Source organism: Zeus faber (assembly GCF_960531495.2).
Source record: "Zeus faber genome assembly, chromosome: 2".
NCBI classification, from domain to species: Eukaryota; Metazoa; Chordata; class Actinopteri; order Zeiformes; family Zeidae; genus Zeus; species Zeus faber.
The window spans coordinates 19,328,888-19,449,347 of NC_137189.1; the positions used below are offsets into that span (position 1 = coordinate 19,328,888).

Here is a 120,460-nt window from a genome sequence, read left to right on the forward strand (position 1 = left end):
TCATAATCAGGCCCTAAAAACACTCTTTTCAAAAAGTATTTGGAAAGGGTGTATTATATTATATTGCTAATTATTATATTATTATGAATTAATATATACAAAAAATGCACTTTATACTGTATATATATATCCTTTACTCCTATCCATTCCTCTTGAAAAGTGATTAAAAGCAATTTTTTCATGTATACCTGCATGCCTTTGGTATGTCATCAAGCAAAAAAACTGTGAAAAGAGATAAATTATTGCGAAAGAGATCAATTATATTCAAAAATGGCCTGGACAGATTTGTTGGTACCCCTTAGAAAAGATTATAAATAATTAGATTATAGTGATATTTCAACCTAACTGTTTTCTTTAATTGGTATCACACATGTCTTTTTTCCCCACAAGCCATAAGAACTGTCAATGCTGACCTCACCAGGGGCCCTCACTGAGCCACACACATAGGCTCCACTACCTTACTGTACTGTATGTAGCATACTGTACCGCATACTGTGTCACTGTTCTGGGTTGTTTGGTGTTACCATATTGCTGCGCCGTACTGTTGTATACTGTGCTTTATATCTCACAAACACTACCTCACTTTATTCTCATGCCACTTGAATGCACACATCTGTGTATACATAATTAGCCTATCCCATATACATAAGTCTATCCCATATACGTACATAAGCCTATTCCTTTATCTATTTTATTTTATTTTATTTTACTCTATATATTTTGATTTTATTCTATAGTATCCGACTTACTGCATTACGTTTTAGGAATCAGTTAGTTGATCAAGTAGAAATTCTTAGGTAGCTACTGTGTTCAGTCTAGGACATATTGTGTGTAATCACCGGGTGCGTTGCATTGACATTTCACTGCATATATGTATGGAAGTATGTACATACATAATACGAATACGAATAAACCTCTTGAATCTTGAATCTTGAATCATCAGTTTCTGATCGCACCATCCGTCGCCTTTTGAGTGACAGTGGGCTCCATGGAAGATGACCCAGGAGGACTCCACTTTTGAAAGAAAAACCTAAAAAAGCCAGACTGGAATTTGCTAAAATGCATATTGACAAGCCACAATGCTTCTGGGAGAATGTCCTTTGGACAGATGAATCAAAACTGTAGCTTTTTGGCAAGTCACATCAGATCTATGTTCACGGACGGAGTTTTCAAAGAAAAGAACACCAAACCTACTGTGAAACATGGAGGAGGCTCGGTTATGTTTTGGGGCTGCTTTGCTGCATCTGGCACAGGGTGCCTTGAATCTGTGCAGGTTACTTATTTTGACCAGTGTTAAGCTGCGCTAAGTTGAAGCTGTGTCCTGCGAGCCGCCCATCACACAAGCTGTTGACTCTCAGAAACTTGTCTACTGATTCTGTCGTAGCTTTGGGTCAACCAGACCTCTCCCTGTCAGAGTTTCCTCCAGTTTCCAAGTGCCTTTTGATGGTGTAGGAAACTGTACTCACTGACCCCTTGGCTTTCTTTGCAATTTCTCTAAAGGAAAGACCTACACTTTTAAGGGTTATGATCTGGTGAAGGTCTGTCTGTCTTCCTTTGTTAATTGCCCTATTCTGGCCATTATTATAGCAATACACTACTTCCTGCAGTGCAATATTGTCCAAATAATTACAGTGGCCCTGAGAGCTCAACGCATATATATATATATATATATATATATATATATGAATGGATAGGTGTTTGTGTGTTTATCTCAATTTGTCCAGCACATTTAAAAGCAAAGACAATTTAAATAAGAGAAATAAAAAGACATAACTGCTATTTTAAAAAACTACTATATACATAGGCGCACACGCACACGCACACGCGCACACACACACACACACACACACACACACACACACACACACACACACACACACACACACACACACACACACACACACACACACACACACACACACACACACACACACACACACACACACAAACCACATGGGCCTTTGGCGTTCGAATCGTCTGACGTCACAATCATGTGGTAATCGTATCCATCCAAAGGAATCCACGCCGGAATCCAATTTAAGCAAGCGTTACAAAACAGTGAGATCGCCCCAACCAAGTTGGAGTCACTGATTCATAATTTGAAACTATAGCCTTCTCTTCATGCATATTTAAATCCTGCGGTGAGCAATAATCTATAGACACCTTAATGATAAGTATACAATAATAATTGACAACAATAAGAAATAAAACGTGGAATAGCAATAGGGTGTATGCGCCTTCGGTGCCTGACAACATGATAATAAGTGCATAGCTCCACCTAAAGCTGCGGCAGGAAGGTGCATATACACACTCCCTACTACTTCCATAACGTGTGCCCTTTTTTCATCTATTCCTGAATAGCACCACGTTCATAATTTGTTTGTTTTGATGGCTGGATGGATGACGAATGGATCTACGGACGATGAATGGATGGATGGGTAGACGATAGATAGCAGCTGACGTCAAAAACAATTTCGCAAATATCAGTTTATTTATTGCTAATTTTTGGAAAAAAAAAACAACAAAACCTAAAGTCACCACAAATATAAATACTTGTCAGTGTACGATGAAGTTAAAATTACACGATGAAAAATGACCACAAACAACTAACCTCTGTATCAACACTTCACGTTCCGCTCGGGAATGGTGCAGGTTTGCATACATTCATATCAAATCAAATGTCGCTGTTGACGCGTGTCCCCTCGGGATCCCACAGACTCCCGGCACATCCCATAACTCCTTCATCGTTGCTGTTAGTGACCGGACCAAACTCCCCCTCAACCAGAACGACGTTACACTAACTGCAGTTTCAACATTGAACCGCTCGGTGGCGGTGGCGCGCCGCTTGGCGTTTAAACCAACCGGGAAAGAGCGCGACGAACCAGACGACTAGCCGAGCAGCTAGCTAGCTGAATGAACCGCGGCTAGTTGGCGTTGTGCTAGGCTGCTGCTATCGTCAGTCAAAAACAAACCAGGAACACAGCGCGACCGCTGGGGATACTCGACTCGTCGGGGCGCGGGCGCATGCACACGTTTAGACCGGGGAGTTAAAAACCAACGACGAAACACTTCTCAAAATGGCCCGCGTATTTCTCCAGAAATAACCAGAAGGCCCGAATCCGCGGTGCTCGAGTGAACGCCAAGCCGGGACACATCGCTCCCTCACCGGGGAGGCGGGTGGGGAAGCTGGGGGGGACGCTGCCGATGCTTCCGCCGAGAGACCTTCTCGGAGAACAGCAGTAAAACGTTAGCGACGTTCAACGTCGGCGGCTCCTTCCTCACACCATGTCGCACAGCGGGCCTCTCCCTCCCCGATGGAGGAACTGCCCCAGGAGAGGACAGCCAGTGGCGGGTAAGGGTGACACGGGGACCCGCTGTGATCCGTGTGTTAGTATGTTTCAGGCTGTCATTGACTTCCATTTATATTGTTTTGTTTTGTTTTCAACGCTAAGTCGAAGTGAGCTGCCATGTTGCTGTTCCGGCGTCACGTGTCAAAACAAATCCTCCTCCTCTAACTTAGACGGCTATCTTTTTCAAAAACGATGCACATATTACATCGTTTTATTCCTTCCTTTCCATGAAACCGTTTTGTTTTCCACCGTGGTACCTACGATGTATCAGTGGATCAATTTTCAGGTTGTATATCGCCATTTTTTTTTAATGTTTTAGTGATTTTCTTTGATTTATCTTGTGACCATTTTTTTGTGAATTATTATATATTGTTATTTTAGTATCATCCAACGTCATGTAATAATGAGGTGAAATGAGTAGAAACTGGACAATTACGTTATTTGTGATGAGGAGTTAGTTATTACATAATTGCCTCATCACGATTATTTGAGCAGACCGCAATCACATTGTAAAGTTGTTTAAATCCACAAACAAAAGCCTTACTCCAAACTTAAGGGTAAAGTTTAAAAAGATCTTCGAAATCTTTCAATGAAAAATAAAATAGAATGTGAATCAGGTGAGTTTCTATCGGTTACGTTAAGGAAAATTGACAGTGTAATGCGTTTTTATGCTTCAATGTTCTTCAGGAGGTAGAATGTATTATTACACTATTATAACTTCATAGCAAATTCAATTGGTACGAAATGATTTGTGTGACAATGAATGGTCAGCTGAAATGTAATGATGGTGATCTGCATTTTGCCTTATTTTTGTATGTATTTATATATTAGGAGTGGAAGTAGTCAGACATTTTACTAAAGAAAAAGTGCAAATACCCTGACACAAAATTACTCTAGTACAAGTGAAAGTACCACATTTGTGTAATTAAGTAAAAATATATCAATACTTGCTCTTAATTGTAATTCACATATTAAAAGTGAAAATGCTTGTCATTTTCAGTGCACTGCCACTGATGTAACAGAGCCTACTCCATAAACTGCGTACTGATCACAATTTACAATAAAATGATACAGGTAGTGTCATTGTCATTTTTGAGGATATGGACCTAATCCATTACTGATGAGCAATAATAAATCAGCATTTTTCTCAGATCCAGTCCCTGAGTTTGATATGTATATAAGTATGATGTATTATTATGTCATCATACTGTATAATATTCCTTATTTAACTTCTCACTTTGGGAACACGATAAGCCATAAGTACTTATCTCAGTGTGACTAAGAGAACTACGCTAATTATATATTTATAACCTCTCTTTTTAGGAAAGTTCCTTCCGATGAAAACTATGCTGGGGCCCAAATATGACGACAAAGTCCCAGAGGAGAATCGGTTTCATCCCAGCATGCTGTCGAACTACTTGAAAAGTTTAAAGGTAAGTACTGATTTGAAGAGTATTACCCTATCCTAAAACGTGAGTCGCTGGAAATGGGAATAGTAAGGCGTTTTCACAGTGAGCTTTCTCTCTTCTTCCTCAGGTAAAAATGGGTTTGCTTGTGGATTTGACAAACACTTCTCGATTCTACGAACGTGACGACATAGAAAAAGAAGGCATCAAATATGTGAAGCTTCAGTGTAAAGGGTAGGAAAGATTTCGTACTTATAGAACACATGGAACAGTTGTCCTTTTTTTAATTTATTTTTTTTATTTTTTTATTTTTTCCAGGCTGCTAGGCTAATCCATCATAGTGTTTGAAATGTACTTTGGCCACAAAATAACACTTTTCTGTCATGTTTTAGCCATGGAGAGTGCCCTTCGACTGAGACCACAGAGATGTTCATCAGGCTGTGTGAACGCTTCATGGAGAAGAACCCCACAGAGCTGATCGGTGAGTACCGAGTGCGGCGGAGAGACATACACACAGGGTTCTTACCAGGTTCTTGAAGTGCACAGAGTGCTCGAATTTTGTACTCGGAAATTTAAGTACTGGAATACCTTCAAAATAGCCCCTTTTGTGCGGAGGTGCTTGAAAACTCCTTGGAAACAAACGTGATCATTGGAACCTGTACTATTTCCCTGGTTTTGTTATTCAATCGTAACGTAATAAAAAACAAAAACAGAATTGCTATTACAACATAGGGAAATGTAAATTTAATCCAGCATGGTTGGAAATAAACAATAATAAACACTTAACTAAAAATAGATATACTAATATAAATAATAACAATGAGATGAAGATCATGTTATATTTAAATCAGCAAAGATCACATTGCATACCTGCATACATCGCAATGAATTCAAAATGTTGCCATGGTAAAGAATCTAAGGTAAATTATATTGACTTATATGGTAATGGTCAATATAATACCAGTCCATAACCATAGTTTTCAAATGAAATTGTTTTAATTCTATTGAAATTACTAAATATAATAATACAACTATGCAGCACTATATTCTGATACCTTAATTTTAATAACATGTTATTAAATAATTATTTGCTACCTTTCTTAAGTAGGCATTAATATCTTTGCAGAGTTATTTATCCAAATTATCCAAATTAAACTCCAAACGTTGCCCTGGAGATGACTATTCATGAGTCATACACCAGAGGGGGCTACAAGCTAATTTTCTCTTTTTAACTCTTTGCTATGTACATGCGTTACATTGTGCGTGCATTACATTCTGTGTGTGTGTGTGTAGACTTGATCACTATATGCAGAATGTATTTGCTGTAGACATTACAAGTATCTTGGGATCAGGGATCAGGTATTATTGTGAGTATGTTTGGGCATCAGTTCTTGTCTCTGAATAGTATATTACTAACTTCACTACTGCACACCTGTAATGCTTAAATCAACACAAAAAAATTGACTGTGCCAAGTTGCCAACCTCGGCATGCTCATATTGAGAGTAGACAAGGTAATAGCAGAATGGATCCTAAAAATGCTATTACTTGGCTCCACAAAGGGTGTGAAGGTATCCAAAAATGATGCCTTAATTAAATGAATATTTCGTTTAAAATCATAGTTTCAGTGTTTAGCAGACAATTTCTTCAATTTCTTCAGAGTAAGATTGACATTAACCTCACCCCGTTAAAAAAAAGCATGTTATGGAAACGACGAGAAGGCGCCATTCTGGTAAAATGGTGGGGACTCGTCGCCCAATGTTCCAGAAGGAACAGGAGGAACTGGACTGAACTGAACTGATGATTGACATTTGCTTGCAGACTTAATAATAAGACATGCTTTGTCACACTACTCACATGAGTTATATTCTTGGGTCATTACAATTCAGAAAAATTATTACAATTATTTATTAAATTGAAACAAAGGCCTTGAATTACATTTAAAAAGTCTGAAATTCAATTTCTTGAGTTTTAGCCGGCACAATTTGCATGGTAATTAGCCATAAATTTAGCTTGAAACTGCACTTAAAGATGCTTTAGAAATGTTAATTAGAAGTTTGATACTTGCAAATGTCTAGATTAACCTAGTTTAATTTGAAAATTCTGGTGGAATATCCAAATATTGGCATGATGTCAAACTACCGGACTTGATGACTAACATGTCAGAAAACAAATACATTTTCTTTCTCTTCTGTTGACTCATTGACTCATCACTCTAAAAGGAGGAACAATAACTCGCCCAGTGAGCCCAAAATGGCCTAAATCCAAATGTATGTTACACTTTAAACAATCCTTTGAATTTTGTTAAATTCTTTGTCTCAGTGCAGCATTTCAAACGGTGAGCATTTCTACTCCTCAGAATCAGTTGATGTTATGGAAGGTGTGTCTTATTGGCTTTCAACTCCTTTTCAGTAGTCTTGAGGTCTTCTTCACAGTTTTGCTCACAACGTGGCTGAGGTGATACTCGCAGGTCACAGTTTACTGGCTCTGCATTTGTAATTTCACTCCCACGGCAGCAGGGAGCTCTCTTCAGCCTTAGTTGCCGAAGCGCTGCTGCTGCCACTGCCTGCGTATTCAACATCGCTCTCGCAAATGAAATTACTTGCGCTCCGGCTCAGAATATACGAGCCATTTTTGTAGTGGCCTCTGTCACGGCACTCAGTGATTATTCCCTCGTGTCACCATGTGCAAGTCAAAGTCAGACAGCTGGGCCGCCACATCTGATCATCTCCATCCCAAGACTGCAGTTATACACTACGCTTGTATCTTCATTCGCCTGCGTTCTGCCAGAGCACTATGTGTGTGTGACGGAAGGGTTGGTGGAGGTCGGTGGTGTTGAGTCAGAGGTGATTTTTAAAAATGTTTTGTTTTTCATTTCTAACCATACACTATCAGACCTGTGCTGTGGACGAGTGGAGGAACGTTTGTCTAGTGATGTAATGAGGCCTCTAGGCTAATCCACAGGCTACTTTCCACAAAAACAACTTGAACCTTAAAGCAGGCTTCTTACCAGGTCCTTTTGATGATTGAAGTGGTTTAATTTCGTCCTCAGAAATTGAAGTACCTGAATACCTTGAAAATAATCCCTTTTGTACTCACGTGCTTGAAAAACCCTTGAAAAAAACCCCGATCATTGAAAACCTGTGATATTACCCCTGGTTTTGTTATTGAATTTGTAGTGTAATAAAAACAATTCCAGAATCTCTTTTTTACAGCAGGTTATGCCAGGGAAATGTACATTTAATCCAGCATGGTTGGAAATATGGACTGCATTTACAGTATATAGCACTTTTCTAGTCTTGCAACGACTCAAAGCGCTTTACAATACATGCCTCACATTCACCCATTCACATACCGTGCAAGGCACACACCTGCTCATTGAGAGCAGTAAGGGGGTTGAGTGTGTTGCTCAAGTATAATTCAGTGTGCCACCATGAGAAGCCGGTGATCGAACCGGCAACCTTACGACCACCAGACGACCCGCTCTACCTCCTGACCTATTGCCCCTTAAATAGACATTTATAATAGTAGGTGACAGTGAGATAACAATATAATTAATAGACAATGACATTAAGATAAAATTGTATTTGAATGAATAAACATCACATTGAAAATGGATTGGATCAGATTTGTTTTGCGTGTAGTCATTGAAAATAAAAAAATGCTTCTTTAAAAAAGGACTTGAAAGTCCTTGAATTAAATTTTGTAATGCCAAAATGAAAAAGTGTTGAAGTGAAGCTCGATGGACGGAGAACTCAATGCGTCGTTTGAGACCATTAAGTGCCCGACGGGACCTGATAGGCAATAGTGGGTGTGAGGCGGGGATCTACCTAGCAGCGGGGTGGGGAGGAGCAGTTATTGATTTTTGGAGATTTGATAAGATGGTTGAGAAACTGCAGGGCTCTCGAAATAATGATAATGGCTCCCATCACGCCATATCGAGTACAAGATGCCGGGGAGTCACGAAGGAACCGGGGGTGGATGCGGCTCTTGCGATACATTAATCTCAAACGCATTCTATCGATTTTCTCAGAGTAAGTGGTCCCTAAAATGCCATGTAAATATAAAATGAGGTTCCGCGTTATTGACCCCAGCCCTGCTTTCTACCCCCCCCCCCCCCCGCTCCCCCTTTCCTTTCAACCCTCTCACCCTGAAGGAGTCCACTGCACGCACGGCTTCAATCGCACTGGCTATCTGATCTGTGCGTACCTGGTGGAGAAGATGGACTGGAGGTAAGGGGATACACACCCACCTCTCCCTCTCCACTCACCCTGACGGAAGCGTGCGTGCGTGCATGTGTTTGTGTGGGGCTTGTCATAGATTCACTCAAAGCGTTGAAATCAACCAGTGCTGTGTGTTCTGAAAAGGCCGAAGCCGCACTGCTTTGGAGGCAACTTGTCCCCCATGCAGGGGGCATGGGGGACAAGTTGCCTCCAAAGCAGTGCGGCAAAGTAATAATGACTGTGCCAATGAGGTCACGGTTCATGGAAAGCCTTGCTGAAAGAGTGAACCCCACTCTCTCACACACGCACACACAGACACACACACGTACTTCCCACCAGACAACAAACAGTGTTGAATAATTTAGTCCTGCAGCAGAGAGATGAGAGTGTGCGTTGAGCCAGGAGGTGGAGCAGTAGAGGTTAGAGTGATGTCTTCTAGAGAAGGCGAAGGAACTGTAAGACAGACCCCCCCACCCACCCACCCACCACTTCCTCCATTAAATATATATTCTGAGTGCAGCTCTAAACCCCGGCCGGAGTTGTGCAATACACGTGTTGCCAGGGAAATATGAATAACAAATAATCAACAACAGTCATTTTGATTGATTTATTTTTCTTACTTGGATTAATATGGTTTTAGTGCTGGACACTATCTGAGTGTGGCTAGTGCAGGAGTAAAATAAAGTCCAAACACAAAGCTAGAACACTTCTGTTGTTGGACATTGTGTTAAGACTGAAAAACACCCCATCCCTGACACCCCATTTTAAAGATGGCATTTTAAACTTAATTTTAATTATCTTAATTATTTAAACTGTCAAGAGAATGTGTGCGGTTCCGATATCTGGTAAGCTGTTTTTTCCCTGTCAGTGTGGAGGCTGCTGTGGCTGCGTTCTCCCAGTCCCGAGCCCCGGGGATCTACAAGGGAGACTACCTCAAAGAGCTCTTCCGTCGCTATGGCGACGTGGAGGATGCCCCCCCTGCCCCAGAGCTGCCCGAGTGGTGCTTCGACGACGGGGACGACAACGGCGGGGAGGCGGATGATGACGGCGGCGGCAACGTCATCAGCCCGGAGTCGGGCCCAAGCTCCTCGGGGTCGGCGTCCGGCAAGAGGAAGAAGGAGCGGCTAAAGCTGGTAAATGGACTGTGAAGTAGGAGGCCCGGCAGGGTGCACGACCCCCCCCCACCAATCAAATGTTCTGTCTCACTGTGAGCTTGGAAAACCTGTCTGTTAAACTGCAGACAACATTTCTCCATCAGAAATTCACCCAGAGCAATTTCTCATCTAGATATCTGCAAATAGTTATATACAAATTACAAGAAGGCATAGGAGTTCAAAAGAAGATGGCTGCAAAGCTCCCATCACTCTGACAACAGAAAGGGATGAAAAGCAACACATTATTTAAAAAGTGTTTTTAGTTCATTCCGTACACCTACAAACTTCAGAATGACTCCGCAGCTTGTGTGGAGAGCCTCCATGTCTGGTGCAGCTCAAAGCTGGACAGGAGAGCACTCTCACCGCCGTCCTGCTCAGACGTGACGCAACATCGTGTTTCTGGGAGAGGCCTGACCCGAAGTCAGACTGGTTGGCATTCAGCTGCTCTTACCAGAGAATCGTCGTTCAAGTCCTGGTAGAGGAAATGAAATGACGACGGACAATAAGACTTAAACTAATGACTCCATTGCGCATATGTCTTCTGTCAGATGGAAGGATCGGTGCTGTGCTGTTGTGGAGTGGCATGCTCCATTTTGGTTAAGTTGAAGATAACTAGTTGAGCTAGTTTGGATGAGTGTTGAGAAGTTAGGATGAACACAACCAGGACTGTGTGCTTTTTCTTCCCACTGAACCCAATAATTCTCAATATGGTCCTAAAAGTGCCATTTATGACTATCAATTTCTATTCTAGTTGGTATTTATTATCATACGGTGGTGCAGTACCAAATCCTTTGGTATTGTACGCAAGGGCATTGTTGAAGTATCTGTAGGTATATTCAGTATCTATGGGTGACTTTTAACTCTACGACATGACATGTTACTTTATAAAAAAAAACAAAAACAGGATTTATATACTGTATAACTAAAGCAATTGGATTGCGTAGTCGCTCCAACTTTAGCCAAATTTTTGAAGAAGGGCACTGGACCTGACAAGTGACTTTACTTTTAATACTTTAAGCACATCAAGAGCATGTACTTATAAACGTTTACTTAAGTAAAAATGTCAATGTGGTACTTTTCCTTTACTAGAGAAAGTTTTTGGCATGTTATTTGTAATTTTACCTCAGTAAAAGGTCTGAGTACAGCAGTTCCTTTGCCTTTACTGCGGAGAGAAGAGACAGGTTTTTCATATAAAAAGCAGAGCCGTGTGTCGCCAACATTGTGATTGTCTTTAAGGAGTTTCTGTCTTCAAGTCCATTTCTCCAGAGAGACACAAATGCATCAGAATCAGAATTATTTTATTTTGCCAAGTATATTTGCACATACAAGGAAAGTAAGGTTGGTGCATAGAAGACAAAAAGCAACACAATATTAGCAAATAGTTAACTAAATAATTAACAAAGAACAAAAAAAAAATATTCATGAACAAATATTTACCCACTAAGTTATTAAGAACTATAAATTCTAGGTAGGCTATGAAAGGCTAAGAGGCAATGAGAGGGCTAGAGGCTATGAAATGGGTATGGGGCATGTACACAATAATTAGAGTAAATAAAGATTTACATGTGTGTATGTATACACATTTCTATTGTATAAGTTTATTTTATTCTGGAGGTAAGAGTTGTTAGTGGTGCCGGAAGAAACTGTTCAGGTGGCGCAAGGTTTTGGTCTTGATATACCGGAAACTTTTGCCGGATGGAAGTCTTTGGAAGAGGTGGTGACCGGGATGGGAAGGATCAGCGATGATCTTACCTGCTCTCTTCCTGGTCCAGGAGAGGCGGCAGGTTGCATCCGATGACCTTCTCATCTGACCAAATGATCCGCTGCGGCATGCCTTTTTCCTTGGTAGTGGAGGCAGCGAACCAGACGGTGATAGATGAGCTGAGGATGGACTCGGTGGCCGTGTAGAACTGGACCATCATATTCTGCGACAGGTTGAATTTCTTCAGCTCCCCCAGGAAGACTAAAATCAAAGAAGTGCGTACCAGCACACTGTGGCAGCTGTATATGGCGCCATATTGAGATTCCACCCAAAGACTGTGTGGGTGAGAATGTTGAGTGACAAGAGTTAGCGGGTGTACTAACCTGAGTTTTGAAACAAGATATTTAAGCAGGTGAAAACTATATCAAAATAAAAGCTGATTAACAAAACTCGGCTGGTGGAAGAAGTTTGTTTTCTACACACAATAGACGGATACAGCGTGGAGGGGGAAGGAAAAAAAAAAAAGAAGCAGCCGCTTTGTAGATTGAGAACTTTTTTTTTTTTCCTGCGTAGGTGGGGAATATGGGTGGGAGGGTATATGGGGAATAAATGAATGTTTTTCTGCTTCTGCCAAAAACTCCAGCATCCTCTGCTCCACCGTGCTTTTTCATTTTAGATTCCCCCCCCCACCCTCCCTTCCACAGGGTGCAGTGTTCCTGGAAGGCGTCGCGGTGAGGGGGGTCACGCAGTTCATGGCGCAACCCAAACTCGCCGAGATCCAGAGACGATGTCAGGAGTTTGCCGAGTGGGAAAAGTGAGGACCCGCTTCCTTTTGATTCAGTGTTCACAGTTGTGTGGTAGAGTGAGTCATTAGTGTTGAATGGCTCCCTATTTTTAGGTTGTGACACATCAAAGACAGACTCCTGAATCCAGAATAGTCTTGTAAAGACTCGCTGTCAGAGCCTTGTTGCTAAAATTGCATGTAGTCAACCCCACTGCCACTTTGAGTAGTACTGTTATATTGTTGTTGTACAATTATATATGCGCTATTGTATTCATCTCTGCAGCCATCACTTTTTTCACAGGCTTGACTTATAGGGGATTGTGTCCTATATTCCGTTGTCGTCTGTTGTCCTATTTTCTAAGTTCAACCTCGGCAAAGCAAAAGCTCATAACCGATGTTTGCTTGACTTTGTTATTTCCTCTTCACCTTACGTTCAAGATACATTATGTACATATACATTTTATCGCTGCCCCCAAGGAGTGAGGGCAGATGAGGGTTAATGTGTCTGAGCATAGCATTCTTACAAGAAAGTGAATCCATTACAATTTTTTTTTAAATTTGCTGGACTGGATGTGTTCCAGGAGTGGTTTTCCGGGTGCTCAACCTGTGTCTATGGACAGGCGTAACCTACGCTTCCTGGAGCAAAACCCATACAAGGTCAGCTGGAAGGCCGATGGTACAAGGTAGGTCTATTCCTTCAAGGTTTTTCTGTGTAGTTAAAAAAAAAAAACATTGTGTAACTTGAGTATTAATGATTTCCATTTTTACCCAAACCATACTAGTAAACCCCGGCGCTGCTCTGCTAGCATGAGGTCCCCTGACTGACAGATTGATTGAATCGTTCTCCGTTCTAGAAACACACATGCCTCGAAATTGCTTCACTTGATTCCTTGCAGTGTAGAAATGGTCGGCAGATGGTGATTAGAGTCACTTCCTAATTCTGATGTGCAGGTAATCCATGTCGTTATTCTGGCTTCATGATTTCTTTGGCGCATTTTAAAATTTGCTCCTGAAAACAGCCATTATTATATTAAATAATATTAAATATAATAATACTACATTTAAAAATATTAAATATAATAATTATTATTAGTCTGTTTTTGTGCGGATTATTTTCCAAACAGTGAAATTAAAGTGTTTAGTGCCGAATTATTTTTATGCCCGTTTCTGCTCTCTCAAGCTCCATCATTAGTTTGCAGTTGTCTAGGTAAGCACATTTGTATCAAAAGGAAATATTTGATTAATTTTAAATCAAATAATGACTCAACTTCCAGTGCACCACTGAAACATTCACGCCTGAAAAGAGAATCGATTACAATTAATAAAATGGCCACTGCCTTTCTGGCTCACTTGGTTAAAAAATACTTTGTAACATCAGCAGAGTAACAGTCCCAATTTCATCATAATATCGTCACTGTGGCGATATTAAAGAATGATTTTCATTTATAATTTATCATGAAAAAAAACAAAAGAATAATGTAATGCAATTTGCCTACAAGTCTGACTGTGAGACCATTAGTGGCATATTCAGCTAATGCTAATGTGCAGACAGGGTTTTCCACAAAACAAAGGGATGCACGGTCATTTTGTTTACCATGTAGTACCAATTATAAAGTAATAAAAACTGTTTGAAGGATAATTGTGCACATTTTTGACACAGAGGCACAATTTTCGAGACAAGGCTGTTTGTATGAATCACTAGTTGATGGTCGCCACACTTTGTCTTTATCAACATTTCACAGGCTGTAGCATATGAAATATGCTACAAACTGGAATAACTTGTTCAATCTTCAAACTGTCAGTGAAACATTGTTTTCTCTTCAGAAAAATTGGCTTTCAGAGATATGGGATTTTGATCTAGCACCAACATGAATGATTATTTTTTTCTATTTGTGAGTGCTAATACCTTTTCCCCTTGTGGGTCGTGGTGGGATAAATCAGTTTTTTTGTTCAGTCGATCTATTTGTGTCCATATATGGTGGTATCTGCAACCTTGCTTTGCTCTTCAAGGTTATGAGTGAAGACTGTGAGGGGCAGAAAACAGTGACATCACCCTCAAGCCAAATCACAGCGACATAGCCGCAAGGACTTTGGCACTGTAATTGCATATTGGCTCAACCAGTGCCATCAGCAGTTTCCAGTTTTGTTCCAAAGAATAAGAAAATGGGCTCTTCTGACGCTCTTCTCTATGAATTTGGTGCGTGTGGTTTTTATTTATTTTTGTTTTTGAGGCAAGCATAAAGGAGGGAAATAGGATGGGAGCTTTAGTATTCTGTTAGTCTGCTATGATGTGCTGTCTGCCTTGCTTGTGGAAAGTAATTCTGCACTGCTGAATATTTCATGAGTGCAGTCAATTTCTGAATTTTTTACATATCAGTGCTTTAATTTCCTGTAATGGTGGGGCGTGGAGAGTACACATCTGGCACCTGACCAAGATGGTGCTAATGCGTGTAATCTAACTCTCTCATCCGTAAATGCCCACCAGTGATTCTAAACTGGAATCAACGTTTTTTTATGTTAGTGCAGATAAGTGATCCAAAGATGTCTTACCTTCCCAACTTATCCTTTTCCCTGGCAGACAGTCCTTACTTCCCACCACTGCAGGTGTCTTAGAGGAATGTCTTAGCGAGACAGGGAGGCAGAATGGGGGACTGCGTGATGAAGACTGAACAAGTAAGAAATGGTGAACCTGTTCTGTTCTGTGCAAAGGGGGTGAAGACGAGGCTGAGACATACACAGAGAGACGGATGCTTGACAGGGAGGGTGGAAGACTGTCTACCTCTCTCTTTTCACCAACAGAAGCCATCATGTCAGGATGTGCCTGAAGAAAACATGCTTGATAAGCTGAGATGGGGATTTTAGATAAGGAGCTTAGGGCTTAGATGAATGTGAATTGCTTGCTATCGCTTGACAGCATATTTTGGGTCTTTCTTTGTTAAAAGCCCATTTGTGTCACAACCAATCCCACCCACAAGAATAATTTAGACACTTCCAAACAATTTGCTTTACAGGCAAATGCAGAGGGGCTAATTTATCTTACCTGAGTATGATTTATGGGATGCTGGTGTGCGTGTTTGTGGGCATATGTCTAATTGGTGTTTTCAAACTGTCAGCGATTTCAGTGATTTTAATGTCAAAACTGCTCTGACTTTAAAATTAAGCAGCATACAAACAGCAGGAAACTTGCGATTGCTATGGATTTTGAAATAGATGGCACTTCAAAATTATATGAAGTCAGAGCTGTCATCTATGTGTTGTCCTTCCTGTCAATCACTGTCGTGGCAGAAATTGTTTTTCAAAAGTTGTTAGTAAACCTACCAAAATAGCGATCCACCAAGTCACTAAAAGACCAGCAGTGTTGTTGTTAATCACAATCATGTTTCTTCGGTCATGGAAAGAATTAAATGAGCTCAGATAGGTTTGCAAATTCCTGAAGTATCTGGAATATCTTAATTTGGATTTGATGCGTTAAACAACCAGAGATGGCCTTGAATGTTTTTATGCAACAAAATGCACTTTGTGGAAAGTTCTCTGGAACAGATTTTCTTGGCTGTGTTTAGCTTGGGAACGAAGGATTCTCAAGTCCCAGAGACCTTCAGAGTGGCCAAAAGTCCTTTACGGAGTTGCTTGGATGTACTATTTAGAAATTGGTAGAAATTTGTAGACTTTGGCGAGGAAGTGCACACACTCTAGTAGAAATTCTGGCTGATTATTGTCCAAAATTGTCATCCCCCAAACAGTTAATTACCATGTTCACAATTTCAGCAAAATGCAAACGATTTGTTGGAATTGTTAATAAAAGACATCCTTTGGTCCATAGCAAGTGCATACATTATTTTTCAATGGGAAGAGGACAGTGAGAATATGATAGTTGCTACATTTTAATCTGCTGAGTTGAACACTAGTCTGATGTTCAGTTGACAATTCCCGTATCCCACCATTACCGTCTACCATCTTTTTACATCTAATGACTATTAGAAAACGGTTTGCGGTGGCTCTAATGCACAACCTGTGCAGACCATGTACACCTGGAATTGAGATCGAGACCAGGAAGGAGATTTTAGCGCATCTTGGCTTAATAATATGCTATATGTGTTTATCCTGTTGTTGGACTAAGTAATTCAGAGTTAGGTGTGATTCCTAGGGAGGTTTCTCTGGACTTGAATATTTGCAACTCACATTAGTTAATGCAGACAAAGCACGTAGAAATGTGTTAAATATTAGAAAAATGTATTAGACATTACGTGAAAATCTATCTTAATGATCCCAAACAAACAGCGTAAGACCTTTCAGTAAAAGTAATGTGTGCTTAACAATAAGCATTCAGAATTTGTATGTGAAAATGCAATTCATTATTATTATTATTATTATTATTATTATTATTATTATGAGCTGCAATGTCTTGAGTTGAATTTTGACCATTTTTTTTCGGTTGAAAAAGAATGGCTACACAAAGAACCCTATCTGGTACCTACACTGGCTTCACATTACACTCCTGTTTTTCAATAAGCATCAAATGGCCATCTTGCTCTTATGTTTTGAGTGTGAAACCGATTATGAAAATATTTTATTGAAGATTTGCTGAGGTGGTTCAAATGGGAGATGCAGGAAAGTGAATGGAACCTATTACAATGACTGATATTTACCCTTCTGCGACTATATTTGAAAATAGTCTTTGACTTAACAATTTAGCTCATGGCTATAAGTCAGGGATGGGCATTTTCATTTTTCTTGGTCATGATCCATAACTAACAAGAATTTGAGTCCATTGGTCGACTAGCCATGACATCATCACCCCCCCCAACATCGACCATTAATCGCACTTAAAAAACAGTTACCAGTACATAAATCATACAACCACACCAGGTGCTATTTAAAAATAGTTTATTTACTTATTATTATACAGTTACCAAATAAAAACGGGTCTCACCAGAGATAACAAAACGACGATGTCAAAGATTACACTACATTTATTAGAGGCTGGGCAGAGTTGTATGCTACGTTTATTAATCATGAATAGTTTCTTGGAAGTAGACGTCACTGCCAGAGTCGTCTAATTGACTAGAACTAAACTAAACTAAACTCTAAACTAGAAACAATCTTATCGTGACAAAAAATGTTCAGTTTCTAAAAAAAAATTATAATAAGAGCATCTTTTTTCTATAAATCTGATGAGACAAATGCGTTTTAGCAGAGGTTCAAGTTTTTTCCAGTGAGATTTGCAGACTTGTTGATTCTCTCCATTGCTGACATGGATTATGCAGAGGACGGCTTTCAAAAAGCTCTGCTTTTTAAGCTGTAGTATAATAATAGATTTAATTATAATAGATAAAAAAGATTTAGGTTTTGTTCTTCAAGGTGGTCCAGCAACATTATGCTCTTTGTATTCTCCCAGAGGCATTTGGGAAATGATTACACTTTCTTAATCACCCTATCTTTTGAGGTTATCACAATGCAACATAACTAAGTTTCCCATTCTGTCATGATTCACTTTCTTCATTAATTTTAAAATTAAATGTTTTCCATTTTATTCGTTGCCTACAAATTTAGAATCTGTTTTTGAATATTTAATTACATTGGTATTAATGCCTTCATTTTTACCATTGTCCTAAATTTAAACTGTTTTGTATAGTTACATTTCCACTTGTGCTATAGCTAGTAGACCCACAGTGTTCCATTTGCAATCTTTGGGAAATTCAGCATAAGGAGGAGGAGGCCAGAGTTTTACCATTGTGTGGCTGTGAAAATCTTGCATTATGCTACTCGGCAGTAGACCTCATATAACTATCATCTTTACCTTGCAAAGACAGGTCTGTGACAGGTCTTAGTTTGCCGCCGTTCCACAAGAAAGCCTTCAATGGCCTTTGGGTAGGACAGGAAAATGTATGGATTTGCCAGGAGGAACAATTTAGACTGACTGAGCCTCAACTGGGTTTTTAGAGTCCTCTGTCCGGCATGCATTGGTCAAGTGACTGTACAGACATGAGAATCCCTCATGTTTAACTCACGGTATGGCTAATAATGCAATAGGCTAGAACTTAGCAGACGTTTTGTCAAATGAGATTTCTTTTTAATCTGTAAAAGAAGATAAGGACACAGTCACTCCCTTATGGGTTAATGGGCTGGTTACTGTGATGGTATTATTAACATTTTCTATTATAATATTCTAATCTGTTTTAATTATATGTGTTTCATATGTACGGGTGTGGACAAATTTGTTGGTACCCTTACAGCTCATTGAATCAATGGTTCATTCCTCCTGGAAAGTGATGAAATTAAAAGCATTTTTTGCATGTATACCTGCATTTCTTTGGTATGTTACAGAGTAAAGCAAAGAAACTGTGAAAAGAGATAAATTATTGCGAAAGAGGTCAATTATATTCTTAAATGGCCTGGACATAAATGATGGGACCATAACCTAATATTTTGTTGCACAACCTTTAGAGGCAATCACTGCAATCAAACCTATTCTGTAGCTCTCAATGAGACTTCTGCACCTGCCAACAGGTAGTTTGGCCACTCTTCCTGAGCAAACTATTCAGCTGTCTCAGGTTTGAAGAGTGCCTTTTCCAGACTGGATGTTTCAGCTCTTTCCATCAATGTTCGATAGGATTCAGATTGGGCTCATAGAAGGCCACTTCAGAATAGTCCAATGTTTTGTTCTTATCCATTCTTGGGGGCTTTTAGCTGTGTGTTTTGGGTCATTATCTTGTTGGAGAACCCATGACCTGTGACTGAGACAGAGCTTTCTGACACTGAGCAGTACGTTTTTCTCCAGAATGCCTTGATAGTCCTGAGATTTCATTGTGCCCTGAACAGATTTAAGGCACCCCATGCCAGACACAGCAAAGCAGCCCCAAAACATAACAGAGTCTCCTCCATGTTTCGCAGTAGGTAGGGTGTTCTTTTCTTTGAAAGCTTAATTTTTTTTTCGTCTGTGAATATAGAGCTGATGTGACTTGCCTAAAAGCTTCAGTTTTGACTCATCTGTCCAAAGGACATTCTCCCAGAATCATTATGGCCTGTCGACATGTGACCCATGGCAGACTTAAGGTACATTTTGTGACTTTTTTTCTTCTCTCGCATCATTTGAAAGTGAAGAATCAGAGCTTCAAAACAAGGTGTCACTTGTGCAAATCAAGCAAATGTGTGACCCACCACCTACTTAGGGTCATATGGTGGTTTATGAGTTTTGGGTTTTTTTCCGCATCATTTGAAAGTGAAGAATCAGAGCTTCCAAACAAGGTGTCACTTGTGCAAATCAAGCAAATATTTTTAAAGCTATGACTTGTTAATGACAAGGGTGTGGCAAACCGTGTTTCTGAGATGATCACCTCCAAAGTTTTACCCACACCAGGTTGCAATGTAAATGGGGTTGGTGGACAAACAAAGCCTCATGGCTAATTAACATACTGCCTAATGGGCCAATCAAGAACAGCTCAACAACACATTTTGTTTTAAAAAAAAGCTTTTATTTAACAGTAGAATATAAATGTTTATGTTTTAAGTTTAAAAGTACTGACAACACATCAAAATTTAGAGTATCAATATTATGAGTCTCAGAAAATCTGAAATCTGAAAATCTGTCCCCAACCTCAACAGACTTTATCACGACATCAACTTCTTCTGTTGTAACAACAATGGACGTATCGTTGGTCTCCTCCAATGGTTCTTGAAAATATTCAGTTTCATCGTCACATTAAGTTTGAAATCCGCTGTTTGAAATGTTCTCCAAGTCCGGAGTAATATAAGATTCGGCAGCGCTGTCGTTCTCCGCGTCGCTGTCGGAGAACTGACTTTCATCACGGAAAATTAAGTCCAGTGCACGCTGCTTACACTGACTTGGATCTATCGCATTGGTCAGATTAAGGTCCGAAATATGATTCAGTGGTTCCGCCACCCGCTTTGCGTAATCCATAACGATACGGAGAAGAAAGTTTTCACAGACAAGTGACACCGAAACATGCCCGTGTTGCTCTTTAACCGTCTGTTTGCAGAAGAGGCGTAGGTGCATGACGCGAAGGGTTCTTCTTAGCCGTTTCACAACAATGTCAATGTGTGTGTAAAAGTAGTACGATTTAAAGGTTGAGTTCTATCAAAACGCTTTCACAATGTGACTTCATATCACATGGAATATGGACAATTTCTTTAAAGGAAACGATAGATCGACATTGTTCAGTGCTGTTCTGTGTCTGGGTAAGTGAACTGCGTTTCCCCATGTAATCTAACGGGAATATTTAACTCCACGGTTTAACATTTTTCTACTATTTATAAATCAAACTCGGTTTTGAAAATACGTTCAGAGATTAAAAAAAAACAAAGGAACACAAATCTGGAAAAATCTCATTTTCCTTCAAGGTTTTCTCAACTTATTTGGCTGCTCCTGGCGATTTTAGCAATGCGCAAGATGGTGGCTTTTTCTGTGGTGGGACACATTTTTAAAGCTATGACTTGCTAATGACAAGGGTGTGGCAAATTGTGTTTCTGAGATAATCACCTTCAAAGTCGCCCCCCCCACACTTGGCTTCATTCAGCCAGCCTCCAGAATGCAAATGTTTGGAGGACCAACAGAGCCGCATTGCTACTTGTCACATTGCCACTTGACACCCTGCTGAATGGGGCAATCTCTGCACTGTTGTTGTGTTTTTAGGAAATGTTAAACCGTGTCATCGACACAACATCTTTTGTTTTTAAAAAAGCTTTTATTTAACACTAAGAATATAGATGTTTTATAAAAGTGGAATTATTTAGGAGTTTAATAGTGTGGACAACACAACAAAAGGTGGAGTCTGTCAATAATATCTGTCAATAGAGTCTCTGTATATCAGCTTAGCTGTGTCATTAATGTATAAATGTGCATACGCCGAATATCTTAAAAGTTGTTGGAGTTATTATGTGGGCTAACCCCAACCCCACCCCAACTACACTTTTAGAGCCTGTTTGGGGCTGCCTCTTTTCATTTTCTTCTCAACTCTGGCTGCATTTGCAGGTGAACATGAGAATCTTGTGCATTGCTACTTGTTCATAATCTGCATCACCAACCTCAGCGGACTTCATCACGTGATCAACTTCTTCTGTTGTAACAACAACAGCATGTCGTCGATCTCCTCCGGTGGTTCTTGAAAATATTCAGTTTCCATCGTCACATTCAGGTTGAAATACGCTGTTTGAAAGGTTCGCAAAGTCCGGGATAACGGCAGTATGAGATTCAGCGTTGCTGTCGGAGAACTAACTAACATCGCGGAATATGAAGTCCAGTATGCGCTGCTTACACTGACTTGGAGCTATCGAACTGGTCAGATTACATTACATTACATTTAGCAGACGCTTTTATCCAAAGCGATTTACAATTGTTCAATCACCGACAGACGCAGCCATCAGGAGCAAATCAGGGTTAAGTGTCTTGCTCAAGGACACTACAGCATGCTAGCAGGAGGAGCCTGGGATCCAACCAGCAACCTTTAGATCACTAGACCACCAGCTCTACCGCCTGAGCTACCATCCCCAACCAGATTAAGGTCTACGATATAATTTAGATCCGCCTCCTGCTTCTCGTAATCCATAACAACACGGAGATTAAAGTTTTCACAGATAAGTGAAACTGGATCCCCGTCTTGTTTACAGAAGTGACGTCAGCATTACTTCTTCGTTGGTATACGCCCCCTACACAATTGTGTGTGTGTGTGTGTGTGTGTGTGTGTGTGTGTGTGTGTGTGTGTGTGTGTGTGTGTGTGTGTGTGTGTGTGTGTGTGTGTGTGTGTGTGTGTGTGTGTGTGTGTGTGTGTGTGTGTGTGTGGTATTTTAGCTTTTACTTTTAACATGCTTGTCTATAATTTTCTTTCTGATCTCCTCAGACAACTCTCTCATTTGCATTCTCTGGTCCATGTTCTGTGTGGTGCAGACGATGATACCAAACAGCAGAGTAATAAATTAAGTTGACAAATGGACTTACTTCATTGTGGGTATACGCAAAGGAGTCCTGTGATACTGATTAAACTGCTGGATTTGATCAAGGCCCCAAGGCACCCAATGGCTGTCAATCAGGCTGTAGGGCTAGCCTGCCATAGCCAACACGATGGCCTTCTGCGCCTCATTAAGAACTAAGCACTCAGGGATGGGGCCGGGGATAATGGTAAATCAGAGGCTTACAGCTCCCATCAGAGAAAAGGCCAGACAACAGCAGGTGGGCAGGGACATGCGCTCATAGGAACAAAGCGACGGATCATTCTGAGGTTCATTTTTAAAAGGGAAACCGGTGTGTGGCTTTGACCACAACATCAGAGATGGCTGATCTGAGGATGCTGTAAATGTGATTTATCATTTACTGATGAAGAACTCCTTTAGGAGTTAGACAGCTATAACCAACTCCCCTGCTTTGTTCCCCGCATATTTAACAGTGTTTGTCATGGCTTACTGGCCAATTATACAGCAGGGGGACCACCCTAGTTTATTTTATTACCTTAGTTGTGCCTGTGCAACAGCCCTGAAAGCACACACCAGCAGCATCGGGTGCAGCTTCATATGACTTAAATGACAGAATATAGTTCTCCACTTCTACCCTCCCACCCTGTTTGTTTTATTCCCCTTGCAATCTCAAAATTATTTTAGTATTGCCCTATTTCAATGTTGAGGCTCTGTAGCATAATATTGTTCTTTAGAGGCACAGATTAACTTGGTTCTATTTTATATTTAGAAATTGTTTGACTTTTGATGCCAAATTGTGATGCTGAAGTAGTTAATCTCGTCAGCATCAGTGAGCCAAAAATCATGCTAAAGGTCTTTATAGTAAATTGAAAGGTATCATAAGTTCATCTCATCTATACAAAAGTAATTATTTTAGACCATACCCAGACATACAGTTTGTCAGGCTTGGTTGAATGATTGCTCTGTTCAGTCTTCACAGGCATGGTGTAGAATAGTCATGCTCACCACTGCGTATTGATCTCTTTCAACTGTCCAGGGTGTGGAGAGCTTTTATTACCGCCACTTTCCATGTCTCATCCGTAAAAGCATCTCGCTTTAATGACAAAAATTTAATTATGATGTCTGACTTCCATTTGGGTTGAATTTTTTATATATTTGCTTATTAATTCATTTATAAAAGCTGAAGGCAAGAACTGCTTGGTGTATTCGTATCCTGTGATAGTTACACAAAAGTAGAAACATCTTTTTGAGAATTAATGTTCATGTCCTGTTGATAGCTTCTCTTGTTTCCCCCCCACCCTACCTCACTTGGGATTAAAGCAAACTGCCGATGCCATGTTGCTCTTCATGTTTTTCATGTTCAAATTTGAGAAAGTGTTACTTACTGTTCTTGATAATTCAGGACCTTGTAATTTTAGCCAGTGTGAGTTGTTACTTCTCTTAAAAGGAGTTGTGCATGCATTTTTTTAAATTGCTTTGGTGTTCCATTTCCCTTGACAACCTATTCTACCTACCTCTGTTATCTAAATACTACAAGTGAATAAAGCAGTGTTCACATTAGTTTCAATTGAATTTATAGTAGTTGTGTTATATATTATTCCTAGGGATGCAATTGTGCACATCAAATCTGCTCAAAATGGAACTCAGAAGTCATACAAAATAAAAATAAACAGACTTTTATTACTTTAATTGATAATTTCTTTCACTAAACATTTAATTAACCTAATGTTTTGCTTCAAACGTAGGTCATGCCTGAATGGATAAAATCAACAATCAGATTTTACAGTAGATCAAAGCCTACGGACAAAAGTGGTTATGAAATCTGATAAGAGCTTTGGGATTTCTGTCTGCTCAACTCCACCGACATGCTCTGTGCTACACACAATTCCCCCTCGTCCCCACCTTTTATTAAAAAAAACAAACAAAAAAAAAAAAAAAAAAAAAAAAAAATATATATATATATATATATATATAATTATTAGCACAACAGAAACATTGCCAGCTGTGCATCACTCTGGAATTATTGACATGACGACGAGATTTATTCTACACCACTGCTCAACTTTCCATCATAAAAACTACAGTCTCATCTTATCTGCTGGATGCCAGTGAGCCAGCTTTCCACACAAGACCCAGTTGGTTACTGCTCCTCATCCCCCTGTGCTGGCGGACGGGGGAGCCTAAAAAGCGCTGTCTTTCAATTATGGTCGGGCCTTTAAAGTTTACCTTTAAGGGTGTACTCAAATTGAATTTTCAAAGCATACTGCGGGAAATGTGCCCTGTGTTTAAGTGTTGCACTTTTGTTTCACTAAAGATTTGCAGAACACTAGTTTGTAATACTCAGTCTTTTGTACAAATACTGACTTAACCATGAACACATTGGGGTAAATGGCCATTGAAACTGAAAAAAGAAGCTTATCATAGAATTTTTACCTAAAGACCGAAGCAGTGAGATTTAATTTAAACAAAAAGTAAAAAATATTGGTTAATTATATTTATTCATTCTTTCATTCATTTTTCAAAATGTCATTTAATGTTAATTTTTTATTTTTACAAAATTAGATGTCTTCTGCCAGGGCAGCACAAATTTTTCCTTATTAATCTTGAATTTATTTGATTTCGATCGATAAACATTATAATGACAACCCAAACAGTCATCTTTCAATTGTTTACTATACACTGATCAGCCACAACAAAACCACCTGCCTAATATTGTGTAGCTCCCCTCCATGCCATCAAAACAGCTCTGACCTGTTGAGGCATGGACTCCACAAGACCTCTGAAGGTGTCCTGTAGTATCTCTAACCACTGCACACCGGTAACACTCAACAAGACCTGCCGGTTTGGAGATGCTCTGACCCAGTCGTCTAGCCATCACAATTTGGCCCTTGTCATAGTCGCTCAAATGCTTACGCTTCCCCATTTTTCCTGCTTCCTACACATCAACTTCAAGAACTGACTGTTCACTTGCTGCCTTATATATCCCACCCCTTGACAGGTGCCATTGGAATGAGATGATCAATGTTATTCACTTCACCTGTCAGTGGTTTCAATGTTGTGGGTGATCGGTGTATTTACCAGCAGTCTAAAACATACAGTTGTATAATATGGACAGACCTTTACACATTATGGTCAAATTATTAAATGCCACATATACATTTTATTAGATACGTGATAATTGTTACATGACTTCATTATGGCATCATTAGAATTCACTTCTGTCATCCTATAGATTGATTATTTCATTAATAGTTTCACTCCTAGATTATAATATACCCTTCAGTACATCCTCAGGAATGCCAAATAATTTTCTTTCACCCAACACGTCAACTGGGGAAGTATTCAACACCTTACCCATTTCTGGCAGCTTTTCGTAGCTCCAACTCTCAACCAGCTGGTACTGATAGCAAATAAATTTTAGTTGGGGTGTCACTATGCTTGGTCAGATTTACAATGAAATCGTCAAATGGAGATCGACCCCTCTGATTGACATGGATGACCGATGATTTTTTTTAATTAATTTTTTATCTGCAAGGAAAAATCAGAGCATTGAAACGGTGTAAGTGCAGAGGGGGAGAGGGGGCGGAGGATCTTGCCTTTGCCGCTCAGAGCTGTCGAGTAACCACTGGCGATTGGATCTCACTTCCCCACTCTACAGGCCCGTGCAGAGACGTTAAGAGGGGCAGGTGCTCAAAAGAAAAAAGGGGGGGGGGGCCATGGTCCTGGGCATTTTGCCACTCAACATAGAGCAGCATGGCGGAGCACAGATCATGGGCATCCGCGATGCGCATTGGGACATCTGGATCTGCGTGCTTTTGCGCACATCGTGGGCATGCTGAGGATGCATTCATGAATATGCATATCTTGCCCAACAATCCGCTACCTCCATGGCCCATTCGCGCTTTCAAAAAAAACGCGCCTGATAGAAATAGCACCATGGTGCAAAGGGGCAGGTGCTCAGTAACCCCTCCCTCTCCTCTCACTTACTCACTGATCAAGCACAAAAATGTGACCGTAATGTTAACGTATAAAACGTGAGATGCACTGATCGATCGGCCGGTGACTGAAATCGACCAGTTTTCAGCTTGATCGGCCGTGACTGGGCAATCAGTGTCAGATATATCAGATTCTGTCAAATTGACGATACAGTGCTCATATACTATACTCGTAAAATGGTCAGACACTCAAACCCAATATCAACGTAATGTAACATAGTTGCGTAGTTGATGACGTTGACGTTGATTGTATTCACAGTGCACTTCTTGAGCTCCGCTCATAATGAAAGGGTCAATTTTTTTTTTTTTTTTTTTTTGAGACCCGGTTCTTGACGAGTCACTCAGTAAAATGAGTTGTTCGATTTGATTCATTTGGTTTAATGCACGGTGAGTGAAGGAGGACTTCCAGTGAACAAGAGTGAGAAGAGTTGGCCATTTATTATTATTATTTCTTTTTTTTTTCTAATATAACTATATTAATTAATAATATTATTAAGTATCATAAATATAGTAAAAAGGTACATTTGGAATTAAAAGTGAAAGAGACTTTTGTCTGGAATGGACATTTCAATGTTTCTTATATCTTATGCCCTATGTCCTACTAAAACTCAATGAGAGTTAAGGTTGCATTATACTGAAAAATGGTGACTGTTCCATATTTTATTGTATTAGAACTCAGGGGCCATTTCATGTTATGTTATAGTTCCATAGTGAATAATGAACAATAATAAACACACTGTATCAAAATCATAAATCTCACGATTGTGAGATTGAAGATTGAAGAGATTGATTGAAGAGATTGAAATTGTGATAACTGAAAATTGCAGTGTAGTCCGTATGTGCATCTGTCCAATCACGTTGAGCGTGATCAGATCATGTGCTCTATTTGTCATTGACGTACAGCAGATATACCCAATGAGACCAAATGATAAGAAAATGTGATTCCTCCGATCACAGATATAAACCCAAAATGTTCGGACGACAATGTAAAATATATTTAATAGTTAATGTTTTATTATGAACATACAATTCAATGAAAATCGGAATCGGCCAAAGTCAGACTTTTAAAAAATCTGAAATCGTTACACCTTTGTGGTACTCAAAATATTGGCAGGTTGGCAGGCCTGCTTTACTTGTAAATAATAAATGTAATTCTTCCAATTTCTTCACTTCCGTACCAGGGAGACTAATTTGCCATTACATTACGTTACGTTGTTACGTTATTACATTACCCCCTGATAAAATTGTCAATTGCCGATTGCCCGACGGTTTAAATGTTGCACGATGCCCAAGCCTAGGACTCACTGCTAGAATGAAAAATGCATGGCATTGACATCGGGGGAATCCGTTAAACTGCCATCCATCACTTTGTTTCCCCAAGAGCTAAAGATAACAATCCCCAGTCTGCTGCTCCTTGGTTTTAATGGATTCAAAGCTCTGCCTATTTACATTTCGCCAATGCCCAACCATAATGAGGCTAATATACCGCCATTGTGGTTGCGTTGATTAGGATACTTAACCTTTAGAAATGTAGCGGGCACAGAGTATCTTATTAGTGCATCCTGTTCTACTCACCATTTGACATTTTGTGATAAAGAGCAGCAGTCAGCCATCAAGGTGTAATAGGGTTCATCATCAGAAGTCTCCAACGAACCCAACAGGAATGAATGGGGCCCAGTTTGTTTTTTAAGAATATATTTATTGGTTTTCAGTTTGCAAATCACATCAATTTATACATTCAACACCAATTACGTAAAACACAGCAAGCATTTTTCACCCTGTTCTCCCTCCCATCACCCCAACTGAGTACAGACATAAAAGAAAATAACAAAATAAATTTAGAGTTGAGTTGAGGTGTTTCTCAGACCAACGTACAAGATCATAATGCTACCCTACTGTCTCAGAGATTGTTCCTGCTGAAGCAGGTCACCAACATTAACATTATGCCTCTTGAAATACAGAAAAGGCTCCAGATATGCGTTATCTTTTCTATTGACATGTTTGACGGCATCAGGGCTCAACACTAACTTTTAAAAGTGGTTGCCTGTGAAAATATGGTTGCCATTATATTTTGAGTAATTAAGATACTATGCAGCTATATGCCGCTTAATAAGAAAATGTGACATGAAATAAGTCAATACAGACAAGAGCTCCTCTGGTCACACACTTAAGCTCTCTGTTTCTCTCTTACACCCACATGTATATGCTCACCACACAGACAATATAAATCTCAACAGTCCTTTTTGTCCTCTCATTGTTAACAATGGTAAATTCTAATTTGTATCTTTGTGTTTAAAAGTAGCTCTCCACCAGGTGAGATCTGAGCCATGCTCATTATTAATGAGCATTATGCTGTCTGTCTACAAAGACAAGAACTTGTTATTGTATTGTAACAGCTATATGTTGACAAATTTGACTTAATTGACTAGAAAACCTAATTTTCTGTATTTTTTTTCATTTTAGTTTAGTTTTGTAAGTAAACAATATCATTTTAGTTTCCTTTTTTATCTGTCTAGGTTAACTAAAATGTTTTTTCACACCTATTTTTAGTTTTTAAGATTAGTTTTAGTTAACTGTACAGGGATGCAAACACATGTATGGTGAAAAACTTCTGAAATATACTTATGGTGTTCGCTCTCAGTTTTCCAAGCCCGTGAATGCAGCATCGCTTCCTGCTTTGGAGCGCTTTCAATCGGAGACTGGAGCTGTGTCCGGCGTCTTAGTTCTAACAGAGAACGAGTCCACTAGTTACTCAATAGCCAATTGTGTCGTTCTCTCAGATGGATACAATTTTTTTTACAAATGCTAAAATGGGCAACCCCATTACCGCAGTTTTTTTATTTTTGGTTGCACGTTTTGCTGTCCCTATTTTTTATCTTAAAGTCGTTGCTAAAGGGGGCAACCAGAGACCACAGAATGGTTGACAATTGACTCAATCTGGTTGCTGAGGGCAACCGTTCCCATCGCGCCCTGGCCATTTCTTTGATCCATATTCTGATTCTTGGTCCATTAACATTTTTACAATTAAGTGCAGTTATATGTTTGCATTGTAATATGTACATGTTTTGTATGAATCTAAACCCTTTGCTTTGTAAGTGAGGGTTGATAGGATATGAACCCAGAATTTAAAGCTTAGGATCCAGTGGTAATTTCTTTGATAAAATTTGATCAGTCTTATTATAATATCTTAGCACAAATATTTAATTTTCACGCTTTCCCATATACAGTGGTAGAGTGTCCTTCTTGCCTCATTACGCTTGATAAAAGTCTCAGGAATGTTATCATTAAACTTATCTAATTTAATAGGAGTTATGTATGTACCATCAGCCGTTTACACTGTATATGTTTCAAGCTACTGTTGGCTGTCTGTCTCTGAGCCTCCTTACATGCCTCACTCCAGTATTCTAAATATATTTCGTCATCTCTATCTTCCTTCTATAATCTCAGGATTATGGAAGCATTCATCGGACCCAGACGCAAACAAAGATTAAATGAGTCCTTTATCATAACAATATCCTATGATTGTTACCTCTAAAAGGGAAGTGTCAGGTATGTCTAATGAATGATTTTGAGATGAGGATATAAAGCTCCTAAGTTGAAAATATTTAAAAAAATTATTCTTTGGAATGTCATATTTGGTTGATATTTCTAAGTACAGAACACAAGTGCTTTATCTTCACTTTACATATTTTGCACTTTCCTTAACCCCTTTTCAGCCCATATCCGAAATCCTGACTCACAGTTTCCTGGTTTAAAGTTAACATTAACCCCAAATAGGACTGAAGCGTGACCAGGAAGAAAGTGTGAAACTGAACCTTAATCATATGCAATACAAAAGGGTTGTCTGTATTTTGTTTTCGAGTATTTGCGATCTGTTGAGTACAAATACACATGTGATGGTAAGCTTGGCAGGACAATTTTTATACCCAGATATGTGAAATTATCAGTTTGGTTGAAAATAGAAGCATAAACCTGGCTATTTTTGAATGATTTTTAAGTATTTTGAATGATTCACTGGTACACTGGTGCAGGCTCTTCTGACAGCTGCCAGGTGTTATACAGAGTTATACTAGATAGTTGAGAGCGGTTACGGTCACTTGATATAAGCTCAGCTGTATGCGGAATCCCCACCCATGAGCATTGTGGTGGGTCTGTTGGGGTGGTAATATAATTTACCTCTGTACCCCATGGATAGGTTCTTATACTGGAATTGGGGTTTGAGGTCACATCTGCCAGTTGGTCCTGAGAATGGGCTATCTCGGACCCTGGGTTCTATGTCTGCCTTTGGGGGCTTGCATAGAAAACATCAGTTCTGACCCCGTGGCCTGCAGATTGCAGATTATCGTAGTTTGTTAACTGGAGTTTGCTTATTACACAAAATAGTTTTTAAATACTTTTTTTTAGTTTTCAAATTGCCTTTGCTTTAAAATTTCAGTCCAGTTGAAACAATTCAATTGTTCTGTTCTCTTTACGGTGTTCATTTAGTGTTGTTTCCTTGGAATAATTTATTTGTCCTTATTTTGTTATGAAATTACATCACATCAAATAATCCATGCAAATGAATTAACTACAATTAATTCCAATGAGCTGACAGCATAATGTTTAACTGAATTATCCATCTATCCCTAGACCAATTAAAACATCAATTTGAATGTCTTATATTGAACTATTTTTATCCAAATCATATAGATTATTATATAGATTACTGTAATATCTATTGATTCTAATGTTGTTATTCTTGACCAATTGGATTTGTGCAAATTTAAAACCACTGACAGGTGAAGTCAATAACATTGCTTGACGACTGGGTCAGAGCATCTCCAAAATGACAGGTATTGTGGGGTGTTCCCAGTATGCAGTGGTTAGTACCTACCAAAAGTGGTCCAAGGAAGGACAATCGGTGAACTGGCGACAGGGTCATGGGCTCATAAATGCATGTGGGGAACGAAGTCTAGTCCATCTGGTTTGATCCCACAGAAGAGCTACTGTAGCACAAATTTCTGAAAAATTTAATGCTGCTATGGTCTGGTCCTGGTCTGATGAATCACGTTTTCTTCTACATCATGTGGATGGCCGGGGTTAGGGTCCGATCCAATCGAGCATCTGTGAGATGGGCTGGAACAACAAGCCCAATCCATGGGGGAAGGCTTGCAACTTAATGGATCTGCTGCTAATGTCTTGGTGCCAGATACCACAGGACACCTTCAGTGGTCTTTTGGAGTCCATGCCTCAACGGCCACAATATTAGTGGTTATTAGTGGTGGTTTTAATGTTGTGGCTGATCGGTGTATATTTGCATGCAAGTATGGACTTGAGTAGTATGAGTGTGGCAGTATATTGAATAGTGCCATACTGTTTCCCATACACATTGCATGCTAAGCTCACCCAGTCGCTACTCACTCAGTAACTCAGGAACACACACAATCCCACACTTTGACTTTCAAGAGGTTTATTCGTCACATACATATACAGTACATACTTTCATACATATATGCAGTGAAATGTCAATGCAACGCACCCGGTGATTACACACTATGTCCTAGACTGAACACAGTAGCTACCTAAGAATTTCTACTTGACCAACTAACTGATTCCTAAAACGTAATGCAGTAAGTCGAATACTATAGAATAAAATCAAAATATATAGAATAAAAGAAAATAGAATATATAAAGGGAAAGGCTTATGTATATGGGATAGGCTAATTATGTATATACAGATATGTGCATTAAAGTGGCATGTGAATAAAGTGAGGTCGTGTTTGTGGGATAATACAGCACAGTATACAACAGCACGGCGCAGCAATACGGTAACACCGAACAACCCTGAACAGTGACACAGTATGTGGTACAGTATGCTACATACAGTACAGTAAGGTATTGGAGCCTATGTGTGTGGCTCAGTGAGCGCCCCTGGTGAGGTCAGCATTGACAGTTCTTATGGCTTGTGGGAAAAAACTGTCTCAGTCTCTCTGTTCTCGCTGTGTGACTGCGGAGGGGCTTGCCTGACCGCAGCAGCTGGAACAGTCCGTTGTTGGGGTGGTGAGGATCCTTCATGATCCTGCAGGCTCTGCTACTACACCTCCTGGTGTATAAGTCCTGCAGGGAGGGGAGTGTAGTTCCAGTGGTACGTTCAGCTGAACGCACCACCCTCTGCAGGGTCCGCCTGTCTTGAGCAGTACAGTTCCCAAACCAGGCAGTGATGTTGCCTGTCAGGATGCTCTCCACCGCTCCAGAGTAGAAGAACTTGAGGATCCTCACCAAGACCCGGAATTTCCTCAGCTGCCTGAGGTAGTAAAGACGCTGCCTCACCTTTCTCACCAGAGTGTCTGTTTGTAAAACAGGCTTACAGTGTGTACACTATGCCACTATGTAGTCTTTTTCAAGACTACATGTCACCTGTTAAAACCAGTTCCTCAACAATTGAAAACAGAAATTGAAAACAATATAAATAATTTACTAAGTTGGTTTGGTTGGTTGGCCTACCCTGACAGCTTTCTAACAGGCTAATCATCGGGACTCAATAGTTTTGGAATCTCCCTGCTCCTGCCTGTGGGTGGGGGGAAAAAAATATTTCCAGCCTAGTCCTCTAATATTCCATTCTGTGATACTCCATTGCTTTTCCCAATTTGCAAACAACCTGAATTTCACAGAAGTGAGCATAGATGATATATTATTTGCACTGTTGCATCTTCTCTAAAAGCTCACCAGGTATCAATTCAAGTATGAAGCAAAAAGGAATAACCTATTTACTCTTTTTTTTTTTTTTTTTTGTAGATTTAGCACACTAGAAGTTACATTTGTGAGAAATGAAGAATAATGAACTTTTCATTCATGTTTCATTGGCCGGTTCCAAGTCTAGTAATCACCTCCAACTGCTTGCCAAGGATTAGCTGGACAGAAAAAAAAAAAAGGCTCACCTAGCCTCTGGTGAACGTATGTTTTTTAAAGATAAACTCCTCCAAAGGTATTTATTATTATTCTTATTTTTTAATGCATAGTAACAGTCCAGTGTCCAGATAACCAGGAGTTTATATAATGCAAAATAAATTGTTTGAAAGGTCTTTGCCAGTTGGAATCTAGATTTATGTCAAATTATTTAGTTGGGGGGGATTTGTTGCTGCCTTGATTTTGCTTTGGCCCTGACTTTTGGTAGTGCTGGAATGCTTTTCGGAACATTTCCATCAACAACACTTTCTCCATGTTTTATGAATTTCAGCACAGAATTACATGCATGGTGCTGATTTTTTTGGTTCGGATTAAAATAAAAAGTAAAATTAAACAGGGTAAAATAAAATGCAATCTCAATGTGTTATTAAGAGGAACAGGGACGAGCAGCGGACGGAGATTGCGGCCGCAAATTACGCATAGAAACGGAGACCCGAACTTGACCTGATCTAGACTTGATCTAAGGTCTTCTATAGCCTTCTTTCTCTACTCTCCTCTCCTCCCTAGTGATAAGTGAAATCTCACTCCGCAGACTGATGCGACCCTGTTGCACGCGCACACGAAGCAGCCACTATCACTTTCGGTTTTGATAAGTAACATGCTTAGTATTTAAAAAATTAGAATTTTTTTATTTGTTGAACGTGGGCACTGACACACGTGAATTAACTAAATAGGTTTTATTAAAAAAAAAATTAAAAAGGAAGGTGGGGACGGTGGGCAAGTGATGTAACCGCTGTACAGTGGTACCTCAACTTACGACTGCATCTACTTACGACTAATCCAAGATACGAGTAGCGATAGTGGCGAAAATTTGTATCGACTTGCGACCGACTGCTCCAAGATACGACCGTGGACATTTGCAGTTGGTGCGTCGGCAGCCAGTCAGCAGTCAGTCAGCGGGCAACCTACATTGTGTGCGCACGTAGTTGGTGGCTTATCGATATTGTTTTCATATTTACTGTGTTTGTGCTGTGTATTTTGTTTATTTTCACCCTTCATGATTTCATAATTTATATGGGAAAAATTGCTTCGACATACGACTATTTTAACATACGACCATTCTTATAGAACTAATTACAGTCGTAAGTCGAGGTGGCACCGTCCATCCTAACACTGGTAACCGCAGCAACCCGTGCGTGCGTGTGTGTGTTTGTGTGCAGAGAATGGAATACATTTACAAGTTGATCACTCTGTAGGGGCAGGACTGGGTGATAGTGACAACTGCAATGGATGAGCACAATATTCTTGATAAGTTTCAGTCTGACTTCTGTCGGTTGCACTCAACAGAGACCGCTCTTCTTACCCCTGGGCCACACCAGAACGTCAGCAACACAGAAAGCGCCGCGTCATTTGATGATTGGTCATTTCTTCACCTGTTTCTGTATTTTCGGATTTTTTTTGTTTGTTTTTGTTGTCAGTTATTTGTGCTTCGATTATAAAACGAAGAAAACATACAATGGATATATTCTTGTACATTTAATAACACATATTAATTGCTTAATACCTAGCAATAGATACCAAAATCTATTGCTTGACAAGTCAGTTAAACTAGAGCCCACATGTAGTAAACTCCAAGCAGCAAGGAGACCATCCCGCTTCTGTGTTGCTGACAGGTACAGTATACCAGACATTAAGTTTATCAAACTAAATGATGTAGATGCTCTACATCTATTTTAAACCCCAAAACAATAGCTATGTTGTAAATTTTAAATAACTGCCTAAACGCTATGAAAAACTGAATGGCAAATAATTTCTTACAGCTAAATGCAGATAAAACAGCTAGCCTTATCTCTGCCCTTCCTAGTGGTAGTAACTTGTCAAATTTTTAACTCTTGTTTTTTCCAGCTGAGAAACATTGCAAAGCTCAGGCCCATTGTGTCTCAAGTGGAGTTGGAAATGTTAATTCATGCTTATATATCGTCCTGTCTTGAGTACTGCAACTCACTTTTCACTCCCTCAGAAAAACATCACTGGATCGTTTACAAGTAGTAAGCTCTTGACCAGGTCCTCCAAAAGGTCTCATGTGACACTGATTCTCATTGCTCTTCACTGGCTCCCCATAAAATTCAGAATCCAGTTTAAAGTTCTTGTCATCACCTATAGAGCTCTACATGCTCAGGCACCTGCCACATTAAAGATCCATTGCAGCCCAATGTCACCATCTGGCCTCTGAGGTCCTCTGATAAGAGTTTGCTGCTTGTTCCATGATCAAGACTTAAAACTAATTATATTTTCTTTCTGTTTTTATTGTTTTTTATGTATGTTTATGATTGTCTACCTCTGTGACGCACTTTGTGACATCCCTGCTCTTGAAAGGTGCTGTACAAATAAAGTTAGTTACTTCCTTACTTAAGAAAATCAATTATTACAATATTTCATCAATTAAAACTAATTGTATTTTAATTTGATTTTTGCCCACAAATATTTGAGGAACAATCATTAGTAACCAGTCTATGAAGTAGATACAATTGCATGACTTTATTGTAATGCAGCTTTAAAGACAACATTTTTACTGTATCCAGATATTACGCCTAATATATCTAGTCTCATATCACAATATTGATATTATAATGAAATATCGCCCAGCTCAAATTAGGAGTGCCATTCAAGGGTCATGGGTGCATCTTAGAGATGGGTCCGATCAAATATTTGTATCTGTTGCTGATAATGTTGACATTCACTCATCAGATATCAGAATAATGTTGACAACCACGTTCCGATCGAAATTCCATTCCATAGCTTGCACTGGACCATGAACTCAATGTTTTATTTTGCAAATTTAATGGTCTGCCTCCTCGACCATTCAACTCGGCAAATAATTTAGCTGTAAAGCACAATGTGTGACTAAGAACTGGCAGTTGGAGTTGCGCAAAATGTCACAGATTGAAGCAGCCATTCTTCTGTGTTTGTCCTCAAAATAAGACATGATTCCGACTTATATAATTCTGTATGTGCTGTCTTAAGATACTGGGAGTTATAGTTCTATTTTGTGCAGTGCCACACTGAAACAAATGACCGGATGAGGATTAAAAACTACACTGATACGTCCTTTACCTTGCCGGTTGTGTCTGCTTTAAAACCAAAATAATCCTACGTCAACGTTGCCGCCATGCTGGAACGGGCAAGGCTAGCCTATAAATAAAAAGAGGTAGCTGTGGTTTTTCTGGATAAAAAGCAATATAAGGTGTAGATTTCTCAACCGATTTCAATGAGTCGTTTTCATTATCGGGTTTAGGACTAACTACGTGGAGTAGGAAAAAAGTTAAAAAAAATAATAATAATTTCCTACCCACGATTGTTCCAATATGGTTGTGATGTTGACCTACGGTCCTACCCAAGGTCCAGATCCAGTTCTTGATCTTTTTACTTAACTTTATTTTTTTCAAATCTTTCCTTTGAGAACCTAAACCTGATTGTATGCGGAGGTAAAATGTGAAGTAGAGCTCAACCAATGCTAGATTTTTGGGTCTGGGGCTGATCCTGATTGAAAAGTTGTTTTTTTTCCTACTTCACAACCGTTCCAATAATGGTGGTGATGTTGACCTACGATCTCAAAGGTCCAGATCCAGTTCTTGATCTTTTTATTTTATTTTATTTTTTTCAAATCTTCCCTTTGAAAACCCACACCTGTTTGTATGTGAAGGTAAAATGTGAAGTAGAGATGTATTTTTTTTCCCCCGAGTTCCAGTGAATTTATCATCACTTCCAAAACAAATTCGTTTTCCAAATTTCCCATGAACACAGCACCGTTTCCTGCTTGGAATGCCGTGTCTGTGTCTAAAGATGAGTGTAAACAAACCAGGATGGATTTTCAGTATAATGTCTAGTCGGATTTCTACACTTATTTTGGTGAGTAACTTAAAAGTAGTGTAAAACAGACCCAGGCCAAACCAATATATCGGTCGGGCTCTAATATGAAGTATGTGAAGCCTACTTAACATAAAATTAAAATAAATTGCTTTGGAATACTTTTAAATGTTATGGATTTTTGTATATTTATTTGCTCTTATTTATTTGATATCTTCGTTACCATGGGTTTAAATTGTGACCCTGGAAAAAACATGTTTTGTGAAACCTCAAAATAAAAAATATGGATTGGCACTAATGGGACCAAGCCAACAGAAGGTGCACCTCAAAGCTGTCATTTCATTCTGTTATCCAGTTTCACCTGCTCAGCCTTGCTCCTCAGTTTCTCATTCTAGTTATATTACTCTCCCAGCTGTGGAGACTGCCTATTGTATTACTATTGAGATAATTGATACAGTTCTGATACCAAATTGTTTATTTGCTTTTGTTTTTTTGTAACACCCTGTTCGGTCTAATTGTTCTTATTTTGATATAGCTGGAAATTTCAAAAACAAAGACTCTCCCATTCATCTTTTTGAACTATCTTGATATTGCATTGTAGGACAGCAATCCCATTGAGCTTGTTATCCAATGTTTCATGTGTACTTGTCTTGCCTTTTCTGTGGTAGTGGTACACAGCAATTTTCTTTTATGGTTGTGGTTCCAGCAGGAGAATTCACAGTATGTTCTACTGCAGTACCTCTTCCCGATATTGGTAACACATAAATATTACCTATGCTTCCCATGAAGCAGTATAGCGTGGAGAAGAAGTTACTGGTTCTGGAAGTAGTTTTTAATACAGATTTGGCCATTGAGGGATTTACTTGACATGCCAACTGCAATATTATGATACACAGTATAATTTAGAGCTTTTGGATAATGCAATGGTTCTGAAGGTTTTTCTGTCACCTCAGTATCTCATATAGCACAAAGTTATTCACTACCCATATGCCTCCCCAGCTGTAGCTCTGGAAAACGCACAAAGAGGGCATTGGTAGGATCTTTGGTATCTGGTCTTTGACTAGCATTGCCACCTATCTATGATAATTCTTATATTTATATAATGAGTGTTACTATTGCAGCAGTGATTTTTCCATTTCCTCAATCAACATTCATTTGTCACTATTTGTCTTTTAGAGAACAATGTAACTGTTTTAGTAATGACTCTATGAATTCCTGTTGTTGTTGTGTTTACTACTTGAAAAGCCTTTTGGATTCAGTCTAATTTGCAGCCAATAAAATAATTCACCATCTTTCTGTTTTATATTGCTAAATGCAGACAAAATATGAAGTGCTTTGTTCTCCACTCTTGGTTTAGTGCAGATTTAGGTGTGATTACTCAGTTATACTTTGTAAAGAAACTGATAATCAAAAATACGAGGTGGTGTTCTTTGTTCAGATAAATAAAGCTGACATGAAAAATCTTCCCAAATAATCCAACATCACTGGAATTGCACCAGTCAGCCACAACATTAAAACCACTGACAGGTGAAGTGAATAACATTGATAATCTCGTTTGATGGCACCTGTCAAGGGGCGGGATATACATGTATTAGGCAGCAAGTGAACAGTCAGTTCTTGAAGTTGATGTGTTGGAAGCAGGAAGAATGGGCAAGCGTCAGGATCTGAGCGACTTTGACAAGGGCCAAATTGTGATGGCTAGACAACTGAGTCAAAGTATCTCCAAAAGGGCAGGTCTTGTTGGGCGTTCCTGGTATGCAGTGGTTAGTACCTACCAAAAGTGGTCCAAGGAAGGGCAACCTGTAAACCGGCGACAGGGTCATCGGCGCCCAAAGCTCATTGATGCGTGTGGAGGGGAAAGGCTCGCCTGTCTGGTCCGATCCTACAGAAGAGCTACTGTAGCACAAATCGCTGAAAAAGTTAATGCTGGCTATGATAGAGGAGTCCATGCCTCGACGGGTCAGAGCTGTCTGGCGGCATGAGGAGGACCTACACAATATTAGGCAGATGGCTTTAATGTTGTGGCTGATCGGCATATAAGTCTCAGCAAATTAGGTAAATAATGCAAAGGCATATTTTTTCAATTTTTTTTTAAATATACTGTATATTAAACAAAAAGTTGTTGGTTCACTATTTTCTTTTCCCAAGTTGTATTGCATGGTAAATTTGAGCCAGCACAAACACAAGTAGCAGAATGCTAATCGTAACTGTTATTTTGTGCTGCTTTCCCTGACAGATACATGATGCTAATCAACGGAAAGAATGAAGTGTACATGATTGACAGAGACAACACCGTCTTCCACATAGCCAACCTTGAGTTCCCTTTCCGCAAGGACCCACGCATCCACTTAGCCAACACTTTACTCGATGGGGTGAGTTCTCTTGGTTTTCATTATCCCCCGATTGCTTTGTGAATGCATCTGACTTGCTTCCTGCTTAAGGAAACCCAAAGGCTTAATTTGTTCTAAATTGTGTGGAAAATGTGTTTTTATTTTTTTTAATTTTATGCCTACATTTGTTAATCGCTTATGTAATGAAAATCCTTACAATCAAACTCTTCAATACTCATCACATACTCATCAAACTTTCTCATCACACGGTGGAAGGTGAAAGTCTCAAAAGACAGTTCTGCTGTCATGCATGTATGTTTTAAACTTTTGAAATTTATTTAAATAATTCAATACTTTTTTTCAAGTTAAAGCAATTCTGTTTGAAGACATTGGTTATATGTACTATAAACTAGTGTTGACTGGCTGTCAAATGCTCATCAATTCTAGAGGCTTGTTTGTCAGTCTGTACATTTCATGCCAGTCGGTAACAAGAGCCCCCTGTCAGTCTTCTGTAGGTTATCAAATTGAAGAGGATAGCTCTTGGAAGTTTCACTTGACACTAGGGAAAAAAGATCTCTCCTATTGAAGTCAGCAACGATGACTAGGCGAGGCTTCACGAGCTCGCCAATACAATACATTCTTAAACCTAAATGTTACTACACAATCTATGCCCTGCAGTGAAACCAAAGCAGGTGGATTTTATGACCACCAGGCAGCTGTGATGCTTCAAGCTATTGATTTGCATGTGTGGTGCATGTGAAGTGTGTTTTTCTGTTTGTGTTTCTGTTTTTCTGCATTTGATGTATTTTCATATGAAGCACATAGAGTTCAAGTTCAAGTTCAAGAGATTATTTGTCACATACATATTGCTTGTCTATGAAATGTGCAATATAAATGGGGAACCAGACACTGTCCTCATTTCTGGAATTGGACCTCTCCTCCCTTCTTTACATTGACCACGGCCTCACTTCTCCGCTGTTGAACCTTTACTCGATGGCAGTTGCCAACACACATACGCATGCTGAAAAACCCTGGCTTCTCTTAAAGACACTTTACTGGGTCCCTCCGTCTAACAGCAGAACTCGCAAAAGGAATACTGATGGCATGTTTTGTTTCCTTTATTTATTTACACATATATTTTTTTAAAGTTGCAATATATAATTTGTAACGGAATGTGAAGGAGAATTGCCTAATAACATTGGCACTCTCCAGGCAGCACATTACAGGAAGTAATTACATTGATGTAGAATATTATTAGATTATCTATCAATAAGATTAGACATGGTAAAAAACTGAGGCATAGGATAGCATAGCACTTGAAAACGATGCATCCCATACACCAATCCATTACACAAGTATAATGAATCAGTCATACTCATAAGACACGCACACACACATCAAAAATACTTATTCATAATACATGCAAGTATACCCAAACACTGTTATTAACAGAGTAAGCTTATACACTCATGTGATCAAGGTTTAAGGCTTAAGGTTTTCATTAGACAAGAAATATAAAGAAGAATAAACACACAAATAATGGCAAGGAAAAAAAAGCCATATTCATAAAAGTCATTCGGACTTGTATGGCAAGAAAATATTGGTTGGACCCAGCTTATATAGGCAGCCCATATGGAAAATATTGGTTGGTTAGGAGAAGTGATTTGAACTGCTGCGATAACAAATTCAAAAAGTGTAATGGCAGAGAATTCCATATTCGGACCCTCGGTAGAATACACTAAACTGAGATTGAGAAGTACAGGAATTGTGGGGGGGGGGTTCGAAGGAGACAAGAGCTACATGTGGTGCAATTATGGAATTGATAATTGTATGCAAATATGTCATGAAAACAAGGGAGGGTTCCTTTCAAGGAATTATGAACAAATAAACAAGCACTTTTGATATAGCGGGCAGCATTGAGATGGGTCTATAAAGTTTGAAGACGGCTGGGTCATCATATTTCCTTTTCCAATGAGATATTGAAAATGTGAGAGAGGTTTCACAATGTACTTATGAATGGATATCTGTAGTTTACTGTCACTGTTATCATAGAAGAATGTTTTAGATTAATTTAGATCTCGCGGATCTCATCTTCTGCAACCGATAAGAAATGAAAGTTATCATTGATTGGAGAATTCATAAACTGAAGAGGATTATGGTTGTTGATGGAATCTTGGAGGCCAGAGTTGGACCGACTCACATCGATGGAGCTGAAGTGGAGAGTCAGTTCATTGTCAATCACCCAGTCTAATGTACATATTCATAGGCACACCTCCACTTATTATTACACTATTTAATATTCCTATTCTTATTGTCCAGTCATACTCTCCCTCTGTCCACAACCATCAGGATACATATTATACAATATATTCCCCATTTTTACATTCCCTTGTACTCCTGCTAGTGTTTTATATAAAAATGCTATTATTATTATTCTGTATGTATTTTTTTGCTATACTTGTCATGTTTTTCTAGTTTTGCCCTCATTTGCTCTTTTTAACAGTTTTTCTACGTAGTTGTTGCTTGCCTTATCACAAGAATTTGACTGCTCAGAATGACCCTATGTTATACTGTGCATTTGATAATATAACTCTTTGACTTTGATCGTTTTTTGGCAGGCTGCGAAAATTGATGTGTAGAAGGGAAAAGGCATTCTTCATTTTTGAAGCTCAACAGAGGATTTAAATTCGTCCTCACGGTAGAAATAAGATATTCTGAAAGACATTTGTTTCAGCTGAGCAAAACAGTTTGTGTCAGGGTCATTAATATATAAAATGTTTGATGTTGTAGAGTCCCGAGTTTCACTGTCTGGTTGTTGAAAAGTATTGGAAAAGTAGTCCATCAAAGGTCCATTTTCTTGATCATAATGTATGGTTCAGTGTTTGCGGGTAATAAGCCAATGAGACTAATATACGGAAATTTTGGTAAAAGATTTCAGAATCTTTAAAACTATCCCAACTATCTTTAAAAACAAGATAAATTGCATTTAGTGGCACGGTGACGCAGTGCATTGCACTGCTGCCTCACAGCAAGAAGGTCCTGGGTTTGATTCCCGCCTGGGGCACTCCAGGCGGGTTACTTCCCAAATAGGAGCCTTTCTATGTGGAGTTTGCATGTTCTCCCCGTGCTCACATGGGGTTTCCTCCACTTAACGTCAGTAAGGACCCCCACCAAAAACATGCACACATCATCGTCTGACCAGCGATGGACACTCATCACCAGGTCCCCGGGCGCGTCCACGAATGCTGCCCACTGCTCCTGGCTGTGTCCCCGGAGGAAGGACAAGCCAAGGATGGGTTAATGCAAATATTTTTATTGGTGTCTCACTGGTGCAGACCATCCACGTCCCAGTATTCAGTGGCAGTAGGTGCACAAGACATGAGCCATTATTATTCTCTTCTAGCTGCAAACACGGGCACATCGTGGCACATGTTTGCCTCTCCATCAGAGATTTGATTAGGTGTTTGGTAATGCTTTATGCGCTGTGTTCCATTTTGGGAGATTTGTCACTCTAGTCCTCCTCCCATTCACGTGTTAATGTTTTTGCCCTTCAGAGTTTAGCAATGTTATGCAAAGTAGGTTCCGCATATGTTTCTTCCGGGCTTAGGGGATGCTGATTGATTTTAAGAATATAGTTTCCCTGCTCAGGCAGCCTGTGTAATGGCAATACATTCGTGTACCTTTGAAAGCTGTGTAGATGCGTGCATGTTTAGATAGCTGCAGGGGCTGTTTTGACTCCTGTTTGTTCTTTCTCTGATGCTCCTGGTGCGCTGTTGATAAGAGCTTGTGTTTAGCTGTTATCCTTGAGCCCTGTATAAAAGCTAGGATTTGGTATTGTTAGTATTACAGATACCAATGCCTTTCTGATTCTTCCTATCGATCCCATTTTCTTTAGATATTACCTTATAAATTCCTATTGTAGCAAAGGTCAGGGGGTAATAAAATGCATCAAATATTAACAAAAAAAACCAATTGTGCCACTTTTGCTTGAAATATTATTTACGGTAAGAGTTCCATTTTGATAAAAGGTTCCGGATTTGTGAAGTGTATACAACACACAAGACCCCCAACATCAAACGAGGCCTTTAGCTGCGACCAACATCACAACAAAAGTCTTGCCAAGCTAATTGATAAGCATCCAGTTGCTCAGCATCTGTAGTATCGTGGCTTAATGGAAAAGCCCAGCAGTGCACTCTGATAGCGTCCATGCATGGTCTATAGGAACCAACTTTTTTTTTTCCAAGTATTCATTTTAAGTATTGCTGTCTAGTGAGATCACTGGAAACCACACTGCCAATATCTTTTAGGTATATTAAATTAAGATTGTATTTCACATTGTTCAATTATTGTATGCTCCCTGGTTTCCTGTCTCTGCAGTAGGTCAATAAATAAATAAGGCCGTGTCCCTTTGGCTTGACGTCCTTTATTTTGGTCAGCTAATGGAAAAGAAAAATCTACTGCAGCATTGCTGAGGTGATAAACAGAAACAAAAGAGGCGACGGCTATAATAAAAATAAAAGATTTAGCAACCATACAAGAAAAAGGCTTGTTGGAAAAACCCTTTTGCTTGGTTTCACCAATTGTCTGTCAGGCATTGGGGACATACCTTACATGGTGTCGGAAGTATGGGGCTACAATTCAAATGAATCACTAGAGTTCCAGCCATCCATGTTGGGCTAATTTGTGGGCAAAGTTTAAGAGTCCTGCTATTCAATCCTATAGAGGAATGCAGTCGGTATGGACAACGGCCATGTTTCCTCCTGCTTATTTGCTAGTACTGTAGAAGAGCACAATGAGCAGGATGAAGAGAGTCCAGTCCAGTCTCAATCTTAATGGTTCAATAGGTAGTGTCTCTGCTTCCCCTCCCCCTAAGCAGCACGCTTGCATAACAGTTCTTCAGAAGGTACAAAAAACACAAGACCCAATCATGTGGTAGTTGAAGCCATCAGCAGCATCTGTTGTACCTGATTTTCAGCTCTGGGGAGTCTTGCATAATTGATGCATCTGTGCTATTTCTGCTGGCTGTCCTTCTTCCCCTGAACCCCTCCCCACCCCTGCCCTACCTCTCCTTGGTGCCGCAGGCATCTTTCCACTTTGAAGGAGCAGATCCCTGGAGGGCATTCAACTCTTACAGTCTCCCTGCCAACTCCCATCCTGTATAACACTCTCAAAAAGGGAAAGTTGTGAGCATGCCATGATGGAAAAAGGCCCTTAGGTTGATTTTTATTTATTTATTTATTTTTTGCTTGAATCTATGCATAGTGTCCGTCATTATCTTTTATGACATGTAGCTTCTTTATTATTTTTGAATAAAATCTTTTTACCATTTCTTGCTCTTCTCCAACAGGAGATGATTATCGACAAGGTGAACGGACACCCCGTCCCCCGCTACCTGATCTACGACATAATCAAATTTAACGTGAGTAGGATGGTCAGACATACGCTGTGCTGTGTGCCTCTGCTTTGACCCGATACTCTTCAACACCCAGTCCGTCACACCAGCCTTTCACACATTATTTAAGTCTTCTCACCCTCACCATTAACACATCAAACTGCTTCATTGCTACCCTCTAGAAAGCCTGCTCTGCCCACTCCTCTCTTCTGTACTGGTCTTGTGATCTCTGCAGCACAGATTACCCAAATAAAATATATATGGATCTTAAACATCAGAAAAATCTCACATTTGATTGGACTTTGCATATTTATCCGTTCATTTATTTAGACAATAGACAGCACAATGTTATGGATTTGCTGCAATAGGGTTTAGATTTTATGCAAACTTTTGAGTTTTCTGCAGCCTCACTGTATTCAAAGTAAAAATATTGTAAACCCTTGTGAGGGCAGTCATTTCCCAAAAGCATTTCATTTTGAAAAATGTGTCACTGAATCGCTAATTATGCATTTAGTAATTATGTCCCACTCACAATATTCCCTTTTCATCTATTTAGCTAGGTTGTTTTTTATTAATGAATGCTTATTAATTGTTTTTTAATGAATTTAAGGGCAGTTTGCTGATATCAATGCGTACACAAGAACTGACTCAAAAATAATCCACAACAGCTTTGTAAGAAAGGCATGGTCAGCAGACAAGCCCAGAGAGGAATGAGACTTTAGTCTGCCCTCAGGAAGCCTAATGTGTTGTTAAAAAAAACTTGAGGTCTACCTAGGGGAGGGATGGGGGAAGGATTGGTTTGCTGGCAAGGCAATTATACTTGTCTATCGCCTCCTTCCATCATCACCCACAGGATCACACGGGAAAGTTTGCTCAATAAAGGCCCCGGCAGTGATGCGAGTGTCGCTGTGAAACAGTGTAGAGGTCGGCGGCTCCATAGGGCTCTCCCAAGCCGCTTGCTAAGGCACTCCTGTATCGATCCCAGCCAAGCATTATTGGCCTTGTCCATTATCTGTGGCCGACTGCTACAGAGGCCTCGTCCTGAGACTCAGTTTGGAAACGCTACAGTGTCTTAAAAATATTGTCTGAAAGACTCAATGCTCAATCACGTGCAAGTAAAATGTGAACTGTATTACAGAGCTTCTATCTTGAAAACTTTGAATGGTTTTACCCCTTTTGTATAGTTTTACTCACTTCTATAGATAATGTCAATAATAAATGGGTTTTATAAAGAGCGCCGCTCACATTGCTAAGTACAATTTATATTCCTAGTCATCCTGCAGATTACTATCTTGGTGAGCTTTGCGTGTGTATCTCTCCACACATGAAATTGGTTGACCCGGAGTATCACCTTGAGACTGGGAGTGAATCCTCTATTTCTGCTATAGCTGTGGGATATTAAACAGTTATTTTTGTCTTCAAGGAAAAGTTTACTGTTTGCTGTCAACTTGTAGCAAGAGCTTGTCAGTCACTGTCAACTTCCAACTATATACTATATACTTTATACTGTATATAATAATGTACTCTGCTGTGACGGAAATGCAGTTATTCTCATAGAAATTTCTTGGCTTGGAATTAAATAATGAGTATTGAGTTCAAGCTGATTAATCATCACATTCAGTCAGTAGGTACAATTTTATATTGTATTGTCTTCCTATCAACAAATTGCAGAATCATATATATATATTTTTTTGTCAACATATTGATCTGTTGAGGTATGGATGTATTCTGCCGTGTTAAATCTTACATAAGCACATGCACTTCTGCTTGAAAAGTCAGATGGCAGTTACAGTCTGCGACAAGGCAGGGACATTCCTTCCTAAGAATAGCGCTTGGACCGCGTTATCCCAAAGACGTACCAGCAGCAGCATCTTGCTGATGGCTGTGTGTACTGGAGCTCCCCTGCAGTCGCATCGAAGCGTGGGAGAGAGAATCCTTCTGTACCAGCACTCATCTTCTGTCTGAGGTTTACTAATGGCTTTTGACAATCATAGCCTTTGCACTGCTGTTAAAATAAACAGCATTATTATAATTTGTTATATTGGTAGACTAAGATGAAGCCCCGGTATGGTTACATTATGTCATCTAGCAGACGCTTGTGTCCAAAGCAACTTACAATGAGAATGTTTTGTCACGGTATCAAACCACTTAATATCACAGTCACAGCCAGCTAAACCTTCTCGGAAAAAGCACTCATAGAGTTAGAGATCATCGTGAGATAGACAGGTCAGTGCAAGTAGGTCCAGGTATAGTCTGACCAGTACATATTCACTAGGTAGTACTTTTTTGAAGCAGAGTTTTCTTTATACTCCAAATATATTCCTGGCCTTGGTTGGTTTTTACATTACATTTAGCAGACGCTTTTATCCAAAGCGACTTACAATTATTCAAACACCGACGGACGCAGCCATCAGGAGCAATTAGTGGTTAAGTGTCTTGCTCAAGGACACTACAGCATGCTAGCAGGAGGAGCCCGGGATCGAACCAGCAACCTTTAGATCACTAGACTACCAGCTCTCCCTCCTGAGCTACCATCCCCCTTTTTGCCCATCTCTACTGGCTAGCAGCGACTATTCAATTATCCTTGACATCTTTCCTTTGCCAGTAGCGCCTGTGGATCTCTAAGGGGCGTCTGAAGCATTCTGCAGACTCAACTTCTCAGCTGTGTGTTGTCCATCACTGTGATGTCAAAACCAAGCCCAATTATTTCTGTGAAATAGTGGTCACTCCCTGTAATGTTCACAAGTTTTATTAGCATGTCAGTTCATTTCACTTTCAACTAGTCACCTTTGCACCCTCTTAATGCAGACTGCCTCCACTGCTAATACAGATGCAATTAACGTGTAGACCATTCTTGAAAAAACCCAACTCATGATGTTATGCTCTTCTTTTGCATTTTACATTATTTGCAGTTGTAGCCGCAGCACCTTCTTTATTCAATAGATGATACTATATTATTTATAATGTCTGTGTTTTCCTTTGTCTGAGGCTTGGATTTCTGTATAATATTATTATGCTCAAGTGCAGTCCAGTCAGTATTTGTGAAAATAAATAACTATTTTCCAAAGCGAGCAATCTGAGAATTTAGATACCACTTGGTCCCAGCCCAGTTGTCCGAGCAATCTAATCACAGCATAAATTGCTTTAAATGAACACCACTGTTGTTCGTTCTTTCATTTATTTTACAGTTATTTAACAGAAGCTTATTTTTACAGAAAAGCAGGTTTGTTTATAATATTATATTACACATTTTGTTGCAGTGGAACACACAATAGTGTTACTATTTTCTTATTCATAGGCACTGCGTTTGACACTATATACTAATACACATATGTACAATGTTATGATTACAATATGTGACAAACCTTAAATCATAGCCATCAGAAGATGGTTACACTGTGCTCATAAAGGGATGGACATGGTCAGCAACAATACTCAGGTATGCTGTGGCGTTTAAAACATGCTCAATTGGTTCTAAGGGGCCCAAAGTGTGCCAAGAAAATATCCCCCACACTATTACACCACCACCACCAGTCTGAACCGTTGATACAAGGCAGGATGGATCCATGCTTTCATGTTGTTTATGCCAAATTCTGACCCTACCATCTGAATGTCGCAGCTGAAATCGAGACTCATCAGACCAGGCAACGTTTTTCCAATCTCCTATTGTCCATTTTTGGTGAGCCTGTGCAAATTGGTGCCTCAGTTTCCTGTTCTGAGCTGACAGGAGCGGCACCCACTGTGGTCTTCTGCTGCTGTAGCCCATCAGCTTCAAGGTTCCACGTGTTGTGCATTCAGAGATGGTATTCTGCATACCTTGGTTGTAACGAGTGGCTATTTGAGTTACTGTTGCCTTTCTATGGTCTTGAACCAGTCTGCCCATTCTCCTCTGACCTCTGACATCAACAAGGCATTTTAGTCCACACAACTGCCTCTCACTGGATATTTTCTCTTTTTCGGACCATTCTCTGTAAACCCTAGAGATGGTTGTGCATGAAAATCCCAGCAGGTCTGCAGTTTCTGAAATACTTAGACCAGCCAGTCTGGCACCAACAAACATGTCACGTTCAAAGTCACTTAAATCCCCTTTCTTCACCATTCGGATGCTCGGTTTGAACTTCAGCAAGTCATCCTCACCATGTCTACATGCCTAAATGCAATGAGTTGCTGCCATTTGATTGGCTGATCAGCTACAGTATTTGTGTTAACAAAAATTGAACAGGTGTACCTAATAGTGTGTGTGTGTGTGTGTGTGTGTGTGTGTGTGTGTGTGTGTGTGTGTGTGTGTGTGTGTGTGTGTGTGTGTGTGTGTGTGTGTGTGTGTGTGTGTGTGTGTGTGTGTGTGTGTGTGTGTGTGTGTGTGTGTGTGCATATATAGCGGCTTTGAGAATAAACATGCCTTTACAAAATAAAGCTTAAGGTCAATGTTTTTCTTTCATAATTTTCAAAATAATATCACAACCTTGACTTGCTTTTGCCAAAACAACTTGGGCTGTACTCTTCAAATGCAACCTTGATTCCTGGGAAAACGCACATGATGCTGCTAACGGCAGTTTAAGACTTGATTCCGGCACTATTGCCAAGTTTCATTTACCTCAAATAACTTTCCATGGTTTTCCAACAATATGCCCAGAAGTGGTATGTGTGTTACTGCTGCTTCCCTAAATTCATCCCTTCAACCTCTTCACCTTCATAGCTTAATTTCTGCTTCCAGTGCTTCTTGTGCTTTAACATTTAATGGATCTTTATATATAGATAACCACGACACTGCTAAATGTACCCATAGGCGCCGTTACATAACCAACTCAATTGCTGCTCGAAGGATTTCACCCATTCTTTTTGTTTTGTTTTGTCTTCTTGCCAAATGTATCTTCTTTTATCGCGGTTTATGTAGCCTCCATGCATTTGGGTCCATGAATCTCCTTTCTGCTGCACAAAATCTAGATCTATGACTGTTGATAATAGCCAGCCTCTTTCTACCGAAGGTGACTCGAGCGTTTTAGGAAATCCATCACCATCATTGCTGTGCTTTATTGTACCATCAGAGTTTTTAACTTTTAGATCTAGTAGGTTTTGATTTTTGATAGAAATCTTTAAATCTAAAAGTACAACAGCTCAGTAGGGAGCAAGTATAAATAATAGAAAACCAATTTAGTCTTCTGGTACATGTATTTGCAGTTTTGACACTTCATCAAGATTTGATGTGAAGCTTTAGAGCTACAACTCTGCCTTTACTGATAGGGATATACAGTATAGTAGTTTAAATAGATCTATTGTCTTTTTCCCATATTTTTCCCACCCAAACATATTGAAAATATCATCCGCTTACCATTTAAATAATTCCTTCAGCCTTAAAAAATGTCATATATTAAATTAAAATAATGACAAACATATAGTCAGACATAAATTACCCAAAACCATTTATTGGCGATAGGGAGACAATTTATTTGGGTCAACCAAGCATTTAGCTGGTTCAGTGGCAATTCAATTGCGGAGTGTTGGGATTAATGACATTTCTAGTGTGCTGTGGCTTTCTGCTGAGCAGCTATGGGTCATACACGCCTTTGACTCATTCACACTTACATCTTGTCCCATCCTGATGACACAACTGACAGATGGTGCGGAATGTGTGGGACATGACAGTAGTTGTTGTTCCAGGAACATGAACACGTAGTGTGCTGTCAGTTGTTGAGCAGAAAACAGAAAATGGGGGACAACTATAATTGTATTTAGTATTTTTCTGACTAAATCATAAATATAAGTGAATCCACTGTATCCAGAACCTGTTTTAGCTTTTTTTTTTTTTTTTATTTAGCAGCATATAAAGGGTGATGTGCGATGAGAAGCTTGACACGAAGCCGTGGTAATGTACGCAGCGCCCAATACAGACTGTGCGTAAGTCCGAACAGTTGTTTAAACAGCTAGGTCGTTAAGTGAGGAGTAGCTGTATTAAGCAATTTGGATTAGGTAAAAAATAAAATAAAACAAAAAAAGCAAAAACAGGTTCTGGATACAGTACTTATATTTATGACTTAGTCAGGAAAATACTAAATACAATTATAGTTGTCCCCCATTTTCCATTTACATGGGATATTTCCGTTTTTTATTTTTAATACCTTTTCAAAAATTTCTCAAACCTTTTTCGCTTTGTCATTCTGGGGTATTGTGTGTAGATTGATGAGGGGAAAAAAATCCATTTTGGAATAAGGCTGTGACATAAAAAAATGTCGGGAAAGTGAAGGGGTGTGAATACTTTCCAGATGCACTGTATATACACTATATATACTATATACACTGAGTATATTGCATCACCAGTCTCAGTCTCGTTTCCACAGTCTGTCAGTATTCAATACACTAGCGTTCGCAATGGCCACGCCCCCTTACCGTGAAATAATACGGGTCCTCGCTTATCAACTAATTCCCTTAACGACCTGATCCTAGGAACGGAATGCAGTCGTTATGAGAGGACTACCTGTATTGACTTTCAAATAATTGACAATTGAGCTCTATTGTAGATTGGCTCTGCTACTGTCGTTTTTGGAGATAATGCAGACCCAGCCACCTCTGAACAATGTGACCATTTGATATCACACTCACAAAGCTTCTGTCCTCATCCCCTCGCTGGAATAATTTGATTCAAATCCAATGCAGCTAGTACCCTGGTGGTTTATTTGTTTGTTTTTATACAAATGACATGTTTGGCCTTATATTTTAAAAGCCTGAATATTTAATGACTGATTTGATTGTCTCCACTGAGGGCTGTAATAGAAAAGTTTCTCTGTGCTTAAAAGGCAAAGAGTTTAATTACAAAGGGAGAAAATGTGACCCCCCACATACTTTAGGGTAATTTGGTGGCATTTGACTTTTTTTCCCCGCATCATTTGAAAGTGAAGAATCCGAGCTTCAAAACAAGATGTCACATGTGCAGATCAGGCGAAGATCTTTAAAGCTATGACTTGTTAATGACAAGGGTATGGCAAACTGAGATAATCACCTTCGAGGTTTTCCCCACACTTGGCTTCATTCAGCCAGCTCCCTGAATGCAAATGGGGTTGGCAGACCAATGGAGCCAAGCTAGTTGTCACATGACTACTTAACACCCTACTGAATGGGGACTTGACACCCAGGTGAATGGGGCAATCTTTGCATTGTTCTTGTGTTTTGAGGGAATGTTGAACAGCGTCATCGACACACAACATATTTTGTTTTTAAAAAAGCTTTTATTTAAAAGTTAAGAATATACATGTTTTATAAAAGTGGAATTATTTAGGAGTTTAGAAGTGTGGACAGCACAACAAAATGTAGAGTCTATCAATAATATGAGTCTCTGAAAATCATCCTTGGTGTGTCATTTAATATATAAATGTGCTCATGCCAAATATCTTCTAAGTTCTTGAAATTATTATGTTGGCTAACCCCAACCCCACCCCAGCTACAGTCTGAGAGCCTGGTTGGAGCCTGTTTTAATTTTCTTTTCATTTGCAAGTAAACTTGAGAATCATGTGCATTACTACTACCACTACCAATCACCAATCTCAACAGACTTCATCACGTCATCAACATCTTCCGTTGTAACAACGGGTGTATCGTCGTCTGGTGGTTCTTAAAAATATTCAGTTTCATCGTCAGACTCAGGTTGAAATCTGCTGTTTGAAATGTTCTCCAAGTCCAGGATAATATCGGCTTCAGCAACGCCGTTGTTCTCAGCGTCGCTGTGGGAGAACTGACTATCATCACGGAAAATTTGGTCCAGTGCGCGCTGTTTACGCTGACTTGGATCTATCTCACTGGTCAGATTAAGATCCGCGATATGATTTAGATCTTCCTCCACCCACTTCTCGTAATCCATAACAACACGGAGATGACAGTTTTCACAGACAAGTGAAACTGAAGGAGCCTCGTCTTGTTTATGGAAGTGACGTCAGCATTTCTTCTTAGATGGTAGACGTTGGTACACGCCCCCTCCACAATAATGTCTCAGTTTGTGTGTAAAGTAGTACGATTTAAAGGTTGAACTCTATCAAAACGGTGTCACATTGTGACTTCACATCACATGTAATTTAATCTAACGGGAATATTTAACTCGACGGTTTGACATTTTTCTACTATTTATAAATCAAACTTGGTTTTGAAAATACGTTGGGAGATAAAAAAAAAAAAACAACACAAAGGAACACAAATTCCTTCACAAAGGTTTTTTCAACTTATTTGGCTGCTCCTGGCAATTTTAGAAATGTGCGAGATAGCGGGTTTTGTTGCAGTGGGTCACAAATCTTCTTGGACCAAGCTGAACTCTCGATTAAGCTCTAATAATCCCTATTGAAAGTGGCATTAATTGCTTTGGCCGCTTCTATAGCCCACACATACTCTGTTAAACATGAGGATTACTTGTGCCACGCCACCGTTTTCTGTATTAAATTGGAGTTGCTGTAATGAAATTGTGAACTTGCAAGTTTGGTCTGTGGCGCACAATAGATGAACATCTGAATGCTTAAGGTAAGATACTGGCACCGTCTGTTGTTTTGATGAATATCAACAGAGCTCAGGCATTAAATCAATGTTAAGTGCATCTATTTCAACTGATGTAGTAACTGCCAAACGCAACCTCTATTTTACACAAAAATGTTTATCCTCCTGCGATGCCCTTTAATGCCATAAAAGTCTTCTGAGAAAATATGTGATATGTAAGTAGCATTATCAAAGCAGAATAAAAATGCCCTCATGCCCAAGCTTTTCTCCCACGTATGCTCGTGGCTTATTCATTAGGCAGTATTGATCCACTGGTGTAGGTCACTTCGATGCACTTCAGTCACCAACTGCAGTGTATTCAATGCTCTTGACTCTGTCACTCTCTCATATTTTTCACACTGTCTAGATAAAAAAATTAAGCAGTGAATTTACTTGATAATATGTGAGAGGCATAAAATGTCAAACAGCCATCACAGATGAATTTACAGCATGCATTATCACCACCCTCCAAACCTCCATCTGGCTGTTGTTTCAATATCCACTCACAGTATTTGTTTCTCACAGCTAGTGTCAATTGCTTTTATTGATTCTTGCAGCGCAGAAAATTTTGGAAGTTCTATATAGTTCCCTTCTAATGTATTTTTTGTCTGAGACGAGCTCTGAATCTCATTTGACCGGCGTCCCGTTTTAAATATAAAATATTCTCCGTATTGTCAAACTCAGCTATTACTCCACACGGCTTTGCCTCAGGCTCTTCTGCCTCCACTTAAACTTGAAAGCAGTCACATAGACAAGCTCTTTTAATTTGCTGGCGTTACTATGTCCAATCAGTGTCAGCTGCCTGCTTGTATCCGCCATGTTGCCTTCTTTGGTATTATTTCTTCTATGGAGTTTAATACTTAGCATTGGTCAATACACAGTCTTGATCTAATCTTTGAGTATATGTACTGTGTTTCTATATGAAAAGAATTGTGTGTATGTGCGCACGCACTGATCAGCGATTAGTGAATAACATTGATCATCCCTGTTCCAACGGCATCTGTCAAGGCGTGGGATATATTAGGCAGCAAGTGAACAGTCAGTTCTTGAAGTTGATGTGTTGGAAGCAGGAAAAATGGGCAAGTGTAAGTGTCTGAGCGACTTTGACAAACGGCCAAATTGTGATGGCTAGACGACTGGGTCAGAGCATCTCCAAAACGGCAGGTCTTGTGGGGTGTTCCCAGAATGCAGTGGTTAGTACCTACCAAAAGTGGTCCAAGGAAGGACAACCGGTGAAAGGGTCATGGGCGCCCAAGGCGCATTGATGCACGTGGGGAGTGACGTCTAGCCCATCTGGTCTGATCCCACAGAAGAGCTACTGTAGCACAAATTGCTGAAAAAGTTAATGCTGCTATGATAGAAAGGTGTCAGAACACACAGTGCATCGCAGCTTGCTGCGTATGAGGCTGTGTAGCCGCAGACCGGTCAGAGTGCTCTTGCTGACCCCTGTTAACCACAAAAGTACCTACAATGGGCACGTGAGTGTCAGAACTGGACCATGGAACAATGGAAGAAGGTGGCCTGGTCTGTTGAATCACTTTTTGTTTTACATCAGCGTGTGCGCTGTTTACCCAAGGAAGAGATGGCACCAGGATACTCTATGGGGAGAAGGCAAGCCGGCGGAGGCAGTGTGAGGCTCTGGACAATGTACTACTGGGAATCCTTGGGTCCTGGCATTTATGTGGATGTTACTTTGGCACGTACCACCTACCTCAACATTGTTGCAGACCAAGTACACCTCTTCAAGGCAACAGGAATCTCTGAAGGCAGTGGCCTCTTTCAACAGGATAATGTACCTACCACGCTGCAAATATTGTACAGGAATGGTTTGAGGAACATGACAAAGAGTTCAAGATGTTGCCTTAGTCTCCAAATTCCACAGATCTCAATCAGATCGAGCATCTGTGGGATAAGCTGGAAAAACATGGTGCATCCATAGGGGCCCCACCTCGTAACTTACAGGACTTTGGATGTTGTGGCTGATGGGGTGGTGTGTGTACACATATATATATCGCCCAATTCCTTCTTTTCAATTCTGACTCATTATTTTTGATCACTATCATTTTCAAATGTGATATTTGTTCCATCGAACAATATTTACTGTTCTGAGTCAAGCACAGCAATGTAGAGTTAAATAGAATGGAGAATTGATTAGCCTATACAATTTGTGTTTAGACCAAGCTTTGTGACGTCTGTGTTTCTTGGTCTGCCAGATCATTAATAGAACTACCACATATTCACTGAGACAAGCTGAATTGACTGCCCTCAGTTATTTTGGAGAAGTACCTCCAGCAAGTAATTTCACACCAAACTAGATTCCATGGATAGATTATTTAGGTCAATAGTGACACCGCGGTTATTTAATACAACTACTCATTAACTTTGGAGACGTCATGCAATTATTGAACTTAAAAAAAAGTTTTTTGTTTTTTTTTACAGTGGATTTTCTCGAACTTTGAATATAATAAAACTGAAAAACAATTCAAAATAGATAAATGAAGAACATTTTAAATAAATAAAATAAACAATATATAAATATATATTATATACATTTAAATAAATAATGTTATCATTGTCGTCAAAGAAGAGCCCAAAAAGTTGCCGGATCTGTGTTCTGCCATTATATGTGGGGACGTTTGGACGTCTCAGACCGTGTCAGATGTCACTGAAAATTACGGATTCTTTCTTTAATCGCTCTCCTTTTGGGTTGGGAGGAGGGTGAGTTCGGGTTCAAGTTGGTGTTTGATGGAAGACACGCTGAGTCAGCTCCGGGGGGCCTCATCCCCGCTGTGCTCTGCCTGGCTGGAAAGCGCCGCAGCTGGGGAGAGAGTGGAGGAAACATTGGTCCACCTGGACCCCAAGACTGGTCAGACTTCATGTTTGATAATAATAACATGTGTAAGATAATAGGTATATATCGGATAGGTGCGACAATTCTTTATGGGATTCAGACATGGGAACCCCTGGTGAAGTGTCCTTTAGTTCAACTAAACATGGTACAGTCGACAGAGAGTGAGTTTTGGAGGGGTGAAAGCTGTAAAGAAAAGGGGTTTGCTGGATTTACAACACAAGACAAAACAAGAGCATCATTGTGAAATGGAATTCATTTATAATAATTGTATTATCTTGATTATCTTGTTTTCATAATCGTTGGAAGCCAAAAACGTAATTGAAAATTAAATTTAATTAATCGCCCAGCCCTAATTATAAGGCTACAGCTTGCACACACAATGTTCTCCCTTGAACCTCGATTCAGTCTCTGTGCCATTGACTTGAATTAATTTCTCTTAACCTAAAATTCCAGATGCAGTGAATCCATCCAATAATTGTTGCTCCAAATGCTCTGTGGTCGTGAAAGCAGTATGATAAATTAAATAACTTTTTCTGTTATTTATTTCCTTTTTTGTCTTGCTGTTGTCTTGAGGGAGATTCTGCTGTCTATTCAAGGCATCCTTCAGTGTTTGCCGCTTGGGCGCTGTTTTCACCTAACTGCTCCACTCAAGCATGCTGTACTCTTTTCAATAGTACTTTTTCAAAAGATTGGTTGTGTTATGACTCGACCCTCTGTTGCCACCACCTATCATTTTCAGATTTTAAACCTTGTGTAATACAGAAATGTGTGTTTCTGTATCTGACTATCTGTATCTGAACCTATTGCTAAAAGTGTTGTTTGCTCCACCTGCATGGTTATTGGCGGCTGTTGTTTAGTAGCAGAACATGGAAAATAGATGGATGGAGTTTGATTAGCTGTATTTTGGCTAAAAAAGATCAATTAAAAATTACCTTCAGATCAGCACTGGAGATCCCTGGAACCTAAGCGTTGCATTTTATCACCCCTCTCCAAAATTACCTTTGTTTGAAGAAAAGCAAAAATGGACTTGAGGGTTCCTGGCTTTGGGCTCTGTCCCAGCCTGTCTGTACAGCCAACAGTGCACTGCACCTTTTACTCATTTGTGTGGAAGCGCGGAGGGCTTTGGAGGTACCTGTTGTCATGACTACATGAAACAACTACTTATTGCACAATCAACATAACTTTTAGGTTTGATATTGTGGCAGTGATGGCAACTACATGACTGTCCTGCTCAGCAGCACAGGGATTTCATGAGTATTCAGGCCTCAAACACTGTTTCCATGGCAGTGGCTTGGCAGCTTATGCACCTTTTTCATAACTGTACAATCTGTCTCCAAACAGATGGATATTTTATTTCTGCTTGATAACCTTGGGGAAATGAAAATGATTAATGTCCAGAGTGTGTTAGAATATAAAACACATGAACACACTTTATTTTTAAGGTAAAATGTGGAATGTTGCCTCTCGTGTAGGTTACATATCAAAAATCATATTGAACTTAAAGGTCAACTAATGCTCTTATCTCAGGTTGCAGTAAGACGGCTACCTAGCTTTTCTTGTTGGTCTGTTTATTTCGCAGGGGCAGCCTGTTGGACAGTGTGATTTCAATATTCGACTGCTCTGCATAGAAAAGGAAATTATTTATCCCCGGATGGAAAAGATGAAGACGGGACAGATCGATAAGACGAAGGAGCCGTTCAGCGTCCGAAATAAGCCCTTCTTCGACATCCACGCATCTCGCAAGGTAACTTTGCTTCCATTCTTTTGATGCTCAAAGAACCCATGTTTGCCCGGTTGAAGGCCTTCCTCTCATGAAAGTAGATTTAGAAGGCTGTACAGACTGAAGCCTGAGCACAAATTGCAAAATGTAAACTTTTGATTGTGACATATTATCATTCTTTAATATTGAATTGATTTGCTTCTGTGAGGTTTTAGTGTTGTAATTGATTTTCGCTGTCGCCTGTGATTGAAGTTTGATGCTTCTTTAGCATGATCAGAGCACCTGTTCAGTTAATACTTAAAACAACATTACCTTAAATTTAACAATCAAAACATTTAAATTAGCTTGGCAATGTTAAGTGCTGTAAATATGTTAATAAAATGTCAGTAGACAAACCTGAAGTTGAAACAGTTTGTCTGAACAATTTGACCTTTGTGTCCATATATACCGGTACTTTGTGCACAAAGGATCTTTTTTTTTTTCCCATTCCCAAAAATGAAGTTATTACACATAATAATGTAATTGAACATTACTATCCTTCAGATGTTTCCTTGTTTAAGAAGGAGCACTGGTGCTGTAATGTCTCCAAAAGTTTCAAGTCACCAATATACAGTATATGCATTATTTGGTGGAAATCTTCAAAAAACGTAATCTTCTTTATTTCGGAGACCTCATACAATAACCCCCCGCGGATTTTAGGTACATTTGGTACCTTTTCACTTTTTTTCCACAGCATTTGAAAGGTAAGAATCAGAGCAAGCTGTTATTTGTGCGAATCAAACAAATATTTTTAAAGCTATGACTTGTTAATGACGAGGGTGCAGCAAACTGTTTTTCTGAGATGATCACCCTCAAAGTTACCCCAACACTTGGATCCATTCAGCCAGCTCCCAGAATGCAAATGGCTTGGAGGACCACCAAAGCACATGGCCACATGGCCACTTGACACCCTGCTGAATGGAGACATGACAGCCTGCTGAATGGGGCAATCTCTACATTGATCTTGTGTTTATAGGGAATATTGAACAGCCTCATCGACACACAGCATCTTTGTTAAAAAAAAAAGCTTTTATGTAACAGTAAGAGTATACATGTTTTAAAACCATGAAATTATAGAGAAGTTTAAAAGGGCAGACAACATAACAAAATGTGCAGTCCGTCAATATTATTAGTCTTTATATCAACCTCGGTGTGTCATTTAATATATAAATGTGCTTATGTCAAATAGCCAAAATCGCCTTGGAATTTTAATAGTTGACCAACCCATATTTAATTTCTGCTGTAGCCTTTTGTCAGCCCCTTTCATGTAACTTTCTCCATGATGAATAGCCAAAGTTTACATCACTTCTTTAGACCATGTGCTAACCTGTTTAGCGAAGTCAAAACTGTAATGCATCTTGATGTGGTTGCTCGCAGGTTGAACACGACCACCCAAAGAGAGGTTGAGGCGCTCACAGGAGTCCTTGATCATGGAGTTGTAGGCCTCCTTCTCCGAGTGTATTTCCTTGTGCTGTATAAATCGCTTCTTGTAAGTTCAAGTTCAAGTTCAAGAGATTATTTGTCACATACATATACATACGTTCATACATATATGCAGTGAAATGTCATGACACCCGGTGATTACGCACAATAAGCTCTATAAATACTAAAAAATACCAAAATGTGCGTAATCGCCACAAGGTGCTCATAGAAACTTCTTCCATTGTAACAACAACGGGTGTATCCCTGGTTCTTGAAAAAATTCAGTTTCATCATCGCATTCAGGTAGAAGTCCCTGTTTGAGGTGTTCTCCAAGTCTGGGATGACGGCGATATCTGATTCAGCGTCGCTGTCAGAGAACTGACTATCACCGCTGAAAATGTCCAGTACACGCTGCTTACACTGACTTTGATCTATCGCACTGGTCAGATTAAGGTCCGCGATATGATTTAGAACTTCCGCCACCCGCTTCTCGTCATTCATAACAGGGAGATGAAAGTTTCACACACTAGTGAGACCCAAGGCTCCTTGACCTGTGCTTTAACCATCAGTTTACGGAATTGACGTCAGCTTTTCTTCTTCGCTGCTTACGCCACCTACACAATAATGTATCTAGGTGTTTGTAAAACTAGTTAGATTTAAAGGTTGAACTCACAAAACTGTTTCACATTTTGACTTCACGACACATGGAATATTGGACGAATGATTTTCACCTGCGCGGTCACTTTAAAGGAAACAATTGATCGGTGTTTGCGCTGCTCAGCGTCTTGGTAAGTGAACTGTGTTTCCCCATGTAATCTAACGGGAAAATTTAACCCAACGGTTTAACAGTTATCTACTATTTATAAATGAAACTCGGTTTTGAAAATACGTTGAGAGATAAAAATAAACCCCACAAATCTGGAAAAATCAAATTTTCCTTCTAGAAATGTTTTTTGAACTTATTTGGCGGCTCGTGGCAGTTTTAGAAATGCGCGACATAGCGGATTTGCTGCGGTGGGTTACCAATAAGGGTAGGGACAGGAGAGTTATTGTACTCTCTGTTAAGGCCCGACTTAAAAGTCTGTTCAAGGATGGTGCACAATTAACTCAATCTTTTACCCAGCAAGAAATTTTGGACTCTGCACATTACCAAGGGATCCAAGTATGAATAATTCATTTCAATTAATTTATTTTCTTGTCATGCCTTCATGCAGCCCCCCTACATGGGATTTCAATGCATATTCACAATCTATTACTAGGGGTCACACATGGAGCCGTGCAAGATCCTGGCCTACATTATTAACTTTCAACGACCACACCACATCGGCCACTTTTATAAATAAAAAATAAACAAAAGTACAACAAATATGCATAGCAGAGGAAAGACGTGTAAAAGTCACATTTATAATGCTGTTCTTTATTGATCACAGCCTTGTGTAGAGCCTAAATTTACTGACAGCCTATGTGTAGAGCTGTCAGTAAGTTTTCATTTAAACAAAACAAGTTCTCCCCTTTGTTTCTCCCATAAACCATACTTCCTTACTGTCCTTAACCGTTCTAATATTTTTCCTTCTTGGATAGTAGTACAGGATAGAACAAGATAAAATTAATTTTATTTTCAATTTCATACAGTTGCCTGGATCATCGGACAGTAGTAGAGATGCCTTCCACTTTTTTCAGTTCTGGTCTGATTATGATACATACTGTATGTGCCGATACCAATAGTTATTCCGATACCAGAGCTCTTTTTTCTATGTGGAGACTTTTTTTTTCTACTCCACTGTACCTGTTAACTGTCGTGAACCCATCAATATAAAAATGACTCATTGAAATTGGTTGAGAAATGTAAACGTTGTAGTGCTTTTTATCCAGAAAACTGCAGTTCCCCCATTTACTTATATTTGTTTACAGGCCAATCTTGCCCATTCCAACATGGCGGCGACATTGACATTGGTGCTACGAGCCGAAGCAGTCAATGCGGCGTCTATGGTGTGGGCCTCTCGGGTGGAACAAGAATTTTCAGCGAATGCAATCATGGAAGACCTCGTTGCGAAAAAGAATACAAAATCCCCTATGTGGGATTATTTCGGTTTTAAACTGGACGCAGCTGGCAAGCCAAAGGGCTTATCTGTGTAGTTTTTAATCCCCATCCAGTAATTTGTTTCACTGTGTTGTTGCACGAACTCCCAGTAGCTCTATGGCGGCGCATACGTCGGAATCATGGCATCTTATTTTGAGGACCGACACAGCTAAATGGCTGCTTCAATCAGTGACAGTTTGCCCAACTCCAACTGCCAGTTCCTATTTGCACACTTTGAATTGTGCTTTACAGGTTAATTATTTGCCGAGCTGAATTCTTGAGGAGGCAGACCATGAAATGGAATTTGGATATGCACGTGGATTGGTGATGTCAGTCCGATATCCAATGAATGAATGATGTCCGTATTGGCACCTGATACCGATATTGGATCGGATCGGTCCCATCTGTAGTCTGTTGTGGCAGGGGTTTCTTATGTTTCTTGGTACTTCGTGAAATACTAATCATAGACAACCGGATTTTCTTCTCGTCTATCCCTGCACAGGCCCCCACCCTAAAGGTCTTTTGGAGGAACCATGTTTTTGATATTCCAGAGATGATGTCATTGGAACTATGTCTGGTTCTTCACTGACTCTATTGTTCTATACATTAGCCATCTGCTTCCAACACAATCACATCTCTGTTGTAAAGGACACTTTGGACGGGTTGTGGGGGGGGGGGGGGGGGGGCAATTGGAATCTGACTGATTTCATCATGAAAGTGCAGGCCTCCACCCCAACTTCATTCGCGAGAAAATTCCTCTCAGGATACTCCAGTTGGAGGCTAGTTCTGTGATGGCTTTTGTCTGCAGTAAGGCTGATGTTTTCTGTCTGCAGCACTTGTGGTATAATTTTTTTCTGTCTAAATGTTTTTATTTTACTACTTATGAGGTAGTTAATTGAAAAGCTATACCGTTTACAACAACCTGTATATCTTCAACAACAACAGGATTAAAAAGTTAAGAAAAAGAAGAAATAAATTCAGAAAAATGTTATTAATATGTCGGGACAAAACACTTCTAAGATAGAAATTGTCAAATGAGACTTGCAAAGAAAATTTTTGCAAGGTAGAAACTTGTGTTTCTATTTTACAGGTTGTGAAATATCAACAACCTGTAAAATAATGGAAAGAAGATATGTAATAATAACTGTAGCACAAGGTGTGTTCAATATGTGAGTGACTGGTGAGAACGACACTTGCCAGATGGCCACTTTAAGGCAACTTTGAAGGAATTAGTATTCAACAGTGGAAAAACTATGAAGACAACGTTAGCTCCTTAACAGGCTCTTGAATTAGCCTAAAGGCAATAAAGCTTAATTAAACTTGACAGTGTTTAGCAAAATGTACCCAGACGTAATGAAGTGATCATTTAGCCAATTTGTACCAACACCACCCCGGCACCAGCAATGAAAAAGACATGAAAATTTGATTATTGTTATTTTACCAGAACTAATGAAAATTCTAATATCCACCTCCGATTTAACAAATACCTAAAGCGTCTAAGGTAACAACCTCACTGTAATTGCATTGGTAAATTAATCTATTGGTGCAAACACTTATCTCCCAACATTATCAAAAGCATCTTTCGCACTGAATACCAAAAGTTTGGGGGTTAAGGATCGCATTATACTTTGCAGGTTTTTGTCCCAATCTTATTGCAGATAAGCAAATCACTATGCTTTGTTCATAGCATAAAACAAAGCATAAATCCCTACTACAACTTACTTCCTGCTATGTTTTTAAAATATATTCGTAATGTATATGGCAAATTGATATAACTTAAATTGCACTCTGAAATAGAAGGATAATAACAAGTCAGCTGATGTTTTAAACAATGCATGGCATGTTCTGTGTATGAAACTGAATAATCTATAATTGCATGCCTCCTTTGATAAAAAATGTTTTTAAACAATGTGTTTATCACAATCAAATACAGACTATCTATATGATATATATGATATGGTGTCTATATAATAGTGAAATACAAACAAACAAAGCATGAAGGAAAGCGCTAATAATGCACAGTGTGCCTTGAGAATAAGTGAAAGCAAGACTTTTTATATCATAGCTTGAATGGGAATACCTTTTTTATTTGAAAGTTAATTCACATCAGGCCCAGCAAACCTGAGCTGGAATAACTGGGGAAAGAGGTGCAAGGATGAACAAATTCACTTTTGGACCTGAGACAAAGTTGCTCTTAACACTTCTCTGTGATTTCAATCTTTTCTTGGAGCACAGACTGATTGCCTTATCGCGATGGGGAAGATTAAGGTTCAGCTACTATATTGAATACAAAGTAGCCAAGAGAATTTTGCTTTATTGAAAGATTGAAAAATGCTTGAAGTGCAGTGGAATTCAAGAATGCTAAACCGTGCAGTTGTTCTCATTGATGCCTCCCAAATCACTTATTTAGTTTCCTGTGTGCTGTGAATCGGTGGTTTGGGTCATTTTTCTTTCTCTGGAATCTCGCCTTGCCCTGGCCACCTCTGCAACAGAGAAACTACCTCAATTCCACAATTTGTCCAGGAAATGCATTAGCTTTAGACTCCTTTCACTATCGATGATACCATAAAATATTTTTTAAATGTTCAATTTCATTCAAGGTTACAGATTATAGTATCTTTCCCTAGACATTAGCCTTGGGAACAGCTATTCCCATCTTGAACATGTATTTGTTTGACGGAGATCGGGTTCCCCATCATCCTCTGTCACATAATACTTGCCAAACGTAAAGCTGGGTTACAGCTAATCAGGAGAAGGTTCTCTGGGGTATATCTCAAATGGATCCAGGGTTTATTATTGTCACCCATCGCTGGTGTTTGCCCTTGGATGTGAAACCCTGATGGTGTTACTATGGTGACCACCAGACACTTGTCAAGATGCCCCAAGACTTCTTCCTTCCTTCTTCTCTAAGTGTGTCTTATCCCTCATTTAAAAAGCCAGATAGTACTGAAACATCCTACTCTTATTGTCCTTCTATTACTGCACAGCCCAGACAAAGGTGTCAGAGTGGTGTTTTTACAATATGACGGGAATCGCGGTGGCAGACTAAAAGAAATAAAATCCCTGTGTCATTAGCTCAGTGCTGACAGTCTCTGGTCTCCGTGCTGGATCACTGACCGGACACCACAAGTAATAGCTGCATGCTACTTATGAATTTTAGATTTCAAAACTATATATATATATATATATATATATATATATATATATATTTATAATTATTATTTGTTTTTCCTGCATAACATATTAAAGGCAAATCAAGGTGGTTTGTTATCTCTAACCTTTGTCTCTAACCTTTAGGAGTAAGTCCAGAACTGGACGTGTGACCTGAGAGTGCTTCTAGCACTTGGCAAAGGGAAGCACTCTCCTGTGTGGGTAGTGAGTTATAAAGATGTGTATAACCTTTCAATATTTAATTTCAATATGACCACCTGTAAAATGGATGTGGGAACCCGAACTGTCATTATTGGTGGGTTGTGCATGATGATATTTCAACTGATAATCATGGCAATATCGGCTGTATAAAAGGTAGGGTGAGCAAGACTTGCTTAAAGAATTTGGAATTCCTCTCTCTTCAAACAGAGGCGGTGGTGATATCATTAGCTCGAAGGAGTCCTATGGGGATGTTGCAAAGGCTTCAAAGAGAGCAGGGAAGTCAATGCTCAGTAGCGCTTTAACCTTTGCCAATGGCTGGAACTTTTCACGATGTCACCAAGGATATTCCACAAGCTGCGTGACCAGCCCAAACTATGATATCCTCTAAGAGCTTTGATGTGCTGCAAAGCTTTTCCATCACCTTGGAGGGCATGAAGTTATTGCCAATCCATCTGTAGCAAACTAAATTAATGTCGCACATCTGCTAGGTACTTCTGTGGATTTAACTCCTTTTCCATCAGCTTTGTCACACTAACTTACGGATACAGTATGTATTAAGTAGGAGTGATTACATTTTTTGATGGACAATGCCAACTTCCACAGGGATTTGGGAAAGTAGTAATCAAATCAGGGAGATTGCTATCAAACATTATGACTCCTGTCCTCATTCACATCAATAGAAGGTGTTGTGGTGCCTGCATATTTTTGTGCCTGTGGACATTCAGCCTTGTTATACATATACATTGCAACAACATTCGGAGCATTTGGTTGTACAGCATAGTAAGTATATATCTATTTTACAGAATTACCTGGAGAGCATTAATCTTTTTAAGAAATATGCCATTAAGTATTTATCAGCCTGTCCTCCTAGCCACTATAGTTTGAACACCTACCCACCAAGGTGGAGTTCACAAACAAGGCGCACCAAATCACCTGCAGTCTCTCCCCTGCTATTCCCACTCACAGAGAGAGAATACGTCTCCTGTTGTATAAGGGCTCATACCGCTTGGAAGAAAACACTACATGGATACGATGACTAATAACGTTTGTTTACCTCAGTTGCTTTGAGTTTTTTTTCGTGCTCTTCAAAGCCTCCCAAGACATTACGCAATATCTGATGATGCACGGAATATCTGTACAGTAGAGTTTGTATTCTCTGGAGAGAGAGACGCTGTATGGATCGTGTTATTGAGTGTCATATAATAATTTCTTTCCTTCTTTTTCCTGCCCTTCCTATGCCTTCCAGGTTGAAAGAAATATTTGCATTGTAGATAGCCTGCATCAGTCTTCAGATGCTTATGAGGCTTTGGATCTTGCCCAGTTTTGACAGCCTATTTTGATTCAGGCTCTGGTGTGTGCATTTATTGTATGAACACTGGCAATGACCAGTACTGTTGTTTAGAGAATCTGGACATTTGTGACAACAGCATGGCAAATGCTGTTTGTCTGTTCAGCCACTGTTTCTCACTCAATTACAACTGTACAGTGACTGATTAATATGCCTATTCTTCTAAAACGCGTAGTTTCACATCTTAAAAATGACCTCAGCTGCTAAATGAAGTGCACCTTGACAGAGCCAAACATATTGAAACATCAAATGCTGTAAACTCCATTGATAACAATTTACGACAGATTTGATGCATTTACTGCACTCTGCTAAGGAACTAATGTGCCAGTGTCTATTATTATTGGATTTTGCAACTACAAATTATACTAATTCACTGGTAAACTCATTTATCACAGCAGTTATTTTATAGGCTATAAACCTATTGAGTCCATGTTCACAACTGAGATGCTGAAGATTATTGCATTTATAACGTTATTTTTCATTAGTTATTAATTTTGAATAGTTCAGCAGAATATGTAATGTTTTTTCATTGCTCTGCTCTGATGCCATCAAACGTCAGCTACCCTTGTATTTATACTGTACTTCCGTCCTGTAAAAGTTGCATGACTGCATACTACTGACGACAAGCATGTCAGTAGAATGGAACTGTTTCATTACAAACACATCGAAAGTTACATTTAGAGTTTAGTGAGCTATAAAGTACAAGTGATATCTTTTAACTATGAAGTGAAAGTGCTGGTGGTGGCTTTTCGAGCACCCACTGTCGAGCTGAGAGATGTGAACTGAAGATGAGAATACAAAATAGTGCATTGGGGAATCTGGAGCGATTTTAATTAAGTGCATACAATTTGTCAAGTTCTTGGAGAATACAAAAACAGGAATTTTCAAGCAACCATATTGTTGTATCTGTATGCTGGGCAGTCGTTTATTTAGTTGAGTCTTGCATCGATCATAATGTTATTTCCATCGCAAGCAAATGACCAATGTGAATTATCTAAGCAGGTTTGGTAGTACAGGAAAAAGACCTTACCTGTGTTTGTAGCAGTACATGCCGTTTAATAGCTGAGTACTGAGCAGAATGTTTTTACTGCAAATTATACCCTGTCATGTAGTGACACGACAGATTAGTCTGTCAGTCTGCTGTGAACATTTTCTAGTACACCTCTTCAATATAAGCTTTATTGTTTGTCTTTAACTAAAGACATAGTCATAGCCATAGTCACCGAAATTCTATTTCTGACAGTTGAAGTTGTATTTTGTGCCTCCAAAGTGTGTATTCTGTTACTTCCATGATTATGTATTTTTCAGGATCACTTATTTCCATTTTCTTTTAATTCCTGACATGGTTAAATGTTCAATATTGGAACAAATTACACCATTCAGCTGGATCTATTAAGCTGTGGTTTACATTCAAAATGCAACTAGAAGGTGGTGTCACTCACTGATTGTATAATTAGCTTTAATCAGTCATTAATTCCACACAGATTTCGCACATGAAGGGAACGCTTACACTTCATTTATATACATCTAACCGTTAATCTGCTGGTCGCAGGCATTTACAAGAGGATGTCTTTACAGAGCACCCCCCATACAAACACACACTAGCCCCTACAACTCAAAGGCATTTTTTCCTTTTTCATTCTCAGTTGAATTAATCCTTTTTTGATTAAACCCTTTTCTGCCTCAGAGGAGGCCTTCCATGCCATCTCTTTTCAACAGTCTGTACCTTACTTGAGAGGAATGATAAAAATGATTACTTTAAGGTCTCTACATGCCCATGAATATATGAAGAATATAGTATGTTTCGGGCCACAGTGCTTTCCTTAGGTAGGGCATAGCAATCGGCAAACAAAAGCATATCTTTTATTTACGTTGAGACTCTGTAACCTTGTTTGACTGAAGGCCAGTGTAGAGTTCAGCAGACCTGCTCCGGCCCTCTGATGTAGGCTTTATGTATAATGGGGAACTGCATACTGACTTCCCTGGGCTATTCACATTAGGCATGAAAGGAGCCAGCAGCAACAGCACCCCTGCCTGACTGGAATATCAATCTATCTTCTCCGCCTTTGATTAAGCCTCAGCACCTGAAGATCCTCAGTGAACAGGAAAAGGCAGCAAGAAATAATAAGGTTTTTTTGCAATCAAAGGTGCATAATTTCAGTTCAGGCGTGCTGAGGCAGATGGATAATAGTGGCAAAAAATGTAAGCGGAAGAATAATCAACATCAAGAGTGACTGGTAGATGCAACATCAGAATTTTGCGTGAAAACATGGGATTTGACTTTTCCGCCTCAGATGATGTCAGATGTTGGGGCTGTCAAACTGCCATTAGAAAACACTGCGCTCTTGACTGGGGGTTATGTGCGTATAAGTGCTGTTGTTTAGTCACACCAGTGGTGGTGGGGAAATTTATTCTATAATTGTGGATAGATTATTTAAATGATAGATACATCCAGAAAGATCTGTTTTGTCATCATCTCCATGTAATTTAATCTTGGTGATGATATTATTAATGTTGATAATAATTGATAAGCAACATACAACAACAAAATTGGAAAAAAACACATTAAATAAACATGTTCAGTCCAAGAAGATGTGTATATTGAAAGGTAGACCAAGAGACCTGAAGCTTCATATAGATACTGATACAGATTATTCTCAGTGCTAATGGTTTTACATTGACATTGTAAAATTAGACATAACAGAAAATTAGTATTGATACTTTATATATAATCTGTTGAATTTATATGTTAAAACATGTGTTTGAATCCAAGTTTTTTAAGCACATCAGGCTTTTGGACTCTGTTGTCCATACTTGAATGCCTTTACAGATAAGAATATATAATGTTATTTTGACAATGATTATATTTAAAAATGGAATTAAAACCTTCTTAAATGAAGGGGGCAGGGACCCTCTGCCTTACTCGCCAGTTAACATTCCAGGGCCCACTGGCCGTTTCTAGATTTGATAAAGCCTTTTCTTTCAGAAGTCGATCATTCACTATGCCCACTTTTTGTTTCCATGAGCTCTCCTCTCCTCACTCTTCATTAAAGTAAACTGTTTCATTTGCTGTACAATTTTAACAGTTAAAAGTTACACAAACATTCAAATTCTTGCCATCTTGAGTTTCACCTGCACAGAATAGGACGTGAGCGCTTTCAAGATGTAGTGATATGAATCATTCCAATCGCTGTGCTCCATTCCACATGATGTGATCGGAACATTATGCAAATAACAGACGGCAAAACAGGAAAGGCTGGGCAGAATTTTCCCAATGTACTCGTATGCAGAAAAACATAGGGCATACTGCAAGAGAAATCATAATACATTGGTTGTCATGTGAATTTTTTTATAGCTGTATTTTACAACCTGATTTTTGTAGAAGTTGTATGCTATGTTGTAAAGTTATATCTTTATTTCCTTGCCCTCCAAATAATGGCCTTTAAATAAATTGATCCAAGGCCAAACTTCATAGCTCATCCCGGCTATATAGGAAGAGGGTTGATGATGGTGGATTTGCTTGGCAGGCAGAGGGTGACAGTGGTCATGCGTTTTAGGGTAGTTTCTTTATTAAATAATAAAACAATGCAAGTTGTTAAGTTAAATCGAATTGACCCCATCCCCTGCATATTGATTGATGTTTGTGTGTTGTTATTAATCCTTGGGGTGTGAAGAGGTTGTAATTAATTGCACAATTGGCCAATTGTGCATTTGTTTTTTTGTAACATTATGTAGTTTGTTTTTGTTGAATGATTGCCTTTGTCAAACCAAAATGGTAGACAGGAGTTGTTAAAAAGCCTTGTAAACCATCCACCAATGCAGAGCAAGTCAGTGTGGGATGTTATTGACGTCATTATCTTCATGCTGCTTGTCTACAACAAAGCCAGGTATGATTAATTCTAACTATGACACATTACTCTGCCGCTACATGTGAAACGAGCCTCAAAACCTGAAATACACAGAGAGGAAAAAAATCTCCCTGACACTCATTCTTCCATCTGGGAGGGAAGCACTGCTTGTCATGGTTGTTGCCTTTCCCGCTTCGCTGGGCGCTCCTGCGAAAGCCGGAACTCTTAATGAGTCCTGTGTTGTCTGCCTCCACCTCCACGACCCCACAGGCACACCAGGCACAGCTTTGTTTCCTCTGCCGAGGAGGTTCACCATGTAGGTGGGGTCGCGACTCCCCTCGTAACAGCCGCTCCAAGGACCGTCTATGCCGGAGGAGGATGTGTGAGTGGTAGTCTTCTTTCTGTTCCATCCCTCTCCTCATCCATGGTTCACTGTGCACTCGTAAGAACAGTGGGTGGGTGGGTGGGTGTGCTAAGGTGGTGGGAGAACTGAAATGGAACTCCTAGATCTTTCCGCCCACACACCATCGCTTCGTGAAAGCAGTGGTTCTTTTTAGTCTGGCTATCAGCCTTCTCCATGTCAGCGTGATTGTGAAGCTTTCATGTGCGAAATACTGTGACTCATTCATCATTCTTGAGAACACTCATGCTGCTCTGCTTTCTTGTTAAATGCAGCATAGGCTGAGCACCGGGATTTTTCTTTCCCCCAGTAGTTCAAAACCATACCCCCCTCCCCAATGCAATGTATTGATGGCAAAAGTAGAGGCAAGGGTATTTCCTTGCAATAAAACCCATGCCTTTTTTATATTTACAAAAACTGGCCTTGAGCATCTGACCAACTGCCACACTTTTCTCTAAATTGATCTTTCATGTCTACATGTCTGTAAACATGATAATCAACCATATAACCTCTAGCACTCAAGATGAAACTTAGTTCAGAAAATGGTTAAAGAGAAAGGCAACTTAATTAGTTTTTTTCCATGCGGCTAAAAAGTGTTTTCAAGAAATAGAAACTAAAGATAAACCTCCAATCAGGTTTTGGGGAGGATTGAGCCATACGCTGCTTGTAGAAAATACAATAGTCTCTCTTAAATAATTTTTGATGAGTCAGGTCATAAGCTTTTATGGCCGTCAGCTTTATGCTAAATGGTGCACATTGTGTTTATTCATTACATTCTGTATTTCTCTTTAGAATTTTTATTATTGTACTTTAAAAATGTTAAGTTATTACTGAAGTAGTTACTACAGGGGATTAGCATGAATGTATTCATGAATTTCTTCCCCCTTTGTTATTATCATAATTGATCTGTCACTCGGCAGTCAATATCAGGTGGACATATTACACTTGTGCTGAACGCATATGTCATGAGGTTCCTTACAGTAGACATCCTCATGACATATGTTGCTCTTTCTTATAGTCTTACATTTTTTTTCAAAAGTCGTATTCAAGGCATCCATTTGGTTCCATCATACCTTTGGCTTTCTCTGATGTGTCATCCAGGTTTTCATCCTGTCTGACTGGTGTGTGCTTTGTTGTCTGCTTGTCTATACAGTACAGTGCCAGTGAATATGGTGAAGGTGCTCTGTTGTCTCTTTAATAGTAAATGTGTCTCTGCCAGTGTCCTTATCTGCTGAAGACATTTGTGAAGATGCCGCATATGCACTGACAGCAAGCCCTGAACGTTTAGTGAAATGTTAGCCTTGGGCAATGGATTGAAGAAGAATAAAGAATCTCAATTGTCACACGACACGCCACTACAACACGTGCATACACACATGCTTTTTGGATGATGGCCGGTGAAATAGGTTCTCTGCATTTGACCCATTCTGGTTTGTCCTTCCTCCGGGGGGATAGCGGGCGGCATTCAATGACATGCCCGGGGTCCGGGGCCTGGGGTTCCATATGTCCATCGCTGGTCAAACGATGATGTGTGCATGTTTTTGGTGGGGATCCCTATTGATGTTAGATGGAGGAAACCCCATGTGAGCACGGGGAGAACATGCAAACTCCACACAGAAAGGCCACTAATTGGGAGATAACCCGCCAGAGCACAGTGCCAACAACGCCCCAGGCGGGAATCGAACCCAGGACCTTCTTGCGTTGAGGCAGCAGTGTAATGCACTATGCGAGATGGAGTGTATACTAGCTTTTTACTTTATTGAGATAATTTCCTGCCTGTTACTAACATATACTGCAGATGCATAAGAGATAATTATATAATATATAATGAATAAAAGACAAGCTGTCAGGTTCTCACTAGGAAAAACTAGAACCTTTAACAGGTCGCTCTCGAAGAAATGTTCAGGGGAGGAAAAGTATGTTTGCATGTCTTAATAGTTAATATAATTTTTTATAGGTTGGATTATAACTTAAAAACGTACCATTTACCGTAGAATGGATGATTTACCACTTTATATACATGCAATGCGAATATTAAGAAAAATATATTTCTCACTACATTGCCATAGGACTGAACCTGTTCACTTTTTACCCCAGTATTATTTTATTTTTTTCCACAATTTATTTTCACAATTGCATCAATTGCAAAATTTGCAATCTGCCTCCAATTCAATTAACGTCAGAAAATAAATTAAATACATCTACAATAAAAACACAATTTTTCTTGTTTTTTATTTTTATTGGTTATTTTTTTATTACTGCTATGTGTACGTGAGCTGTTGCCCACCCAGAGCAATGCGACTCGACCAAGCGGACTGTCCTCAGTCCCAGGGACCAAACACCACACCACATTTTCCCATAATAAGGTAAATTTTTATAAAATATGATTTATGACAAATCTGCAATGGTCTTGCCATAATTTATTGATGTGAGAACAAATTTTTCCAACTGGAGAATCAGCTGGGTTGGGGAAAGATAAGTATCTAGATGCTGGCCCAACTGCATTCCTGAAAAGTATTAGGGTACCTGTTGTTCTGCCACGCTGATCGCGGAGCGTGCATCGCCTGTACTCTCGGAGAGGGAGACAGTTTGTGAATTCTATTCAACTGACAAAATTCAGAGTTAGGTACAGCCCTAAAAAAAGAATAATCTAAAAACACACTTTCTATTTGTTTTGTTTAGAGAAACAGGGAACGCAGAGTTTACAACCCGAACCACAGCTCCGCAGCTTGTGGGGCAGTGCTGGATCCAATCAAACAGGTGCTGGTCCCAATCTGGGAGGTCCCCAACCTTGTTCTGGCAGGATCCGTCACAAATGAAGCCCTGATCTTAAGTTATATTCAAATCCCACCAATGAAAAGAAAATAATTAGGGTATTGGAAAGCCAAGGGAGAATTCTATTATTTCAGGATTCAAGTAATTTGTCACTCAGGTTTAGTATTATATCTGTATATGTTAGCAGTAATGATAGTAATGTTATACCTCATCACGAGACAGATATAGTGTCCTAAAGAGTCACAATCTGAATGTAAGACATCCCCATTGAAAGTATTCTTAAGTGTGGTGAGTCCAGCACAGCACTCAGAGCCTTGAGAAAATCTAATGTGGAGTGAGACTCTTGTAGGAAACAAAAATCTTTTTATGTTGCTTAGCAAATAAAAACAAGGCTTTATGTTTACAATTCTGTCTTAACCCCCTGGCATTAAGAGAAACTATAGATAAAGAAAAGGTTAATGAACAAGAGAAGAAAAAAATAGTGGTCATCTAGTTAACTAGAAGTGTATCACTAGATAGGGAGAATGAGTACTACCTCATTTGTAAAATACCAATAAAATTGGTGTAAGAATATGATAAACCAAACAAAAATACAGCATTCTCGAACTGCTGCCTTGGCCTTTAGATTGGCCTATAAAATAAATCTATCAAAGAAAAGGTAATAGCATTGTCTTTGAAAATGAAATAGCTATATATATATGAAATATAACAAGTAAGAAATACCTGTTACGTCTTGTTTATAGTACAACAGAAAGACTAAAACGAGAATATAGGTTATAAAACAATATAAATTTAAAAAAACAATCCAACCAACCTCTTTCACCATTTGTATTACTCAGTGAACAAAATTGTCATCAGTAAGGGAAGGGGACTTATTGCTAAATCCACACCCTCTGACAAATCACGCTGCTTTTCCCTCCTTTCGAACCTTCTCTATCAACGGCCACAGCTTGTTCCTGCGTTCCCTGTCCTCTTGAAAGATCCTCCACAAATCTTAGGCTGTTATCCCACAGGAACGGGACTGTCTTTGCAGCTTTCCATATACAGTAGGGCAAAAAAGTATTTAGTCAGCCACCAATTGTGCAAGTTCTCCCACTTAAAAAGATTAGAGAGGCCTGTTATTTTCATCATAGGTACACCTCAACTATGAGAGACAAAATGAGGAAAAAAAAATCCAGAAAATCACATTGTCTGATTTTTAAAGAATTGATTTGCAAATTATGGTGGAAAATAAGTATTTGGTCAATAACAAAAGTTCATCTCAATACTTTGATATATTCCCTTTGTTTGCAATGACAGAGGTCAAACGTTTTCTGTAAGTCTTCACAAGGTTTTCACACACTGTTGCTGGTATTTTGGCCAATTCCTCCATGCAGATCTCCTCTAGAGCAGTGATGTTTTGGGGCTGTCGCTCGGCAACACGGACTTTCAACTCCCTCCAAAGATTTTCTATGGGGTTGAGATCTGGAGACTGGCTAGGCCACTCCAGGACCTTGAAATGCTTCTTACGAAGCCACTCCTTCGTTGCCCGGGCGGTGTGTTTGGGATCATTGTCATGCTGAAAGACCCAGCCACGTTTCATCTTCAATGCCCTTGCTGATGGAAGGAGGTTTTCACTCAAAATCTCATGATACATGGCCCCATTCATTCTTTCCTTTACACGGATCAGTCGTCCTGGTCCCTTTGCAGAAAAACAGCCCCAAAGCATGATGTTTCCACCCCCATGCTTCACAGTAGGTATGGTGTTCTTTGGATGCAACTCAGCTTTCTTTCTCCTCCAAACACGACAAGTTGAGTTTTTACCAAAAAGTTCTATTTTGGTTTCATCTGACCATATGACCTTCTCCCAATCCTCTTCTGGATCATCCAAATGCTCTCTAGCAAACTTCAGACGGGCCTGGACATGTACTGGCTTAAGCAGGGGGACACGTCTGGCACTGCAGGATTTGAGTCCCTGGCGGCGTAGTGTGTTACTGATGGTAGCCTTTGTTACTTTGGTCCCAGCTCTCTGCAGGTCATTCACTAGGTCCCCCCGTGTGGTTCTGGGATGTTTGCTCACCGTTCTTGTGATCATTTTGACCCCACGGGTGAGATCTTGCGTGGAGCCCCAGATCGACGGAGATTATCAGTGGTCTTGTATGTCTTCCATTTTCTAATAATTGCTGCCACAGTTGATTTCTTCACAACAAGCTGCTTACCTATTGCAGATTCAGTCTTCCCAGCCTGGTGCAGGTCTCCAATTTTGTTTCTGGTGTCCTTTGACAGCTCTTTGGTCTTGGCCATAGTGGAGTTTGGAGTGTGACTGTTTGAGGTTGTGGACAGGTGTCTTTTATACTGATAACGAGTTCAAACAGGTGCCATTAATACAGGTAACGAGTGGAGGACAGAGGAGCCTCTTAAAGAAAAAGTTACACGTCTGTGAAAGCCAGAAATCTTGCTTGTTTGTAGGTGACCAAATACTTATTTTACCAAGGAATTTACCTATTAATTCATTAAAAATCCTACAATGTGATTTCCTGGATTCTTTCCCCCCACTCTGTCTCTCATAGTCGAAGTGTACCTATGATGAAAATTACAGGCCTCTCTCATCTTTTTAAGTGGGAGAACTTGCACAATTGGTGGCTGACTAAATACTTTTTCGCCCCACTGTAGCATCTCTGCAGACAAGACGGGTGAATTGGAGAATAATGCCTCTGGGCTTGATGTCATCTTGTCACTTGGCACTGAGACGGTGCACGGTGTCGATGGTGTCAGCAAGCCTGTTCTCCTGCTCTGGCAGGACAGATTGACAGATCCCGATAGCCTTTCGCCGTACATCTTCCTTCTCTGATTGTTCAATTCCATAAAGCCTTAGGTTCTACCTCATGGAATATCTTACCACCTCCTCCCTTCATACTCTTTTTCTCGAGCATACACACTTTCCCCTTCATCCTCAATTTCTGCACACTAGGTATGCCACGGTGAGGAATTTTTCCCACTGGTTAATAAACTGATGATTCATGTGTTAACAGTAACACCGGACATTTGCATGGGCGCTACTTACAGTGAGAGTGTGATAGGTCCCAATCTAGACCTGATCTAAGGTCTCCTATGGCCTTCTCTCCTCTCCTCCCGTGATACGCAGACTGTGCTGCGACTCTGCTGCGCGTACAAGCAGACACTTTCACTTTTGTAGCGTCCGACTAATTGACAACATGCTTAGTATTTCACAAATTAAAGAGGGTTTTTTTGTTTTTTGATTAACGTCAGCGCTGATACGCAAAAATTAAATTAATGGGTTTTATTATAAAAATTTTAAAAAACAACCAGCGGTCGGCGAGTAATGTAATCAGTGCATGGTCTAACACCGATAACCGCAGCAACCCCTCTGCACATGCAAAATCAACTGTCTTTTTTAATCCCTCAATTTTCAGTGCATTTTCATTGACCAGGCTCTCAATGTTGTCAGACCTTGTATTTATTAGCTCAGAAAGAGAGGCAATGATGTCAGTTGTCTTGCTCAGAGCTGCTGTGTATGTAGATCACCTTCTTCGGAGCTGGGGGTTTACTTGGAGTGATAAGCAGTGATGGGAACTCATCCATTTTTCGTCTTCTACTGCAGGGAGTGTCACGGAGGCGGTGGTAATGGTGACAGCTGTCTAACACATTAGCAGCCATAGCAACATTATCATCCTCAAGCTCAGTTCTGGCAAACTGTCAACATGTCATGTCAACATGAATAAAATCATAAAGAATAATTGATAAATCAAGATCCTCCCTGATACAAATACATTTATTCTCCAATATTTATGTTCTGAAATGTTGTCTATCTGAAATTACGCTTGTTTTTGATGCCCTGTCTGTGTAAATGCAATGTTCCTTCCAGTGGTTAACTCTTGTCCTGTTCCCAAATATCTGTTTTCAGCTAACCCTGCTTCACGTTCAAAAGATGCTAAGACAAATGCTGTGTGTCTTCTGAATAAGTTAGAGTGGCTCTGTGCAATCTAGTGACTTATGTTTTCTTTTCATGTCCATTTGAATTTATATTGCAACAGACCCAACTAGAAATGCAGATGAAAAGCAATAAGAAATGTAATTTCACTGTACAATGGCTCTGCTGTATCCCCTGAGCATGCTCCCATATCATACTGCCGGTTCATCTTTCCTACAGCAGCTGTCATTTTGGTCAGTGCTAATGGAAAAGATGAAACCCATTCTTTCTTCCAATAATCAAACGACTAATGACTCGTGATCTATTCTAGTCTGGACTGTTAAGTGACAGGCATTGTCAGAATCAAAGCGGCCGCTGGCCAGTTATTGGACTAGACGGATGAAGTGGACGAAAGCAAGTATTGGTCTTCTGCTTTTGTCTCTGCGGGATTGGATTGCGCCCCCCCAAGCTTTATGTTTTGTAACCTAATACCTGACTGGCCTTTTAGAGTGCCAGGTATTATAGGTCCAAATAAACAACTTTTACTGTCTCCAGCTAAACCCTCCTATTTGCCCTCAAGGGTTTAACGTTCACAGTCACATCAACAGATTTCTGGGCTATTGCCATTTTATATTCATAAAATATTCTTTGTCTGGTATGCCGTTTTAATAGCCACTCAAAATACCGGGGTTTTGATTTGGAGGCACTTTAGCTAATCCAGTTCAGCTACATTTACCAGTGGTATGCAAGGACGGTATTTCGTCATCCAATCAGCAGCAAACTACGTTCAGGCCTTTTATAATGTTGTTGGCACATGATTGAAAGTCATTGATTGCTAAAATATGGAATCTTTAATTGGTTTTCCCTGCTTTTAACTCATCTTGGGTTCTAGATTTCTGCAAGTCGGGAACTCTTACACGTTCATGTGCTTTATGCTTGGGAAACTGAACAAGCATGGAGCGGATTGATTATCTACTGTGTCTGTCACCTAAGTTCTTACATTTAGTATCTCTGGGGTGTTAACTATGTGAGACAGAAGAAGAAAAGCGATGCATTACATTTTAGTTTGTGTAGTTTGTGTTTGCGTAAGTTAATGGAGGAATACAGTAAGTGCTCTGTTGAAATAATGAATGAACGCTCTTTCAAGACTGATGGATTCAAAAACACTAGCCAACTATTTAACTAGTCATGTTGTTGCCCACCACGTTTCTTTTAACACACATGCTGGTCAGTACGCCTATTCTATACGGTCAAGATTGAAGGTCACCCGCCCTTCTTTTGTTTGTCTGGTTTTGCTTGGCTTAAATGTTCTGTTCATTATTGGTTTTCCTCTTTGCTTTTCAGCTACTAGAGGGCAGCTTCACATCCCAAGTCAGCCATGAGGTAGATGGTCTGATCTTCCAGCCATGCGGGGTAAGCCTCTGTCTACACTCAGTTGCTTCTCCTGTCTCCACACGTTCATTGTTGAGCCTTTTGAAAGTAGAACAAAATAAAATCCTTTTGGAAGACCAGTGTGACACGCACTTGTGCTGAAATAGTACGTATACATGTTATAAGGAAAAATTTGGAATCCATCGATATGTTCTTCCTTGAATTTGTTCTTACTTTAGGAACAAATTTATAACTGCCTCAGACCATGTGTACACACAAATCACAAAGAGTCCTGGAAAATGATGTAGCCAATTTTTTTTTTTTAATGTAATTGAAATATTAGAATCACACTTTGTAAAAATGTGTAAATAATCAACATTATACAATTATATTATATGTCAGCTGACGCTTCCACGGAATTGTAGGCTCCTTAAATTCTGTTGTATGTGTTTTACACACCCAGGCTATAAAGGATTCATATTAATCTCCCAAGCAGGTGTGATAATGGCATATTTAGCTTTATGGATATATTTATGGATATTGCTGGATGGCCCTGGATGAGAGAGTGAATCTTTAGCGCAGGATCTGTTTCCTGAGAGTGATCTATGGCTTTTCACCTAATTTCCACTGGCAGGAGAATCCCTTCTTTTATTAATAATGTTCATATTTTCATTCTATACATATTTGTTATAACCTGGAAATCAATCACCAGACCAACCATCCCCAAGTTCAAGTTCAAGAGATTATTTGTCACATACATATACATACGGTCATACATATACGCAGTGAAATGTCAGATGTCCAAGTCCTCGCACCATCGGCTTCATGGCTACAAGCACCAAACAGCCTCCATCCAAATTATAAATGAAGCAATAAACTTCTATATCCATCCACTTTTTTTTTTTTTTTTTTCTCTCTCTCCAGCCAAAGAGTGAACCTTAGGGGACACGTAATCCGCTGTCTCCATTACTGCAGCGTAACCTGCCAGTCCGTGTGCGGTGCGCTATACGACTCAGCTCCTCCTCTTTGTTTATCTCTGAGCAGCAGCAGGACCTTCCTCATATGGAGATATCGAGGCATGGTTTATGCTAATTACAGGTTGCGAGGGCATGCCTGTCAATTAAGAAAAATTCTGATTTATCAACAAACGCATGTGGGTGAGGATAAATGTGGCCGGGATGCACATGTCTTAAATCCAGTGGTGGATTCGTTTTTTGTTTTTTTTTATCCAGCATTTCTGAGCACATTCGTGAATGCGGCCCACTATGAGGAGTTTTTCACCAATTACCTTTACACTTTCCTTAATTGTTTTATCTATCATTTTAACCAATATTTGTCTGTCTGCAATAAGATTCTGTTTGATAACATGTTTGATAAATGATCTTCATTTGTCATTTTTATATATTTTCCAACAGCCATTGTACCGAATTACCACTTCAGAATTAGCCAAATGGCAAGAATCACTCCCTTCTTCAATACAAATGCACGAGTAGAGCAAGCTTGAGTGGTAATGAAGCTCGAAATGCTACCACACTGCTCAGTAATGTCACAGAATATCCAAAACTGCTGCTACATTGAACTCCTCGGTGATCGAAGGACAGCTTGTCGCTGCCACCCACGGTTTGTTTGTCACGCTGCCTGGGAAGGTCAGCTCTGCTTGTACTGTGATATACTGAAGGAAAGGACACTCCTACATCTATTCACACAGACATAGGTCAGGCCCTCAGTGTGTCAAAGACGCTGGATGGTGAAATGGACTGGAAGGGCCTCCCTCTATTACAATACGGATGTTCTTGATGGGAGAGCAGCAGTCATCCTCAAAGTTGGTCTTCTCTGTGACGTCACATTCTGTTTTTTGCCTTCATCCTTGTCATAGGCCTGTTCCGTCTGTCACTACTTGTCTACCTGTCTCCCGAAAGTCCTATCTCACACAATTATTGCAGAAGGGGAGGTACAGTAGCTCTCTGGATACCTGTTACTTCAGATAATGGATAAAACTCCAGCCAGAAATGTTGTGTATATTAACATACTGTAGCTTTGATCAAATCCTAATAGCGCTTGGCTTAGTGTATAAACCTAACCCTAACCCAGGGTTTTGCTCAAATGTACTCCTGACATCCTTCTCTTTGCCGTGTGTGTGTGTGTGTGTGTGTGTGTGTGTGTGTGTGTGTGTGTGTGTGTGTGTGTGTGTGTGTGTGTGTGTGTGTGTGTGTGTGTGTGTGTGTGTGTGTGTGTGTGTGTGTGTGTGTGTGTGTGTGTGTGTGTATATATACATACACATAATGCCTTAACGCAAATTTTGCATTCGCATTTTTGACGCATTAATGCACGTTCTGTTTTATGACAGTTTACCCGACCTGTAGATGGCACCGGCGGGTGTTGTGTTTGTAGCCTGGCGATAGTGGAGTGATAACGCCAAAAGGCACATCTGTGTGCGCCCATGAAGGGATGCACACATAAACAGCAATGGCGTACAAGAACTCCCTGTGCATTTAATATGTTCGGAGACTCACCTCCAGCAGCTCAATGTCACCTTAACAGTTACATTTGGGTTGTACCACCTGATGTTAATGACAAGGGCCAGTCCCCCTCCTTTGCTCTTGCCGCTTGACATTTCACTACATGTATGTATGAAAGTATGTATATGTATGTGACGAATAAACCTCTTGAATCTTGAATCTTAACTCAAGCGCAGTTACCGGGGCTGCAGAACTGCCGCTAAGCTAAGGCCAGCTAATGGCAAGGCGGTGGCGGTACAAGCCCTATATTCCGTCGGTAGTGATGGGGAATGTGAACTCGCTGACCAACAAAACCGACGAGCTCGCTGCCCTGGTGAGGAACCAGAATATCAACGGGGAGTGTAGTTTACGGTTTCATGGAAACGTGGTTAACCGACAACACTCCGCACACTAATGTGGATTTATCAAGATTCACTTCTGTGACAGCGGACAGCACGTTCCACCGGTATGCGGTAAACATTTTGTGCCCCATTGTTAGGAGTGAGAGCAGCTGTTCCCTTGAATAAACAAGGTTTCCGGCACTGTCTTGCAGATAAGAAAAAGCCATATCCATAGGATAAAAAGAGATCTACACAATGCATGCAGTAGAAGTTAAAGGTACCTTTGAGGGTTTCTTGACGATATTTGTCATTGTTTTGGGGTGTTAATTGATTTCCAATAAACATACATTTTCATAAAACAAGCATATTTCTCCACTCCCATGTTTAATAAGAGTGTTAGACACTTGACAAATATCCCTTTAGGGTACGTTTTGAACAGATTAAAAATGTGTGATTAATCGCAATGAAACTATGGATAATCATGCAATTAATCATGATCCTAGGTCCTGTCCTAAGTCTGTAAGTTGTGAGGTGGAGCCCCCATGCGTCGGGCTTGTTGTTCCAGCACATCCCACAGATGCCCAATCGGTTCGGGCCCCAATCCTGGCCATCTACATGATGTAGAAGAAAACGTGATTCAACAGACCAGGCCACCTTCTTCCATTACTCTATGTTCCAGTTCTGATGCTCACATGCTCATTGTAGGCACTTTAAGCGGTGCACAGGGGTCAGCATGAACACTCTGATCGGTCTCCAGCTACACAGCCCCATACGCAGCAAGCTGAGATGCACTGTGTGTTCTGACACTTTTCTATCATAGCAGCATTAACCTTTTCAGCAAATTGTGCTGCAGTCTGTGGGATCGGACCAGACAGGCTAGCCTTAGGCTCCCCATGCGCATCAGTGAGCCCATGTGCGCCCATAAACCTGGAGCCGGTTCACCGGTTGTCCTTTCTTGGACCACTTTTAGTAGGTGCACTGGATACCGGGAACACCCCACCAAGACCTGCCATTGGAGATGCTCTGACCCAGTTGTCTAACAGCCACAATTTGGCCCTTGTTGAAGTCGCTCAGATCCTTACGCTTGCCCATTTTTCTTGCTTCCAACACATCAACTTCACTTGCTGACTAATGTATCCTGCCCCCTTGACAGGTGCCATTGTAATGAGATGAGCAATATTTTTCACTTCACCTGTCAGTGGCTTTAATGTTGTGGCTGATCAGTTTATATATTGTACAAGGTGGAGTATATTGGGTGAACTTTTTTCTTGTGGATGTTTTTTTTTTTTCTTTTTTTATATCTTAACACTACAGTTAGGATTTTTTGTCATGTGCCACAAGTGGATTGATTAACAGCACCATAGTAGGGGGATTTTAGCACTCCTTCAGTCTAGCGATATTGAAAATTAACCAGGGAAATCTAATTCATCACCATCCAATTACCATCTCATCCAAGCAATTAAAGCCGTTTTAAAAGTAGAAGAGTAAGTAAATGTTAAATTGTGATGTTAATCACCAATGAATAGGTTAGCAATTTTTCAACCCAGACTTTATTAAAATGTTGGTTCCCATCATTTATAACTGTTCATAGCACAGTTATATAGTAACTGTTCATTTACTAAAAAATTAGTCTATTTTTACTGTAGCCTTAAAGTTTTGTCTCATTTAAGCACAAGCAAGCTGCAGCAGAGTGGTAAGTTTCTCAATTGTTAAAGCAAGGTTGTTGTTTCCTGTGCTTTACGAGGAGTTTTGACCTTTTTTATTTTTGGTTATCAGATTTTTGGTGTCAAAAAAGAATTCTTGCACCACTAACATGCTATTTTAAGCAAAAGGGAGGCTTAATAAAAAAAAAAGTGAAAGGGTGAATGTGGGGGAGTGTTCCAGGCCTTTTTATTTGACAATGGGAGGCACTGCCTTCTTTTCATCAACACAGTGGTTTATGTTGCGTTGGTATTGATTATTTTTTGTACATTTCTCAGTGAAAATAACTGTGAAGCTCGCTTTGTTGCTAACACAAAACAAAAACAAAATACAATTTTACGATGCCTTGATCAATACCGCCATCCTGGTGTCAGAGGTAAGAGTTTCGATTATATTGTTGAAGCTGTTATTTCAGTGATATTGGATTTAAAAAAAGAAAAAGAGATGGCCTTTTCTTCCATTGCATTACAGACATTGTCATTACCACTAGGTACCAATGCTAGAAGTTTCATTTGCGTCTTCTTGTGTCCCCTCAGGTTGGTTTTTAGAGCATCTTGTTACAAAAGATCATCTCATCAATTTTCTCTCTGTGTCGCCGCAACAATAATTGGATTTCCAAACAACACAAGCAAGGAAAAGTAGGAAATTGGTTGATGGCGATATGAAAATGAATCTCATGGAGATGAATCCAAAGACCTATAATTTATTCCTGTGTGTTTCCCAATTGTGTTATACGAATGACATATCTTATCATATCATATCTTGTTTTGCCTTGTACCTGTGTCTTACGGGGGGGATCAATATCTTATCTAATTGGTACAAGTTAACTTGCGGGATGAGATGCTAAGGAGAAGGGCATCAGGCAGCCAAGACCCTTGTTTAAAGTCCAAGGGAAAATGGTAATCTTGTCACTTTCAGTGACAAGATTAATATTTATGACATTTATATTTAAGTTATAGTGACTGCTTTTCATATTTCAAAAAGTATACAACCTTTTTTGGAGATGTATGTGACAATGGGGTGGCGGCTGAAGCCACTGAGGGGGCATTCAGTCCGTTTGCCATCAATTAGTTTGAATGATAAAGCTGGCGTTGCTGGGAGACACACTGTCAACTACAGTACATTCCCCGGTGAAATGCTAATCGCTTAAGCTACATCCCTATTTCAGGCAATAGAGAATAAATTTTTATTGTCAAGAGTGATAATAGTTAGATTTGACCAATATGGTCATTAGAAGTGTCAATCGGTACCAGAATCCACGCCTGCTGGGAAATGCCAGTAGAAGTAGCCCTGTCATTGCAGAAAGACAAAAAAACATTAGAATGCAGATTTTGAGCAAAAGGAATTTGTAGATTTCGTGAAACAGGCTCGCTGCTGTTTCTGCGAGGCCAGGGTCTGGTTCCCACCTGTGAATTTAGTTGGTTTTATGGATCAAATGTCTCATGAACAATTAGACAAGACACTGAAGTCCTTTTTCCCGTTGCGTATGTTTGTAAGACATAGTAGAATTTGTAGCTACCTCATCAGTCTGCAAGGAAGTGCCCCACTCATCTATAATCAATACACTGTCAACAGCAAAGTCGCACATCTATTCTGGGAGGTCCTTTTAATGATTTTGCAACAATTGCTTGGCAATAAATCTGAAACGATACTACCAGTGCAATGCACCACATTTGTCATAGAGGAAAGCCTCATTGTCAGTAGTTTGCAGAACACTCCGACAAATTTATGCAGTATCCTCGGCAAATGTATGTGTTAGACTTTTAAATTTCACACAGAGAATAAATGACAGTCTCTGCGGCACTGTCTGTCTCATTTCTCTTTTCTGAAGAAAATTGTCAGTGGTTGCAGGCTTAGTTCATTATGTGTTGTTACCTAGTCGCAAAGTTGTGATTGCAAAAGACGTTAAAGCGGTTTATCTCTGGCCTGCGCTGCAGCCTGATATGCAAATCACAGATCAGCAATAGCCAGTCTCACCTTAGCAGCAGAGTCGGAACAGCAGGCTGCTCTCTTGACTGAGGAAGCACAGAGGCAGAACCTCCCAGCCCTCAGTATCAATGTCACAAAGATTTGCCTGGTTGCAGGCTCCCAGTGGAATAGAGGCAAGATTTGTTCCTCTACTTAACCCACTGCAACCAGCTGTCTGAACGTTTGAATTATTCTAGGTTTTTTTTGGAACCGCCCATGGACTGTATATCTGTACAAATAGCTACATTCGTGAAGGAATGGCATGCTAGCTCCGGTAAAACATGACTCGTTATCATTGCTGGTCAACATGCTTAACCACCTTAAACACCTTGCTGTCTTTGAACAACAAGATGTATGATCCGTCAGGTGATTTTTTTTCTTGTTATCACACCTCTTTTATATTAAAATAAGGCAAGGTGTACACATTGTGCAGGTGGTAAGTAAAAGCCGAGAGTCATTTTTTTTGGTTTGTTTTTTTCAGGGATTTCTCTTTCCCATGAAAAAAGTGGCATCAACAAAATGCTAGTCCTGGGGCTCAGATAAAATGAAGCACTTGAAACCAAAACAAGCCACTGTTGATTTGGCCTCCGGACAAGACACCCAATCTGACATGAAAACACATTGCATTGTAGTGCAGTGAAATTTGAAGGATCTGGCTTGTACTGTGGTTTTTAGTTTTAAGGGTCATAATCTGAGCATCTAGCTAAATATTTAATAATCACTCGGCATCTGAGCAAGCCAACCACTTAACAAACAAAGTGATTTGTAGTAAGTGTAGCAGTAGCAGCAGAATTAGCTTTAATTACTTTAAAACCAGCATTTATCAGTAAACATGAATGTCAGTTTGAGGAGGAAAAAAGATCAGTGTTTATCCAGAGGGTCCACCCTTAAGACGGTAATAGACAGTAGGAGGATGAATCCGTGTGGTTGGTCTCTAGGTTGATCTCAACAGGCTCCAATGTGAAATGCTCAACTACCCATTAATTATAGATGGTTGTTGCTGCGGTCAATGTAGTAGCATTCAATCGGTCGGTTATCTGTCATAACACAGTAAGTTCTGTAGACATGCTCCTTTTGTATGGGAGAAATAGCTGAGATTTGGTTTGGTCGATTTATAAGAAAGCAGTGGCACAGTTGTCAAAATTGCTTCTGGAAGGAAATACCCGCGCTAACTCTTCCAAGTTCCTCAACACCACACGTGCAAAGTCAATCTCTGGTCATTTCAATTTCAATTTATTTAATTTATATCAGTTGTCATTTTTACGCTTGACTTGTACTATAATTTCTCCCATCCATTGTCATGCATATTATTTGCATAACGTTTAATATTTCAGTTTTGTAATGTTTACTATAGTGAGGTGTCACAAAAAATAGGTGATATAAGCAAATGTCGCAAGCAAGTTTCTATTTGGCACCTAGATACATACACCAAGCAGTAAGAAATTCCTACCTTTTTCAGGCTAACTCTTCATCTCCGATCAGAATTTGTTTATTTGGTCAAATACATTTTCATATACAAGTATTCCCATTTTATTGAACTTATGCAGAACTGCCTCTCCGCTTCTTGATTTCATGATTGATGTTTAGTGATGTAAGTCCATTCAACTGTCTGTCAGCCATTGTACTCTGCAACTATGCCTTCAAACAGCAAACACTTACAATCACAACAGTGTAATTCATCCCACACCTTTATATCATTTGATTGACAGGAATGAAATGGGTTTAAATGCTCCCAACTGTGTAGCCTTGATGGTATGGACGTTGTCGTGGGTGCAAGCGTAACTCATGTTGGCCCTCATGGTTGGAAGTCTGTAGTCACTAAACGTTTCTTTCCAAACATAACCATTCGATCCTTATATGATCAAGTTCAAGAGATTATTTGTCACATACTCTACATTGCTTTATTGATTCTACACAAGTATAAGCACTTAAAGCAAGGAGGAACCTTTATTTACCTTCTTTGTGTGCTGATTGTGTTCCGAGATGTACACTGTCATGAGAATGCGTCGTCCTAATTAGTGATTAGATGAGGCCATTATCTCATTAAAGCCATACTCTCTAACTTTTTTTTTTTACCTTGAAATAACAGCTTCAAAATCATTTTGGTGGTACATTGACTTGTAATATGGAGAATGGAACCTATTTCAGCCCCCCCCTCCCCCCACTCCTGTTCTTGCACTATGTAACTTTTGTGTTCGGGTACAAAACCGCGGGAAAAGTGCATTACGCTTTACGGCACTACGTCACTTGCTTGCATGTTTGGCTCCTGTATTTACCTTTTTTTTTTTTCCTGGTAAAATCCATATCAACAAAATGATCAATTATAAACTTGCCGGTCAAAATAATAATAAAGCTCATACAAAACGTAGCCGCTCCACCTCCCCGACTGGCTGGATGAGACGAGCCAGTGGTGTGCCTGGCACCCGCACCTCAGCCGGCACGCACCGGCACTTACTTTCATTGCACCACGGGCTGTGTTCTAATCGCGCGGGTGAGTGCCAGGGGCCGATCCCTGCACCCTCTCTCCCCATGGCTGCACGGACCTGGTAAGTGGCGTGGTCTGTGCCAGGGGCACCGCAACCTAGGTGTACATTATATCTGTGCTTGTAACATAGACTGTTATTGAAACGTGACCAATAAGGTTCAGATTTGTCCGGTAAAATAAATTATTTACGACAGGTGCGTAAAAGTGCAATTGTACTCAGAAACTGGAGGGGCGCCAAATACCAAAAGTTTGATAAGTATTTCAATGCCTTTGAACATAGCATATTATTATGTATGAGGTGTGCTAGTTTGAATGTCAAGAAACTCACCAAATGTAAATTTTCTTTGCACCCATTAATGTAGACATGCTTTATTGGGAAGGCTGATAAAGTAGTATCTTGATTTAATGTAGGGCTTAATTGTTATTTGGCACAGTATGACATACAAAAAACAAATAGCTCATTAATTATATTTAGTTAAATTTAACAGTTAGAATCCTCCACAAGCTTACCTAAACAAACCCCTAAAATCAATATTTTTTCTGGTTTTTCAAAGGGCTGCCTTTCCTGTTCTTCCGTCACACTGACAATTGCGTGTCTCTAAATTAATTGCCTGAGACAGTAGGCAATTTATATGCAATGACACATCATTGCATTGAAATGAACTTGATGAATGAGAGATGTCTGCCCGCACACAAGGGCTATAATGAAGTATTTTTTTCACATCAATAATGAGGACCTTGTTTTGTATGAGTGCCAATGTTTATATTGCATTAGGACAAGGCAAACAACAGTAATGAAAGCGACAGCAACTGGCAACATTTAGGAATTAACTTCAAGGTCACCTGTTGAACGTGGAGTCTGATTGGGTTCTGGCAGTTTGCACTGGCTTTTAGTAGAGGCAATATTTCTTTGTGTTCTAATCTGAATCCCAAACATTTTGCCTTGCTATAGTAAGGAAGGTTAAGGCAGGGATATATGACTTCAGTTCTAAAGGGCTAACTGAAAACTTTTTTAATAAAACACTTAGCGGCAATTCTGCCACCACACGCCGTCCAAGTGGGATTTTCAAGGCCCTCCGGCACAGAGACACAGACGACGGAGGATTGTTAACACCAGCTTATTGTAGAGAGAAGGCTAGGTGGAATTAGCCAGAAGCAGATTGAACATGTCATGACACGGGCTCCTATCCTGAGTGTGTGGATGGGGTTTTCAACCTACTGCTCGTTAGCCCAACCAATGAGCATCAGGCGTGGCTGCCCAAACCACCCCATCCACACACCACACACTTGCATACAAAGTGGACAATTATTTATGTGAATGTTCGAAAAGACACACACACACAAATGCTAGAGTATTGTGTTATGCTATACGGTATACCTTTTTATCCCTCCAGCTTGTCTTGGCATGACCCTTTTGCAAGGTTTTGAAGTCTGCGGTTGGTCTTACCTCACTTCTCATTACATTAGACTGATTGATCAGATGCTCTAATCAGTCTAAGCAATCGCACTGGACCAGATTCTGACGGTTGCACCATTCCTTCTCTTGTTTTCCCAACAGCGTTGAAAAATGTTCTCTACACCCACTACTTCATGAGAAAAGATGGAAAAATAGATTTCTGCGGGTAGAGGTTTCTTCAAAAGAGCTGTGCCCTCTTAGCGTGCTCTCTCGCTCACTGTGCTGAATAGCCATTGTTGAGATTGGTAGTTTCAAAGGCCCATGAAGGCCTCCTCCTACACAGAGAGCTCCAGCGGGGACAAAGAAAAAATGACTTATCTTTCTCTTCACACTGAAGAGGACAAAGTCTGACTTTCCATGACTGAAGCAATTCAGAAAACACAAGATTTTGCCTCTACTTTGCGAGCACTAGGGCCCTTTAATTCATGGTGATGCCCACAGCGGCAAGACCAAAATCTGAGAATTTGGACCATAGCACAATTGTCAAAATAATGTGTGCTGTTCAGAATAGTTTGACCCTTTATATGTTTAGTGTGAAAATAGAACAGGGTGAAATGGGCTTCGGTTCTCTGCATCTAATCAAATTAAGTTTCCACTATAAAAGGCTTAATAGAAGGCCTGTCGATAAAAAATGGGTTTTAAGGCCCCTTTTAAAAACCTCGATGGAAGGGGCAGTTATGAGATAGTCCAGGATCTAGTTCCAGAGGCGTGGGGAAAAAGAGCAGAAGGCTTAGTCTCCCATCGTCCGGAGACGTGTAGGGGGGATGTGGAGCAGTGGGCAATGGCTAGAGCAGAGGCAGCATGGGGGTTTGTGGGTGGTGATGAGGTCACTGAGGTAACTGGTGCTTTGGCCATTTAAGGCTTCATAGGTCAGGATGAGGGCTCTGAAATGGATCCTGTAGTGGACTGGGAGTCAGTGGAGTTGGGCGAGTATGGGGGTTATGTTGGCTGACTTTTTTGAATCAGTGAAGACTCTACTGGCGCTGTTCTAGATAGATTTGACCGGAAGACCGGAGGGAAGGGCATTGCCATAATCAATTTGGGAAAAGATTAGTGTATGGACCAGTTTTTTGGTGTCTCGTTTTGAAAGTGTTGGCTTCACTCTGGCTATATTTTTTAAGGTGAAAAAAGGTAATCTTGCAAATGTATTTAATATGGGCTTGGAATGAGAGTGTGGAGTCAAACTTAATACAGAGGTCGGTGACAACAGAGGAGAAGGGTATGAATTGGTCCTCTATGGAGGGACCAATGCTGCCAGCGCTGTGGAGTTATTTGGAGGTGCGGATCAGGATTGCCTCAATCTTGCTGCTGTTGAGCTGGAGGAAGTTGTTATTCATCCAGGAGCAGATGTCCTTCAAGCAGGTGTTGAGGGTGGAGATTATGTTGGTGGGATTGGGTTGCATTTGAATGTAGACCTGTGTGTCGTCAGCATAGCAGTGAAAGTTGATGTTGTGTTGTCTGATGATATGTCACAGTAGGAGTAAGTAGATTTAAAAAACAGGATGGGCCCAAGCACTGATCCCTGTGGGACAGCGCTTGTCACTGAACAGTGTCATCGGGCCTAGAACCACCCAGTGACATGTAATATCTCCAGTTGGTGATGTAGGAGGTGAACCACTTGACGGCTGTGTCTGTGACCATGGTGTGGGTCTCGATGCCGTTGAGAAGGATGTTTTGGTCCACAGTGTCGAATGCTGCGCTCAGATTGAGTAGGACCAGGATACTGGGTGACCCAGAATAGGATGCCATCAACATGTCATTGACGACCTTTATCATGGCCGTTTCTGTGCTGTGTGCAGGCCGGAAAGCGGATTGGAGGGCTTCATAAAGTTGGTTTTCTAAAAGATGTAACTAGAGCTGTGAGACCAAGAATCTCTCTAGGACTTTGGCGGGGAACGGCAGGTTGGAAATTGGTCTGTAGTTGGACATGAGTTCTCGGTCCAGATTTGGTTTCTTTAAGAGTGGGGTGACAGCTGCTGTTTTGAAATGGATGGGCACCTCTCCACTCTGAATTGATTTGTTGATGAGTGTAATGAAGAATTAAACCAGGGTTTGTGAGCAGGCTTTCAACAGGGGAGTGGGTATGGGGTCAAGGGAGCAGCTAGTGGGCTTGGATTTGGTTATGAACCATGGTGTAAATTCCCCTTTGGCCTCTTCATCAACAAGCTGATGAGGAACTAATTTGGAGCTTCAGTTCTAACATCACATTCTGCTAGCAATAATAACCTTTTCAAAATGTGACCATTTAGTTGCATTTTACAACCATTTTTGGAGACATTACTACTAAGTATTATAACTAGGAGCACCAGTGCGACTTGTAAATATGACAACCTTTTTTTTTTGTTTTGTTTTTAATCATAGTATATCATGTAAAATACTAGGAGGGAGCGTGAAATGGTGTGCGTTGGGCGATTCTCCTCCTGGGAGCAAAGATCCAGACTGGGGGGTGGGACGGATCTTTTCTCCGGGATAATTACACAATTTGGTCCCCTTATTTTGTTCTTCCGTTCATTATCCTTTGTTGTGAGATTTCAGAAAGTAGCCCCCAAAAAATGGAGAAGAAAAAACCCCCCCGCCTATTTAGGCGATTGTTTTAACCAAACCTCCACGCTGCCCCCCGGTGGGACCCGGTGCTCCGTCCCGGGCCACAGGGCACTGTGCGGGGCGTGTGCTGCTTGCAGAGCCTGGAACACCTGTGGAGCCCAGACGGAGCCTAGAACACTGTGTCTGTTTATTATTATTATTATTTTTTTAACTTTTTCTTTTTTAAATTGAATGAGCTTAAAGCTGTCCTTGCACCTGCTAAGCTGATGGATTAAAAAAAAAAAAAATGAGTGCACAGAGTGGCGCAAGGACAAAGCTCATTCACTTGCGTATGCTTTCTTGTATATAGACTATTGCGCTCAACGTTTTCATGGAAAAACAATACGTTTCCGCTGAATTTTTTCTTTACAACTCGAACAGAAGAGAATTAAATCTGATGTGAGAGGGTCCCTGCATGTGGACACAGTGGAGGTCCTCATTAGAATAAGCCATGAAGGAACTAGTTTGGAGGAGTTTGATGCCAAGGAGGCTGTACCGATGTGGTTCAGTCAGGGTAAAAGAGCTAGAAGGCCTAATTACATGGGATGGCCTTCATAGGTGCCGAGCCTTGTAGCCCTCAGGCGGTGTGCTCTAAAGGGAGGGGAAGGAGAGGGAGCATAAGATATAAGGGTTAGTTAATATAAGAGGGAGTTCCTTGGTCATTTGTTTTGTTGTGGTTGTAAATGACAGTAATGTACTGACCACATACCATATGTTTATTATTTGGTATCTATGTTTAAAAAAAACACAATTTAACTTAATGTTTTTTTTCTCTTAAAGTAGTACTGTTATTGCAATTAAGCAAAAGACTGCAACACATCACCTATAAAATTTCAGTTAATAAAGCAGAGTCGTGGCATTTTAATAGCACATGAATTCATTATTCTCAGTAAAATAAATTGTCACTGAAAACGTCTACACTTGAAGACTATTGTCTCTATAGACTGTGACCATAACCATGGCCCTGAATGAATCCACTTTAATTGATAGAATATATTTGGTCACCATATTGTTGACATACACTGGACAAGGCAGCACATATAGGCACTAGCTAACCAGAGATGTAAATTGTTTCGTAAAGGGGGGACTGACCAAGGTTAACCTAATTTGTAGTCTGAATAAACAGGCTACTTTTTTCTCCCTGCAACTGTGTCAGTTAGATAAATCAGTTACATGTATTCCTCACTTCACGACCGAGTTCCATTCCTAAAACCAGGTCGTTAAGCGGATTGGTCGATAAGCGTTATTTCACGGTAAGGGGGCATGGCCATTGTGAACGCTAGTGTATTGAATACTGACACACTGCGGGAACAAGACTGAGACTGAGAACGGTGTTGAGATGAGATGTATATAGTATATATAGTATATATAGTGTATATAATATACAGTATATAGTGTATAAAGAGTGATGCGAGATGAGATGCTTGACGCTGAGACGCCGCGGTATTATACGCAGCGTACAATACATTCTGGTCAGAGAGCTGGTCGTCAGTCCGAACAGTCATCAAACATGCAGGTTGTTAAGTGAGGAGTACCTTTACTTTGGAATGCAAAGCGTGGCAAAATATTTCCTCATATTTTTAATGCTCATATAACATCTCTTTATCATATACAAATGTTCGTAAATAATTTATATAAAAACGTTTACTTTTAATTACAGTACTTAACAGGAACCTACTTACATAAAAAACAAATTTAGTCAGAAAAGGATTGACAGATGATATTGATAGATGATTTTTGAAAGTGACCTAATAACTCATTGAGAAGGGTTTGGATTTCATGGTAATCAATGAAGCTCCTATTTCACACATTGTCTTGGTTCCAATATGATCTCAACGCTATCTGATGATCTCCCTGCCCATGTTTTGCAGCGATACAAACCTGGGAGGTGCGACGACATTCTCAAATGGAAGCCACCCAGTCACAATTCTGTCGACTTTCGCCTCAAGATCACCAAGGTCGGCGGAGAAGGGTGAGTCATTGTTGTCAGGGAAACCTGTTTGCTTGATGATTCTAACAGCGTCTATCACTTTGTGACTTGTACTTCAAACCATCAACACGTACGCATTTGGTTCCAGTGAGTTCTGAACCGTTCAGCCTTGCATAAAGCATGGTTTTTGGACAATTCAGGGAGACTAAACGTAAAGTTCATTTGTGTTGCAGTGTTTATTAAAATGTACTTTGCATCCACTCCATGAGAAGTTCAGTTGATGTGTGTTCTATATGTACATGTAAGAATGAATTCAGAGTAAAGGGCCCTCAAGTGATTACATTTTGTACTTCTTGTATGTCCTTGGCCTTATGTAAGCAAACATTTCACTTTCGCAAATCATATTTGAATCCAGTTAGAAACGACAGTGTATGAGTGATGAAAAGCTTTCGACCTGCATTTTAACGGGGCTGCATGATGCCACAGGAAGATAGTTTTACCATGTATGGTAACACTTTATATTAAGGTGCTTGTACATCTTAATGCTTGTAACAGTTAACTATGCTTTTATTTGCTTAAGTAAATAGTTAAGAAGGTCCTTATAAGATGTTTATTAACATTATTATTGTGCTAATAAGCCTATCTAGGTGTTAATAATAGCATTTATTAGCAGCTAGGTATTAACAGATTACTATGCACTTATTAACAGTTAACTATGCTTTTATTATGTGTTAATAAGAATATATGTGTTAATAATATTGATTATTAGCAGTTAACTATGCTTTTACTGGGTTAATAAGAGTATATGTGTTAATAGCAGCATTTATTAGTAGTTAACAATGCACTTATTAACAAATAATTGTGCTTTTTGCAACTACCAGATCTAAAGTAAGAATAATGCCTTATCAAGGTTAAAAAATGTGCACTTATTAATGGTTAACTATGCTTTTCACAGCTCCCCCATCTGGAATGAGCGCTTGACAACATTGACATGTGGTCAAGGTTGATAACATTTGAATAAAAAATACATATAAATAAAATGTTTTAGTGGTGAAGCACAAAAAAACACTTAGACAGCTCTTTGAATTTTTTTTTTTTTAGTTTTCATCACTTTCACGTAAATGGCAGCCACATGAGGCTAACATAGCCTCAAATAGGTCTTTGAAAAAAACTTATAATTATTAGTATAACTACAGTATCTTTCAGCGTTGAGGTAAATTGTATATTCTAAAATATATTCTGAAAAAATTCACTGAAACATCTCTAATCACATCAACACAAGTTGGAACAAGCAGCCAACAACCAGTGTTATACCAAAATATGATGATGATAATAATAATAATAATAATAATAATAATAATAATAATAATAATAATAATAAAAGTTTAATGTCATCAAGAAGTGACAGCGATGCTGACCAGTCAGGTACGCCCTTAATCTGCGCCTCAAATTTTGCGAATATTTTTTATTTATTTTATTTTATTGTTTCTCATGTGAGCTGAACATTGTGACTCAAATGCTGATGTGTGTATTTATTTTATCTATATTGCATTTTCAATGATAAATACATAGTGTTTGAAAATGACTTTGACACAGTCATCACATAACGTTTATTAGCATCATACATTTATGTATATTTTCGTCACAATGTTCAGCTCAGATGAGAAATAACAAAATATAATAAAAACGCGCAGAATTTCAGTCATCTATAAAGGGTGTTCCTGATTTGTCGGCATTTCGTTCTTGTTGATGACGTCACACAGCAGAGTTGAACAAACACGTGTCCACATGGTGGGCGCCTGGAAGACACCTTCATTAAGCTATTCTAATTATTATCATATTTTGGTATTGAAGTGGTTGTTGGTTGCTGGTTCCGACTTGTATTTATATGATTAGTGAAATTCTATATAATGTTTTTAAAATAACCTTTTATAATACATACAATTTACTTCAATCTTGTAAGATACTGTTATTGTTCTAATAATTGTACTCTTGTTTTATAAGGCCTGTTTGAGGCTATATTTTATAGAGCATTCTCTTTGTGGCTGCTATTTACGTGAAAGTGATGAAAACTAAAAATAAATGTTTTTTCCAAAAGAGCTGTCTTAAAGTTTGTTCCTGTGCTTGACCGCTAAAATATTGCATTTATATGTAATTTTTTATTCACATTTTATAAATCTTAACTACATGCAGTGCTCATTCCAGATGGGGTACCTGTGAAAAGCATAATTAACTGTTAATGTATAATAAAATATTTATTATCCTTAATAAGGCATTGTTCTCGCTTTAGATCTGGTAGCTGCAAAAAGCATAGTTAGCTGTTAATAAGTGCCTAATACAGCATTTATTAACTTTCATAAGGCACTGTTCTTGCTTTACATCCAGCAGCTGCAAAACTGCTAATAAATGCTATTATTAGCACTTATATAGTCTTATTAACACATAATAAAACCATTAACTGTTAATAAGTGCATAGTTAACTGTCAATAAGTGGATAGATAACTGCCAGTAAATGTTATTATTAACACTTATATCATCTTATTAACACAATAATAATGTTAGTGAACATGAGGACCTTATTAATGATTATGCTAATTAAATTAAACAACATTACGTTTATTACAAGCACCTTAATATAAAGCAAACCAAATGGATCAATTTCATTTTTCATTGCAGATAGAACACTATTTGCAAACATACTTTTAGTTTAAAGTCCATATCTTTTGTGCAACTTATTCCTATGGCAGCAGCACAGTCTGTAAGCATTGTTTTGATGCTAGAAAATGGATCAATGGTAGCAAGCTCGGGAACGCGGATGCCCCCACCCTCCAGGGGCCAGGGGACCTTGGCAACTGTCTCGGCTTTGCTGCCGTCGATGAGCCACAGGTCGCACACAGTCTGAATGAATCAGAGAAATACACACCCAGCTCCCCTTGCAACCACCCAGCAAGTCTCTTGACTTCTCCCTTTGTGTAGGAGAGCACAAGAGATCATTGTCACTGTCTGAAAAAGTTCTGATATTTCCCAGCGAAGGAAATTGGCCGGTGCTGGACGAACTCTCCATGGACCTCTGTCTCAGCGTGGGCCTACAAATCTGTCTTGGTTTTTGTCTGAAAGCCAGAGAATGACATCAAGAGGGAACCAGACATGTGGGAAAGCAGCGAGTATTTATTCATTGACCCACATAATCTTTCCTTGCACACGATTCTCTCTCTGTGTGCTTGTACCACCAATAGGCATATGGCTTTTCGCTGTAAACGAGCCCGGGCATAAAGACATAGTATTTGGTGGAAGGGGACCTAAAAAGTCAGTAATTAAGGAGGACAGAAAAGAGAGGAAGCATTTCATGAAATGTCTGGAGTTCTGCATTGATCACCCGAGTATCGGATCAATGGATTCTGGAGTATATGTGAAGACGGAACTCCCAATATGATATAGCAGCATCATTTGTTGTGTCGTGGCCATTTGAAGTCCCATAACTCTGCAGTCAATTAAGTGAAGTGACGTGTTGACGTTTCTTTGTTCACTGTGGACTCAAGCACAGGCCTGTAAACATACAAGCATTCTGTGAAGCACATTGACGTGATCCCAGCCCTGTGGTGTGGAATTTTAATTGGGACTATGCAAAATCACAAACTAAAAATTCAAATTTGCACTTGTGTGCTGATCTGTATTTTGCCTCCACCTGAGCCTTGTTTTTGAGTTTTTTCTGCCTGTTCTTTCATGCAGTTTGATCAGTTCATACAGTTAAGGTGTTCTTTTAAACTGTAATTAATAAATTCCATCTATTTAGAGTATGTGCTGCAGTTTATATATAAAATAAAGTAGGTGGCAAGTAAGTTTCTTTACGCTGAACAAATACCTTTTTTTCCCTTCACTCGTCTTCCTTGGGATGGTTGCCATTAGTAACTCGCTGGTAAATGTCATACTTAATGCCAACATGTCCTTGTCATTGTCCTCGTCATTGTCATCGAAATTCCGCTCTCCCACACATCATCCAAATCTATTTCCCTCACAAAAGGCGGACACCATTATGAGAGTGCATACAGCTGCAGGTTACTTTGGCTTGTGTAAATATAATTCTCCTTTAAATGAATTTCTGTTGTGTGATAGAAAATGAGTGGATGTTTTCATCTCAGGACCCTTCTCCCCCTTTATCAGTCGCAAAGCAGGATTGGGCCTTTGGCTTCCAGCACCTGTGCTGCCAAAGAATCATATTCTATTGGAAGCTCAAACATCAATGATTTTTGTTGCCTGTCTTAGGAAGCTGTCTCCTGTCCCTTAACAGTCTGCTACTTATATGAGCCAAGTCATTTGGAAATGCCAATCCCAGCAGCCATGCCAGTTGTTTAACACCATTTTCCCATTTGCCACATAATGGCAGGACAGCACAGGTTTAAATTAAGTGTGCCTAAATGGCTGAAAGCCATTGGAGTGACTAGACGCTTGTCTCCTTGTTTTTGTCAGTCTTTAGACTTGACTTTATTTGACCAGCTTCGAAATTAAATCAAATAACTCAGTTCCTCATTGAGTTACACACATTGTTTTGATTAAATTTTCACTCAAGATGCTCCGTGTATGTGTTGTACGTGGATGTGTATCTGTTATTATATAGTGTTCAAAGCAGTGTTGCCAGTTTTGCTGCTTTCGCATTAAATCCCATTAAATGTTGCAAGTGAAGATAGGTGAAGAAATGTGAGACAGAACTAATTAAGAAACAACTTGCTAGGTAAAATGGAGCTATTTACTAGCAATAGAGAGCAATGGCCAAACTGTGTATATAAGCACACACACATTTTGTAAGAGGTGTTCAAAAGAAGTGCCCACTCATGTCTCATCTCAAGAGAATACGTAGAGGTGAAAAGATACCATAAATAGTCTAATGCAGGCCTATTCAAAGTCAATAGCGAGTGGGGGGCCCAATGATAAAATCACTGGGGGTTCATGAGCCACACAGAATACTTAGTCAATGAATGGCTACAAATAACGAGAGGTACAGTAATGTTAATAGATATATTTTACATGGAATTAACTAGTGACATGCTTCCTTTTCTTTCACTTTTATTGTATCATTATAATTCATTTCAGACAGAAGCTAGTCCATACAAAAAGTAGGGGAACTATAGTTACAAGGCTTTATACAGAAGTGCGAAAAGTTCCATCTTTAAAACCAATGAGACATTAGGTGTTTTTCTGAGAGGTCCATGTCCACAAATGTAGAAGACGAAAAAGATGAATATAATAAAACAGTGTCCATCACACTTACAGTAAGTAGGTGGCAAAGTAAATAAATACTTGTGAGTTCATTCGCTCTGGAGTTGGGGAATTTCACAATCAACTTTATATCTCTTTGGCTTTGAGAGAGACATTTTGAAGCTTGTTATTAGCTGAGCTAATGTGAGTTTCTCTGTGGCCTGCCAGCCCAGTGTGCAATGTGAGCTTGACTGAGCAAATCAGTTGCGAAGCAGGTCATGTCGCAGCCAATGATTTTATGCTGTGTTCAATGAGAACTTGGAAAAGTGCAGCTCCGGCGAGGGCAACCTCTTGAAGGCCATGAAAATGTTCAAAAGGGCCGTAGTTGACAAGGCCTTGTCTAATGTATTATATTATATGATGTTGAAGTGTAACTAACAGCGGCCCACCTGTGCCCATCGCTTATCACAGAAAAGCCTGAGCTGCCATCCAAGGCGTGTAGGCTGATGGCTAATCCTGTTCAAATCAATCCGACGGGGAGACTGGTTCACGTCAGTGGATTTGACAGATGCTTACTTTAACATACCAAATGTGGAAAGACACAGGAAATATGAGGTTCACCTTTCAGGACAGCGCGTAAGTGTTTTGTGTTCTCGTATTTGGTCTCTCTCTGGCCCCCAAAATATTCACTGTTTGTGTAGAGGCAGCCAATGCCCCTCTACGCACTGAGGGGTGTAAAGGTTCTGTCATACTTGGATGATCTCCTGATAATTGCAGGGACGAGGCAGTTGGCACAATCCCACACTGGGGCGCTTCTCTCCGTAGCCTGGGGTTTCTAGTGAATTGGAAAAAGAGTGCTCTGGTTCCAGCCAGGCTCACTGTGTACTTGGGTCTAGATCTGGACTCACGGTCGATGCGTTTATGACTGACTCCAACAAGGAGGTTGGCTGTGGTCACTGCAGCTCGCACACTGTGCCTACACAAGGTCACCAGGGCACGTCAGATTATGGTCCTGCTCGGCTTGATGGCAGCTGCCTCAGCCGCACTCCCAATGGGTCTGTTCAGGATGAGACCCCTGCAACACTGGTTTATAAAACAGCGGGTGCGTCCATCCAGGGACCTCTCCCAGATATTGATCATTACACAGGTGTGTTGAGACGTTATGAGGTTTTGGCTGACCCACAACAACCTCATGGAAGGGGTCTGGATGGGTCCACATGTGCTGGAAATTCTCGTTGTCAATGTACACAAGTGTGTTAAAATGGTCAAGAGTTGATTCAAAGATGATCGACAGCAGATCCTTGCAAGGAGAGGAGCGAGCTAAACACAAGTCACGAAGGCACAGCCTCATCTCATGCGGTCTCGGGGTCTCCTCCTGAACAATAAAAAGGTGCAGTCTTTATACTGTGGTACAAACAAGCATCATGACCTTGTTGGGATGTTTCAGCCTGGCTTATACTATCAGCGCTGTGGTGCTTATCAAGCAAGCGTGCAGCTGTGGGGCGATCTCCTGTTCGAGTGCTTTGCAGGCCTCGAGGTCGTAATTCTAAGAACCTTATTTTCTAGACATGTGTTAAAATCCTGAGAACTGAAGATGCATTGTGTGCGATATCCTATTTAGCAATGTGCAATTATGGCTTTGCTATACAGCTTCAGTGTGGTTAATAAGCGTACAACAGTATTTTCCTGTGCACACACGGCTCATTGTCCTCTATGGTACTCCATTCAGAACAATGCCCCACCATTGGGCCACGATGCCCTGGCTCATCGTTGGCCTCTGGCTCGTTTGTATGCTTTCCCTCCCCTCCCGCCGTTATAGCCATTGCTGGACAAGGTGAGGGAGGACAAGGTGGAACTAGTTCTGGTGGCCGACCCAGACTTGGTTCGTGGACCTGAGATCCCTCGTCTTGGGTACGCCGTGGATGCTCCTGCTTTGGCTGAACCTCCTGACGCAGGCAGTGGGGGAAATCTTCCATCCCGCCCGTGTAAACTGGTCACCTGGTCCCTGAGCAGGACCGGCTTTTAAACTAAAGTTTACCCATGGGGATGGTGGAAATAATTCAGAGAGCTAGAACCCCGTCAACGAGAGTGTTTTACACATCCAAATGGCTAGCTTCTGGTGCTGGTGTGTGGCGCCCATTACGCTGTAATATTGGGGTCATACTCAGCTTCCTCCAAGGCCTGGATGTAAAAGGATTGGCACTACATCAGCCTGTTATAATGGAATGGATGGCAAGCCACTAGGCAGTCCCATTTTGGCCTCCAGGTTCATGCAGGGCACTCGCCAGTTACGCCCGCAAGTGCACTCACTGACTTTGACATGGCATTTGGTTTTGGTGTTGAATGCCTTTACAAGACCCCTATTCGAACCTCTCCAGTAGGTGGGATTGAAAATGTTGTCGTTGAAGTCAGCACTGTTTCTGGCACTTGTCTCGGCAAAACATTTGGGAAACTGAGCCAGCCGCACTGTCTGTCCGCCAGTCCTACTTGGTGTTCTCCACAGACAATGGGAGGGTCATGTCGAAACCCAATACAGCTTTTCAGCACAAGAACATAAAAGCAGGATTCAAATCGACCACGATTGATCTTTCTTCGCTTTCTCCTCCTCCCTTTGGTTCAGAGGATGACAAGAGGCTGCATACTCTGTGCGCTGTCCAGGCACTATTGGTCTATGTGGAGTGCACATGAACCGCACGACAGTCCAACCAGCTTTTTGTCTGTTATGGATCTCAGACAATTGGAAATCCCTGTCCAAAGATCATCTCTCTTACTGGATAATGGAAGTGACCGTCTGGGGGCAGGAACCCCCAGAGGGTCTTAAAGCGCATTCTACGATGCTACCTCGTGGGCGCTGTTACAAGAGGTTTCGATCAAGAATGTGTCCAGTGCCACCTCCTGGGCCACCCCACACAGGTTCACCAGATTCTACAGTTTCGACATGACAGCGTCAGCACTGGCGCAGACTGTTCTATTGGCTCTGCCTTAGGGGGCTTGCATAGGACACATCGGCTCTGACCTCGCGGTCTGTGAGGGTTTTCAGAATACAATGTGGCATTACATTACATTACATTACATTTAGCAGACGCTTTTATACAAAGCGACTTACAATTATTCAAACACCGACGGACGCAGCCATCAGGAGCAATTAGGGGTTTAGTGTCTTGCTCAAGGACACTACAGCATGCTAGCAGCACCTTTAGATTACTAGACGACCAGCTCTACCTCCTGAGCTAGCATCCCCCGTGGCATAGTAATAACTCAAGTTCGAAAATTAAGTAAAAGGTTCAAGATTTTTATTTGTCACATACATATACATACTTTCATACATATATGCAGTGAAATGTAATGCAACGCACCCGGTGATAACACACAATAAAAAAATGTCTTTCTAATAGACCGACTGACTCCTAAAACGTAATACAGTAAGTTGAATACTTATAGAATAAAATAAAAATATATAGAATAAAATAAAATACAATAAAAATAAAATGAAATAAAATGGAATAGAGGGAATATGCTTATGTATATACAGGTTTGGGTTGTGCTACGACTCTGGTTTTACGAATGAAGAATGAGACTTCTTACCAGTGGCCTCACTGACCAGTTCGCTCAAGAGCTGAATATGTCAGGGGAAGTTTGACACGCCACCACCAGTGATCCAGTATATATACGGGGGGCGAGCCTTTTGATGGGTGCCCGAGTGGCCCAATCACAGCCTGTCAAGGCCAAGATGAGACTTGGTTGGTTAAAGGGGCTTTCAGCTTTATTCATTATTACTTCATTTGTAAAACCGGGGTTGTAGCACAACACAAATATTTCATTTGGTTGCCTGTCATGGCGTCTATGCTCTTTACCCCCTCTACTGCTATAACTTCCAGGTCAACACAGGGAACACCGGATGTGACATCAGAGTTCTCTGTGTAACTTTTTTTTTTCAAAACCTTTTTTCTACTCCATTTATTTTTGTATTGCTGTATCACTCTCCTTACTATTGTTTGATGAAGCACGATTATTTATTATCCTTTGCTTCGTGTTCTGTCACAGAAACAGTCCCCATAAAGTGCAAAAGTGACAAATGAAGACAACAACCCCCATGATCCCATGCGTCTTCTGACTCCATCTTGTTTGTTATTGTTTTGATTGAGAGACCACTAGCAGCATGAGATACATATTTTACCTTTAAACTCCCACACAATAACTTCCTGAGGAACGAAGGACGAAGGACTCCTATATTCAAAAAATCCAGATTAAATACAGAATCAGAAGATAAATAGGCACTCAGAGGTAGAGTAACAATCGGTGGGACATTCTTGGATTTCTTTCTCTAAATGTTCATATTTTGGTAAGATATAACCTTTGCAGGTTAATGACAGAGACAGACCAAAAGCAAGATGGGTGCATAGCAAAAGCAATGCTGTTAGTGCAAAGAAAAATAAAGTGATTAATCACATGCATTAATGCATTTACGTAAACAGCTTTGAATATAGCTTAATAAAACATATCTATCAATGTTGTTTTGTGACAGGTTTTAGGTTGACATGTCACAACCTTCCCAATCAAGCTACCATTCAGGGCTGTACCTCAACATGGGCTATGCCCATGGAAAGTGCGCTATTTGTGAGAGGCGCCATCATGAGAAAACAGATTTTCATTGAATAAGTGCTGCATTTTGATTCTCAACACTTACTGAATGGTGGGAAGCTCACATTACATATCCCTGAACTTTATTTAGGTCCTGAATTTGGGAAACCAATATCAAATAATTATTTATCTTTACTGAGCAATGTAGACTGGGACTGTTACCAAGAATATGCTTTTTTTTCCATTAGAGAAATTTTACTTTCTTCTATCTATCAAAGAAGTAGTAAACCAACTCTGATGTGTTTAATATGGCTCTTTAGTATGGAATTTCTGCTATGGGGATATTCAATACCAAAATACCGTTTTAGCCTGGTATCAGACCAATATCCAATTGTTACACATTTATTCCACTCCAGTTATGCCAAAGCAGCAGGAGACCTGATGATTTCTGCTAAAAATAAATTACATTTGAACATTGGGAGATCTTATTCTTAAAACAAATAACCTGTGTTCTGTTTTTTTTTTTTTTTTTTTCCTTCAATATCAACATCTCTTAGTCTCTCGTATATCAAAGCTCACCTGAGCCCAACTCAAAGCAATAACGGATGACAGAAGCAAGCTCTCGGTTACACCTTATACTCAAAATAACACATTTAGATTGCAGCAGAACATCAATTTAGCACCTCAGACGGAGCTTAGTAAATCAGAGCGACTCTCAAGCCCTCAAAATTACTAATGTTTTCCCTCTGCACACCGATGCACTGCACTGGACGGCCAATCATCCCCACAGCATCAATCAATCTCCTTCTTTGCCCCTGGTCAAATCTCTTAACATCCTCCTGTTTAAATTTTCCGAAACGTGGCATCAGTGTCTTGTCAATACCGTATTTCTGTGTTTGAGTGGCCCGCAGGTTGGGATTGGAATACAGTTTGATTGAAACACCTATTGCCTTACTCTGAGCTCCAGAGTCCAAGGGAAAGGGGGGAGTGCAACGCTGTGAACACTCAGGGCTGAACTCCTGTTGTGTCCAGTGCTTGGTTGATTGGCTCCGCTATTGTTGGCTTCTGCCTCCCTCTGGCTTGTCGTAACTGTTAATTCCCTGTTGGGGGTGTCTGTCTGCATGTATGTGTGCGTTGAGGGTGGGCGGCAGGCGTCGGGTCTTGCTCCTGACATTACCGGACTGTGGCTACAAACCCCCGCTGTGGTTAAGCTATCAGTTAGCCTGATGTCGTCCGTCCCCCTTCATTTCCGATCTAAGCAGTGCTTAAACCCAGAACACGAAAAGGGAGGGGAGGGTGTTCAGTAAACGGGGGGAGAGGGTGTGATTAAGGCCATCTGCGGGCCGTGTTCCCTGGGGTGAGACACAAATGTTGCTTGGATGCACATACATGTACACACACCTGATTTTTTTCTCCTGGTAGTGTGGATAAACTGTTCCGAGCGCCCGCAAGCCGTCTGTCAGACCGAAGCAGTCAGATGACATTGAATCACACAATGAAGAAACGAGCGCCGCGGTAACCAGGCACGTTGGAGTGCGGCTTGTGCGTCACATGGCCCTGTGTCTCTTCCTTGCTTTTTGTTTTTATGCAGTTGTCTTGGCATCCTTTTTTCCCAGACTTGACTTTGGTTTCGCAGACTTGGGTTTTTCCTTGTACATTCAGCGGCCCACCAGACAGAGACATAAGCAGGCTCAGGGGAGCATGCAATCTCACAACGTCATCTTGTTACTAGCTAGTGAATGGAAGTGCTGCAGTCAACGCTACGCCGTCACTGTCACTCAAACAAGCAGAGAGGTGCAGGTTTAGATCTGCGGGCCCCTGGGTTGTGTCGGGTGTTATAACCAAGCTCTTTTTTCTTTGCAGGCTGATCCCCCAGACTGTCGGCTTGCTGTATGTCGGCAGCTATGACATGCCCTTCGCGCAGATGAAGGTGAGACAATGAATCAAGATACAGCGGAGGAAATAATTATTTGATCCCTCACTGATTTTGTAAGTTTGCCCACTGACAAAGAAATAAACGGTCTATAATTTTTGTGGTAATTTTTGGTAGATTTATTATAACAGTGAGAGAAGGAATATCAAAAACAAAATCCAGAAAATCACATTAAATAAAGATATAAATTATTTTGCATTTCATTGAGTGAAATAAGTATTTGATCCCCTATCAAAACATGACTTAGTACTTGGTGGAGAAACCCTTGTTGGCGAGTGAAGAGGTCAGAGATTTCTTGTAGTTGATTACCAGGTGTGCACAAATCTCAGGAGGAAAGTTGGACCACTCCTCTTTGTAGATCCTCTCCAAATCTTTAAGGTTTCGAGGCTGTGGCTTGGGACCTCGAAGCTCCAGCTCCCTCCACAGATTTTCTATAGGATTATGGTCCAGAGACTGGCCAGGCCACTCCATGACCTTAATGTGCTTCTTCAGCCACTCCTTTGTTGCCTTGGCTGTATGTTTTGGGTCATTGTCGTTGCTGGAAGACCCATCCACGACCCATTTTTAGTGTCCTGGCTGAGAGAAGGAGGTTGTCACCCAGGATTTCACGGTACATGGCCCCATCCATCTTTCCCTCGATGCGGTGAAGTCGACCTGTCCCCTTAGCAGAGAAACCCCCCCAAAGCATAATGCTTCCACCTTCATGCTTGACGGTGGGGATAGTGTTCTTGGGGTCGTAGTCAGAATTCCTCTTCCTCCAAACACGGCGAGTCGCATTGATACCAAAGAGCTTGACTTTGGTCTCATGTGACCACATCACCTTCTCCCAAGCATTCTCTGAATCATTCAGGTGTTCATTGGCAAACTTCAGACGGTCCTGTACATGTCCCTTCTTGAGCAGGGGGATCTTAGGGGCGCTGCAGGATTTAATCCATTACAGCGTAGTGTGTTACCAATGGTTTTCTTGGTGACTGTGGTCCCAGCTGCCTTGAGATCATTAACAGGCTGTGTAGTTCTGGGCATTTTGTGTTTCTTCCATTTTCGAATAATCACGCCAACAGTTGTCTCCTTCTCACCCAGCTTCTTGCCAATGGTATTGTAGCCCATTCCAGCCTTGTGCAGGTCTACAATCTTGTCCCTGATGTCCTTAGACAGCTCTTTGGTCTTGTCCATGATGGAGAGGTTGGAGTCTGATTGATTGATTCTGTGGACAGGTGTCTTTTATATAGGTAACAAGTTGAGATTAGGAGTACTTTCTTAAAGCGAGAGGACTAATCTGTGGGAGCCAGAATTCTTTATGGTTGGTAGGGGATCAAATACTTATTTCACTCAATGAAATGCAAAATAATTTATATATATTTTTTTGTGTGATTTTCTGGATTTCCTTTTTGATATTCTGTCTCTCACGGTTATAATAAACCTACCAATAATTACCACTAAAATTATAGACCGTTAATTTCTTTCAGTGGGCAAGCTTACAAAATCAGTGAGTGATCAAATAATTATTTCCTCCACTGTAGGTTGCTAAATCTGTTCCTCGCGCCCACACACACACCTAAGCCCCCATGCTCACACCACTCCCTTTGTTATGAAGCGCTTACTGTCATAAATCATGGAAGATTCCGCCAAACCTTTTTGAGGAACAACTAGTAATTCTAATTAAAAAAAGCTATAGTGCTGGTGTCTTCATTGTCCAGCCACATCACCCAAGTGTGTCACTCTGTGGAACCAGACAAAAACATAAAGTAACACAGTAGTCCAAGTACAGAGTTTTCCCCCCAGAAAAGTTGTTAGGACCACACCTATCCCTGTTACGCACAGTGCTTTTTTTTATTTTGTTTAATAAGGCAGTTCAGTAAAATGAAATACATCTAAAAAAAATATAGATTGTTCTTTATTTTTTTTGAGAGAGAGAGAGAGAGAGAGAGAGAGAGAGAGAGAGAGAGAGAGAGAGAGAGAGAGAGAGAGAGAGAGAGAGAGAGAGAGAGAGAGAGAGAGAGAGAGAGAGAGAGAGAGAGAGAGAGAGAGAGAGAGGTAAAAAGAAAAAAATTGTAAATCAATATGTGGCGGTCAATCTTTATATTTAGAAAAAACAACAACCTTAAAGATACATATAAAACAAATAAAAATAAATAAAAAACCACCAATGCTTCAGCCTGGTGCGGGGGTCAACTCAGGCTCGGCAGCCCGACGGGCTCTCAAAACATTGGGGAAAACCCTGAAGTATTTTGACGGATCCTTCCACATGATTCAAACGAGGCAATATAAATCACATCAAGGATTGGTATTATTTATAGCTGCAGACCCTACTCTGCAGTTGAAAATATTGGCGTTGGAGACATGCTTCATGTGCTTGAGACCCATTTCACTATAACTTATCCAGCCCATTTCAGACAAAACTGTAGTTCCTGAGGTTAGTTCCTGTTGAAGGCTCTGCAATGAGACGTGAACCACAAAATAACTGCGTGGTCAATTAAAATTCACCATTTTTTTGTGCTTACAATCACATCTTTTGTCTGATACTTTCACCCAGCTGTCTGGCTGGTTGAAAGCTTGCATCCAAACTCAGAATTGTCAATATGAGCTTGCCTTCCATTCAGCTTTCCTTTCATCTGCCACAGTCGCACATTATAAGCTTGTTTTCCTGCTTCAGACATCACCTCAAAACCGATGCGACAAACAATCTCCGAATGCGTGGGGTAATGACCGGTATTATGCTTCTTCACTGGGGACACAGACGTCATGTAATGATACCATGAAGGCTCACAGAGTCGTCCAACTGTTATCTGGTCGTTTTTGTGCACGGCTATTAAAGGTCACCAAATTACAAACCCTCTGAAAAAACAGATAAAGGGAGATGGGTGATTCACTTGGCTCAATTAGACAAATTATCCGGATTTTGTGATATATATATATATATATATATATATACAGTATATCCACTTTGATGTTTATTAGAAATATGTCTATTTAAAAGCTCCCACCAAAGCAATCACCTGGCCTTTAAGAAGTGCCTTGCAACTCCAAAGTTTTTTCCTCCGAGGCTGTGACTTTGTTTCCGTTCTATTGCATTTTATAGCCTCTCCACACTTATATATTCCGTCAGATAGTTCCTACTTATTAAAATAGACCCAAGTGCATCGTTTCCCCAGACCTCCTGGCCAGCACTGATTAAGTCTGGAATGAAAGGAAACCTGCTGCAGTTTTAGAGCAAAGGGGAGGAAAGTGCAAAAGGCTTCTACATAATATTGCTATAACTCTTCAGCAGACAGACCCTGTGCGTTCCATCAGACAGCACCTGAGAGAGGAGAACGGTCTCTGTAAGGGATTGTGACCGGATATGGATAAGGCTTTGTCTTGTGACGCTGTAAAACCCGAATGAATAATTTAGCATTCAAACCTAATTCTTTGTGTCTGCATTTTGAAGGAAGCACTCAGTCAAAACAGGAGGCCTGTACTTGTTTGTGTTTTAGTTGTGCGTTGTGTTGTTTTCTTTCATCTATTTTCCATTTTCTCGAGCAGGGGAACGTATTTTCTTGGTGCCTACCGCTGATGAATAAATAAGGAAATATTAATGTCCAAAATATTTTCATACAGTGTGACTGTGGTGGAATTGTGGTTTCGGCTAGGCTGAGGAAACAAGCATACCTGGAAAACCAATTGCAAAACAATTGCAGAAGGGCATGTTAGTCATTGTTATGTGCAGTTACAATGTACTCCTTGTAAAGGGGGAGAAATAAACATAAAGCTCTCAAAAATAACATTGTTGCTGGAAACCCTTTTCTCAACTTTAATGCTATGCTTTCTTACTCTGAAAACATGGTGTTGATAAGGAGGAATCTTGAACTCCTGAGCAATGCAGAGCTGCTCGCTTAGTATTTCCAACTTTGCCAGAATCCCCTACTGTATAACTGGTGGCGCAAGCCTGCTGCCATAATAAGGCAGATTTGGATGGATTAAACGCCAAGTGGTGGCAGTGAAAACAGGGCAGTCTGCACGTCGCGCACAAAAGGGATTCAAGCCTGCCAACTGCTACCAGCACCACCGAGCTCCGCTTTCCCGCAGCTTGTTGTGTTCGGCATTTGGAAACTCGGCATCGCCACCCACTCTGTTGCTCAGTTCACTTCGGCTGAATGTAGTTCCTGCTGATCTGCCTGAAATGGCCCCTCCAGTTCTTTGTCCTGAAAGTAAAATCAAACCATATGTCAATTTATTTTTTTCTTCTAAATATTATTTTCTTTTTCTTTTTTTTATATCTAAACGTCGAAATCCTAGCTGTGACAATAAGTGTTTCACCACTTGTGTGACTGTCGTAAAGATTGAAATGTACCACTGTTCAAGGTCATTATCTGGAGTGCGATATCCAAAACCTAGTGCGTCCTCTTTAGTGTACAGGCACACACACACACGCACACACGCACACGCACGCACGCGAGCGCACGCACACTTCCTCTAGGATACCACCTCCTACTGAGTGCCCAGATGCCCCGCACTCCAGGATCTGACAAGCTCTTACTTAGCGCTTTTGTACCTTGCCAAGTGCCAGTGCTTTCCTAGCAGTGGCTCTCGCTATCTGCCATCGGCCGGCGCTCATCTGTTTCTCAGTTGACCTGCCGTTTTTCCCAGGCCAAATGCCGGAGGTCTTCCTTTCTTTGTCGGCAAAGGCCCTCGACACCTATCCTCTGCTGTCCGGGTCGGGGAGACACACTGTCTGTGTAGCACACTCGCATAACAATGACCCAGCAGTGAGTCCATGTCTGCCTTCAAGCATAAAATATTTGCACCTGACTAAAGTACTTTCATTTTCATTTCTTTATTTATAAGGACAACACACATTAATCAACATTTCCTTCAATTTTGCCAGTGTTAGCCAGCTGGCTAATTTTCAGCTGCAGTCCAGCTTGCACTTATCGGTTTCTCTGTCCAGCAAAAAGGCTTAACAATGTTCCCTTTTTTGTTGTTTTGTCCTCTTAGAGACACATGTTCCCCTAGACAAGTAAACAACAGATGCTCAAAGGTCCTCTTTGAGTCATACTCGGTATTCAGCGTCACTTGCCATATTTAATACAGTTTACCAGTGTCACACAGTGCGTCTCAGCTTGTTGCGATGACAGTGTGTCCAATGCAAAGGATGACAGGATCAATCTGTGGCCCAGCGTGGTTCAAAACACAGCACGCAGATAGATTCTGGGAGTTTATGCTTACATCTCCATGACCACTGAAATATGAAAGCCCCGAAGCTTTGAATGTCTAAAATGAATGCGTACTGTATGTACGTGTGTGTCATACGCGTGAACATCCATGTACTTACGCTCGTGATTAGGAAGCGCTGCGACTCTTGTGTGTTACGCAAGTACACCCATCTGTCCTGTCCTTCCCACACAGGCCTCCAAGGAGCTGAAGCAGTACGACAACAAGATCATCGAGTGTACGTTTGTCAACAACACCTGGGTGTTCATGAAGCAGAGAATAGACAAGAGCTTCCCCAACTCCTACGACACGGCCATGGGTGAGAGATGAACCTCACTACCTACTCACATGTCAATATCTTCTCTGATATGGATGTGCGTGATTCGTCGACTAGTTAAACTTTTAAACTTTGCTCCCCTTGCTACTCGGCACCAGAAATACTAGTCAGGATCAAACTTATTAGGCTCTATTATTATTTTATTAATGTAAACATTTACATTACATTGTTTTCCCTGTGTCGGCGTCCCCTCGTTAGGGCCCCCACGTCGGTACATTTCCCAAGGCCGTGGACTCTGTTACTCACTCACTACGCCTTCCATGTCCCCATGTGCTTTTCTCTGGCTTTACTGTGCCCCTCCGCCCGACCTCACCAAGGACTCTGTTACTCGCTGAGCCTTCCCCGGCTTTCCAGGGCTCGGGCGCCTGACGGACCGGGCCCAGCCACACCCCCGCCCGGTCCGTCAGGCGTGTGAGCGCGTGCGATATACCCGAGAGATGGTGATTAGGCCTCGGCTGCGGCATTTAAAATATTGTTTGGATATTGGAAAATAAGAAAGTTAGAAATGGCTCTTATGTATGCAATATTCTTTCCGACTTTTAGGCAAGTCGGCTAGTTTAAATTTATACTTCCGTTTGAACGTCAGGGAAATTATTCGTTAGGAACATCCCAACCCTCTGATGTCAAGTAAATTGCCCAATTATGGCCATTTCACCAACGGGGCCCTGATATCAGTATTTCCCAGCCCAGCTAATACACCATTTCTGGCATCCTGAGATTATCTTTAAGACCTAAGGATGAGTGAAATGTCAGCAAACCTTTGGTAGCTAAACGCAGGAAGGCCCCTCACCACGTCTGTAGTAGCTTCCTTTCTGTGCCTGTATTTATGTGTGTGTGTGTGTCTTTCTAGCGGTTTGTAACAGCATCCAGCATCCTGTCACGAAGGAAATCCTCCTGGAGTTTCTGGACCGCTGCGCCCAGGGGGTGCAGGCGCAGAATAGGAAGAACCCTCCGGACCCGGACGCGCAGCTCATGCCCCCACCGCCGCCCAAGAGAGCCAACCGTGCCATCCCGTAAAACCCGGGCCGACAGACTTCTCCGCCTGTTGCCGGGGCTCTGTTCATATTTGAGGAAAAAGAGAAAAATACACACCAGCGGCGTCGTTCAACTGCAGAAATTGACTTTTTAAGGCCTCTTTACCCCCCCATTACATAAGGATTTCTTTAGCTCTCTGTAGGTCTGAGTATCGAAAGACTTAGAGGAGAAACCTTTTATTGACGGCCTCAGTGCCGTTCAATTTTTGATGTAGTGTGTAGCTTTAACTGCTATTGTTCTTATAGTGAGATAAAAGTGAGACTAAAAAAAAAAACACATGCTCAGTTTTCATTTTTTTCTTTTGTTTTTCTTATTTATCTATTTTTTTTTTAGTCTGGGCTGATTTATTAGTATTTATCAACAGCAAAGTTGTTTTGGCTACACCCGCACCTGACTATGCAGACCTTTTCTTTATATTGTGTCCAGGAGAGGCTGGTTTGTATTTCCAAAGCAGTAAACAAACTCATAAAGATCTTGCAACGTCTAGCTAGCCCGATATCCGATCTAAAATCCGCAGACATGATTTCACGGTGTTTGTCCTCCTCCGTGGTCATCGGCCACGTAAGATTCGGTAGAACCACAAATGCGGGGGTTTGGACGGGCATCGGCCAGCTGGCGTTATCGTGCATCCCGGACCGGCATGTTCCTGCTGGCCGCCAAGACATTCCGTCTCACTACTGTACCCTCAGCCGACCGAGTTCTCCTAGGGCGTTGCAGAATCTCACCAGCCTTCATAAATGTCATTTCCACCCATTAAACCGGCAGGTCGGTCAAAAAATAAATTAATAAATAAGTAACATTGAATCTGGATTTAGACTGAGGTATTGGTCAATATCCGTCTACTGTTTCGCTTGTTTTAGTGTAGCTGTGTTTTTTTTTTTATGGTTAAGCAATGGTCAATTGTGTTATTTCTGTATTCTGTTTTGTTTTTGTTTGTGTAGGGGGTCTTAATAGAGGGGAACGTTCAAGGGGTTTTGCTCTGTGGGGTGTAGCTGTTTTGTAGCAAACCCTCTGGGCCCTGACCTTCCCGAGCGTATGCATTGCGTGGTGTGGAGGAGGGTGAGCAGCAAGATTTTATTTTTTCCCCCACCACAGGATCAATAAAATATCACATTTACCCGGCCTCATCTTTGCTGCCATCGCCGCATAGGAACACCTTGTTGCCGGGAAACATTTTTAATAGATTTACCGACCTTCGTCTCTCTGTCTCTTGCTCTCTGTCTCTCTCCTTGTTGCTCGCTGCTGGGAGTGCCGTCTATCGTCCATATCAAAACCTTTACGTCTGAAGAATGGAAAATCCATTTATTCTTAAACTTTTGTGAAGAACTGCTTACAAGGGTGTGGTTTGTGAGTGGAAATGTGTGAAATGGGTACTATCTTAACATCGTGTTCGTTGTTTTTGTTGCGTATCTGGGCTTCTTAACTGAGCAGAAGGAGCCAATTATCGTTTCTTCCTCTGTCTGACTCAAGATGTACATTTATATGTCTTGGTTTTGCGTGTCCTAAATCCCTGTTTCCACAGTCTTTGGCGGTGGAGGGTGGGGGTTTAACTCTTGGCATCACGTTTTGGGATGACGTTGGTACTTGTTTATCTTTAGGTAGGGAAATTTAATGTCAACCGTGTAAAAGACACAAGAATGTAACATCCCAGGTGTATGTATGTATGTGTGTGGAGTGCCTGTCCTTCTGTGCCCGAGGTGCCTGTTTCGTCCTCCCAGTGTGGTTGAGCTGAGATGAGCTGCACTCCCACTGCACGCTCCCCTCTGGCAGCACATGAAAGCTGGCCGATCCCCATCAAAGCCTGCCTTGCCTTTTGTCTGTGCCCGAAGTGGCTGCCCAGTCCGTCTCACTCAGCAGGTGCACAAACAAGAACACACACACACACACACACACACACACACATACACACTTTGGTGTTTGTGCATAGCGAGAATTTATTTCATTTTATCAACATCACTTCTGGCTATTAAACAGCAAGACCTCAAATTAAAGCAAGATTTCATCTTTTCCATGACCTCACCAACAAAATAAGTTTTTTATTGCGTCACTCCTCGTGAGAATATGTTAACTGCCAGCCTGCGACTTCAATAACTTTCTCACACACACACACACACACACACACACACACACACACACACACACACTCTCATGCACGCACACATACAATTCTAGGTACATCAGTAATGCGCTCTTTTCTCCCGATGTGTTTGTGCCCGGGAGCAAAGCGGGAGAACAGTGTGGTTGTACTGATCAGTCAGTGTAAACACAGACACACCGTGCGTCTGTAGCTGGCTGCTGAGGAGGTTATGAGGCCCATGCTCGGCTCAGGTGCGAGAGACCCAGAAAGCCTTCAAGCTCTGCAGTGAGGATGATTAGATCAGGAGAGAAGACTTGTACACCATTTCCCTCTGAATATTATATACCTCTTGAATAATGCATTAGTACGAGACTGGGATCTGCTTCTGATCAGAAGGTGGGATGTATATGTCGCCCAAACCCCTGAGGGGCTGTTATTTTGAGTGTGTGTGTGTTTCCATGTGGAAAATTAAGAAAATATAATGCTTCATCACCGTGAAGACGGGTTCAAAACTCTCAGAATGTTGATCAGAATGTAAATAGAAACACAAGGTTAACAAACATTGATAACCTACAAGACAGTAAACTGAGAAAGTGAATTAAATACAAAGTGCTGGGACCCCTCCCACCATCCCCCAAAGTCGCGTTTGTGAATTACGCCTTTTGTGTAAATTTATACCAATAGTACGGCCTGGATAATCAAGTCAGCTGGGGCTGATCCACTTCCCCTGCAGAAATTAGAAATTTAATTGCAGGAATTTCTCAGTGTCGGACCCAGGAGGGCATGGTGCCACAAATCTATTATCACATTTTTTTTTTTTTTTGGCCACGCATAAGCGAAATGCCTCCCATTTTGGCTGGAGAGCTCCAGAACGTCTGCACCCAAATGAGCAGTCAGAGGCGTTGTTTCTGACAGCCCGCAGCCACTCAACTTGGCGTAAATTGCCGGGGCAGAGAGATCAGAGTGGGCATTAAACGTGGCCGCAGTAGCCTCCCCCGCCTCCATTAATCTGATGTAATAACCTACAGCTGCCTGCTCACAGCTGGCCATGAGTGTTTGGGCTCAAAGTAGAACCTTTATATATATATATATATATATATATATTTTTTTTTTTTTGTTTTATTTTGGACAGCTCAAACTACCTACCTCTAGCCCTAAAACTCCATTCTCTCTACCCAAAGTTGTCACGCTTACATTGCACCATCCAGTGAAATCGAAGGCATTCTCCATCTCATTCTTCCTTACAAATTGTAGACTCTCAACCATCAGTCAATTTGTGCACGTTACCACTTTCACTTAGAGTACCATCAAGCACAAGTGTATCATCAACGATGACCAACAACTGGGCTTTCCATAAAGTGTTTCTGGTATGGTTACAATGTGTGCAATAAAGGCGCTCTCTACATTCTCCATTTGCAATATATGCAGCCTGTGTGTGGAACTCAAATTAAGGATTCACGTGCTTCGTAGTCCTGAAAGCACTTGACAGCCAAGATATAACCGCTCTGAAGTGAAGAACTAGCAAAGCCCCAAATGCCACAAGGATTAACAGCCTGACGCCACTGCGTCGGTGAGGAACCGGAAGCTACTTTTGTCAACTTATTTGCCATCTTTCAAATTTCCCATCAAAATTTGCTTTATCTTACGGTCATGTTATTAGCTGTGAACTGGAAAATGTATCTGTAAAACTAAAATTGTACTTGCCTCCGCTCTGTCATTGCCAGTCGTTTCACCTATCTTCAGTTCTCGCTGTACGCCGGTACACTGAGCATCTGTACAGCTCATTACAAAATAGCATCCCGAGGCTCAAAACTGAATGATTTTTATTTTTTTGTTATCCAGATCAATGAGGCCTAGCGAGGTAAGTTGTGCGATAACACAGAACCTTAAAGCTGAACTGCAGCAAGGTTCTCCTTTTAACTTTAAAAGGCTTGAGGGTTCCAGTCTGCTGCTTGCTTATTGCCACTGGGCTACTCCCTGTTCATAATGGGATGGTAATGGGCTGGATGACACAGACCCCTGCGATATGTGATAAGTACTGTAGCTGTAGCAGAGGAAGCTGCAGTGGCTCTTTGCTCTATCGTCACAGAACAGAACTAATCCGTTTCAAAGATGCTATCTCGACTTTGTCCTTTGAAAACACGCTGGTTCCCCCCGAAGTATGATTTCCCCCCCCCCCCCACCTGTATAAAGAATGCATTTGATCTTTGCACAGCACAGGCTGTTTATTGGCTTTATGATGTATTTTACTGTAATTAGCGGCGCAAGATTGTAAAGGCGATAACAGGAATTAATACTATCCATCTCTACAAATTGCAGACTACCCAAATCGAGCGAGTATTTTTGGAAAGACAAATTGGATTCGGCGGGAAAGGAGGGCATCACTTTTGTTACAGTCAACCAGAAATTTCTGAAGCTGAACAGCGAGACGTCTTTTGTTTGAAAGTGGTGAAGGAAGGAGTTGTCGCTTGTTTGCTCAGTAGACTTTTTATTTTTTTGTACTTTTCTGTGATTTTATGGCTGTGGAAAATTTGCAGGAGTTCAGTCTTCACACATAGCAATGCAGCATCAAAACATACTGTTAAGGTTTAAGATATAACACTACCACCACTACCTCCGCAGCACCTCCCACTCCCTACACCTCCCCAGTCCATCACGTTTTGCCGTGCCAGTACAGAGCAGGTATGGGAGGGGGTGGAGGTGTTTGAAATAGTCAACGTGACTTCAGAAAGGAGGAAATGTCAATCACATTGCATGAGGATATATGGAGTTCACACTAGATGCAAATCTTCACAGTGCCTTGATGTAACGTTTAATGAATATTTTCATGTTGGTATTTACATCAAAACTTTTAGCTGTAAGGGTTTGCTGTGCCCTTAAATATAGTGAGGTGTACCAAGAAGAGAAGAAACCCTGAATTTAATATCAGAAGTGTAACCCCAACACTCACTCTTCGTCCCCTCCAAGGAGATAAAGATAAAATTGACTTTTCACAGTTCATCTCCACGTCTTTAGTTTCACCCTTCTGATCTCCTGCTTTTTTATTTTATTTCCTTTCATCTGCCTCCAGCGCAGACCCCTGGATGTAATACCCCGCCCACACACACATCCTGCACACACCTACATAGTACATAGGTTATAATTCAGTGATGAGCAGTAAGGAGGCCAGAGGATACATTTCCACACGGGATGGGGGAGAAAGTTTGATACCACATTTACTGTCCCACATCGCATTGTACCTGAACATTGTAAGTACTGACTTATCATAACGGGAACCAATTACTGCTCGTAATCACCGCCGTTTGTGGTGCTTGTGGTCAAACCACAACGCTAATGACTCAAATCCAAACTGAGTAAGTGGGCGCCAAGTCATTATCAGCCAATGAAAAATGCAAAGACAGGAATGGTTCCTATATTTCTTGAGGTAAGTATTCTATTAAGAAAGGGACAGAAACGGGGATGCTGGAGTATATTTGTTACTGGATAGTACACTTGTTGGATGAGTATGCAGGGAAATGTCCTAGAAGGAAGCAGGTGTATGGTCTGCAGTTGTATGGTATCTTCAATAATAACACAATGTTGATGTAAAAATATAAGTACATTGCACAAAATGTATGTATATGTAAGGCAGTAGATAAGTGGGCCACACAGTGGAGGTTTCACCGTTCAAGTAATCTTGTATTCTTGAGAAAAATGTTCAAGTCGATAACAATTCTGGAACAATCTGCATGTTGATATTCCTAGGGTCTGTTTATATCATTTTTTATCATTTTTTCCTAACTAAACATTGAAGCTTTGACATTTTCTTTTAATGCAGGGTTAATTGCACAGCACATTTCTTACACAAGGGCAATTCAAAGTGCTTTTACATAAGACATAAAAGGCATCATATACCTGCACCTCATACCTTTACACCTTAAACAATGTGTTGAAATCCAACTAGAAAATGAAGAAAGATTTTACCAATACAGTTAAAATGGGCTGATTATTGACCTTTGGGGCATGCCTGAGATCTTCTGTGATTTTGTTCCAACAACCTGCTGCATAAAAACGAGACGTTAAATATGTTTTAACAAATCCATTCCCACATCGCAGCAAAACTCCCCCCCCACCATCCAGTTCTCTCACAGCTCCTTCAAATGGAGTTGTGAGAGTCCTTCAAATGGACACACTGGAGTTTTGTTATAAAGTGGGGGCGTGAAACCTGCAATCCCCATCTGCCGTTGGATCCTTTCAGATCACCTAAAGGATATCCCTGACACCCGCTGCCGCTGTTTCCTTGACGACTTGTCATGTTGGATCGTTCTTGTCTGTGCTTGCAGCTCAGGTGCTCTGCTCAAACCACTTAACAGCCCTCGCCGCTGTCACTGCCACCGCCTCCTCTCAGGACAGGTTAAGCTGAGGACAGAAAGGCTTTCACCAAGATCCTCATTACACTCGTGTAGAGATTGCTCACCCAAGACAGGTGTGGGGAAAATGTCTAATAGTTCCCTAAGTGGACTCATTTTCTTTATATTAGGTAGTTTCAGTGCTTTAATGGCTTCTAAGAGTTTGTTCATTTAAGGCTCACACTTATCGCTCAAATCCTTCTTCGACTCCTGCGATCCTTTGACAAGACTCCCTTCTGTTTTGTTATTTCACCAATCGCAACTTCAAGCTAATCTCCACATACAAAACCTGTTTGACTCCTGTGCTGCTTGCCCAACAGTGGAAAACCCTTCGTACTACCGTGAGAGCTTTTCATGCTCTTAAGAATAGTCAATGGTGTCTGTTAGTCTGCAGTAGCCGGTAGCATTTTCAAAGGTCGTCAGACAAATTTAATGGTCCTGGAAGCAGAGGCATTGATCTGAAACCCAAAAGAGCCATGGGCAGGTGGATCAATTAAGCTACAGTAGAAGAATTCATGATCAGTGTCTCATGATATATTCCAATAATGATCAACAACATAACTCGAAAGGCAGAAAAGATTGAGGATTCAAGTCAGGTTCTTTCAGTTGGCAGTTTTTTTCCACGCAGCCACCCCATATGGCACAGACTAGAGAAATAGATGTTTGAAATTGCACCAAGACTCCTACTTGTAATTGTGTCTTTGGAGAATTTAGTCTGGATTGAAGTTTGAGGTGGTGTTTGCAATTGATATAATAGAGAGAGAGGGAGAAAAGCATTGAAATGAGGGCTCAAGCGAGAGGGAGAGAAAAGCCTTTGTACGACCACTGCACAGACCCTTTTGTGCGTTGTGACATCAAGCAATGGGGATCTGACTTATGGCATCATTCTTTAGTAAGGATTTAGGTCCTTGGATTCCCCCCAATCCGTCAAATTGGCCCTCAGTTACATCAAAGAACACCCCCTAACTCAATAGTCCGTGGGAAAAACAAGACAGGCTCGCTGTTCGGTGGCGGCTGGGGTTGAACTGCGGAAAGCATGAAATGAAGGTCTCCTTGTTTTGGAGAAACAGGCCATAACCCCTCCAACCAACAGCCATGTCCTTCCTTATGATTTTTGGTTTTATGCTAAGGAAAGAAATCATACAACTTATGTATGTTTAAATATAGAACATATAGTATGCACCTCCACCATAAAGAAAAAAATGAATAAAACATTGTCCCATCAAGGTCCATTAAGATACAGTACCTGCAGTTATAAGGGTGGAGAACAAGTTACTGTACAGTAGCTTTGTAACTACAGCTCTATGAAGGAGGCGTTATGCTCCCATTACTATACATCCAACCCCACATAGCATAACTACTAAAATTCATCATGTGCACTCTCACTCCTCCAATCAAGATGGAGCAGCATGGCCTATATAAAACCCGGAAGTGCCCCCTTCATCCTCTGAAACCAATTCAGCAAGACTGATGGGGGTCTGGTGGGGTATAAAACCCTGATGGGCTATACCTTCTTCATAGAACTGTAGTCACAAAGCTACAGTTACTCTTGTTCTATGTCAGGAGGCTCCGCCCCTTAGGGGTGACATTCCTATTGGTGTACCAGGGCGGAGACCCCCAATACTGTACTCCCTGGACTCGGAACACGCCTCAAGTGCGTCACAGCCCAGGGTAAAGGCTGAAGCAGCCAAAGCTGACAGTAAAAGCACATGCACACACGCCCTGGCAATCCATCGTGCCCAATAAATGCCAATGGGGAACCACTAACACCACATACGCTGTATACACAGAGTGTGTTATACCCCTTTCCCGATACACCAAAACCATTTACAATTTACATTTACATTACATTTAGCAGACGCTTTTATCCAAAGCGACTTACAATTGTTCAAACACCGACGGACGCAGCCATCAAGAGCAATTAGGGGTTAAGTGTCTTGCTCAAGGACACTACAGCCTGCTAGCAGGAGGAGCCTGGGATCGAACCAGCAACCTTTAGATCACTAGACCACCAGCTCTACCGCCTGAGCTACCATCACCTAAACATCCGCGATTATGCAAATTTTTGTATTTTTAGAGCTTATTTTGCGTAATCCCCGGTTGTCATGAC

At 40.5% G+C, this 120,460-nt stretch overlaps 1 protein-coding gene across 1 annotated transcript; it reads left to right on the forward strand.

Moving 5' to 3' along the window:
* Positions 1 to 2,973: 2,973 nt before the first annotated feature.
* On the forward strand, positions 2,974 to 113,002 carry rngtt (RNA guanylyltransferase and 5'-phosphatase). Its single transcript, XM_080024024.1, has 16 exons — positions 2,974 to 3,352; positions 4,674 to 4,783; positions 4,887 to 4,990; positions 5,149 to 5,237; positions 8,911 to 8,986; positions 9,846 to 10,110; positions 12,538 to 12,647; positions 13,199 to 13,300; positions 39,525 to 39,660; positions 44,966 to 45,037; positions 57,949 to 58,113; positions 78,628 to 78,696; positions 93,558 to 93,658; positions 105,254 to 105,320; positions 110,709 to 110,832; positions 111,701 to 113,002. The coding sequence occupies exons 1-16, from the start codon at positions 3,286 to 3,288 to the stop codon at positions 111,865 to 111,867; spliced, it is 1,824 nt and encodes a 607-aa protein (XP_079880150.1). The 5' UTR covers positions 2,974 to 3,285; the 3' UTR covers positions 111,868 to 113,002.
* Positions 113,003 to 120,460: the final 7,458 nt, after the last annotated feature.

Excerpts from the sequence above, each read along its gene's own strand:
- rngtt (XM_080024024.1), top strand. The coding sequence starts at position 3,286 with ATGTCGCACAGCGGGCCTCTCCCTCCCCGATGGAGGAACTGCCCCAGG. Across the intron at positions 8,987-9,845 it reads GTGGAGAAGATGGACTGGAG|TGTGGAGGCTGCTGTGGCTG; the intron begins GTAAGGGGATAC and ends TTTCCCTGTCAG. Across the intron at positions 110,833-111,700 it reads CTCCTACGACACGGCCATGG|CGGTTTGTAACAGCATCCAG; the intron begins GTGAGAGATGAA and ends GTGTCTTTCTAG.